We start from the raw sequence: 121,896 nt of genomic DNA, 5'->3' as shown, positions 1-121,896 counted from the left end.
ATTTCTAAACTTTTTTACAGTAGAAGTGCGTTGTAAGACTTGTATTTTTTTACATGTAATGTTCTGATTTAATAAACCTTACTTGAAAGCAAGAATGTTATACGTTAGACAAGACATAACCATAATATGTATGTATAAAGCGTTTTTGGCGTTGTGGGCATGACTTTAGGTGTTTTTATCAAAGGGTAAAAATATATCGTCTCGGTTTAAGACATAGACATACAAACACGCATTTTATATAGGTATTTATATTCTATCAGTGATGATAGAATATAAATACCTATATAAAATGCGTGTTTGTATGTCTATGTCTTAAACCGAGACGATTACCCTTTGATAAAAACTTAAGTGTGAACTTGAGGAACCCTTCTCCCATCAATTGTATAAAAATGCATAAGTACCTACCCCACTACGCATAGCAGACGTAAATTACATTTGAAAACTAGTTCAAGCATAAACTTTATTGCACGAAAATAAGGTTAATAACTGAATGAAGTTTCCTGTGTCACATTCATAATATACGATTGTTATGCCATTATGCATGTCATTTTAACACGACAGATTTAACATTTATTTTAGTTAGACATATAGACATAGATCTGTAATAATTAAAAGTTAGTAACAAGTGTTGTTGTGTGTTTGTAGTGTTGTTGTGGTCTTTTCAATTAATTTTCGATTACTCCACAGACTTGATCAAAGTTTTTCAACAGCTGAGCAAGAAGGCAATTGATTTAAAATAACAATAAAATTATTTGGTCATTCACGATAAATATTACAATTACAATAGCTAAATGTTACCAATGTTAAAAACAGCAATGAAATGATTTAGTAATTCCCAATCACGTTTACTTCAATTGCCAAAATATTATAACCCCCATAAATTGCACAATACCTGTTCAATATATCATTCATGGTTCAGTAATCATTGCATAATATAACCTCAGAAAACTTAATTTTATTCACGGTCATAGTTTTCACCGAAAATCCATTTTAGCGTCACTTTAGTACGCTTTCTATGCGGGGTCCAGGCGACAGTGCATCGCTGGCTTTGACCGCGCGCGCCCGCTTGAGCAAATATCATTGTTTACTTATTCTTATTCGCAATCTACCGACTTTGAAAGGTATAAAAGAAAAAAACACAACGCTTGCAGCAGTGATGAAGTTACTGTGGTTGTTGTTAGTTGTTGCGGTGGCCGCTCAGCTCGATGACACCATCGAGGAAGAGGAGCTGGAAGACCCTTACAATGAAGAAGATTATGAGCATTCTAGAGACAAAAGAAACATAGATGACGAACATTCTAGAACCAGACGAGATATAGAAGATGATGATCCTTATGAAGAGATTTATAGGACGCGGCGGGATATTCATGGACCGTTTGAAGACCATTCTAGAGCCGGGCGTGAGATAAATGGCGATTATGAAGAGAATTATAGGACACGTCGACATGTGCAGGAAGGTCCGTTTGAAGAGCATATACGAGTGAAGAGATGCACATACGAAGATGTCCCGTTAAGCCGCGTCCGTCGCTCATTAAGAACTCCTCGCCAAGTCCATCAATATGAGGTCCATGAGTTTACAGATGGGGAAAGTTATCCATCACCTCCTTATGAAGAAATGCTAGCGGCTAGCGCCGAGCATTATCATAAAGTATACGCAGCTCCAAATACGAGGCCAGATGTGAGTGTGCCTATTGTGTATCGTCCTGTGCCGTCTGTGTTGTCTCCTGTGCCATATAAACAAGCTCGTCAAGTGTCCCAACCTTTCCAAGCTCAACCTTCGTACTCTTACCAACCTCACGCTCCTGTCCAAGCGTCATACGCAAAAATCCAAACCCCTCAACCCCAATATTCTCAAAATTTAGTTCCAAAACCTCAAGTATCCCAATATTCTCAAAATTTAGTTGCAAAGCCTCAAGTAGCTCAATATTCTCAAAATTTATTTGCAAAACCTCAAGTCCATCAACCCTTTGAACCTATCCAGGCAACGCCTCAAGTACTCCAATATTCTCAAAATCTGATTGCAAAGCCATCCATCCATCAAGTCTCTCAACCTTCAAATGTAGCTCAAACCCACCAACAACCATTCCTAGTTCCAGTAAAATCTTCTATCCAAGTGGCTGATGCTCCCAATTCCTTCCTAAGTCCCTTGGGTATCATCCAAGCGAAAGTCCCGCTTTCCTCAGAAGTGGCTGTAGCTACCGTGGAAGAAGTCCCGCTGCATAGGGATCAGCAGGAAGCAGCGGCCGTGGTCAAGCATAAGCAGCATGCGTCGGGGCATAAGCAGGGCGGGGGGCATGCGAAACATGCGCAGCATGATGCGCATAAAGGAGGAAAGGTATGTTGTGTTTTGTGTTTAGGTTGTGCTTCATTAACTTTGCACCTGCATTAAAAAAAATTACAAATTATTTTGGCTGGTGGTTTGGTTGGTTGTATGAAGAGTTCAAGTGCAAAAATATTAAGAAAGTAGCTATATTTATTATGTAAAAAAGTTATATAAAGAGCCTCTTGTAGTTTGATACAGTTTACAATTAAAAACGCATTTAGAAATTGTTCGAAATTGATAGGTATTTCTGTTATCCATATAATAGTTGAAATTCGCAATGTAAAGTAAGGTTTGCAAACACACTGTTTGTTTGGCTAAAAAAAACCTCTCCACTTTTAATAATATAGTTGACGAAATGCCTAAAAAACATTAAATACATTATACATGAAACAATACCGAATTCAATTAACGCAACAATGTGAAATATGGAATTTGTAAAGATTATGTAAATCAATATACTTTTTAACCCGAAAATAATGAATTAAGATTGCTTTTCATGATTTCTTCCATACATTTTAGCGCGGCCTGGCGTCACAGTCCGGTCGCACGCTTTTTGTATGGGCGTTTTTGCTCGCAGAACAGGCACGACATGTATTTTTCACCACACCAACTGGTAAAGGCTGTCTTGATTGTTCGAAAACTAATAACAAAGTTGCATTTTATTCATATGTGAGGCAAAGTAATTAAATGGAGTTGTTTTCTTATGTTTGGTGGTAGAATTGACTTTTAAATGATGATTTTGAGGGATAAATATTTTCATAACATTAATTTTCGATCGATTTGCTTTAAATTTGTTTAATATTTTACAGTTTGTGTTTTCCTTGTGTTGGTAAAAAATATTAAGCGCTGGTGGCCAAGCGATAAGAGCGTGCGACTTGCAATCCGGAGGTCGCGGGTTCGATCCCCAACTCGTACCAATGAGTTTTTCGGAACTTATGTAATATCGTACATAAGTTCCGAAAAAGTCATTTGATAACTTACCAGTCACTTTTCGGTGAAGGAAAACATCGTGAGGGAACCGGACTAATCCCAATACGGGCCTAGTTTACCCTCTGGGTTGGAAGGTCGGATGGCAGTCGCTTTCGTAAAAACTAGTGCCCACGCCAATTACTGGGATAAGTTGCCAAGCGGACCACAGGCTCCCATGAGCCGTGGCGAAATGCCGGGACAACGCGAGGAAGATGATGATGATGATGTGTGGTGAAAAATATTGCGTTTCACTCGGTGGCATAATTTGTTTAACCCTCGTGCCTTAAAACCCTCGCAACGCTCAAGATTCAATTTTTCGAAACACTCGCTACGCTCGTGGTTCAATTTTGGAATAGTTCGCTTGCTCAGGTATCAATATTAGCAAGAGGTTAAACAACAATTTTGCCCCCTTGTAGAACAAATAGGTAACTATTCTTATTTAGGAAACTTTTGGGATAGCAGATGTACTTATTAGAAACATTTAAATTTCACAGGATGTAGAATCGATTGACATCTTCCAAAAAATGTTTGCGTCTTGCTAATTATCATGACGATTAAGCATATATAGTTATCAAATTCTAAATAGGTACAGTCGCCATCAGATATATCAGAGCGGCCAAGGTGTTCACAATAATCTGAACGCGCACTTTAACGCCTTGACAATAGAGGCGTGTTCAGATATTTGTGAGCGCCTTGATCGCTCCGATATAACTGATGGCGACTGTACCTACGTCTGCGAAAAACCCTTTATTTAAGACGAAAATGGAGGACCTGCGCGAAATCGCCTTTTCACACAAACGTATTCTTCATTTTCCTCTCTGGGTTTTAACATTATTGAAAATATTTTGACGCAATTTGTTGTAAGTATATCGTGTGTAATCAGGTGCGATAAACACATGTTATACACATTTTGAAATGTAAATACATAAAAAAATTGTATGACATGTGTTTTTCGCAACTTATTTTTACAATAGGTAATCAAATAAACTTTAATAGAAAAAAACCGACTTCTCTAACTACTAGCCTGGACCCACTTAACGGCGCTTATACTTTATTTGGTAATATGTATACATTTTATGGTAATCATAGTGGTTTATTTAGTTTAGGTACCATAGTGATTTTCCGGGTCAAGGTCCGGGTCCGTGTCCGGATCCGAGTCCGGGTCCGAGTCCGAGTACGGGTCCGAGTCCGGAGTCCGGGGCCCAGTCCAAGTCAAAATCGAAATTCAAAATCACAAAACGTGTACTATGCGTCGTTGAAGAGTTCCGTTATGATCATCATCAGCAGTTCCACTTCATCAAATGCGACAGTTTTTAATAAAAATGCTCGATTTTCTGATGAAAATACAAAAATCTCTATACGCATGCCTTTAAGATTGGAGGAGTTCCCTCGATTCCTCGTGGATCCCATCATCAGAACTCGAGCTTGACAAAAATGTGGCTTATTAATTTAACTTGCTTAACAAACATAACGAAGAGGACAAATCGCCTAACGTGAACTATGCGTCGTTGAAAAGTTTTGTTCTGATCATCATCAGCAGTTACACTGCATCAAATTGCGACAGTTTTTAATGAAAATGCTTAATTTTTTAATGAAAATACAAAAATCACTATATGTATGCCTTTAAGATTTGAGGAGTTCCCTCGATTCCTCATGGATCCCATCATCAGAACTAGGTTTTGACAAAAACGGGACCAATTTGTATGCATATACATACAATCAAAAAAAAATTTTCAAAATCGGTCCAGTAATGACGGAGATATGGAGTAACAAACATTAAAAAAAAATAAAAAAAAACATACAACCGAATTAATAACCTCCTCCTTTTAGATTTGGAAGTCGGTTAAAAATCGAAAAAGCGTAGGGGCATAGCTATGGTTAATATACATCAAATCATAGATTTATAAGGCACAGATGGAGTGTTCGTACATATAATTTAAGTTTTGATTTAATCCGATTGTATTTATTGCAGTTAATGCATGTTAGACACTAAGCAATGTAATGCCAATTAGCACGTAAGGTTTATATGTAAGTGCTGATTGATTGAAGTGAATAAATGAAATGAAATGAAATACCATGTGAAGCCATTTCCAGTGCGACGTCACGTCGCACTCGTGTCACCGTATTCGAACCGCCCTGGCAGTTCTCAAGGTCAAATTGGTTTGTGTACACCTCCCGTTTAAAAATCAAAAACACAGCAAAGATGGTTGTTTGTGCAGTGAATGGGTGTCACAACGCATCATATAAAAAAAGCGGACAAGTGCGAGTCGGACTCGCCCATGAAGGGTTCCGTATTTAGGCGATTTATGACGTATAAAAAAAAAACTACTTACTAGATCTCGTTCAAACCAATTTTCGGTGGAAGTTTACATGGTAATGTACATCATATATTTTTTTTAGTTTTATCATTCTCTTATTTTAGAAGTTACAGGGGGGGGGACACACATTTTACCACTTTGGAAGTGTCTCTCGCGCAAACTATTCAGTTTAGAAAAAAATGATATTAGAAACCTCAATATAATTTTTGAAGACCTATCCGTAGATACCCCACACGTATGGGTTTGATGAAAAAAAATTTTTGAGTTTCAGTTCGAAGTATGGGGAACCCCAAAAATTTATTGTTTTTTTTTCTATTTTTGTGTGAAAATCTTAATGCGGTTCACAGAATACATCTACATACCAAGTTTCAACAGTATAGTTCTTATAGTTTCGGAGAAAAGTGGCTGTGACATACGGACGGACAGACAGACGGACAGACGGACAGACATGACGAATCTATAAGGGTTACGTTTTTTGCCATTTGGCTACGGAACCCTAACAAACAGACTGACATTACATTTCACGCGTAAGTATCGAGTTTAATGTGATATTTTTATTATTTTTACGTAATCGTAAATACAAAAATCCTAAGTTTCTCCAGCCGCCATTTCTTATAAATGTTGCCTTATAAGTGTAGTGATTTTTTTTCCTCAAAATGAGACATGACGTTTTAATTCTAAAATAAATACGCTTAATTGAAGTTCCTTGTATAATTGCATAAAAATTATATATTTTTAAGTATATTTCATTATTTTATTTCAATTTATGTATTATTTTTATTATTTTATGCACATTTTAAATAAAAAATAGTCAAAATGTATCCGTTTTTTTATTGAAAACTTATTTCACAAAGTACAGAAATGCAAAAAATCCTTAAAAGGAACATAAAAAGCTTTTGCTACAAAATCAAATCTACACACATACAAATTATTAATAACCAAGTGTTAAGGATGTGGTTAAAATACCCCACTTTGAGAGAAATATCTATATACTGGCAACACGTTTTTGTATATAGATGCTGATAAGCAATAATGTGTCAACCCACAAAAACTTAAAAAATGAGATTTTAATGCCATATTGTAGCTGGTCCGCTCGACTTCATTTTGCAAAAATGACCTTAGTGATTTGAAATTTATAAATATTCCAAAAGAAGGAAAAAAGGTTAACACAAATCCGTTAACATGTGTTGTCTGTTTTGCATTAATGCGTTTAGTGCCTTAACTTATTGCAGTAATGGCCAGAACGCGTAATAAAATGTCAATAATGTCTTAAGCGGCCAAGTGCGACTCGGACTCGCCCATGCAGGGTTCCGTATTTAGGGGATTTATGACGTATTAAAAAAAAACTACTTACTAGATCTCGTTCAAACCAATTTTCGGTGGAAGTTTGCATGGTAATGTACATCATATATTTTTTTTTAGTTTTATCATTCTCTTATTTTAGAAGTTACAGAGGGGGGGGGGGACACACATTTTACCACTTTGGAAGTGTCTCTCCCGCAAACTATTCAGTTTAGAAAAAATGATATTAGAAACCTCAATATCATTTTTGAAGACCTATCCATAGATACCCCACACGTATGGGTTTGATGAAAAAAAAAATTTGAGTTTCAGTTCTAAGTATGGGGAACCCCAAAAATTTATTGTTTTTTTTTTCTATTTTTGTGTGAAAATCTTAAAGCGGTTCACAGAATACATCTACTTACCAAGTTTCAACGAACATCTACTTACCTACTTACGAAGTTCAGAAAAAAGTGGCTGTGAAATACGGACGGACAGACCGACGGACAGACAGACAGACATGACGAATCCATAAGGGTTCCGTTTTTTGCCATTTGGCTACGGAACCCTAAAAAGGGGATTATTGCGACAAATTTAAATTTATTACGAAAATTATAAGTATAAATCACTAGTATTAATCGTATTTAAACTGACAAATACAACACTTTAATCAAAATCTTTAATTTTTAGAACAAACACTCAAAAACCGCGAAAAAATCTGGGTAAACACATTATTGCTTATCAGCATCCATATATGTGTGTATTGCTGAGCGTGAAACACGAGCCTCGCACGCACACATCGATCGAGTTTCGGCTTCACTTTTGACAGGTCAGCCGTATGGGGACTATGCGTATGCGTTATTCGTTTAAGCATCAAATTATGCAAAAAAAATCCATAATGTCAATATCTAGATAGGAAAATAGGGACTACGTTTAGATTACTAGTTTACTACGAGAAGCGGCCTCCCCTTTCCTCTTAGAGTCTGTGCGGAAAGAAAAGAGTCGTAGATTCTATTGGATCCCATACATTTCACGACTCTTATTTCCGCACAGACTCTAATTGTCAACAAACATAGATAGCGTTTGAAAAACTTTAACTTGACACAACTTATTTCAGCACATTTAGCTCATGTCACCCGCATTATAAAAGTTATAAAGACAAATCGATTGACAAAAACATAACGACTACCGTAGGCTCAAAGGGCTTAACGGACAAAACACAATAATGATAATAATGTAAAATTCAAACGCAATGTAGGTATATTGTTCTATGAATAAATGACTATGACTATGACTATGACACGATTTTTCAGGAGAGCCAAAAAACTGTTTTTTTTTTTGAGAAAAAAAATCAAGACTTTTTTGTTTGTTTCAATAAACTGATGCCTGTATGTGGCTTATTCTTAACTTTTTGAGCTCTTTTAAACTGATTGCTTGAACTTATAATACAATGCTTAGTTACGAAAATAGCATGTCCGTTACGCCAAAAAACATGACTGTTTTTAAGAAGAGCGTCTCTTACACCTCTTTTTTTATGGATTATCTTATTCGAAAAGGGCGTAATGTACAAAAAATTTACAACTTGGCGTAAATCCAACAATTTCGTTGCAATATGGCAACTTGCATTTAAGGAACAATTACTTCTAAGTACTATAATTTACATTTGTTTTTTTCAAAAACTTATAGAGATGTATTCATTGTTAAGTTTTTTCCCCATTTTTGTTATTTTGGATAATTAAACGTGGAAAAGGTCGTTCTTTTAGCCACAAAACCAATGTTTTCTTTTTTATTTGTTTATATTACTTCAACAGAATCACTGCTGTCCTACCATCTGTATTTATTTATATATATCAAAACAATTTATAACAATTACTTTTACTATAGAAAGTATGTATGCGCTATTTCTGTTTGTAATCTTAATTTGATCATAAATTGTACAACAACTCCAACTCTACGCTACGCTACGTAAATCCGACAATTTCGTTGCAATATGGCAACTTGCATTTAAGGAATACTATACTTTTAAGTACTATAATTTACAATTTTTTTTTCAAAAACTTAGAGATGTATTCACTGTTAAGTTTTTTCCCCATTTTTGTTATTTTGTATACTTAAACGTGGAAAAGGTAGTTTTTTTAGCCACAAAACCAATGTTTTCTTTTTATTTGTTTGAAATTATGCGTTATTTCTGTTTGTAATCTTAATTTGATCATAAATTTTACTTTTAAATACCATAATGCTATTAGTTACAATAGTAGTTTTGAGATCTCGTATGTCTGTTCAGTAAAACTTAATGAATATGTGATTATTTATGATATAACATCAGAGTAGGTAGCAAAAAAGACAAATGGCCAGGCCTACGTACTTCTATGTAAACGTTTATAGTAGACAGTAACTTTCATAAGGTTAATCCTATAAATTAAGGGTTAAACAAAAAAGTATTATTAATGAGCACATGAGCAGGTACTGCAAGTACCTACTTAATAAAAAAATGACAAGGAAAGTACTAAGTCATCCCACTTAATAAACTGGAAATTGTACATACATACATGTAGTATGTTGGCGTATCTCTTACATTGAATTCCCTAACATTCGTATAAATATCCACTAGTTGTGGGCGTAACGTACATTTAGCACTCAAAAATCTACTGTAAATAGGCGTAACTGTCAATAAATTAGCACAAATTTAATAAAATTTCCGATGCAAAAGGGCGTATCGTACAAAAAGTTGGGAGTTACGCCAAAATGTCTCACAACATTTATTTGAATTGGCAGATACGGCAAAATGCGTTGGAAAATTGTGTTCACGCATCGATTTTTCATATGGCTTAACGGACATTTTTTTCAAGTTATGGAGACGTTAAATATACCAATCGATAGAGAAAAAAATACTGAGTATAACTACATTCATAACTCATTTTCGTCATTTTGTCCCTTACGCCCTTTGAGCCTACGGTAGTCGATAACCTCAATTATGGGAGATTTGGCGTTATATGGCTCCTCTACACGATGGCCCAGCGCTGCGCCAGCGAGATGACCTTGTGGTGGTTGGAACGCAACTACCTACACGATGGCGACATTCAGTTGTGACTTGACCGGTTTCCAAGATGGTCGTGGAAGCATTAGCCGTTGCAGCAATTTATCTATACGCCACGTACCATTATTTTCATTAAGTAATTAAAAAAAATGGCGTAGAAGCTGCAAGAGTTTTTTGATGATACCTACTTCCCGAAAAAAAATGAATGTTAAATTTTTTCAAAGAATTACATTAATTAAGTATCTTTTTTAATTTCATGTTACCTTATAATTTGCTTAAATTATTTTAGCGCATATTATAATTTTTATTTAATTTTGTAGGTACTTACTATATCTAGTTAGATATGTATCTAATATTCATTTATTTCACTAAAGATGGTCAAGCAAGTCTTGTCAGTAGAAAAAGGCGGCAAATTTAAAAAATGTAGGCGCGAAGGAGTATCGTCCCATAGAAAATTTGAATTTCGCGCCTTTTTCTACTGGCAAGATTTGCTTGACCAGCTATATAAGTATATATTGTTATATTTAAATTGTAAATGTACTGTCTGCGTAAATTTCCTATTCCTTACTTCCATAATGAGGCCACGTACTCGTCATTTTTAATTAAAAAAACCGTAAATTGATACTGAGCACAAACGTCCACACTCGACCGCGTTCGAGCACGCACTGTGGATTAGGCCACGTGCGTACCGCCATCGCTGGCCCAATACCTTTGATGTGCGGACGAAAAACCGACACCGCGGCCAACCCATCGCCATTCGCCGCGCCATAAGCCAACCGACACCACTACCCTCTCTACACGTTGGCCCAATATAATGGACCAATATGTTGGGCCATCGTGTAGAGGAACCATTAAGGTTATAAATTGTATGGCGATGACACCTGTCGCCGTACCCTTCGTGTTTGAAACATATTGTTGGCGGCCAAGGTGTTCACAATATCTGAACACGCACTCTAACACCCTGACAATAGAGACGTATGATCAGATATTTGTGACCGCCTTAGCCGCTCCGATATATCTGATGGCGACTGTAAGTACCTACTTACCTGTTTAAGTTGAGGTGGGCTGCGCTGTGGCTGAAATGTCAAATTTTAATTTCAATTTCAACGGCGTACCTACTATTCTAATTGTAATATCGGGTAATGAATTTGATCTGCCAACTTTTTCTTCAACTAGAAACGTCACTTTTGACACTGACAGATAACAAATCCAGGTCAAATTCATAACCTATTATTACAAACAGAATACGCCCCTGAACGCGTTGGTCGTTCACTGGTTGGTCGTCAATTGAAGATGTAGGCGTCATATATTATAGCGTTGTGTATGGAAGACAAACATTTATTATTAGTAAAGGGTGTTTTTTAAAGGTACTTATACAAATTCAAAATTAAATAAAACACGTAAAAATACATTTTTATTTAAAAGATATTCTTATGCCATTAGTTCTTAAAAATGATTTCGGGCATATGGGCGCCACGGCTGGCTCGAATGAAGCGTAATCGGGAAGTCCAATTTTCGACCACTTTTTCGAGCAACTGGGGCCGTATATTGGCAATAACGCGGCGAATGTTGGCTTCCAAGTGGTCCAACGTTATTATCTGCGTAGACCTGTGATTTCACATATCCCCAAAGAAAGTAAACCATAGGTAGAGATCACACGATCGTGGAAGCCAGTTCACAGGTTCACTACGGGAAATTATGCGCTCATCGAATGTTTCCCGCAATAAATTGATGGTTATTTTGATTTTCAAAATAAATTTGCACAATTTGCAATCGTTGTTCTGGAGTAAGTCTATTCATTGTGAAAATGGAAAAACGTACTGACCACAAATATCCCGCCAACTGTTAAATTGACAATCACTAGAAACAGTGACTTATGCCAATTTAAAAACCAAACCTCTAATAATCTTTAATAGAAAAAAACCGACTTCTCTAACTACTAGCCTGGACCCACTTAACGGAGCTCATACTTTATTTGGTAATATGTATACATTTTATGGTAATCATAGTGGTTTGTTTAGTTTAGGTATCATAGTGGTTTTCCGGATCAAGGTCCGGGTCCGTGTCCGGATCCGGGTCCGAGTCCGAGTACGGGTCCGAGTCCAAGTACGGGTCCGAGTCCGGAGTCCGGGGCCCAGTCCAAGTCAAAATCGAAATTCAGAATCACAAAACGTGTACTATGCGTCATTGAAGAGTTCTGTTCTGATCATCATCAGCAGTTCCGCTTCATCAAATGCCACAGTTTGTAATGTAAATGCTTGATTTTCTGATGAAAATATATAAAATTCTATACGTATGCCTTTAAGATTTGAGGAGTTCCCTCGATTCCTCATGGATCCCATGTTCAGGACTTGAGATTGACATAAATGTGCCTAAAAACCTAACTTGCTTAACAAACATAACGAAAAGGACAAATCGCCAAATGCGAGCTATGCGTCGTTGAAGAGTTCCGTTATGATCATCATCAGCAGTTCCACTGCATCAAATGCGACAGTTTTTAATGAAAATGCTTAATTTTTTGATGAAAATACAAAAATCTCTATATGCATGCCTTTAAGATTTGAGGAGTTCCCTCGATTCCTCATGGATCCCATCATCAGAACTCGAGCTTGACAAAAATGTGGCTTAAAAACTTAACTTGCTTAACAAACATAACGAAGAGGACAAATCGTCAAACGTGTACTATGCGTCGTTGAAGAGTTCCGTTCTGATCATCATCAGCAGTTCCACTTCATCAAATGTCACTTTTTTAAATGTATATGCTTGATTTGTTGATAAAAACACAAAAATCACTATATGTATGCCTTTAAGATTTGAGGAGTTCCCTCGATTACTCATGGATCCCATCATCAGAACTGGGTTTTGACAAAAACGAGACCAATCTGTATGCATATACATACAATCAAAAAAAAAATATTTCAAAATCGGTCCAGTAATGACGGAGATATGGAGTAACAAACATAAAAAAAATAAAAAAATAAAAAATAAAATAAAAAAAATAAAAAAAACATACAACCGAATTGATAACCTCCTCCTTTTAGATTTGGAAGTCGGTTAAAAAAAACACCCCTACTGTAACAAAACAATATAACTTTACGTATAATTAAGGCTAAGCTTAGTTTAAATAATCTCCAAATATAGAGATTGTAACTGAGATTGATTGTACAACTAACCTGTTGATTGAAAATAAGCAGTTTTTTTTTATACAATAAGGTCAATGTGGCTAATGTCGTCATAGGACCAATTCCGTCCACGAGCGTATATTTCTTTGAGGGTCATTCGTAGAAAAAAAACAATCTGCTTATAATTGTTGAATCTAAAAGCAATCGCCGCTTTGTCGATGAAATTATCAATTTTGTTCGTTGATCGAAAAAAACGTTAGTAGACGGAATAGTCCCTATGACGGAATAAGCCACATGGACCTTACATGAAGCTGTAGGTATGCAGAATACGTCGTCAATTAGAAACCAACTCAAAAATATTACGTCAAAAAGATTTTTCACAATCTCTTCTTCTCTTGTTGTTGTTGTTTTTGTTGTTAAGATAGGAAGATTTACCTTGAATGAAGCAACATTGGAATATTCGTCTCCTTATGCCGTGATTCTCATAAAAGTCGCTGGAATGGTGTGTTCTCCTGTACCTGTTGAGCGAGTTTCAAGATAATCGCCAATGTAATATCGCCTACCTATATTATAATCGAATCGAATTGAAAATCGATTGTGATAATATAAGATTCTAAACAAGTGTGACGTCACTTACTGTTAGAGCCACAACAAAATTTATTAGACACGACTCCCAGCTTGAGTTAAAAGTCCTTAGGCGAACCTGTAACTACAGTTTATTTATCACTAGCTTTTGCCCGCGACTTCGTCTGCGTGGAATTAGTTCCAGCAGTTAAAGTATAGCGCCTGGATAAAATCTAATAGCAATAATTTTTAGAATAGCTTTATTGCTTACACCAATTAACAGGCAATTCATTTATTTTCTCACTTCCACGCCCTCTTTATGGATGACTTCCGACATAAAACTATCCTATGTCCTTCCCCAAGCTGTTTCTATGCCAAATTTCAACTAAATCGTGCACCAGCGCCGGTGCTACACCACACGAGCGGGACAGTTCCTATCGACAAAGTTTGTTATACAGTTGTTGTTAAGTCCCCGTACAAAATTTCACCCTTTTAAGGGACTCAAACAATCTCTATGCCAATTTGCATCTAAATCGGTTCAGCGGTTTAAGCGTGAAGAGGTAACAGACAGACATACAAACTTCCTTTTATAATATTAGTATGCATTACTTATATTACTCATTACAGTCATTACTATTCACATGTAAGCACGTAACTGTAGCTACTAAGATACTGTATTATTATTTTACGCACAACAGCGCAGTTTCCACTTTGAAAATTACTTTCTTTAACTTCTACTCTAATCTTCCAGAGCTCCAGTGGTTTCAAGCACGATCACCACGTAGACAAAGGTGCTAAGGGCTTCAAAACGGATGAGCTGCATCGTAAAGAATATGAGGAAGCAGAAGGAAAGAAGAAGAAACACCATGATAAAGCAGACCATAAGGGCAGCCATGAGGAACAGGCTCATGGGCATAAGGGGTCTAAGTTCGATGAGAAGAAGGGGCATAAGAAGGGACACAAAACGAAAGGTAAGCTTATTGTGTAAGGAACCAACGAGAGAATAAACAGAAAAAAGCAAGACAAAGGAGATTTCTGAGAACACTAGATTAAAGGTAAGATACAATAACGTTATCTAAACCATACCATCAGAGGAGTCATGAGAAACAATCACAAAGGTGACGTAAAATAATGTGAAGAAGGGATATATTTAAGACTCAGGTAAGTTTATAAAATAAAGGAGCTAATGCCATAACCTCTGACTTTCTGTGAACTTGACGGAGTTTAATTTAATCTAGAAAATTTTGATACCTAGTCGTCAGAAGCCTCAAAGTTACATTGAAAGAGTCTCTGAAGGTATTTGAACCGTTTGTCTGCTATTGGCTTAAGCCAATATGATAAAATGAAAATTACCTACTTTGCGACATTTATAGGTATTCATTATCATCTAATGCAACTAGCCCAAGGCCAACCATTGTGTCTACAAAAACTTGCAGACGCAATAAAAAGAAAACTTACAAAAAATGTAACTAGAGGTTACTAACCGATGTTCATTGAACTGATAACTCTTTACTTTAGTTGACTTTAGAAGTTTAGACTGTTAAAGTATTGTCCACACTTTTATCAAAATGATGGCCAATATGGTCATCTTGACTACAGGCCATTTTTTAGTGTCATTTTACTCATTTTAAACTAAATATTGACTTTTGAGAATTTGGGACAGATACCGCCCTAACCGGGTGATCTAGTGGTCAGGAAGTAAGCTGAAGACAGTCAAGATCCTGGTTCGATTCCTGCCTCGGCCGCCGGAGGACTTGGTCACCTTTTCTTTATAGTATTTTTCAAACTCCATAGGCTTACAGGGTGTCATTTCAATACAATTTAGCGAGATTTGGCGTTTTAAATGCCACCCAACCCATCGTGTTTTAAAAATATAAATATTTACTTGTTTTATCTCCGTTTAAGACATTTTTAATCACTTTATTTGTATACAGGCTTCCACACTGTACAAACATTTATTGTTAAACACTTAAACAAATTCTTATCAGTTGAGACATCGTTAGGTACACTTAAACAAGATGTCAACCTCATCATCATATCAGTCAAAAGACGTCCTTACTGAACTTAACCTTCCGAAAGTATACCTACATAAACAGTTGTCTTCAGTTACTCATTCTTTGATATTATATACCTACCTATCTTTAAAAAAGAAACATAATTGTGAGACCATTACGTAGGTATATTAGCTACCTATAGGTTCTGTAACTTTTTCTTTTTTGAGGTGTGCAATAAAAAGTATCCTATTCTATTCTACAGCTATGTGTGGATTTCTTAGACCTATGTGAGTAGTTAGTAATTGCAGTAACATACCTAATTGCCAATGCATGCAAACATATTTTGATTTTGGTACTCTACTTACTATGGATTCAAGGTTGGACTTCGCTGAACTCATGCATTTTCTCTCGAAAAGATAAGTTTTTTTTTAATGTGATAGTCAGCAAACGAGCAGACGAGCCGCCTGATGGGAAGCGGTAATCGTCGCCCATGGACATAAGCAACATCACAGAAGCCACCTAAGCGTAAATACTACGCGTTTGTTATAATAATTATGTAGTCTGTTCTTTATGTTAAAAACTTATATTTCATATCAAACGAATCAGGAAATTATTTTATATATTAAACCGCAAACAGAAAACCCATAATTTGCCACAAATCGTAAACAAATCACACTTAGATCGATTTGCGAGAGAAAGTTGCGCTTACGCAAGATTATTGTTATTTGCGGTCTTTTATCGTTCGACCTCGGCTTTAATAAGAAATAGGTATTTAGAACATTTACGACATAATGTGTCAGTTTTTTTGTTGTTTATTATGTTGATTAATCAAAATCAATCAATCTCAACTCAACAATCTGTTGACGTAATGTTTGATTAAAAATGATTGTTTTTTTTTTTTGAATTTACGAGCCTATAAATCCTAATGTTATTATTAGCGACAATCTGTTGCTTTTCTTGTTACTTTATTGGTTTTGTTGTTCATTATGTTGATTTACTATTCACGTAATGGTCTGATTGCATGAAAGCTAATAATTTAACCTAATTATTAGCCTTCATCTAATCAGAATACCTACATTAAAAAATATAGGTTTATTTTTTAGTCAAACGTAGAATTGAACTCATTACCTATATCGTATCTCAGTAGACTTGCAAAACAAGTCTTTCTTATTGATCGGGTGCAGATTTCTTGTACAGTCACCTGCAAAAATATATTACTCTTGGAAGGCCGGAAAAATGTCTGACACGATGTTATTTGTAGTGTCATAAGAGCGTGTCACATGTTTTTGCGGCCTTCGAAGAGTAACATATTATTTCGGGCGCCAGTACGAAAAACGAAAACGATCATAGCATTGGCAGCGCTTGTGGTCAAAAGTGGTGAAGTTCCCATCTGTGTTTCTGTCGAATGTCATACGTCTTTTAGTCAAATTTTGAGTTTTTTCCTCATATTGGCTGGTAAAATTTACCTTTTAATTGATACATTTATTTGGATTAGATTTCTAATATTTTCCTCGCCTTAGTATGGTGGAAAATTGTAAATAACTATTTTATAATATCTTATTTAATGGTCCTTCTCTTCTCTTCTAGGCTACCACAACAAATATCACAAAGACGAGTTCCACAAAGAGCACAAGTTCTACGATGACTACCACAAGAGCGGGGAACACCATCGATACGGCAAATTCAACGCGAAACACGCCAGCAATGAGAGCGGGAAGAAGAAGGCACATCATGTTAATGCTGGACATGACTTCGTTGAGAGAGGGAAGAAGGGATACAGGTGAGTGAGACGAAAGATACGAAATAAATAGACATAGACGTAGGCAATAGACATGGGAGCAAGACAGCGGTATTAAACACGCTAGCAACGGAAGTGGGAAGAAGAAAGGACATCATGTTAATGCTGGGCATGTCTTTGTTGAGAGTGAGAAGAAGGGATACAGGTGAGCGAGATAAAAAATACGAAATAGTAAAGGTAGGACAGCGGTAGTAAACACTCCAGCAATGGAAGTGGGAAGAAGAATGCACATCATGTCAATGCTGGGCATGACTTCGTTGAGAGAGGAAGGAAGGGATACAGGTGAGTGAGACGAAAGATACGAAATAGTAAAGGTAAGAGCATGACAACAGTTAACATCATGCTAGCAATGAGAGCGGGAAGAAGAAGCCACATCATGTTACGCTGGGCATGACTTCGTTGAGAGAGGAAAGAAGGGAAGGGATACAGGTGAGTAAGACAAAAGATACGAAGGAGTAAAGGTAAGAATGACACAGCAATGAGAGTGGAAAGTACATGACTTCTTTGAGAAATACAAGTAGGTAAACAAAATTATAGCCATCTTACGGTCTCCAATTGTTTTTGGCAACTATAATTAGGTATTCATTTGTTTCAAGGCACTATCTGAGACTTAATATAGTCATGGATGCTTTCTCTTTCTAACTCAATATTCTTCTTCACAGCAACAAGGGCCATCTGGACGCGGACCACAAAGGGTACAACGGCAAGCAAGGCCACGAGGAACACCACGAGAAGCACTCCTCACACGGCAAGAAAGGGGGCAAAGAGGGGGGCTCGCACTGGAAACATGTCAAGAACTAACTACAATGATGTGCAAGGTACGGAAAGTCTCCTAAAAATTGCAGAAATTTTCAAAAATTTTAGTATTCAAAAGTTTCCATGTAGAAAATTTCTCAATTTCGGAATCTTTCTGTCAAAGCGTCAGAAACAATGCCATGATGTAGGGCTATTTTTAAAGCCAACAGACACCGTAAAATGTGATGTACGAAGGCCTCAGTTATTTGCGTAAATAGGTACCTTGCAGTGATTTCTATCTGTGAAATTGTATGCAATAATGTGTCACACCGCTTGATGTGACAGTCGTCATACAGTTTCGAATATTACGAGTATTAGTTTTGTTATAACTGGCGCGATGCGTGTTTTTAATGTAGCGTGCAAAATTGCAAATGCCATTATTCTAAGGGTTTTATGAAAGGTTGTGACACCAACTGCCAGTTATTTTAATAATCAGTATTATTACGAGTTGGTACATGTATGTGAAATACCTATTATTAGTAAAAATATCTATTGATACTTTTTTGGCATATTTCTAAAGATTCTTTCTTCTACCTTCTAAGCTCAACGAAGTCAAAATTATTTTCGTTGTCTTGTTTATGTCCCCAAAAATATGTGACGGAGACTTTTTGTATGGGGTGAAATTTCGTTTTTAATTTTTTACGAGAGAATTATAATCTACAGCTAGAAAGACATACCTACACTAAAGTCTAAACTATTTTTATTTATTTGATAAAAGACAAAAATAGAAGGGTGACAGAGTGGTCAGAAACAAGATTTAAGAGCCCATCAACGTCCACACTAGCGCCACAGCTAAATAATCGTGATTATTTAAATTTAACGAAATATATTTAAAAGAAGCGGTCAAGCTTTGGAAGTGTCAAAAGTCGCATTGTTAAATCTTAGTGTAAGTTTGTATAGTATAAGTCTGTTTATTTAGTTCCGATCACAATGCTATCCTAAAACTATTGTCACACCTCCTGAAAAATGATATTAGAAACCTCAATATAATTTTTGAAGACCTATCCATAGATACCCCACACGTATGGGTTTATTGAAAAAAAAATTTTGAGTTTCAGTTCTAAGTATGGGGAACCCCCAAAATTTATTGTTTTTTTTTTCCTATTTTTGTGTGAAAATCTTAATGCGGTTCACAGAATACATCTACTTACCAAGTTTCAACAGTATAGTTCTTATAGTTTCGGAAAAAAGTGGCTGTGACATACGGACGGACAGATAGACAGATAGACATGACGAATCCATAAGGGTTCCGTTTTTTGCCATTTGGCTACGGAACCCTAAAAAGGGGGCCGCTACGTACTGTAGGTATCTTGTATTAAAGTAAGTACCTTTTGAATACATCAAACTAGTTTCTGTGTTGCTGGATTCGTCAATCTATGAACTCAAAACAAAAACGGCCGTTTTAATTTAACTTTGGACGCCTAGATTGACGAATCCAGCAACATAGAAACTAGTTTGATGTATTCAAAAGGTACTTTAATACAAGATACAGTACGTAACGGCCCCCTTTTTTTCAATATCTTTCGTTAAATTTAAATACTTAATCACGATTAGTTAGCTGTGGCGCTAGTGTGCACGTCGATGGGCTGTTAACGAAAATAATTTTGACCCAGTAACTAATAATTGAAATGCCTCTAAAGTACAAACAAGCTACTTTAAATTACCAATAGTCGTACGAAAAAATATTAACAAGAACAGATCGACGGTTAAATAAACAGACATCGAAACCCACTTAACGTTTAATAGAAAAAGTGTATCAAATAGTTAAACCGGTTATATCGAATGACGCAACCGAAAGACCGAAACGAACTGTCGTCGCAACCTAATTCGAAAAGTTACTTTGCCTTTTAACTTTAACTTGGCAAAATTTAACTTTAGTACGCACACATTAGAGATGATATTTGTGTGATCGAAATTGCTTTACACAGTAGAAACGCATGAAATCAGTTTGGCCCGTGTGAAATGCAGTTCGGTGAGTTTATTTATTTTATCAATATTGTTATTTCATCAGGAAGTGATTTTTTGCGTATTTAAGATGCTGGCAAGAACTAAATATTTACTATGATGACTTACAATTTAAATATATGGGTGGCTTTCTTTATAGGTTTATGTACTTTTTTGCCATAAGGTATCTTTCTAAATGGAAACCCATTTATTCGACTTTTTGATAAACGTTTTGATCATGATATTGTTATTTTTTAACAAATTATTTAACTCATTTTCATTGTTGTCATCTTCTTATGATATATTTTATTTTATCTTTAGTTCTTATGATTTATTTTCTTTCAGCAATTCTACTACATTAATTTTCTTTACTCCTTCCGATGTAATCTAAAAGTATAATTATGTTATTATCAGCATCTTAAATATCATCAGATATTGTAAATAATGTTTTACCTTATAATGTACATATAGGTACGAATATATTATTTAGATTATAAAAAATATGTTTATACCGATATATTGTCAAAGACCTCAATGCAAGAAACTTCGTTTTGGAGTTTTATTCAAATACGTCCATTTAAAGAAAATATATAGGTATTCACCTATATCTTATTTGGAATATTTACAAATTAATAAAAATGTCCAGTACCTACTTTCCTAAAACCAGTCACAAAATGCGGTAGTAAGATTGCTGCTGTATTTTGCGACAAACGGTATAGGTATAAATAAATCTGTTGATTTTAGAGCAACCGTTTTATACAGTCAGCAGCAGAAGTTGCTAAGCGGGCGAGGTGTTCAAAATTACCTTGACACGCTCTTATTCTCTTAACAATAAAGTCGCGTCAAGATCATTTTGAACACGTCGCCCGCTTAGCAACTTCTGCTGCTGGCCGTACAAAAAAAACAGTGAAATCAGTACCTATTTCAAATCACATATACTGCCCAAAAAAATAAGTGTATTGTTTTTACAAAAGAATGTTGACTTGATTGAATAAACCTGATTATGTAAGACTGTAGATATAACATTTGTTTAATTGTAATAAGAGTTTATGAATTTGTGTAAGTATTTAACGATTTTATACTTTTTGTCATTATTATTTTACTTTGTGAAAATAAATGAATAAATTTTTGTTGCCTGTTTTTATTCACTCGTCGAAATCCAAAAACAATGGGTAGTTTACTACATTCAAAAGTAGATCAAAATAAACATAACAAATATACACGTACCTAAGTTGACCTAAGTGAATAACAAGGAAAATCGACAAGCCTTCCCATCTATTTATGAGTAGCTAGGTAGGTAAGTATTTAGAAATATATTTTGTCTAAAGTAGCATTTTTGGTTAAGGGTTAAATTTATGTGGGAATTCAAATGTGCCACGGCCTTGACTCAAATCTCCAACTATGTGAACACCAGCCTCGGCGGCGGACAGCAGGTGCTGACAGTCTTCATAGACTTCCGGAAAGCATTCGACACACTGGATCATGAACAGCTGTTGCAGGCTATAGACGAGTGCGGCATACGCGGACCACCAAACCAGTGGTTTAGGGAATATCTAAAGAACAATAGGACCTTACGTACTGTTATCAAGGGAACGGCAGGAGCCGAAGCCTGCGTTAGTCTTGGCGTGCCGACCGGCTCGGTATACGGACCCGTAGGATATGTCATGCATGTAAATAGTGTGTCGAATGTTGTCCGGCACTGCAAGGTCTATTATGTACGCAGATGACATGCGCCTGCTGCTCGCCGGCAAGGATATAGTGGATATGGCAACCAAGGTGCAGGATGATTTTGAGAACATTACCAAGTGGGCGCATGATAATGGAATAATATTGAACATCACCAAAACTAAATGTATGAGAATCTTTTCACCGTATAATAAAAAAGCAAAAAAAATAGTTCCAACAGATATTAGTATTACAGGACATACTTATGAATGCCTGCACGGGAATAAAAATAATTGCACATGTAGTAAAATAGAATTAGTTGACAGCTTCAGATACTTAGGATTATTGATAGATAAACACTTTAACTGGAAATTTCACATTAATCAGGTATGCAATAGATTACGATCTGTATTGGGTCAATTTTATCATTTAAGCAGAATAGTTAACAAACGCACCCCGCACATTGTTTATCATGCTCTCGCTGACGCATTGTTAAGTTATGGACTCAGTTGCTATGGACGCACCCTCAAAACATATTTGGATCAAATAAAACAACTTCAAATTAGACTAACTAGTAGTTCGCCCGAACTGAGAACTCGCGTTTCGCAAAGAACTGTATTTTAATCTGTAAAAGGGTTATTTTGTACTGTCGTTTTTTCTCAGATTTTGATATAATTTTGGTAGATATGTAGTAGAGTTCCCCAGTCTGTACAACATAAAGATAGTATGATTCTCTCTGTCTATGTTTGATACGAAACAGTCCTTTGACAAACTATAATTGCAAGGTCTGTGGAGTCTTTAACTGAGTCACCATAGAGAGATTAAAATAAACTGTATCTTACCACAGATACAGAGCCGTAATGTTTCTTGCCAAATGTCAAATACCTACCTATATTATGTTTATTTTATTTCGTATTTATCTTGCTAATTATTTTAAAATGGTAATATTAAAATGGTAATTAAAACAAATTATAAATGTGTAAGCCGAGCACTTTCATTTGATACCAAACTCGATATACTTTCTTGCAAAAAGATGACCAGAATAGCAAGACCCCTCACAAATAGCTTTTTAGCCTTCTAAGCTCTTCTAGCTCAATAACCCCTTGATCAAGCCTGCTCATAATTTAATTACTAAAATATAATGCCCTCAACTACACGTTTACCCAATTTCATTTAAATTAGAACAAAACTTAAGTTGTTGTGTATCAAACTATCATCTGATAGTTCAGCTTAAAAACATCGAAATGCCGGGACGTACCCCTAGCCAGCCGCGTGTCCCAAGTCAAATGTAAGAACTTCGCTTCGCTTCGCTTGCTCGTTCGATAAGAACTTCGCTTCGCTCGCTCGTTCGATTAATAAATATTTAGTTGGACGAAACACTAGGAATAGGTATAAAGATCAGTATGACTCACTGTTCTCAAGTTGTAAAATTCTTCCAGTACATTGTAAAGTTACCTACCTAAATGTTATTAATACGTATTACACAGATGATTTTAAAGTACAAAAGAAATGTAACTCGATCTTCGAAAATAGTAAAATTGTATCAACCTGCAGCAAAAAACTATTATGGACGGAGAATCCAAGAATACTTAATCCCCAAAATGTACAATGAAAATCCTATATTACTAGGGCACCCTAAATTGAAAATAGGTACCTTAAAAGAAAAACTTAAAGAAATATTGTTAGAAAAATTCGATAACTCCATAAAACAACAGTAGTAAGAATCTAAGTACTTATAATGTATGCTAGTATCAGAGTGTACTAGAGATAAACCAACATAGTCACAGTGGCTCTAGCCACCTGTATTTTTACAAGTTGTTAGTTACATATTTATTAGAGTTAAGGTAGTTTTTAAGCACCGCTGTACTCCTGTCCCGCGCCCGCGCCACCAGCGAAGTCTCAGTCATCCTATGTTCACTTGTAATATACCTATAGGTAGGTACATAATAAGAAAGGGCTACGCTGGGACGGTAGGACAGTGCAAAATTATGTACCTACTTTTGATGTACGTACATTGTTTTTTTTTCGTCAATGAGCCGTCAATGAGATCGGACGTGTTTATTAAAATAATTAATTATTCACGTGCATAATTTCGTGATTGTCTGCATTTCAATCGTGCATTATCTGGGTCATTAGTCATCTACCCCGACCTACGGCTACAGTATAATGTATAAGTGGAGTAAACAGGTGTAAGCGAAAAATGTCGGAGAATAGTCCATTTAACCGGAGTGGACTAACACGCCGCAGCCCGCCCTCAACGCCCACGCCGCAGCCCGGCCCGCCCGGGCCCGCACCAGCAAACATGCAGCAGGAAGAAGAGCCCCCGAAGGTAATTCCCACGAGTGACATCCAGACCTGGCTGAAAAAGATCGAACTGAACCTCCACGACGTATGCTCTACATCTGCAGAAGGTAAACTCAACACTGACCAGAAGCTCAGAATCAACAACCTGTGTCGCAGCGTGAACCACTTAGCCTCACAAATGGCTATTGAATACCAATCTCTAAAAAGCCACGCAGTCCAAGCATATCAGTCTCGCCAAGCGCATCAGGAAAAGATGGACCTCGTAAAACGCATCCAAGAACTAAAGGAATCAATTGAGGAATCCAGCCGACAAGTTTCGGGACCTGTATCGTTTGCCGACGCCCTTAAGAAAAATGGAACGAGGTACGTTCAACCATCTAACATTAGCTCAGTCGCAATCTATCCGGTCGACAAGTTAAAATCGAGTGAGGAGACAAAATCTCTCGTTCAAAAGATTATCCGGCCCGAAGAAATGAAGCTGCACGTGAGAGGGTTGCGCAAGATCAAAAACGGCGGTGTAGTGATAAGCACTGACTCAAAAGAAGACGTCATAAAACTGAAGCAATCGGCGCAGCTTACGACCTCTGGACTCACCGTTGACGAGCCACAAAAACGCAAGCCCAGAATTGTAGTCATTGGAGTTCCCGCGGACATGCAGGAAACTGAAGTCCTCAAGTGCATTTTCAATCAAAACTTAGCCGATAAATTACAAGATTGGTCGCTCGAAAAATTTATGTCTTCCACTAAGCTCAGTCACAAATCCGGAAAAAAGGACGCCGAGACCTGTAATTATATAATTGAAGTTTCTGGAGCGATACGCAAGGCCTTAATTACGAACGACAGAGTTTTTGTGAATTGGTCATCCTGCCCTGTTAGGGATTTCACCTTGGTGACGCGCTGTTTCAAATGTCAGCTTTACAATCATGCAGCGAAGACCTGCAAAATGGAGACCAACATCTGCGGCCACTGCGGCGAAGCGGGTCACTCATTCAAGGAATGCACAAAAAAGGACGAAGCACCAAAATGTGCAACATGCTCGCACTACAAGAAACCATGCAACCACCAAACAGGCGAAGCCGACTGCCCAGCTAGAAAAATGGCCGAAAAAAGGTATTTAAACTCTATAGATTATGAAGGCGCCTAGGAGCGCTAACTTTCTACATACTTATATAGCACTTCTTATTTCATTAGTTTAACTACCTATGAACAATATCATATTTTCTGACCTAGATAGTTTCTCTGTATCAGAGTCTAAAGCCTGCGATGTCGAAACCTGCAAACAACATGTTCGTCGCTGTCGAAGTCCATTATCAATTTTAACACAAAACATACGGAGTATCTGCAAAAACTTCGATAATTTTAATGTATTTCAACAAAGACTAGATATTACTTGTGACATCATTGTCTTGACTGAATGCTGGCTTAGTACTCATACCAATCTACCAAATATGCCCGGTTACATTTCGTATAGCACTAAGTATAATTATAACCAAAATGACGGGGTAGTAGTTTATGTAAAAAATAATTTAAATATCACAGTTGTGGAACCCCATATACTAGATTGCAATCGGCTCTTAATTAAAATCGGATCAGATACTGCAGTATTAGCCTTATATAGACCCCCCTCCTTTAGAGATACCAATAATTTTATCAAGTCCCTGGATGAAAATCTAAGTAAACTAACATCCTTCAAAAATATAGTATTGATAGGAGATATTAATATTAACATTCTATCTGAAAACAGCGAATCCTCGCTGACAGCCCAAAGCTATCTTAACCTGTGTTCTTTCCATGGCTTACTCCCAGCGCACACGCTTCCTACACATCAAAGCGGGTCATGCTTAGATCATATTATGGTAAAATCTAATTCTTCGGCGTTAGCACTTGTTACTAACTCTACAGTGACCGACCACAGAGCTGCCCTACTAACCTTCTATCGTAAATCACGTAGTACATGCACGCGCACGCAATTTGTCAATAAATTAAATATAAACAAACTTGGAGATGATTTACGCAATATTGACTTTGGCCCCGTTTATAATTCTGCTGATGCAGAAAATAGTATGCTGTACTTGACCAAAAATGTCCAGCAAGCAATTTTACGTAACACTAATAAGACACGTTTAAATAGCAAGAATTTTAACAAAAAACCATGGATAACCACGGGACTTCTTCGATCTATGAGACACAGGGATAAACTACACTTGAAAGCTAAAGCAAATCCAGACAATCTTATATTGCAACTGACGTATAAAAGATATCGTAACTTTTGTACCAACTTACTGAAAAACATAAAAACAAACTACGACAAAAAACAACTGGAAATTGCTGGAAAAAACAGTAAATTAGTTTGGAAACATCTTAAAAACGTAACACACACAGTAAAACAACGTGAATCATCCGCAAGTTTGCTGCAAGCAGGTCCGTCCGAATTGTTGGCTGCAAATAACACAAATGAGTTTTTCGTTAACATAGGCAAAAACCTGGCTGAAAAAGTCCAGGGATTTTCATCGCCACTCCCTTCAAGATTGCTATCCGAACCAAACAAATCTTCCAAATCTTTTGTGTTATTGAATACGGATGAAACTGAGGTTGACAGAATTATCATGAACTTAAAAGAGGATTCCGCGGTTGGTTGGGATGGCATCTCGAACAAAATAATAAAGACCTTCAGACACATCCTAGTTCCACCGCTAACACACATATTTCAAAAATGCATCTCTGAAGGAATTTTTCCGAAATGTTTGAAAAAATCCGTTGTAGTCCCTATCCACAAATCTGGTAGCAAAGCTCAAGTAACAAATTATAGACCGATTTCTCTGTTACCAGCGACATCCAAAATCCTAGAAAAAATTATTAATAACAGACTTGTACAATATCTCGAGAAGAATGCCTTTTTGGCAAAGACACAGTTTGGTTTTAGGCCAAAATTATCAACCGCAGATGCTGTACACGAATTGACTGACTATCTAGTTCAGGAATTAGACAAGGGTAACAAGACAATTGGCATCTTCCTGGACCTCGCAAAAGCATTTGACACTGTTTCTACTCCCATTTTACTGCACAAGCTCGAAACACTAGGTATTAGAGGAACACAGCATAGATTAATCGCGAGCTACCTAGACGGACGTACTCAATGCGTAAAAATAGATAACATCATAAGTTCCGATTTAGAAAACACTCCTTTTGGCTTGCCCCAAGGCAGCGTTTTGGCCTCGACCCTATTTTTGATTTATATTAATGACCTATGCAACCTAAAAATAGATAGTGGCAAAATCATTTCCTACGCAGATGACACTGCCCTACTTTTTTCCGCAAAGTCAACAAACGAGGCCTACGAGTACGCTCAACGCGGATTTGATGCTGTAACTAACTGGCTAAAACTGCATCTACTAACACTGAACTCCGACAAAACGAATTTTATAAGATTTTCCATGCGGAAAACAGATCCGGTCGCACATAACCTCAAACTTTACGCACATAACTGTAAGGAAAACTCGAATAATCTCTGCTCATGTCAATCTCTAGCTATTACTGACAAAATCAAGTATTTGGGAGTCATGATAGACGAAACCCTCTCTTTTAAATATCACATTGAAGCATTGTGCAATAGAGTTCGAAAGTTAATGTTTATATTTAAAAAACTTCGTTCAATCGCTGATTCAAATTTAATCAAACAAGTATACTTTGCGCTATGTCAATCGATACTAACTTACTGCATCTCGTCTTGGGGTGGCACAGCTAAAACCACACTACTAACCCTAGAAAGAGCTCAAAGAGCCTTATTAAAGGTAGCCACTTCCCGCCCATTCCTATACCCTACTGACCTCCTTTATAAATCATGTGAAGTACTAACTGTTCGTCAATTATATATATTAAGCACAGTACTAAAGCAGCACGCCAGAACTCCTTTCAACACTGATTATAGAAATAAAAGGCGCAAAGATATTATATGCATGCAAACCGTACAAAGAAAATACGTATTTTCATCTAGATTCTTTGTCTTTTTGGGCCCATTTTTGTACAACAGGTTAAATGCAACACTAGACTTATACCCACTTAGCTATGCTTGTTGCAAGAATACTCTACGACGCGCCTTTCAAAAAATGACGTACGATGATACAGAGAACTTACTAATAGTCGTAAAATGATTACCTACTGCCTACTGTATTCTGATATTTAATACTTAAGAACCTACTTTTTTGTTTAGGTAATAAGACTTATATTGTGTACTACTTATAGTTTATAATTAAGTGAATAATTAATAAATAGTTAATATTGTCCTTCGCTGCCTGAAACACAGGGAATCCTAGTTCAGGCATTTGTAAATCACTTGTCTTTATAAATTCTTAGTCTTTAAGAGCAACCACTGTACTATACTTTTCTCAATAAATTATTTGTATTTGTATTTGTATTTGTATACTTATAAAATAAAAATAAAAAGAGCGAGCTCATCGCCAACAAACTGCCCCGCAGTTTGGCGAATCTTTGTATTGTGGTACACATGTTTTATATACCCATGTTATTTTCAATAAAAAAAATATATATATTTAGTGAATCTCTAAATCATTTCCCGAATCGCGCCGTTTGTCTGCTGACCCATTGCCCATAACAGAGGACAATCTCGCTTATTAGCTATCATGTTCAGAATGCTCAAAATGAACTGCTGCTGAAATTAAATGAATGTGAATATTTGAAAACCTATGCTACCGTAACGAGGTCGGAAATTTAAACAAATATGCAGGAATTATTATTTTTTATTCGAAAATATTACTCATCGTCATTGTCACTGAACTGAACACATAATGTCAAACGAGAATTTGAAACAAAATGGCGCCTCAAATGTTAATTTACCTCACGCATCAAGAACAGCCTATTGACGGGCCAGACATTCGCTCGATATACTTAGAGTGAGGCCACACTGGTGCGTTGCGTTGCGTTTGCGTCGCGTCGTCGTAACGTATTAATGTGGCATGTCATACAAAATATATGAAGGGTACATAGAAAGAACATGTCTAGTCACTCTGACAAGATTTTGAGTTATCGCGGTTTGAAAGGAACTATATATGTATGTAGGTACATAATTTTTTAACCGTACCTATAATTTTCGTTTGTGGGTGTTTTTAAAGTGAAAAAAGGAGCTATATTTATAATTACAGAGGTAACAGAAGGTGTAACAAATCTCTACATTTTGAGATTAAAATTACTAGGCATGTTCTTTCCGTGTACCCTTCATATGTAAAATACGCAGCGTTGACACTGCCACGACGCTTGCAACGAATCAACGCGACGCAACGCACCAGGGGGGCTACCGCGAAAACCGAAATTCTCGCGCGGGGATCTTTGTCTTTTACTTCAATGAAGGTGTAATAAGAGTGAACAGATGCCTGCAATTTGCGAACTTTGATTTTCGCGGTTGTGGCCCAGTGTGGCCTCACTCTTACTTTACCATACTTCTGGTAAGCACGGCAACGCAGCCGCCTCCTTCTGGTCGAACTTCTTAATGTAGATATTGCAGTCGAGATGAGGAGGGCGAGGGTAGAATATGCTCTGACCGAAGGAATCTACGAAGTCGGCGAAGTGCATAGACCATTCCTTCTTCATTCCGCAACGCTCACATACTTTATCACTGAAAAGATGAAATTAATAATTGAGCAGTTGTATGAATTTGTGGATTTGGTACTTGTGAGGAAAAGATTTCCATCATGATTTTTAGCCTATTGGCCATGTTGGCTCTGTTTTTTCGTTTCAGCAATGTGCAATGCAATGTGGCATTTTTCATTACAGCATCAGGCGTGGCTCACTTCGCGATTTCGTCGCGTCGCTAAAGTAGCTACAAGTACATGCGGCCCACACCAATTTTGGTGTCTAGCCATAGTAGTTTCCACCGCTATATACGAAACGCCTGCTCGCGCTTGCGCCACCGGGCGGTTCATATCTGTCGTAATAGACGCGTTTTGTTAGAGAGTGAATCTTCTGTACCTAGTACTATACTGGGTCAAGCAAATCTTGTCAGTAGTAAAAGGCGGCAAATTTGAAAAATCGCGGGCTTGCAACACTGTTTTTGAATAACTCCGAAATCGCATGTCATCTGTGTTTTATCTGTGGAATGTGGCTCGTGAATGACAGCCATCATGTTTGTTTACATTCTGAATCGTTGCTATTTCAGGAGAAATTTCTGCTATCACCAATAAATACCAATATATTAAATAAGATTGTGCATGAACTTAAGGAAAGTCAAGGTGCCTATATACAATGTACAATTATGCTCGTTGATCGTAAATATTTGTGAATTTTGAGGTTATGATGTCTTGGTTCGATGTACATTGCTGCTTTTCTTAGCGCAATACTGCTCTTTGAGTGTTACCCTACTTCTCTTTGCTGTACATTGCTACTGACAGACTATATTATTTATTATTTATTCTGTGATTATAGCAACAACTCTAACAAGGGCCCCAGGTCACCCCACATGTGCTATTACTGTTCATCAATTAAAATTGTGTAATGTAGGGAACCCTTGGAACGCGAGTGCGACTCCCACTTGGCCAGTGTTTTTAGGGTTCCGTAGCCAAATGGCAAAAAACGGAACTCTTATAGATTCGTCATGTCTGTCTGTCTGTCTGTCTGTCCGTCCGTATGTCACAGCCACTTTTCTCCGAAACTATAAGAACTATACTATTGAAACTTGGTAAGTAGATGTATTCTGTGAACCGCATTAAGATTTTCACACAAAAATAGAAAAAAGAAAACAATAAATTTTGGGGGTTCCCCATACTTAGAACTGAAACTCAAAAATTTTTTTTTTCATCAAACCCATACGTGTGGGGTATCTATGGATAGGTCTTCAAAAATGATATTGAGGTTTCTAATACTTTTTTTTTTAAACTAAATAGTTTGCGCGAGAGACACTTCCAAAGTGGTAAAATGTGTGTCCCCCCCCTGTAACTTCTAAAATAAGAGAATAATAAAACTAAAAAAAATATATGATGTACATTACCATGCAAACTTCCACCGAAAATTGGTTTGAACGAGATCTAGTAAGTAGTTTTTTTTTAATACGTCATAAATCGCCTAAATACGGAACCCTTCATGGGCGAGTCCGACTCGCACTTGGCCGCTTTTTTATTCAAATGAACAAAAAAATAAAATTAAAAAACATGATATCCGCCCTTCCGAGCACGCACTTTCATCTCGCTCACGCTTACGCTCAGTGAGAGAGAGAACACGAACTTAGATGGACTTACAGGGCCTTAATGGACTTACACCATTGACGTATATCTCAAGACTGGCCTAACGGGCAATAAGAATGGATGGGGCCAGTATATACAGCGGTGTGACACCGCTACAACGCGATTGGTTGACAAGTTCGCATCACGTGATTGCAATTCGTAAGTGACACCGCTGAACTGGTACCATTTTTCGTGTCCGTAAGGCCCGTCCTGAGATATACGTAATGCACGGCAATGACTTACACGTAAGCACTAGTAGATATGACTTGTATGAGCGGATGTCGCAACAGCAGGGCTTCTTTAAGAACGTACTTCAGTAACAACGTCGCTACACCCTGGCTGGTCACTTCTGAAGCTGTCGTTAACACCTCGATCTGGAACATTAGGGAATATTACGCGAAACTCTGCGTAGGGGGCGCCACTCCCACAATAAGTCACAATAGGTCTACCGCAAACGAGACAGTCGAAATTTTGTTAGCTAACCTCTCTATCACTCTTGCATATTCGAACGATAGCTGATAGCTAGCTGTGTTTCGATTTCACGTTTCCCGGGAGGCCCTTTGTAAACAAACCGCCTTGATGTATCAATGACATATTTGATTGTCTGAGAAAACTTGTCAAAAAACTAGAGTAAGTACTTATGTATAAGTTACTCTATGGTTTACTAAAGGCGCTAGTGCTGCACTCTGGCGGCAAAACATTGCAGTAATACTCCCTATGAACTACCTCGTAAATATAATCCACGTTGTACTTCTTCCACAAGTTGGAGCTGTTGTAGCAGTGCGAGTAGAAGTACATGCGGCTCCGCTCTGGCACCGAGGGTGTGGCATCACCCCATTCCTGGGAAATAAACACATACTTAAGGAAGAGACAAGTACCTAATTATTTTTCAGTAGGGTCTTAAAGCTTTGAAGAGTTTTTCACAAATTTAAATTGATTTAGGTACTTAGTTCTATTGCGATGGATAAATAACATCCACCATCTTCTTCTATGCCATTTCTTTTTAATTACTTTATTATTGTTGGTACGTGGCATAATATCCATAAATTGCTGCAGCAACTAATGCTTCCACGTCCGTCTTGGAAAGCGAAAAAAAAAAACAAAAAAAAGAAGATCACAACTAGAGCTAGAACGCTGGGCCCAGGCTGGATGGCCATGCGATGGTTGAAACGCAACTACACGATGGCGACATTCAGTTGTGATCTATTCGTTCTCCATGATGGGCTCCACCTTCGTATAGAGGAGCTATTACATTCGTGCTAAGTCAGACAAAGACAGACAGATACCTCTAGCTCCCTCGGCTCCCAGGGAAAGATCTTGTTGGCGACGAGAACGCCAACTAGTTTGCATTCTCCTGTTCGGTCCATAGGTTCCATGGCTAAGAATCGATCGCCTAGAAACAGTAAAAAATCGAAAATGTAATATTCATATTATAGTTCTAGCGCAAGCAGTTATAGAATTGACGGTATGAAACCTCAAGTAAAAATTTTGGCGATGCAGCATGGTAAAATCTATATTAATGATATTTTTATTAATAAAAATATTAGCATGTTTTGTTTAGCTGTAGCAACAATGCCGAACATTCATTCAATTGTCACTTCGTAGTTGCCCTAAAGAAAGGGACAGAGGTCCCCCTCAAGCTATCTTTCACGGCACGTTTTTTGGAGGAGAAAGCGCAGTCTATTTAAATATATGTCTATGGCAAGCGACGATCGCCAGCCACATAGTTGGCACAGTATATAATAGAGGGCGCTTTTTGCAATACGAAGAAGTTTCAGTCGAAATGTTCTTCATCTTCCTCGCGTTGTCCCGGCATTTTACCACGGCTCATGGGAGCCTGGGGTCCGCTTGGCAACTAATCCCAGTAATTGGCGTGGGCACTAGTTAATACGAAAGCGACTGCCATCTGACCTTCCAACCCAGACGGAAAACTAGGCCCGTATTGGGATTAGTCCGGTTTCCTCACGATGTGTTCCTTCACCGAAAAGCGACTGGTAAATATCAAATGAATAATGATATTTCGTATATAAGTTCCGAAAAACTCATTGGTACGAGCCGGGGATCGAACCCGCGACCTCCGGATTGCAAGTCGCACGCTCTTACCGCTTATGTTCTGAGGGCCCTATTTTTGATATGAGTACGTGTCGTTAGGTCATGTTTTAATTTATTGCAACTCGATGCGAATTTCCTACTTTTCGCACTTGTATCGTAATGTACTAGTGTTGACTAACCAGTATAAGAGAACTTATCGCTCATGATCCTAATGTAGTCATTATCTAAGTGCATCCATAATGAACAGACGCTAGGTTCCCTAGTCCAGTAGTGTTCGTAGAGAAACGGGTGGATGTTGGCTCCTGTTGATTGGTCTCCGCGTATTATCCTCGTGTTGCATATGTCGAAGCACTGAGGACAAGCCAGGGCTATAACCGCGAAAATCGAAGTTCGCGGCAATCTTTGAAAATTGCGGGCATCTTTCTCTGTCATTCTTATTACGCCTTCATCAGAGTAAAAGAGAAAGATCCCCGCAATTTGCGAAGTTCTGTTTTCGCGGTAAGCCCCCAGGTGGTTCTTTTTTAAAGATTGTGAAAAAACATAGAAAACTGTGAAGAGGGCGCTATTATTCTCATGTATAGGGTGACAGTTGAGTATTAAATGATTACTTAGTTCCAGTGAAATTCCGCAACATGGCGCTTGATCATAATTATATTCCTTGTCAGGTATACTATGCATAGGTATATTTATCCCAACGGAGCGCCATACTTGTACAGTCAGCAGCAGAAGTTGCTAAGCGGGCCAGGTGTTCAAAATAATCTTGACGCGACTTTATTGTTAAGAAAATAAGAGCGTGTCAAGGTAATTTTGAACACCTCGACCGCTTAGCAACTTCTGCTGCTGATTGTAGTAGAATGGCAAGAAAACTTCTCATTGTCGGACTCTCCTTAAACTAATTATTTATAGTAATTATAAAAGGTAAGGTACATTAAACTACCTTAAACTACTATTAGCAGTATTAAAACAATATAAATTATTTTCAGTAAATCAGGGACCTGTCGCGATAGCAGAGGACGCTGCGGGCCTAGCCAAGGTGACAATCGCTATTGCTACGATAACGAAACGCTTTGTGTAAGGCCTGAGTGGACGCTCGTGTCCGCTTCGAGCGTCTACTCAGGCCTTACACTTACCCACACTTTGTCTCTCTCTATCATTCTTCCATATTAGTGCGACAGTGATAGTTGTGTTTTGATCGCCACGGCGTAAGCGATAGGCATGTTCGCTACGCGCCCTGGTTCGATTCCAGCCTGGGGCACTGGAGGCCTTTGTCACTTTTTCTTAGTCTTTTATTTGAGTTTATACTTTAAACTAGCGAAGCCGGGGTCGCACGGGTTAACAAATTATACATAAACCTTCCTCTGTCTATTAAAAAAACCGCACCAAAATCAGTTACTTAGTTTAAAAGATCTAAGCATACATAGGGACAGACAGTGTTGTCTCTAGTGTTGTCTCCTACACTTTTTTTTCAAATTTGGGTATTTTTATGTTATTTCTACTCAGAATCACGAGCTCTTTCTATCCTAATAGGAGAAAAAAAGTGTTCTAAGGTTTTTATTTCCATTCCGTCACCATATTTCATAGACATTGTATGTCGGTCGCGGAATGGAAAGATCGAAAAATGTATGCAAATTTTGGGACACTTTTTTTCTCCTATTAGGATAGAAGCTCTTTCTATCCTAATAGGATTCTGAGTAGAAATAACATAAAAAATCCCATGAAAAAAAAAGTGTAGGGGACAACTTAAAAAAAAACGCCCTTATACTATGTAGTGACTAGTTATACCTACTTGTGTAGTTAAATAAGAAGATTCAACTAAATGACATGGTCAGAAGCGTAAACAAATACAGCAATTATACAAGACAATAGAAGATTCATATTATAAATATAAAATTACCGGCTTCCTATCAGGATAGTCCAAGTAAGCACATATTGAAGGTCTTCTGAACCTTTTGGCAATCAAATTGGTGGTAGGAATACACTTCAAAGATGGATTGAGGATAGCAGTTCTTAAAATATTAAGGCCATTCATTGTTTACTAGAATTTATTTTTGAAGATTTTATTTAATTGTTCGTGGGTTTTAGGTTAGGTCATTTAGAAACTTGTTTTGAAGTATATTCTGTCTGAGTTTCTGTCATCTGTCAAAACAGTAAGAAGTTTTATTAAATGCAGTTAGTTTATATGTTCATATGAATTAAAATATTAAAATCTGAAATGTACTTTTGAATTTATTCAATAAAGAGTTAAAGTAAATATTATAAACTACATGAAACTACTAGTAAAGTTATAATAAGTACCTAAATAAAAAACTCGGATAAATTTAAGGACCGAAAATTTTAATGTTACAAATGTTTAATATCCTGAGAAAGGTAGGCAAATTTAATTCCGAATTATACAATTCCATCACCTGAGTCCATTCTCTGAAAATTTTGCCCAAAAACAACATAATATTCATATCTGTAGTACACATCAAACCTCCTTCCAATAAAACACTAAACTAAATTTAAAAACAACTAATTATCAAAAGAAAAAAACTCAAACGTCAGTCAACCCTTCACAGAGCCACCATTTAACGTCCAATCCCAATAAATTATCGACCAAATTCAAGTAAAATGGACTGACACAGAGATTTCTAAATTCGGGAACCCCAAATCCACTCATGTTCGCTATTTTCGAAACAATTTATACTATTAAAGTGTTAAGGGGGTTCCCGACACACCTAAAAAATAGTTGCAATTTTATTGTCGACAGGATACCTGTATTATGCCTTAGGAATTATTCAGATACGCCGAAGAGTGACAGTAAAAAAGCTGGCGTCAAAGTGAGTAACTACTGCGTGAGGACTTGCTTTTTTGGCTAATATATGTAGGGCGTAGGCATACTGACTAAGTTTTTTGCACATTTCTTCCGTATGGGCTTTCCAAGATAAGTTTTCATCATTTGTACTCCTAAAAACTTTGTGTCGGTAACAGACTCTATACATTGACCTTCATATTTGCAGCAAATTGGAGGAGGTATTTTTCGTTGGTAGAAATGAATAATTTTAGTCTTATCTAGATTTATCAATAAATTATTTATATTAAGCCATTTAATTATGTCAACAATTGTATTATTAATTTCGGATTCATACTGATAAATATCCTTACATTCTATTATAACGGTACTGTCATCAGCGAACAGGACCATGGGATATTTGACGCTTCGGGGAAGGTCATTAATATAAAGTAAAAACAGCAGTAGCAGCATAGGTAAATATGTTGTAGAGGGTCGGACCAAGCACTGAGCCCTGCGGCACACCTGCTGTTATGTTATAAAAACTGGATCTCGCGTCACCATGCCTCACTTGGAAAATTCTATCGGATAGATACGAAGCTAGGATGTGAAAGACCGAATGAGGCAGTTTTTCTTTTATCTTACACAATAATCCCTTGTGCCAGACACGGTCGAATGCTTGTTGTACGTCCAGGAACGCCGCAGAGCAGTACTGTGTTCGAAACATTGACGTATTGCGTCATGAATCCGATGTACTTGTTCAGTTGTGGAATGTGACTTTCGAAATCCAAATTGGTGCGGTGGTATAACAGCACATTCATCTAAGTGAGACTTCAACCGAACCAGAAATATTATTTCCCATAACTTGGACAGCACAGGAGTCAGGCTAATAGGACGATATGACCCAGTTTCGTGCGCCGGCTTGCCCACTTTATGGATCATTATGATCTGTGAAACTTTCCACGACCCCGAAAAACATCCTATTCTGAAGATCGCGTTGAATAAGCAAGCGTTGAATACTTATAATCACGCCTATTTCTCGGAGGGATAAGCAGAGACTACGGATTTCCACTTGCTACGATCCTGACATACCTCTTTCGCTTCAGTTACTTTCATAACATTCCTCATAGACGCTCGCTGGTTTAGGGTGCTCTTGACCTGGCCTTTCTTCAGGATTTCCCCGATGTGATCAGAGAAAGTCCGCATAGGTCTGCCCCTTCCAACTCCCTATTCTACTTCTCCCTTATACACTCTCTTTGCCAGCCTTCCCCAAAGAAGTTTACATTGGTATATAAATCATTTTAGATGCATAATTCATCACTATGGTATATTTTTTTCTAGGTACAAGGAACAGACACCGAGCATCGCCTGCGCGTGCGCCTGGCCCGCCCGTCGGATGTGCCGCGAGTGATCAAATTCGTTCGCGAGCATGTTCGCGTTTGGCCTGGTCCGCTTGCGCCTAATAATCTAGTACTAGACGATTATGTGGCTAGGACTTTAGCTCAAGGTACGTATCACCGTTATAACCAATCATCACAGCATTATCATGCACCGTCATGTGCAGCCTAGCCCCGTAGACAACATGCCAATCGCTAACGCTCCGTAGCCTAACCGTCATTGTCACACTAATACGGAATAGTGATAGAGAGAAACAAAGCGATTCGATGGCGAAGCGATAGCAATTGTCACCTTGGCTAGGTCGGGCCCGCTCAGTGTTACGAACCTTGTGTACAGTCAGCAGCAATAGTTTCTAAGCGGGCGAGATGTTCAAAATGATCTTGACGCGACAATATTGTTAAGAGAAGAGCGCGTCAAGGTAATTTTGAACACCTCGCCCGCTTAGCAACTTCTGCTGCTGTACGACTGTGGCAAGGACTTTAGCTTACGGTACGTATGTCATATTGCGTTTACACTTGGCCGCGATAGACATGAACTCAGGGTGGGAAGGTGCGAGTGCGACAGCGTGTAAATTCCTTCCTGCTCATGATGCTGCCGCTGCTCTTGCAGCCACCTTGATGTATTCTGGGATGGCTTTATCCTCTTGTTTAATTTGCTAGGCTCTCATCATCATCATTATAATTTAAGAGCATGGCTCATGTCGGTGGAGTACTTATGATCCAGTTTTCGCGGTTCTCGGCCAGGTTCTTTAGGTCCTTCTAAGACACGACATTTGCCTTTGCTCTGCTTTTTTCTGCTAGACTCTCAATCCGCTCCAAAAGTCTCAGTCTAAATCTTATAGGAGCTGTATACACTAAGCACATGTCGGATGCCGATATCCTCTTGTCAAAGTTTAGATGCTTGACTTAAATTATTTTTTTAGGTCACTCTATGCTAGCAGAACAAACTCCCAAAGCGACCCGCTCCGAAATTCTTGGCCTAGCACTCGTCGCAGCCATATGTTCCTGGGACGCCGATATACTAGAGCGTTGGGCGAGCTGTATACGCTGTACGCGTTCGAAACGTCTAGTCGACTTCACCGCGCACTGTCTGAGGGCGCCGAACTTACATGAGAATTATGGTGTGGAGAGAATATTGCAGGTTAGTTTTATTTTATTCGACATCTAGAGTGACCGGGAGTTCCAAATTTTTTCGGGGCATCCCGATATTTATATCATGGAATTTGAACGTGTCCCGAACAGTGAGAAAATCATGTCCCGAATGTTTACATGAAAATCTTGGTACGATGGTCCCAAAAAATGAGAATTCGTATCAGACAAGCCTATAGACAAAGCACTGTCTGTTATGTATGTTATCTCTCTGTGCTTCCCCTTATGCCAAATCACCATAACATCGACACGTCGGACTCCTGGTTGGACCTTATTATTGTCTCGTGTGTGGATCTCGCAAACAAAGTTGGCCAACTCCCTGCTCCAGGTTTTTCGCGTCACGATCTCGTCTTCCTCAGCTATCGCCTTCGTCCTCCCAAGTTGCAGCGTGTGACGATACAACTCCGCAGCTTTGCCAGACTTGACATTCAAGCCTTACAGAGGGACGCTCGCGCGGTAGATTGGTCGTCGACGCTGTCAGCTTCGTCGGTTGATGAGGCGGTGGCGGCCCTTAACTCATCTGTTCTTAAACTTTTCGACATTCATGCGCCTATACGCACAGTACGGTTGAAGAGGCCCCCGGCGCCGTGGTTCACGCGAGAGGTACGTATTGCGATGACACGGCGAGATCGGGCTTTTCGCAAATTTAAGCGCGACCGTTGCGAGGAGAATTGGTGCCTTTTCAAGGCTGCCAGAAATAAATGCAACCAGATGGTAAGAGCGGCGAAACGTAAATTCATTCACCACAACATCGCCATGTCATCACCAGCTGAGACATGGAAATTTCTCAAATCGATTGGCGTAGTTAAATCTTCTGTTAAGTTAACTTCTTCTGCTTTTTCGGTAAACGATCTAAATTCCCACTTTGCAAAACCTTCCTCATTAGATTCTGTTACTAAAGTTCTTGGTATTGCTGAAATCAGTGCCCTGCCCTGTTTTAGTACAAATGCTTTCTCTCTTACCCCAGCCACAGATGAAGAGATTAGAAAAACTATAACTTCTGTGAAATCGAATGCTGTTGGCCATGACGAGTTAAGTAGAACTATGATTACTTCCATCTTAGAATGTATCCTCCCTGTTATAACGCATGTTATTAACTTTTCTATGTCTTCTGGGGTTTTTCCTTCGTTATGGCGTCACGCCTATGTCATTCCTCTGCCTAAAGTTTCCAACCCCAGTGCACTTAAAGATTTTAGACCCATTTCTATTCTCCCCTTTCTTTCAAAAATTTTAGAAGCTATTGTCCATAAACAACTGTCCGCTTACATTTATTCCAATCAATTACTTTCTTCTTTTCAGTCTGGTTTTCGTCGTGGCCACAGTACTTCCACCGCTTTGCTCAAAGTGGTCGATGACGTGAGGCTGGGTATGGACTCTTCATTGTTAACAGTGTTGGTCCTTATCGATTTCTCCAATGCTTTTAACGCTGTTAACCATGATCTGTTGCTGGCCACTCTCAGGCACTTGAATATATCTTCATCTGCGGCTGGTTGGTTCTCTTCGTATCTTCAGGACCGCCGTCAGTCGGTTCGCTCTGATCGTACGTCTTCTGACTGGTGTACTCTCACTTCTGGAGTTCCACAGGGCGGAATACTCTCACCTCTTCTTTTCTCGATTTTTATCAACCTTATTACGTCTAAAATTAAATGCTCTTACCATCTGTATGCTGATGACTTGCAGCTTTATTCCCAAGCGAGTGCTAAGGATCTGGACCAGGCAATTGCCGAAATAAACTTAGACCTTAACCGCATTTCCACTTGGTCACATTGCTTTGGTATCACAGTTAACCCAGCCAAATGCCAGGCCATATTACTTGGCAGCACCCGCTTACTCTCTTTGGTAAACACTGCTGAATTGGCACCGGTTCTCTTTGAAACAGAAGTTATTCCGCTTTCATCGCAAGTGAAGAACCTGGGGCTAACAATCGACAGTGGGCTCACATGGGAACCTCAGGTGTCCGACGTAAGTCGTAGAGTAATTAACACGCTAAGAGCACTCTATCCCCATAAACATTTTCTCCCGGTCAGCACAAAAACTCTCCTCGTCCAAGCTCAAGAGCAAGAACAAGTTCTGCCTGTCCTTGATTATGCTGATGTTTGTTACACTAATATCACTCAAGATTCTTTAAATAAATTTGACCGGCTACTTAACAGCTGCATTCGATTCGTGTTCGGACTTCGTAAGTATGACCATATCTCTTATTTCCGTAGAAAACTTAATTGGCTCCCTATACGAGAACGTAGGTCCCTTCGTACTCTGTGTACTCTCTACTCAATCTTGTTTGACCCGTCCGCCCCAGATTATCTCCGGTCGAAATTTAAATTTGTCACTCCACGTCCAGGTATTACAGATCTTCGCTCTTCCCGTAGCCTTACGCTCATTGTCCCCCAGCATCGAACGGGTTTCATGTCCAATTCTTTCACTATTCAGGCTATCAGACTTTGGAACATTCTCCCACTCCCTATCAGACAAGCGCAGACCAAATTCACATTCAAGCGCATGCTGCGCAAGTATTTCCTTGACAAACTTTCCTCTTCGTCAACTTAATGATTCACACTAGGTGTTTATATATGTATGGTATATATGTAGGTTTATTTCTATATTAAGTATATGTGTAAGTATATCAATATAGTTTATATTCATAATGATATAGTCCTGTTTTCAAATTAATATATTCTAAAAGACACTGCACCTACTTAAGCTTTCTGGTTTGACCCATTGGTTGACTGGTAGAGAATGCCTTAAGGCATTAAGTCCGCCATTTGTACCTTCATGTATTGTGCAATAAAGATTAAAATAAAAATAAATAAAATATGTATGACTGTGTACGAGTCACATCATCATCATCATCATTTTAGCCTTCGGTCGCCCAGTGCTGAGCATAGGCGTCGTCTCTTCGTCTACGCCACTTGTCCCGTACGAGTATGTATGGTTTAGATCCAATGGTCGAGATTTGCTGCTACTGTAGTGCATAATTATTTACATAACGTTATAGATTTTTGTAAGGTTATGAGTTTAAATTTGGAACAGCAGTCAAAAGTTCAAAACTCAAGTCTCTTTCTAGTATCCATAGATATTAAAACAGTTATCAATACGAAACGTCAATTTAGTATGTTTTTAGGGTTCCGTAGCCAAATGGCAAAAAACGGAACCCTTATGGATTCGTCATGTCTGTCTGTCTGTCCGTCTGTCTGTCTGTCTGTCCGTCCGTATGTCACAGCCACTTTTTTCCGAAACTATAAGAACTATACTGTCGAAACTTGGTAAGTAGATGTATTCTGTGAACCGCTTTAAGATTTTCACACAAAAATAGAAAAAAAAACAATACATTTTTGGGGTCCCCATACTTAGAACTGAAACTCAATTTTTTTTTTTCATCAAACCCATACGTGTGGGGTATCTATGGATAGGTCTTCAAAAATGATATTGAGGTTTCTAACATCATTTTTTTCTAAACTGAATAGTTTGCGCGAGAGACACTTCTAATGTGGTAAAATGTGTGTCCCCGCTACCCCCTGTAACTTCTAAAATAAGATAATGATAAAACTAAAACAAATATATGATGTACATTACTATGCACACATCCACCGAAAATTGGTTTGAACGAGATCTAGTAAGTAGTTTTTTTTATACGTTATTAATCCCCTAAAAAAGGGTTCCGTACCCTTCATGGGCGAGTCCGACTCGCACTTGGCCGCTTTTTTTAATATAAACCGCACGATATTTGATCTCGAATGACATGAGAATAGGGAGTTCATCATTTTGTCTAGGAATTTAAAAAAAACTACGGATGTGTGACATGCGTGAAAAAAGTTTTCATTCGCCGCCATTTGACGTACAGTCTATCTTTTAGTTAGTTTTAAGTATGTGTTTAGATAAAGTAGTGTATGTAACTGTACATCAGCCATTCTCAAAGTGTGTTCCGCGGAACCCTAGGGTTCCGCGACACGCCTGCAGGGGTCCCGCAAGAAGTTAGAATAATTTAGAATAATAAAATAAGCATAATTATTATGCTTATTAATAAAAAAATACACTTCTAAAAACTATTGTTTTATTGTAGGGTTCCATCAAGTATTTCGCTTTCCAAAAGGGTTCCGTCAAAAAAAAGATTGAGAACCGCTGCTGTACATAATTAGGCATTAAAACACTCGTGTGATCCTATTAAGAAACTCACTAACGTTAGTTTCTTAAACCCACACTCGTATTATAATGCCTCTCATTATGTAGCAGTCACATAAACTACTATTGTTTATTGACTCAAAAAGCTTGTACTTAGCAATGGACTATAGACCCGATACGTATTTGCATTCAACAGGTGACCTTAATAGTGCCGCCAGACAAGCCGAAGAGCGCAGAAATAGCCCAGGCTTTAGCCAAGAACGCCATCAAGCGTGGGAAGGAAGCCGGGTTTCCGCTGGTACGGTTTGACATCACTAAAGATTCTGAGTAAGTTTTTTTTTCCAGGGCTGTAACCGCGAAATTCAAAATTCGCAAATTGCGGGCATTTTTCTCTTACACTCTAATTACGCATTCATTGGAGTAAAAGAGATGCCTGCAATTTACGCATTTCGATTTTCGCGGTAGCCCCTCAGCTTTTTGAAGTTTCTGATAGATCCTGATAGTTATAACAAACAAGTCTACTTTCCTACATTAGTTATAAATGTTATAATATCTGGGAGAACGAGCTTTGCTAGGAAAATTTGAGTTTTTATATGTAAAAACTCAAATTTTCCCAGAGATAAGGCCTAGCTAGATCGATTTTTCGTTCCCGAAAACCCCCATATGGCAAATTACATCGAAATCGTTAGAGTTAATTGTTAAATCGTTTCCGAGATCCCCGTTCGAGATGTTCGTTTAATTATAAGATATAATGTAAGATACCTCAGGGTTTATTGAAAACCAAAGCGAAGTATATTGTGCCGTCCTTTTAAAAATCTGCTTACACCTTACACATTAAAAATCTGATTGACGGTTGTTTAAAATTAAATATTTCATAATTTTAGTGCAAAATCTTTGGAAGAACTTAACCTGAAGAAGGAGTGGTTCGTGTCATACAAGATCATAGATGTCGCTCTAAAGGACAACTCCCAAGGGCCCCAAGAATGCAAAAAGGACAGCAAGAAAGCTCTAAAGGAGGACAAAGACTGCAAAGAAGATACCAAGAAGTGAGATGTTTCTACTAAATCTAAATAAGAAATAAAAACTTATCATCCTCTCATATTCCTCGTGTGGCATTTAGCCACGGCTCATGGGAGCCTGGGGTCCGCTTGGCAACTAAGTAATCCCAAGATTTTTTTTTTCTTTATTAAGGGGCTTTTTCGAGTGAACGAATATGCAATCCCAAGATATGGCGTAGGCACGAGTTTTCGCACGAAAACGACTGCCTTATGAGGGTAAACTAGGCCTTATTGGGATTAATCCGGTTTCCTCACGATGATTTCCTTCACCGTAAAGCAACTGGTAAATATCAAATGATATCTCACGTTTCAGGGATGAAACAAGTAACGTCTCTTCTGGTAACTTTGTATCTGTATACACCGCCAAGCCCTGAGTCACAGATGACCCCCGATGGAGTCCGCAAATTAACCAAGATGAAGTCAGCAAGGATATCTACGGCAATTCACAACGAAATTCTCTGCGGAAATTAATAGCCACCAATTACTTGGTGGCTTTGTGATGGTTTGCTAGTAAATCCCTTTTGTATAAGTTTTTGTTTACTTTCTCAATGCAGTTCCCATACAAGTTGCAGTCGACTCGATCGTTCGGGTTGCAATCCGTCTGTACCGGCCACATAGATGACGCAAATGCATCTACTTCGCGTGTCCGAACCCCGACGAATCGTCGAGGTTGACCGTCGCTACTGACAGTTCACGCGCGTCAGTTGTTGCAGCCGGTAGTTCGTAAAAAATTAAAAAATGCCTCGTTGCGTGATAAGTAACTGCAACAGCCCAAAAATTGCAAGCACCCAAGGGCAAGGACATATTTAATTCCTATCACAGGTAAGTAATTTTAAAATGATATTATGCTTAAATTCATTTTAAAACAATTTTTTAAGTATTCCAAGTTGTGTTTCCAATAATATACCTTAAGTAACTATAGATTAACGTCACAAAACTGTATTTACATTACATTGCGCGTTTGCTTTGAGCGTTTGATCTGACGTTGTGTGTTAAAGAGTCGATGAATATCGGAACTAGCGATACTGTCGCGCATCGCTTCGACTTCGTGGTACAGGCCATTTCTCATTCGTCCGTCAAATTTAGCGACTAGTCTTGTTCATTCTACAATATCAATAATCGATTCTAATCGATTACTCGATTTCGAACAGACGAATGATATTATCTAGTATTAAAAAAAAATAGTTTAATCGTTATTATTAAAAAAGGAGGGTAATTTGAACATATACGAATGTATGTTTATACGTTTAGTATGTTTATAAATTACTACCGTGTTTCAAAAAAACTTTCATTATTTTTGTTTTCCACATGATCCAGTCATAGATTTTGAAAATACCAGTTCCATTGAAGGGAAAAGTTGGGAAGAAGATCATTCGTCTGTCAGAAAATCGATGTCATTCATGACAATCGATTTCTGATTTTGGGCGTGGTTCGCGTGGGAGCGGGGAGTGAGCGAGCGAGACCGCAGATATAAAATCGATGAGTATGAGCAAGACAGTTGAATCGTAGCGGGGCAGAGGGGCATCGGTGTCTTTGAATCGGTTAGGGTTTCCCATCACTAAATTGCGGCTGTGACGTCAGTCTTGGTTTCAATACAAATCGTGATATTTGCTTTATCTAATATGCTTTATATTTAAGTCTGTGGTACCGGCCCTAAAAAGGCCCCGAAGAATAGAACCTCTGTTTTGAAGTCTTCACTACATACGAGGGGTGTTCAAAATATTCTCGGTATGAGAATGAAAACAAACAAGTACGAAAAGTTTGATATTTTTATTTTTCAATATACTCACCCCCTATGTTCATACACTTAAAAGATCGATCAATTATTTTTTTTAATCCCTCGTAAAAATATTTTTTATCTTTCGTGTAAAAATGCTCCTCCACTGCCGCCTTCAATGCTTCATCGTCAGAAAATTTATTTCCACGCAGATCCTTTTTAAGAGGCCTTATTCCTTAGAGCGTTCACCGATTTCACGAAATAACACTCGATAGATGGCGTTGGCGCTCGGTACGCGAGCGCCGGCAAAGTTAAGCGCGTTTCAACGCAGGCGAGAATAATATTGATACTTTTCAATTTAATTGCAAAGTAACATTATTTTTAGCGTTATATTGGCACTCTTTATTTTATTTTATAAGCATGGTAGTAGTCAATAGAGTGTATGTGTTGGGATAATATATAACCAGAGGCGAGTAAATAATAACAATATTTACCTCTGGCATGGAATTATTGTGACAATCACTCTTCTTATAAATAAGGTGTATTCGGGTATTTCCGAATGAACGAATAGTGGCGGATAATTCCGAAAGCTGACTCTTACTACAACGGAATATGAGTGATTTTACAATGATTTTCGGAATTACCCGAATAAACCTTACTACTAATATTCGTCATTGTAGTAGTGTTGTATTTTCAAACTTCTTTAGCGGCGCTGTGCACTTTTTGAGGTGGGGAAAAAATGTTAAACTCGCGACAGATCACGTGACCGTAAGACGGACACGTGACCTGATCAAAAAACTGTTACAATGTTATTGAGTTTTTCTTTATTGATTTAAATGCCATCTAGTGAGTTTCCCTCTAACCGGTATTAATATAACTCGAGTACCAACAGTGATGTGCTTAGGGGTTTCAAGTAATGCGACGAAATAACGCTAGATGGCATTAACATCAATTATACATAGTGCTGCAGACATTTTGCACTAGTCATTGAGTTTTCACTTCTGCCGGCACTCCCGGAGTGCAACCCGTTGTTTTTTTTTACAAACCATGACAAACCATGAGTTTTGTTTACATTTTTGCTGCCCACAAATTGTCGTCTTTTTGTACTATTTCTGTTTTTAGGGGAAAGTCGGGGCCCGTCCATACTGCAAATAAACATGTTTCTTTATTTGTGATATATGCAACTGGCCCTATCTGTTAAAACCAGTCATTGTTTTTATTTAAAACCATGATACCGTTGACTACATTCCACATTTTTTTTTGTTTGATGGCCTCGTCGGGGTCAATACCGAAATCCGATTATTTATATTATGCCATCTTCGCTCCACTCCATTAAGATACCCTGGAGAGAGGGCCTACCGCGAACCACGTTCGACGTGTTACCTCCCTGTCACACTTACGTACGAATTTACAAGTGCGACAGAGAGGCAACACGTCGAAAGTGGTTCGCGGTAGGCGCTCAGGCCTATGGAACTCTCCGCGCGAGCACGGATTTATACCTACGAATCTCTTCCCGTTCACGGTAGAAAATCAAGCTAGTTGGTCGCCGGCGCTCGAATATGCCAAAATGTATGCGAAATAAATGTCTTCTTCACGAACAAATAACACATGTTGTAGTGTGGAATTGTGGATGGATGCAGAAACAAAAAAAAACTAATAAAAAAATCCGTGTTTGCTCTACCGATTGATAGGAAAAGTAACTATTAGACGTTCTCAATATAAGTACTTATATAAATTTTTTTTACGATAGTCGCAAGCTACGTAGTACGCCGTTTTATAAACCGCGTAGTGTTTACGCGGTTTATAAAACGGCGTAAACACTACGGTTACTGTAGGGAGATATGACCTTTTAAAATATTTCGCAGTCACTCATCATAATAAATAATAAAATAAGGAAAAACCCTAACTTAAGACAAAAGATAAATAAAGAGAATAATAAAATAAATTTATAAGTAATTAATAATGATAAAAGGAATATTATAATTATTAATTACTTATTGCAACTTATCTTGCTCATAGTTATTTTACAATTAATAAAACTTATATTTGTACCTTAGGTAAGTAGGTAGGTATCTTTCATACAATCTATAGTTTAGGTAAGTAGGTAGGTACTTATTTGTAAAATAATTTCTAAGCGTCGGCAACCCTAGCTTTGTGCCGGTGCGCGCGGTGCGGGGAGCGGTGCGTTGAAGGTCATTCCATTGTATTTTTGTGTAGGTATTAAAACGGTAGGCATTTGAGTTTTCTTGAAAGATAAGTATCTGTTCGTAAGAACTATAATATAGCCCTGTGCCCTGGACCTCATCTAGATCGATGGTACTCGTCAGGGCAAAGCTATTGAGCCCAAACACGATATAGTTATGATGAGTAGATAAGGAGTTCTGGTGACCAACTCCTGACTCCATTATGAGAACCTGGACCTCATCTAGATAGATGGTGCTCGTCAAGGCAAATCGAATGCGCCCAAACACGATGGAGTGATAATATGTAGATTAGGAGTTCTGGTGACCAACTCCTGACTCCATCATGAGAACCTGGACCTCATCTAGAACGAAGGTGCTCGTCGAGGCAAATCTATTGAGCCCAAACACGATGGAGTTATGATGAGTAGATTAGGAGTTCGGTGACCAACTCCTGACTCCATCATGAGAACCTGGACATTATCCAGGTCGTCCGGGTATAATAATAATGCAAAACCTAACCAGTATTCAAGTAACACTGAAAACCTATCACCTAGCGAGAGTCTGTTGTTGAAATTAAATATGGTGTAAAAAATGTACTTATTTGTATCCAGATTTTCTAGTCGCTGTATACAGCACTTCTCGGAACTCTCTGGCTGTTTACGAACGCACCATAGTCACCGAACGCCTGACGATCGAGCACAGGTCCGTCCCCTAAGCCGCCTCGGCGGAGAATGAGCGCGCGGCGTCGGTGCAGCGTGATTTATACGTGTTGTAAAATAATATAAATTTACGGCAAGGTAGGTCCTATAGTTATGATTATTTTTTTATGGGTTAACGTATAGTTATAGTTTGCTATAATATTATTTTTAGGGCAAAATAATAGTACAATTTGCGATAAAAAAATATAATGTAACCCTGTTTTCACCCAAAAAATGAAGAAAGTTCGGAAGGTTAAATATCCATTTTTTTAATGAATCTTTGATTTTCAATAGTCTTAGCCGCTCGTAAAAGATATGGTGAATTGAATTGTAATCATTTCTGTATCAAATGATTCTTGTTTACTGCAAAATTGAGAACCGAAACGACAGTTCTCACTGCAAATTTTGAAAAAGCCTCCCAAGAAAACTCATTTATTTTAGGTTTAAAAAGAGAAAATGTCAACTTGAACGGTCTTACTTGCTAGTTTAAGAAATGATTATTTAAGTACGTTATCAGTTTTTGAATGAATACTAATAGTTACGTCGTAATCTTGAATGAAAAAGGTAACAGATTGCAAAAAACGCTCGCTTGTAGGACTAAGGACTCTTAAGATTGGGGAGCAAAAAGAAGTCGCTGAGGGCTAAGTCCGGACTATACGGTGGGTGAGTAACAGTTTTAAACCCACATTCAACAATAGCTGCCTTGGCAATATGAGCAGTATGGACGGGGGCGTTGTCATGCAGAAGCAGAATACCTTTGGTTAACTTTCCTCGCCTCTTTTCTTTAATTACATCCTTTAATTGACGTAGAATGTTAGCGTAGTACTGTCCTGTGATATTTACACCTTTTTCTTTATAATCGATTAGTAATACTCCTTCACAATCCCAAAATATCGTGGCCATGACCTTGCCAGCTGAAGGGATGACCTTGAACTTCTTGGGATGAGCTGAACCCTTAATGTGCCACTGCATGGACTCTTGTTTACTCTCTGGGTCATAATGATGAACCCAGGTTTCATCTCCAGTAACTATTCTTTGCAGCACCTCATCAGGATTTTCACCGCACAGGTCAATAAAATCGGAACAACAAGCTACACGCATGTCTTTTTGAAGCCGAGTCAGCATTCGCGGAACCCATCTTGCACTTACTTTTGACATATTAAGATGGTCATGTATAATATCATGTACGGTACCAATAGAGAGATTGGTTACTTGTGCTATAGATTTTACCTTCACTCGACCATCTTCCAATATAAGTTTTTCCACTTTATCAATATTTTCTTGTGAAGTAGCTACTACAGGCCGGCCAGGTCTAGGGTCATCTTCAATACTCTCCCTTCCGCGTTTAAACTCGCTTGACCACTTTTGAATGGTAGATAAAGAAGGAGCAGACTCACGGTAAACACAATCCATTTCCTCTTTTATGGTTTTTTGATTTTTACCCTGTTTTGTCAAGAGTTTTATCACGCATCGATGTTCTAATTTAGTTAACATTGTCAATTCGCACATGATGTTCATGTTTGTTCAGCAATTGCAGAAAAACAAAAGACCATCTCGGTTCGAATTATACTTTTTTTTAATGTCAATGAATAAACCTTAGCGGCCAGTAACGAAAGAAATTTTAGAAGAGGTCGTAACTTCGTAAGATATCAATACCGAGAATATTTTGAACGCCCCTCGTAGTATAAAACAAAGTCGCTTCCCGCTGTCTTTCCCTATGTATGCTTAGATCTTTAAAACTACGCAACGGATATTGATGCGGTTTTTTATATAGATAGAGTGATTCAAGAGGAAGGTCGTATCGTAGGTATCGTTTGTTAACCCGTGCGAAGTCGGGTCGGGTCGCTATTAAAAACTAAAATGCAAGCTTTCCATCCAGTCGTTCACTGACCCGACAATTCGACCTTGCACAAATCATTGCAACGTTGCATTTAATAAGTTGGAGCAACCTGTCACTAAGTTACTAGGAACATCCATTCAAGCATAAAACCGAATGAAAGTAAATCAATCTTTACAATAGTTATTGTTAAAGAAAACCCACAGATCTGAAACTACTAGATAGTGCATGTAACTAGAACGAATACCTGTCAATGGATTTGACCACATATTTCAGACAGTTGCGACCTCGGTCACAACTTTACAACTTAAAATAAAAGAAATTGTTCAATTCGTTGAAATCTTATTTGTTGTGTATGTTCAACGATTACTCAGAGACTATTAGACTAATTTCGGAAATTATTTAGTATTTTTTGTTTGCAAAGGTATGCTTTTCCGTTGCGGCGAATGCGGCGACTTTTGGGGTATGGTCTATACGTGGCTGTGCCGAATCTATTAATTTATAGGAAAATGAAAGATGTTATGACACCTGTGGATAATCAAGTAATCATATTCCGGTTTGGAATTATAACGGTTTAAATACAACGGAAATTGGGCCTAATTTTTTCTGCTTTATTTTTGCGCATTGTTTTAATACTTTTAATAATGTCTATAATCGGCGAAATGTCGGAATTGCAAGCGAAGTGCGCTAGATACAAACAGCAGCAGAAGTTTCTATGTGGGCGAGGTGTTCAATATGATCTGAGCACACAAATGTAGATCATGATCACTACTGTCGTAAATATTTATGCGGCTTATATTTTTTGTGATTCGGAGATTGCTCAAAACCGAGATGGATGTAGACCGAGGGTAGCCAGGGAGGCGGGTAGGCTGGCCTTTGCATGAAAAGAAAATTAATTTTGCATTAAGCAAAGGTGCCGGCTGACATTTTGTTGAAATAGAGATTAATTTAAAATGATGCCATATTCTAGATTGCTCGATAGTTTGTCAACTTTTACTCAATTCTAGGCTCGTATTTAAATGTCAACTGCAACACCGTGCCCGTTCCGCTTGAGTGAATACTGCAATTGATACCTACGTTTAAAAAATGACCTTTCTTTAAAAACTATACAACTCTTAACTGAACAATAGTGGTTCTTATGTCTATGGGATAAGGTTGAAGAAGTGTCAGTTAATAGTGATAGTTGTTAGGGTTATTCTTGTGAAAGATCTAGTAGATGAAATGTTTGATTTATATAAAATAAGTAGCAGTTGGGAATGGCAGTTCGTTAGTGTTGTGTTTGGATAAGGTGAGTTTGTGTTTAAAATTATCGATAATTTGAACAAATAAACTAAATAAAACAAATATTGATTTAAACTTTCACGATTTTTACACATTATTAAATTGTACAACTGGACTTAATCGCGTACCTATTTATGTTTTACCCGCCGCCGCCGCCATCCTCGAAACGTCGGAGGTAAATCTTAAAACTTAAATACGCGATTAAGTTCGTTGTACAATTTAATAAAACAAGTATTGTAAGACCATCTTTCTCTAATCGACCTAGTGCCGCAACTTCACTACTACATATATATGTTGTGTGTACTAGACGAACTATAATTAGAGTACCTAGGTACTAGACGAACGATTTGAGCTGAGATTCATATTGACATTTCTTGCCAAAAGGAGTCACTTTAGAATAGATAGTATTATTTCATTATATCGTTAAATTCTAGAATAACTGCTAAACAAAATAAGGTCATGTGGTAAAAGAAACATAGTTTATTTTGCTGGGTGGGGCCAAAAGAAACAATATGAAAATTCCCAACAAGTGTTTATCTCGACCCAGTGCTTCTTAGTACCTTACATAGTTTCTTCCGCTGCCGATAAACAAATAAACTACTGTAATATGTTTTTCTCAATGATTCAGGAACTATGGCGTTCAAGCTAATTATTTTAGCAGCTGCACTGCAACTAGCAACATGTAAGCCGACCCTAACGCTCGAAGATATGGAGGTAGCTGATGATACAGAGGCAGTGGGGTCTTACGTGAGAGAAGTTCGCGCGGCGGCGGTAAGTGTGCCAACTACATTTTATTTAACCAGTTTGAAAGATAATTCTTCAAAAAATCTGCACCCCTAGCACATGATTGGTGCGACAGTAGGTATCTCGCGGCGAGATAGACTAGGTAGGTACGTTACTTTCTAATTGTGTTAATAAAAGAAGGACGGTTAGTCTATCTCGCCGCGAGATACTGTCGCGCCAATCATGTGCTAGCCCGGCTGATACCTATCGATTTTAACATCCATTTGTCCTCACTAAAAACTCTAATTTCAGTATCATATCAACAATGTTTCAATATCTAGTAGGGATCTAATTTAAATCCACCATTTAAAGAAACCTTAGATGCTGCTAATTCAGCGCTGGTGGCCTAACGGTATAAAGAGCGTGCGACTTGCAATCCGGAGGTCGCGGTTTCAAACCCCGGCTCGTACCAATGAGATTTTCGGAACTTATTGCCATATAGGTACCAGTTGCTTTTCGGTGAAGGAAAACATCGTGAGTAAACTGGACTAATCCCAATACCTAAGGGCTTAGTTTATCCTCTGGGTTGGAAGGTCAGATGGCAGATGACGCCAATTCCTGGGATTAGTTGCCGAGCGGACCCCAGGGCCCCGTTCCTTAAAAGCGTGTAACTTGTATTAAAGCGGATGAAGCGGATGGCAGAATATAGTAATGGGTAGGTACCTATATAAGTGCATGCGCTGTATTATGTATTCAAGTGAATAAAATCATTCATTCATTCATTCATACATTCATTCATTCATTCACTTTTTGACAACTTTTGTTAGAAAGGGACTTCCACTTGTAGGTATTCCAAATTACAAGCTTTTGAGAAACGGGCCTCAGGCCCCCATGAGCCGTGGCAAAATGCCGGGACAACGACAGGAAGATTGAGTAATGAGATTCTGCTAATTTAAATCCTATTTTCTAACTCAGCCTCAAGACTACCACAAATCGTACCAGAACGATGGTGACGGCGAGATCGGCTACTCACGCAAAAAGCAGGGAGGCGGCAAGAAGGGGTACCAGCACTTTGACAGCTACCACAAGAAGGTAAGATAATACTACAGCCGAGCGGTATCATTGTCGCATTTATATCACCTGTCATGCCATGCGTCACTTTGGCACTTACGTATTGGTTAAACCGTGACGGGCATGGTAACTTCCTTCTGGAGTTTATAAACAAGGTGTTAAAAAGTTTTTGGCAAAAATTTCATTCTTGGCACAAGCTTTATCGCTGACTGTACTTTTTTCCACAGGCAACAATACCAAAGAGAATAGATTTACTAGATATAGACAGAGAGTTACTGTCATGGTAAATTATGTAGCCACAGTAAATTTACCGCCATCTTTTGACAGAAGATTAAAACTGTTTGAACGCCATTTGACTTTGATCCTTATTCTTTCACTGACATGTGTTAATTTGTAAACCATCTAGCCGAGCATAGGCCAAAGGTTATGGCGCCATCGTTCGAAAAGATTGCACTGATTTACGGTTTTTACGAATATTACTTATGTGCTTCAATGTTCTATCTTCAACGGTTGATGCTATGCGTTGTCAGTAGCTAAGTTTAGCTATTTCGCAGTCATACATTAAAAGATTTTCTATTCACAGGCCGGCGACAACTACGAATTCGAAAAGCAGGACTCCTTCGGACACGACGACGGCGGCAACCAGGGCGCATACAGCCACAACCACGAAAGAAGAGAGAAAGGTGACCACAATGACGATATTCATGACTTAAATGAGGAGGCTAGGGAGGCTAATGACGGACAGGGCGCGCACAGTCACCAATACGGGAGAATACTCACCTTGGGCGGCAATGACGTTTATAAAGATACCAATGACTATAATAGGGAGGCAAATGAAAATAACCAGGGGGCTCATAGCCTCCAATACGAGAGAATAGTGGGTAATAATGGGTATGGGAATCATAATGACTATAACAGGGCGAATGACGATTATCAGGAGGTTTATGAGGATTATGACGTAAATGAGGAGGGTGAGGGGCGGTCGGCGAAGATAAGGCGTCCGCGGCCGTGGAAGTTTATTAGACGACTTGTTAGGTGGTTCTTTTAAAACATTATCATAACATTCATTCTTGACTACGAAAGAGTCAGATAATGAAACTAAGGATTTTTGCACTCTAATTGTTTTTTTTTTAATTATAAAAAAATAATACTACTGGCGGAGGGAGCCTGAACGACTTATGTACACACTTATATGCTCACGTCTGATGCACCAACAATGCTATATATGTTCCTTTAGAATCTTTTTATTAAAATACCAGCGACCCGCCCCAGCTTCGCACGGGTTAACAAATTATACATAAACCTTCCTCTTGAATCACTCTATCTATTAAAAAAAGCGGCCAAGTGCGAGTCGGACTCGCCCATGAAGGGTTCCGTATTTAGGGAATCCCCTATAAACCTATGACGTATAAATCTATGACGTATTAAAAAAAACTACTTACTAGATCTCGTTCAAACCAATTTTCGGTGGAAGCTTGCATGGTAATGTACAACATATATTTTTTTTAGTTTTATCATTCTCTTATTTTAGAAGTTACTGGGGGGGGGGGGACACATTTTACCACTTTGGAAGTGTCTCTCGCGCAAACTATTCAGTTTAGAAAAAAATGATATTAGAAACCTCAATATAATTTTTGAAGACCTATCCATAGATACCCGTACCCGTACCCAAACACGTATGGGTTTGATGAAAAATTTTTTTTTTAGTTTCAGTTCTAAGTATGGGGAACCCTCAAAATTTATTGTTCTTTTTCTATTTTTGAGTGAAAATTTTAATGCGGTTCACAGAATACATCTACTTACCAAGTTTCAACATTATAGTTCTTATAGTCTCGGAATAAAGAAGAAGAAGAAGAAGAACGAATCCATAAGGGTTCCGTTTTTTGCCATTTGGCTACGGAACCCTAAAAACCGCATCTAAATCCGTTGCGTAGTTTTAAAGATCTAAGCATACAGACAGACAGACAGGGAAGCGACTTTTTAGGGTTCCGTAGCCATATAGCAAAAAACGGAACTCTTATGGATTCGTCATGTCTGTCTATCTGTCTGTCTGTCTGTCCGTCTGTCCGTCTGTCCGTCTGTCTGTCCGTCCGTATGTCACAGCCACTTTTTTCCGAAACTATAGGAACTATACTGTTGAAACTTGGTGAGTAGATGTATTCTGTGAACCGCAATAAGATTTTCACACAAAAATAGAAAAAAAACAATAAATTTTGGGGGTTCCCCATACTTAGAACTGAAACTCAAAAAAATTTTTTTATCAAACCCATACGTGTGGAGTATCTATGGATAGGTCTTCAAAAATGACATTGAGTTTTCTAATATCATTTTTTTCTAAACTGAATAGTTTGCGCGAGAGACACTTCCAAAGTGGTAAAATGTGTGTCCCCCCCCCCCCCTGTAACTTCTAAAATAAGAGAATGATAAAACGAAAAAGAATATATGATATACATTACCATGTAAACTTCCACCGAAAATTGGTTTGAACGAGATCTAGTAAGTAGTTTTTTTTTAATACGTCATAAATCCCCTAAATACGGAACCCTTCAAATGGGCGAGTCCGACTCGCACTTGGCCGCTTTTTTTATACTATGTAGTGATACACCTGAGAGGCAGCACAACTAATTAATTTGAAGTAGGGCAACTACCGCGAACATCGAAAAACGAAGTTTCATCTGTTTAGCTATCTGTCATTAATTATAATATTCAAGTCATAATAGCATAGGTACATAGACGGACGAACGAGTGAAAAAATGCATTTTATAAGTTTTTTATTCATTCTTACTGTGATGTAATCAGGTATGTTGTAATAAACTGTTTGTCATAAACTATTGCTGTTTCATTTATCTAATGTGTTTGCTTACAGCCCAGAAGGAGAAGTACAGAGAGCCGGAGTACGAAGCAGAAGAGAGCAGCGGAGAACAGAAGGAGGAACAGAAGGATGAACATACGCATGAGGAGTTAAAGTAAGCTTTAGTTTCCTGCCTATTTCTTTAATAGTACCTACATTCCGATACAAGTGCGAAAAGTAGGAAATTCGCAACGAGTGGCGATAAACTGAAACACGACCGAAGGGAGTTTTAAATCGACATGAATTTATATCTTACAGTTAATATTTTCTTCGGGTTGGTGTGGTGAAAAATGTTATGTTTCACTATCGGGGGCAAATTTTGTTTAACCCTCGTGCTTTGAAACCCTCGCAACGCTCGAGATTCCATTTTTAGGGTTAAACAAAATTTGCCCCCGATTGAAACACAAAATTTTTCACCACACCAACCCGAAGCAAATATTAAATGTAAAATATCAAACAAAATCAAACCAAATCAAATCCAAATGAATGTTATTAAATATTTTTCATCCAAAATCATCAATTAAAAGTCAATTCTACCAGCAAACATAAGTTACATAAGAAAACAACTCAAAATTTGCATTTGATTACTTTGCCTCACATGTGAATAAAATGCAACTTTGCTATCAGTTTTTGAAGTGCAAAGTAAGCCTTTCCGAGCTGGTGTGGTGAAAATAACTTTTTCACCACACCAGCCCGTTAAGGTTCTCTTCTTATTCAAAAACGAATAAGAAAGTTGCATCTTATCGTCCACAAGAGTGGCAAAGTAATTTGATGTATATTTTGAGTTGTTTTCCTTATGTTGGCTGGTAGAATTTACTTTTAATTGATAATTTTGAATGATTAATAATTAATAACGCGTTTTGCGCCAACATTATTATAATTAGCTGCCATTTCTTAGTGATAGATTGGTAGGTACCTATGCCAGCTACTTTTTAGCATTAGTACCTTAAAAGGAAAAACGGAACCCTCAGGATCACTCGTGCGTCTGTCTGTCTGTCCGACCATTCCCCTTTATCTCCGAAACTACTGGGCTATAACCGCAAAAATTGAAGTTCGCAAATTGCGGGCATTTTTCTCTGTCACTCTAATTACGCCTTCATTGGAATAAAAGAGAAAGATCCCCGCAATTTGCGAAAAACGGTTTTCGCGGTAGCCCCTCTGGGTCTAAAATTTTGAAAAAAATACACAAAATAGTTCTTTACCTATAGATGACAGGAAAACCTATTAGAAATGTGCAGTCAAACGTGAGTCGGACTTAATGTACGGAACCCTTGGAACGCGAGTCCGACTCGCACTTGGCCGGTTTTTTGTTTTGTTTTGCTGCTTGTAAACGTACCTACGCTTCTATTATAGATCGCTTCTAGAAAGTGTGGAAGCTTTGGAAGATGAAATTCCCTTCCCTATAAGAAAACGAAGAGATCTTACCTCGCAAAGGAAACAGAAAATACCTATTCTAGCGATGAAATGAAAGTATACTAATACCTACGTCAGAGGTGAGATTTTAAAACTGACTTGATTGTTTATGTAATGATACAAGTATATTACCACAGATAATTAACTATAGTTACTTATATGTAGGTACACTGAAGTATAATTTAACTAAGCGCTGGTGGTCTAGCGTTAAGAGCATGCGATACAGAGGTCGCGGGTTCAAAGTTCAAACCCCGGCTCGTACCGCAATAAGTTTTTCGGAACTTATGTAGTCGCTTTTCGGTGAAGGAAAACACGTGAGGAATCCAGACTAATCCCAAATCCCAATAAGTTTACTAGTTTACCTCCTCTGGGTTGAAAGGTCAGATGGCAGTCGCTTTCGTAAAAACTAGTGCCTAATGCCTATGCCAGTTCTTGCCCCCAGACCCCAGGCCCCCATGAGCCGTGGCTAGAGATGGGTAGTGAGTAAATACTCACGGGTAAATCGAGTAAATACTCAGTATTTACTAAAGGCTTATTATTAACCGGGCAACTAAGATATTAAACAGGAACTTTCATTGGGCATATAATAATATAATTTGGCTGTGCATTAATATTTTGGAGCCAAAAAAAATATTTTAGCCTCAAATATAAGCATCACATTATTAAAAAACTGGCAGCAAAATCAAGCCACCTAAAAAAATTATAGGGAACTTAAAGTGATAGGTTGGCATCTAATATAATAAATTGGCAACTAATATTGTAAAGCGATCATAAAATTTAGTTGTCATTTAGTAGTTGTTCACACCTAAGTAATCAACTAATCATAACTGAGCATATCGTTTTCAGCTAGGTAGTATTTTAACACGAAAGCAGTTAAATTTAATGAATATTGGTCACTTTTTACACAAAACACCTCAAATGAATTTACCACTACGTAATGGTCAGTATACTTATAGTCGAAATTTCTAATCATGAAACGCCTAATGGCCATTATACCATTAGATCTTTAAATTTTTAATTACTAATTTCAATAGTTACCACTGTGTTCTGCTAGAGTCAACAGATAGGTGCAACGACGAGCGAAGCGAGGAGGAGCGTGTTAGGTTGACAGTGTAATGACCAAACAATAGTAGTTTATGCAACAGTGATATAATAAGGGTTCTTAAAATTCAAGGGTCGAAGTTACAAAACGAGACGTAGTCGAGTTTTGTAAAAAAAGACCCGAGAATTTTAAGAACCAATTATGAGCTGTTGCATACATTACTTTTTCTATGACAGCTGCAGCAAAAAAAAAGAGTTATTATTAAAAAAAAAGAGTTATTATTTAAAAAAAATTGAGTTATTATTTAAAAAAAAAAAAGAGTTATTATTGTAAATGAAAACATACCTCTTTCAATCAAGATGATCGGAACTTGTATCTTTAAAAAAAATAAAGCAGTTGTATTATACTCATAAGATGACTGCTAGCAGTCATCTTATGAGCCTATAGACAAATCATTCAAATGACATTGCTTTAGATATCACTGTCAGTCATTTAATTGACACATTTAAGTGCTGGAGTAGAAAAAATATTTTAAGAGAACTTCATTTTTGAATTAATAGATAGCCGTTTTCTTTTTAAAATGTGCTTCATAAATGGTCTCCAATATATTAATTCAGTTGCCAAATAAATACTTGGTACCTGCCTAAAAATATTCAAACGCTGTAACGGCTTTAAAATACAGCTCATATTGATATATTTTAAGACTCCGCTCCGTTTTTGTTGCCAAACTATTAATTTTAGTAGCCATTTCAATTTTTTTAAGGCGAGGTATGCCCGGGGAAAATTTTCAGATTCTGTCAAATTACCCCATTTCACACACAAGCACACTTCACGCACACTACCTCACTTTACTGGGACAGGTCAGTGACCCAAGCTGTTTTTTTTTAAGATGCAGATGAGAGCATTTTGAGTTTAGTTTGGCCTTTTTAGAGGAACATGAACTGTAAAAGCGTTCCATTGAAAGAAGAAAGAGAAACAATACATTTTATCTTGCTTTCCTTGTCTGTTAATGTCAAACGTGACGTACTTAAATGTAAATAATCTAATTCATTTGATAAACCGAATAAATACGGAAGTCTTCAGATGTAGGTAATACGTTATTTAGGTACCAACTGTATTCTGTCCGGCTTTCGATAAGGCGCAAAATCAATTCAATGACAATTTCAATGAACTCATAATTATGTGTATTCCGATGATGTTATTAGTATATAACTTACCTTAGCTTCAAATTGTATACACTATTATTTAGTTATTAATACAGTCACCTGCAATAATATGTTACACAACGAAAGACCTCAATAATATCTGACACGACCTTATTTGTAGAGCCATAAGAGCGTGTCACATATTCTTGCGGCCTTCAAAGAGATAGATATCTACACCTTTGGGTTCAATTGGCGTAAAGGACAGTTTGACGAAAATGAGTTATACAGTTTTTTTCAGAATTCTAAGCGTTCTGCATAGTTAAAATTTCGATACCTCGAGAAAAGTTGCTTTTACGACCCAATTTTTACACTATGAGCTTGCAAAAACAGCTTAGCTCAAGGGGCGTAAATGACCAGTTAGTTATAAATTATAAGTTCAAAGATAGTATCGTAAAGGTTATTAATTACACAATAATCAAATTAATTAACTAAATTATAATAAAAACAATATAAGTACGTATATTAAAATTAAAATCAATAACAATAAGTAAAAAATATAATATTAAAAATTAAAACTAATAATACATAAAAACAGTCAGTTAGACACCCTGTGCAGGTCATCCCAGTGTAGCTGGAAAGGGCCGTCTAGGCGCTCTGCCACCGTCTGAAGGAGGCTATTCGGGCTGCCGCGCAGGCGCCTCACCAAGGACGCAACGCGCTTGCGCATTATGGCATGGAAGCCATCCGTACGTCTCTCGCAAAACATCCCCGATGCACTGCAATGGCGCGGCAGCCCCAACAGCATCCTAAAGCTATTAATATATTGGATGCGTAGGGCGCTGAGAGCCCGTTTAGTGTAGTTGATCCATAGGCTGCAGTTAATTTGTGGCTTAGTAGTTTTTAGTACATTACCGTAACTTGACCCCCTAGGAAACTATTGATACTGGATAGGAATGGAATCGATTGGCATCCAAAAATAGCACGTGAAAAATAAAAGTTTTCATTGTCATACAAATTGTCTGGGAAAAGTTTTCCTCGCTTTTTGGAATTTTTCTAGCCGGATTTTTTCTCTGATTGCATACAAGCTTTTGATTCTCAATAGGAATGGGATCGATTGTCATCAAAAAAAGTTTTGTCAAAAATTTCCTTTTTCTCGCACCCTGTATGTTTTTTCCAAAATCTGTAAAAGCCAATCTTCATTAATTTGAAATCGAAGAAAGGTCTTCTAAGACCGTTTCCTCGTAGCAGCACGGGATCTGGTAGCTGCCCTCACTGACCTAAAAAGAAAATCCACCCTGTATAAGGCGGCTAGCATTAAGCACTGGGATATTTAGTTTACCGTCTTCATTAACATGACTACCGTGACTAGTAACTAATACACCCCGAATTTGGAATAAAATAGTCTGAGAATGTCACTTACGACCCCCTACTAAACAAGATACACTAAATTACCAAAAAATGTATGGGTGTAAAAGACATTCATAGTGTTTTTGACCAATTGTAAAGGACATTGAGTAACTTCTTTCGTATTTAATTCATACAATGACCGCTAATTCAGGGTAAAGTTACTAAAATTTTGAGTACTTTTCTAATACACATCAAAAATGTAGCTTCATAAACAACAAAAATATTATATAAATATCAACATTTAAAAAAAAATCTCTGTTTTTCGCGTCTTATGAAAACTAAAATTTTGTCCTTTACGCCAACTGAACCCAAAGGTATCGATACTATTCCAGGTGACTGTACCTAGCTAATAAGAAAAAATTGCATGCTTCTACAAGTGAACTGTACGCATCCAGAATTACTGTCCACCTATCCATCACTACATTTTTGCAAGTAACATTTCTTTATCTTTATTAATAAATAAAGTCCTGGCAGGGTGGAAATTGGTGGGTGGAAAATAGGTACTATTATCAAAATTTTAATGTAGGTAAATTGTATTTTATACATGTAGAAATGTAACCTACCTACTTACTTACTGTATATATTAGGATTGCACATAAATTTGATATACATAGAATGTTGCACTATGCGGGGACTGATTTAGCTACGGTGTAAGCCTCGGAATAATAAACCAACTTATTACTCCGAGGTGTAAGCAGTACGGTACCGCTTTTTACACGACTGCCCAAACAAAAAGAGTGTATTGTTTTCAGCGTTCATGTTTGTATGTATTTATTACTAAAGTAAAAAGTAAACTAATCTGAAAAAAAATCTTAAAATTACGCAAACATTGTATATGCATTTATTTGGTACCTAGTAAATTTGTATAATACTGTTTATATGTATCCAAACAACCACAAACACAAACCACTGCGGTCTGGTTTGGCTTGTAAGCCTCGTAGGTAAGTATATCTCGGTCTCAAAAGCCGCAAAAACTCGCTAGGACTGAGGCTAGACCATAGCCGCTTATTTTTTCTTGATTTCATGAAGGTTTGCAGAACAGCATGTAACCGCAACAAAATAGGCCGTAAAAATGTCGTCATATAAAGCTGTAGTACCACGTTCCCGACTATCGGGTCGTCCGGCCTGGGAACGAAATCATAAAATACCCGATAGTCGGGTTATCGGCACTGAATGTTAATAGGTAATATTTGAAGAACAAAAGTTCTCTAATAGTTAGGGAGGCGAGGTAGCTAAATGGCGTAATTCAACGGCGCCGTCGAGACCTATCAAAATAGAAAGATAAAATAATTTCGAAAAGAAAAGCTCGTATGGCAAAAACCATTTTAGCGGTGGGTTTGGCGTGTACGGTTTTTCAAAAATGTTAAAAAAAACAGTTACTTGGGCATTCTCGAGCGCGTCAGATATTCATACTACGTATGCCCCGAGTGCCTCTGATAACAACGGTATACTAATCTGCCGGTTTGCGTGGTGGGGGTAGGCATATAAAGTAGTCAAAAATGCAAAAAAAAAAAATTTACTCGAGCGCGTCAGATTTTCGGAAGGGGTGTTAAGTAGGCCCCAAGGAAGCTTCCTTTAAAAAAACTGACGATTTCGGCGTGACGATAAGTTACGATGAATTTTTGAAAATGCAAAAAAAAAAAGTTTTTTTGAAATACTCGAGCGCGTCAGATTTTCATAGGGGAGGTTTATCTCGGTATCCTGAAAGCATATTTTTTTAATCTGACAAAAATGTTGGTGGGTTCTCTTAATCTGACCGGGAGTTTGAGTTTTTATGATGCTTCAAGTCAAAAAGTTTTAACTTTGGACAAAAATGTAAAGAGACCTTTTTTGTGTAAAATAAAATTACCTTTTTTGTTTATTTAAACTTTTTTTTTGTAAAATGTATCGTTCGCGACTTATATGCCGCAACGCGTTCTTAGGAAGACGAAATGGCTCCTCCACACTTCCAGTCATGCGGAAACCGGCAGATTTTGTATTTTTAGTAAGTTTTAGATTATATTCTTCAAAATAAAAAAATAAAAAATCGCGCTCGAGAATGCCGGATTAACGTTTTTTTTTTACAAGTTCGCGACCCTATAACTCGGCGGCGTCAAGGACTTATCGTCAGATTAGTTAAATTTAGTCTTTAAACACTAAAATCAACCCCCAATATCTTAATCTGACGCGCTCGAGTATTTCAGACTATCCATTTTTTTTTACTAATCTGATCGTCTATCCTAGGCGCGCGTCACTACATATAGAGCTAAATACTTTACAAGGTTGTTCTATTAGGTCTAAGGTATCTCTCATATCTTAAACTGCCACGCTCGAGTATTGCCGAAAATTCCCCTATTCGCCTCCCTAACTATAACATAAATACAAAATCACAAAATTGTAATCTGTCATCACAGTTCATTGACGTACAGAAGTCACGTAGGAACGTTTTTAAAATGACGCTATATTAATACCAGCATAATGAAAATTAATTCCAATCAGTAAAAATGTGTCTTCAAACTTTTTTCATTTTAAGCGGGATTTCAAGGAGCAAATTACTTAAATGATATTGTAATCGTATTGTTTTAAGATAGTTTACTGCGTTTTTCAACCATTATGCCCCGTAAATAACAGCAAATCAAATTTAAAATGAGACTCGAGCTCCACCCTATTTCTAGCTATTTACCCTATTTCTTTTAATACAAACTGTCTACTGGTATACTTTTTCGTATACGTACATGATTTATTTGTCAAGAGTAAGCTGTCATGGAGCTCCAAAGCGCGATGCGTCCGCCTTCGTCCGAGGCCAGCGGCCATCTGAATCAAAGAAGTTGCGTGCACGGGACCGCTGATATCATGTCTTTGAATATATTTATTTAATGTTCATTTAAAAAAAAAAGGAATCACTGAGTTCCATCAAGAATAAGATTGCGCGTTATTAGAAGCAAATTTCATATCTTTATCTTTTGTGCCAAAATTGTTACGAATATTTCAAGTCCGTTTTAGACCTATGTTCGTGATTGTTTTCTATCGAGCGAAAGTCAAAAACTTAGGGTTCGAATCGTTGAGTTCCCTAGAAAAAGGCCTCAAGATTGCTTATACAACGCATGGCAGCTGTACGGTGATCCAAAAAAGCGCTACGAATATTTTAAAACTCCGTTTTCTGAACTCACTTCACCTTAAACTACCAAAAATCGATTAATTAGTTGACCGGTTAAATACGTGCCTTTACTAAATATACCCGTATTTACTCGTTTGTACCCAAATTGGTGGGTATAAACTATTTAGAGTGCCGCTACTGGATTATGTAGGTACTCAAAATTGTAAGAAATGAATTTTTAAGAGGGGGCACTCCATACATGTAACTAATCGTCACAAAAAAAATTCAGAAACCGCCAACGTGTTGCACATCATTAAATGGGTCTTTAAAAATAACTGGAATGTTTCTAGGAACTTTTTTGGATAAATTGAATATTTTTGGAAAAAAAAACCGTTTCGAAAGGCCAAAATAATGTTTATCTCTCTATAACTTTCGAACCAAAGTTCAGAAAAAATATAAAAACATATCGGGAGAATAACCGTATAATAGAGTACAAAAAACCCGGCCAAGTGCGAGTCGGACTCGCGCACGGAGGGTTCCGCACCATCAACAAAAAATAGAGCAAAACAAGCAAAAAAACGGTCACCCATCCAAGTACTGACCCCGCCCGACGTTGCTTAACTTCGGTCAATTTCACGTTTGTTGTATGGGAGCCCCACTTAAATCTTTATTTTATTCTGTTTTTAGTATTTGTTGTTATAGCGACAACAGAAATACATCATCTGTGAAAATTTCAACTGTCTAGCTATCACGGTTCGTGAGATGCAGCCTGGTGACAGACGGACGGACGGACGGACGGACGGACGGACGGACGGACGGATGGACGGATGGACGGACGGACGGACGGACAGCGGAGTCTTAGTAATAGGGTCACGTTTTTACCCTTTGGGTACGGAACCCTAAAAACTATATTTTGAACATCATCGGTTGAGCCATTTTTTAGTTTTCTTTAAAAAACCCTTAATAAAACGTCGTAAGTGCCGCGTAAACCCACACTTTTGCGCGACATGCAGTTATCTAGAACATCGATAGAATTTAAGTACCATATTTTTAAAGTAAATATATTCTTATTTAAAACAAAATTGTTAACTATGCATTATCACAATTTGCTTCTCACTGATAATTACCTTTTTTTCCAAAATTAAGCGTCCTGTATGCTTTTTATTTTATAGATATTGTTAACACACGTTAGCATTCTTCAATAAAAGACAATTTTGTTCTTAAATCTCACTTTTTGAATATTTTATAAGCAATCGTTTTTACTCACCTAAATGAGTAAATACGGGTATTTATCGGGTGCTTTGAGTAAATACCGAGTAAATACTCAGTATTTACTCACCCCTACCCATCTCTAGCCGTGGCATAATGCTGGAATTAACGCGAGGAAGATGATGATGACACTGAAATATAGTTTGGCAAGCCATTTCCGTCAGTAGAAAAAGAAAAGACATCTCATCTAGTCAAAGATTAACTGGAAGAGATCCCTCATAGGGATAAGTTCGCCTTTGTATTTCTCACTACTTATATGTTATTTTTAATGTCTTTTTGTACAATAAAGAGTTTACCACTACTACTAAAAGAAATTCCAAAAATATTAAGTGCGAGGTTTTGTCCTCCCATAGAAAATTTTAATTTCGCACCTTTTTCTAGTGACAAAGGGTATTTTGTCGGACGTCTACGCTTCACGCCTTTTTTTTAACCTTTTTAACGAACTTTTTTCTTTCAGAGAGGGCGCCAGCGATGGCAACGGCGGCGTAGAAGCACACGGCCACGACCCAAAGGATTACGTTCTTCCCGAAAAATATGTTTATGGCGAAGGAGAAGAATACAGCTTCTAGAATAAACATAGTTTAAATAAATACTTATTTGACTGATAGTATTTAGGGCTGGGTAGATATAATATAAGGTTTTCTTTGCATGTATTAAATAGTAGGAATGAATTTTTATAGCCGGTCAAACTATTTTGTCAGTAGAAAAAGGCGCGAAATTCAAATTTGCTATGGGACGATAACCCTTCGTGCTTAATTTTTTTGAATTTGCCGCTTTTTCTACTGAGGGAAACGGCTTTACAGACTATACAATTGGCTAACTGCCCCATCACACGAGCGCCTAAAACAAAAACAAACTTCCGAATGATCATGGCATGAAATGAAATACCATCGAAAGGCAGAACCGGACGCTTATGTAGAGTACCTAGAGTAAATAGATACAAAATAAACCAAAAATTTATTAGTGATCCATTATAATAAAATGACAAACGAAAAAAAAACGTTTTATTTTAACAGCAACATTGTCAGTAGAAAACGCGGCAATTTAAAAAATGTTGGTGCGAAGAGTTGGCTTTCCATAGAAATTTCAATTTCGCGGCTTTTTCTTCTGACAAGTTAGGTGTGTTTCAGAATATATATAGCTGGTCAACCAAATCTTGTCAGTAAAAAAAGGCGCGAAATTCAAATTTTCTATGGGACGATATCCCTTCGCGCCTACATTTTTCAAATTTGCCGCCTTTTTCTACTGTCAAGATCTGGTTGACCAAGTATATGTAGATGGTCAAGCAAATCTTGTCAGTAGAAAAAGGCGCGATATTCAAATTTTCTATGAAACAATATCCCTTCGCGCCTACATTTTTCAAATTTGCCCCCTTTCTCTACCGACAGGATCCGCTTGACCATCTATAGTTTGTCAAAAGACTGTCTCATTTCAAACATAGACAGAGAGAATTATACTATCTTTGTCATACACTAGTATTAGCACCCAAAAAAAAAGCAAAAGAAAAGTATGATTATCTTATGATTATAGTTTTCCAGTCAGTAAGAAGACTGAAAAATTGGTTTGACCAATAATTTGCTTTGCTCATTGGAATAAAAACGAATTGAATGTCAATGCGTGAAACGAAACGTGCATTTTGATTGCGTTTTGTTATTGCATATTTAGAACCTGCTCATGCCTCGTTTCAAGTTTTGAATGCCGATTAGTGGAATGGAAAATTCCATAAAAATAATTCTTTGTTAATCTTTATAAGTAAAAAAATTGTTTGGTTGATGACCCCCAAAATGACAACAACCTCATTACCAGGCAAAAAGTGATTTCATATTCATTTCACTGCGCAGTAACAAAACGCGTCTGCTAACAAGTTTCATTGTGACAAATTTGACAGTCAGACAGACAGATGACAAGTTGTTTTGCTTGCGCGATTGAAATCCGCCGTTCTTCGTTGTAGACAAAAACTATTGTTTCCCGTTACAATTTGTGATGTAAATACCAAACAATGATGCAGTCGACACGCGGCAACAGTGTAAAGGTGATAAAATTGATCGCGACGCTGATATTCAACGCTGCGTGTTGCTTCGGCGCGCAAGGTAAGTAGCAGGCAATTATCTAATTGAATCAATTTATTCGGACAGTTATCCTAAGAGCTTCATTCTTTTTAACAGATGATATCCTGTCCTGTAACCCGGCGATGCTGGAACCGTGCCCCGGGGAGCACCAAATATGTAATCAAACTACAAGGATATGCGATTGCTTACCCAACTTTGTAAGAGTAGAGAAGAATTGCGAACCTCCGAGTAATGATTCCCCGGGGAAGCACAGCGCTACGGCAGCTGTTGTTACCATATTCACACTAGCACTAGTCATTTGTGGACTTGTATTAATCATAAGAAAGTATAATTTAATCGAATATCTCCGACAGAAAATCAACTTGAAGAGAAATGGTGATATAATGTATGAAGATGTAATGATAGGCCAAGACGACCCGCCGTTGACGCCCTAATGCCTTTGCTTGTGTTCTAGAATATTGTTAAAGCTGAACATTTTATTGACCAAGTTTTTCAATATAATATTTATAACCGGTTGTGTTAAACTTTATTTTAGGGCTGTACATTCCTATTGGATTTAGTTATTAAATTATTTCCCTGTTTCAAGTGAGGACAAGATATATTTTATAAGCATAATAGCTTGAGTCATGTCAATATAAATACAATGCAAACAAAACTAACATGTGTTCCGGTCCGTTTGTATTCCTTGAATAGTCTGGCGTTAAATTAAACACAAGTCGTCTCCTTCACGATTTTCGTAGACATCTCTTCTAAAGACCTAAAACTGGTATGGATGTGTTCCTCGTGGTCTCTAGAATACGAATTGACCGGTTTTAGTTTATGGAGAGGGGGACGTGTCGATAAAAAGGGGGGGAATGTGGGCGGCCGACCAGCATTGATATTTGTTCACATCTTGAGTCCTATGGGACCGATCGGTTCGTGTGAGGTGTCGTTTGAAAGAGTATTAAACGTGCTATTATTGCTTCATAATAACTGTAGTCATAACTGTAGTCGTTTAGAAAATATTTTAAAATATATGATTTTTTACTGTGCATGGATGGCATAAGTACTGACAAAACATGCGTCTAACTCAATAAATTATAACTTTACCGCAATTAATGTTATTACAAAATATACGAGAAATTTCATTAGCTTTCTAAAAACATAAGGTTTGTTGGTGTATGGTATTATATAACCATGTAATGATGAATTTTGTTCAGCATGGGTCACTACGCACCGTCACGTAAATGGCGGGCGACCGACCACAACTGTTCATTGTTTCTCGGGTTCTATTTTACTGATCAATTGGTGATGGATACCATTAGAAAGAATGTTAAATGTACAATAATTGGTTTCTAATAACCGTAGTCATAACTGTAGTCATTTACAAAATAATTGAAAATATATGATTTTTACCGTGCATGGACATAAGTACTGGTAAAACATGCTTCTAACTCAATAGATTATAACATTACCGCAATAAATATTTTCAAAATATACGGGAAATTTTATGAGCTATCCAAAAATATAAGTTTTATTGCTTTATAATGTTGTATAACTAAGTAATCATGAATTTTGTTCAGCATGGGTACTGTGCACCGTCACGTAAATGGAGCCCGGCCATCGTTGAGTTTTCATTATATTTCAGGTTCTATTTTTCTGATACATGGTGGATACCATTTGCAAGCATATTAAATTTTCTGTGAATACTCGATTGTTTGAAATCTGAGGCCCAAAATAACCATTTTAAAAATATTAAAGAAAATGTTTAATTTTTACCTTAGAGGTTTGCTTAGTGACTGAAATAATTTGAGAAAGAGATAATGTAGTAAATATAGCGTGAAATTTTTAGAGTAAAATCAGCAAACTATTTATTAACTTTCCAAAAATATTGTTTAGTTACCGTACAACTATAAACATATATGTAGGTATGCCAGGACCAATTTCGCCAAGCAAGCAAACACACGGCGCGGCGAGCGCCTGGTAGACCAGCAGCATTCTATATTATTGTTTGACAGTACATTTTATAATGTAGGTATCCAAAATGATAAAATATCGATATAAATGATGGTTTGTTTGTTTTGTTTTTTTATCACAGGAAACTTAAGTATAGTTTGACTCTTTTGACAAAAGCCCAGTTCTAGGTTCATAACATCGTTAAGTTCGTAGCTTTCATGATTGCAAAACCACTGCATATGAAGTACTTAATATCTGTGTTGTTATTTGACTCACGCGTCTACACGTAAAACGTTTTCAAACCCACTCCGTAGTTAATAATTTAAAATCACCTTTTTAGTGAGATCTGAGGCTTGTGGCGTTAAAGAGATATTTGTCGCCGCACGCTCCAGGATGCAAAATAAGTGACTACTATTTGAGTAGCAGCGTATGTCCACATAATAACTATCCGTGAAGTCCGGTTTTAAGTATAGTAATAGTGAGATAAGGTCAATATTGAGTAAACTATCTATATTATATTTATTTACTATTTTATTTTACGGTCTAATTTATAGTTTTTGCTTACCTATTGATTCATTGGCGTTTGGCATTGTAGTTTTAGCTTGTAAGTATGACTCTATTGACAGTTATAAGATGTACTACGGTATTTAAATAACGCTCGTCTGTAACTACATGATCTTAGATCTATAATAGCGACTCATAACTTCTCTGTTCGACTGTAAGTCATACAAGAGAGTTAAGTAGCGATTGCGATATAAAAAGCTATAAGTAGAAGGCTTTATCACACGTTTAGAACCTTAAGTGAAAATTGCAGATTATTACTCATATAGATGTTAAGGTTGTTCAATTCACTTTGAGCTATAAGCTATAATACTAGCAGCTTAACATGCAATATAGCGCCCAAAACAGCTACTGTAGATCTTAAATCTTTAGATGAACCTTTTAAACACTTTTATCTCACCAGAGCCTGTAAACTGTAAACTAAGACTATAGATGTAGCTATTCTAGAGCCAGGCTGTCTTTAGGTAAGAAAATAGGTGCTAAGTGTCGCCTAATTGTTTGTTGGGATTTATATGACGGTGCGCAGTGACCCATGCTGAACAAAATTCATTATTACTTGGTTATATAATATCTTACACCAATAAATCTTATGTTTTTGGAAAGATAATGAAATGTCTCGTATATTTTGTAAATACATTAATTGCGATAAAGTTATAATTTATTAAGTTAGAACCATGTTTTAGCAGTACTTATGTGCATGCACGGTAAAAAATCATGTTTTCAATTATTTTGAAAATGACTAAAGTTATGACTACAGTTATTGAAAACCAATTATAGTACGTTTAATATTCTTTCAAATGGTATCTATCACGAACTGATCAATAAAATAAAACCCGAGAAATAATGAAAAGTTGACACCGATCTCCTGCCATTTACGTGACGGCGCTTAGTGACCCATGTTGAACAAAATTCGTAATTACTTGGTTATATAATATCATACACCAATAAAACTTATATTTTTGGAAAGCTAATGAAATTTCACGTACATTTTGTAAGAATATTATTGGAGTAAAGTTATAATTTATTGAGTTAGACGCATATTTTATCAGTACTTATGCCATCCATGCACGGTAAAAAAATCAAATATTTTAAAATATTTTGTAAATTACTAAAGTTATGACTACGGCTATTAGAAACCATTTATTGTACGTTTAATAACCTTTCAAATGGTACCTATCAGCAATTGATCAATAAAATAGAACCCGAGAAATAATGAAAAGTTTACGTCGGTCGCCCGCCATTTACGTGACGGTGCGTAGTGACCCATGCTGAACAAAATTCGTTATTAATTGGTTATATAATATCATACGCCAATAAAACTTATGTTTTTGGTAAGCTAATGAAATGTCTCGTATATTTTGTAATAAAATAATTGCGGTATTGTTGTAATTTATTGAGTTAGGCGCATATTTAATCAGTACTTATGCCATCCATGCACGGTATAAAATCAAATATTTTAAAATATTTTGTAAACGACTATAGTTATGACTACGGTTATTATGAAAAAATAATAGCACGTTTAATACTCTTTCAAACGACACCTCACACGAACCGATCGGTCCCATAGGACTCAAGATGTGAACAAATATCAATAATGGTCGGCCGCCATCTTTGCCCCCCTTTTTTTCGACCCGTCCCCCTCTCCATAAACTAAAACCGGTCATTTCGTATTCTAGAGATCACGAGGAACACATCCATACCAGTTTTAGGTATTTAGAAGAGATGTCGACGACTTTTCTCGAAACAGGCCGATTTCCACCTGTCTAGAATGATTCAGCTAATTTAGTACAACAATTTATTTCTTCGAAACTGTTGTTGCCGAAATGGTTTAGTTTCTTCTTCCACATGCTTTGCTTTGCTGGCGAGTATATAAACTTGTGTCTGGAACATAGAATAGATCTTAGTTTACTTTTTAACAAGCCTAGAATGGTTACAAGAATAATATCAGCATCAATAATAGCAAATGAAAGAACATGCCATAGGTATCAGCCACCCTGGAATTATTTTCCAAATAGAGGCATCTCTACAGTTACAGTTTTGAATATTCACGGTTAGTTTCTCTAGACTTATATAGACCGGGATATGGACCTTACCTTATGTAATGGTACATATCCCAGTCGATATGAATCTCTTCAGTTGGTCACACAGTTGTTCTAAAGTCTGTCACAGTCTAAGGGCGCATTTAGCCGGCGCGCGAACTCTTATACGATTTTAGTTACATTGCGGACCATTGAGGTTACATCAATTCATCCGATTAACCTTTTGGACGCCAATGACCGATATATTCGCACCATAGGTTCAACGCCAAAGACCGATTAATCGGTCACATATCACAGTTTTGACACTTTGGTGACGTGGCGTCAGCGTGACAGCTTTTGTTTTTGACACGGCGTCGAAAAGGTTAATCAAATGACGCCATATAATGAAACTCGCTTCTAAATGAGCTTATATCTTTTTGTTAACCTATTGAGGGTATGCTTATACTTTTAAATAAATAATAAATAAATATTATAGGACATTCTTACACAGATTGACTAAGTCCCACAGTAAGCTCAAGAAGGCTTGTGTTGTGGGTACTCAGACAACGATATATATAATATAAATACAAATACATAAATACATAGAAAACAACCAAGACTCAGGAACAAATATCTGTGCTCATCACACAAATAAATGCCCTTACCGGGATTCCAACCCGGGGCCGCGGCTTCACAGGCAGGGTCACTACCCACTAGGCCAGACCAGTCATAAAATTTTAATATCTGATCTATTACCTACTTTTGATGCTTACTGTATTATAAATTATGTGTATAATACAGTAAGCTTTGTTTGCTTGGTCAATATGATGAAACCCAGGTGATGTGAGCCATAATAATGTGTATAATGCTCTGTTATTAACTTATTATTATTCTGAGCCTTACGTGTTCCACTGCTGGGCAAAGGCCTCCCCTCAATGATGCTCTGATTATTATAAAAAGCTTTTTAAGCTTACAAAATCAACCAATTTCCATAAACAAGAAAAATTATTCATACCTTCATCGCATGTAGGTAAGGCAAATGCAGGTAGCTACCAATAAATGGTATGGCAATAACATTACGTAACAGCCTGTTGCCTGTTGGGCTATGGGCAGCTGTTACATAATACATGGTTCTCCATAAAAGAAGGGTCCTTATGTTTCAAGTACAATAAGGACGTTTCATCTGAAATTCAAATAGAAATTCTGATAAAAAGGTCCTTATTGCAGATGAAGCATAAGGATGGCATTTGAATGTAATGTGTGGTTTATAATACAAGTTTTCCTTTCAAGTCTGTCTAACTCTACACCTGATATAGTGTGGATATTCGACTATAAACATCATAATATACGTATTTATGGTAATTTCGATGTTTATCCTTCCGCTTTAGAGTTCCACACCCTTGCAAAGTCAGAGGGCCTACCACGAATCGAAATTTATTTTTTTGTATTGCTCAAATATGCAATAGTTATAGAGAGGCAGATGTAAGCTTCGGTAGCTCAATTGGACTGGCGTTCAAAAAGGTCGGAAGTACGAGTTTTGTCCGAATCTGTAAATTTTTCCTTTAAAAAATTTTTTAACGATGAGTTGATGGGATATAAATTATTATATTGATTTTATCAAAACATGTGCATGTAATTTTACTAATTGTAAACCAATACTTATAAGCAACAATGTATACTTTAAAAACACGATAAATTGTGACTCATCCAAATATTACCTAGGATTATGTTGTTTTGGCTTCACCAATTCATGTATACTTTACTTTTATACGTCTTTTCTTATCTTATTGTTAGATTATTTTAATGTTGTGGCATTAAAGTTACTGTCAACTTGTATAGAAACATCAAAAAAAAAAATACTCACGGATTAGGCGATTTTCCAATTTTTTTAGCTCCCCAGGCTTATTTTCTTGCTAATATAGAGATCATCAAACAAGTATGTAAATCTTATGTTTGTAAAGTTTGGTCAAAGGCGCCTAGTCTTTCAAAAGATTAGATTTAGATAGTCACGAGAAATTTCGACCGCTAGTGCCGTGATCCGGGTACCCTAGTGGTTATGGCGTCTGCCTGCAGACTGTTTCGATCCCAGACCTGGACACTGTAGAACGTAGGTAATATGACATTTACCCATAGTCTAATAAAACATGGTCTTCTCTTCCCAGAGTGACACAAGCCAACGTCACAATAACATTGCCACTTTATATAGCGCTATCGCATATCATATAGCGCTGTCGCATGATGACGTAGGCTTGTGTCAGTCACGTGGTCAAGGTCAACTCGGAAGAGAGTACCAGGCGGAGTATATTATTATAAGTACCATGACATTTACCTATGTCAGTTTATGTGTGAATCTTATGAAATGTTTGTTTTTGTGACAATGCTTACCTTTTTTTAATAAAATAAGATAAGATATCATCTTATAGCATTCCATGACAATTTCTTGTAAAATGTACTAGATCTAAATTAGATTAGTTAAGCTTGTATATAAGTATGGCATAATAAATTGTATTTTATTTTTATAAGTTATTACGAATTTATTTGTAGCTGGGCATTTTATTTAACTGTGCCATTTAACTGTTTTATTTAACTTTTGTATCTTTAACATTCGGTTGATTGTCACAAAACGGGAAGTTATCGTCACACTGTTTCTTCACAAAATGGACACTTAAATTCAAATGCCCAGTAATATTATTTTTCTAATTTCGTGCTCATTTTATGCCAAAGACTGATCCTAATTCAATATTTAAAATTACTTTTTTGGTTCATAATAGGTACTATCATAAATAAAACTATAGTTTAGTTTCCTAAAACTTGTATTTCCTTTACTATTTATAGAATTTTTTGAATCAGTATCACACATTTAAATTGTAGATTATTATAATAAACATATTTAAGCTATGGTGACAACTATAAATCTAGAAAAAATCAAACAATGTAAATTCGTTTCTGCTTTTTGACATGGATATTTTGAAGTGAAAACTTCTTTAGCGGCGCTGTGCACTTTTTGAGGTGGGGAAAAAATGTTAAACTCGAGACAGCGTAAGACGATCACGTGACCTGATCGAAAAACAGTTACATGTAATGTAATTGAGTTTTTCTTTATTGATTTAAATGCCATCTAGTGAGTTTCGCTCTTACTGGTATTAATATTAATACTAACATAACTAGAGTACTAACAGTGATGTGCTTAGGGGTTTCAAGTAATTAACGCTAACGCTAGATGGGGTTAACCTCAATTATACATAGTGCATTTTGCAATAGTCATTAAGTTTCACTTCTGCCGGCACTCCCTGAGTGCAACCCGTTGTTTTTTTTTACATTTCTTATCTTTTGGTTGGTTTACCCAAATACAGAAATAAAGTACTACTACGTAATTTAATTTGTAGTTAAATATTTGATTTTACTAGCTAAATTGTTTTATGTAATGTGCTATGAATTCAATTGAATACTTTGGAATGTTGATATTATAACAATTAGGTATAGGTACATACACCTAGTATTTTAGCGTAAGTGAAAATGCACGTGCAGACAAATGCATCAAAACAGCACGAAATCTTTCTAAAAATAAATTGGCAAGTTTTCAATACAAGCGAAATAATATATCATTTTAATTCATGTTTTTTTCTATTTTATTTTTTGGCAAGGATTGTAAGTAGTTCAATGACATTGTGCGTCATATTAACAGTGCAAAAATCGACATTCGCAAATTGCGGGCATTTTTCTCTGTCACTCTAATTATGCCTTCATTGGAGTAAAAGAGAAAGATCCCCGCAATTTGTGTCGGTCAATGAGTTGATTCGTTCACCTACATGTTCCCTTGATTTGCAAATACAACAAAATTATTATTTATTATTAGTCACAATAATAGGTAGTTTAGACTATTAAGTTCATGTCTAAATTGCTAGTAAGTACCTATATGAGTTTATTTCTAAATTACAGATGTAGTGCATAATTGTTTTCCATCGTATTTTCTCGGAAACGTTTGATTTGTCATGCTACTTGAGTAAATGTCAGTACTTTTTGTACCGAGACTGACTGAAAAGACACTTTCGTACGTTTCTGTGAAAATAAGATGGAAAATAAATATTGCACTAGATCTGTAAGAGAAAGATAGAAAAATTAATTGCTTCGAAATATATATATATATATATATATATATTTCGGGGACCTCGGAAACGGCTCTAACGATTTCGATGAAATTTGCTATACGGGGGTTTTCGGGGGCGAAAAATCGATCTAGCTAGGTCTTATCTCTGGGAAAACGCGCATTTTCGAGTTTTTATATGTTTTCCGAGCGAAGCTCGGTCACCCAGATATTTAATTGTTAAATTACCTAATCCTTGCTTTTTTATAGGTGTCAGATAATAAAATGTCAGTCCGATTGTCTCAATGGCCGGTCGTGAGCGTCAGGATGACAGGACCATGATGGCTATTTATAACGAGTGTTACTCCAAGATTTAGTACCTATTTAGTACTATTTGGTACCTGACATCAAATATTTAGTACCTCAATAGAAATCGAGAAATATTGAAAATAAAGTGGCCAGCCATTCTGACGTCAGGTTGACAGGACCAAGTCCAGTTCCCCTATTTGTAGGCGTTATATCGAATCCATCTTTTGACAAAGATTTAGTACCTATTTAGTACTTTTCATAATTATTCTTCTTATTTAATTTCGACTTAACGTAAAAAAGTTACAGCTAGAATAAACTTTCTATGTGCACAGTGGTGCAGCCAGTCAATGTGAACCGGGCCTAAAAGTTTGTTCAAAAGTTAATATTTTTGACTACAACATTTACTTTACGTTGTTTGGCCAATCCAAAATGAACCACTAGCGTAGTGAGTGGTTTGAAAGTGGAATCTTGAGCATTGCGAGGATTTCAAGGCATGAGGTTTAAACAATGTTTCTACCGAGTGACACACTACATTTTAAAATTTAAAAGAAGTCAACATAAGGAGGTTTTACCAGCCAACATAAGGAAATAACTCGAATTTATTACATACATACATATAATCACGCCTATTTCCCGGAGGGGTAGGCAGAGACCACGGATTTCCATTAAACGGTCGCGGTGCGGTGCACTCTCGCTCACTTTCATGAAAAATCACAAAATTGAATATTTTTACTAAAATTTTACCCACAATCAATTTTTCTGAGCAGATATGAAAGAAATTATATCATACAAATGAAATAAATCCTAAAACCGCAACTAAATACTATATTTAACCTCTTATGCCACTTTAAACTTACATAACAATAACGGTATTAAAAAGAAAGAAAAGGTACCTTGTGGTTAAGTTACATGATGAGGCATGATGATGATGGAACAGTTAAGATAAACTAATCTTATTTTGGGGTTAAGTTAAGATAGTATAATATATCATCTATTTCTTATCAATAATATATTTTGGTTGCCATTGAAGACAAGCGGCTTTGAGGTTGGATGACCTATAGCAATGCGTCGGATGTTGGCATTTTTCAGCAAAGAAATGGCAGATTTATTGCACCAAATGAAGATTATTCTAGTCAAGAAAGACTTGACGAGGGTAACTTTGATATAATAGCAGGCTACATGGATTTGTAATGTAGGTCCGATGTACGGTTATACCTAATAGGTATTGCCTAGGCCCCCCGACCAGAACTGAAATTATCAAATTAGTTTTTCAGAATGCTAATATAGTTCTTTACCAAACTTCTTTTCCCGTATTGCCTAGGTATTTTTGGAATTTTCAGTCACTCCTCCATAAGCTACCTTTTCTACTAAACTTTGAGAAGACATTACTAGGCTTATAACTTACTTATAACAAGAATAAAATGTAATATGTAAATAAACGTTAAACATTAAGGTTTCAGATCACATAATAATAATAAAATGTGGGATGTTGATTCGACGATCATAGTTGTTTCAGCGAACGGTCTGATAGCGAAGAGTCTCGACCAACATCTTGAGAGACTCTCGCTAAGTGTTTGGATCAATGGACAGATGCAGAAGGTGGTGATCATGGACACGGCGCGGATAGTCCGCCGGTTCCTCTGTCTGCGGCCTTGACCACCGGTAGCTTGGGCCTTGCCCCGCTGCCGGCGGCACGCTAGGTTAGGTTTTTTATAATGTGTTTATATGTATTTTTTATTGTTTTGTAAGTATTTTGATATTTTACTTTTATATTCATATTATAAATAACCTAATCTAAGATATTAAATGAATAAAAAAAATAGCATTACTTCAACTCTTTTTACAAAACATTTAATATCTCCGAAACTAGAAACCCTCATAAGGTACCTTTTCCCGTGGAACGTTACAAATTGACTTTAAGTGATGATTTTCAATTTTAAGTGAGTATTTCCCTCAAGTTGGTGTGGTCAAAAATGTAGTGTGTCACTCGGTAGAAACATTGTTTAAACCTCATGCCTTGAAATCCTCGCAATGCTCAAGATTCCACTTTCAAACCACTCACTACGCTCGTGGTTCATTTTGGATTGGCCAAACAACGTAAAGTAAATGTTGTAGTCAAAAATATTAACTTTTGAACAAACTTTTAGTCCCGGTTCACATTGACTGGCTGCACCACTGTGCACATAGAAAGTTTATTCTAGCTTTAACTTTTTTACGTTAAGTCGAAATTAAATAAGAAGAATAATTATGAAAAGTACTAAATAGGTACTAAATCTTTGTCAAAAGATGGATTCGATATAACGCCTACAAATAGGGGAACTGGACTTGGTCCTGTCAACCTGACGTCAGAATGGCTGGCCACTTTATTTTCAATATTTCTCGATTTCTATTGAGGTACTAAATATTTGATGTCAGGTACCAAATAGTACTAAATAGGTACTAAATCTTGGAGTAACACTCGTTATAAATAGCCATCATGGTCCTGTCATCCTGACGCTCACTGGCCGGTCGAAGTATTTTGCGTAGATTGAACTTGTCATTGGCCAAAATGATACCTACATAATATGTTTCAGCATAGAGTTAGACCAAGATAAGTCTGCAACGATTTTGATAGAACATGCAGTGCAAGTGCTATTATGAATAAGTAACAACGCCATCTGTTTCTATTTTGTCCGAATTTAAGTTTCTGGCCGACCGCGTATAAAGGTAGTTAGCATTTGTAACGTTAGATGGAGTTAAAGCTCCCAAAACATTCACCTGTGGCGCGGAGCGTTTCCATGTGTGCGTGCTAGCGGGGAGCGGGCGTGGCTTACGAAAGTTACGAAGCGACAGACGCGGCTTTAGTAGGCCCTTAAACGTAAAATTTCTATGACATTATGACGTATAAATAACACTTGCGTTGCGTGTGCTGTCAAAATCGTTGCAGACTTGTCTTGGTCTAACTCTAGTTGTTTGTGAGCCAACTGAGCTACCGATGCTCCGTTCGAAGCCGATGAAATTTTCAGTCAGTTGATTTTTAACTTTTGTATTAAATTAGTTGATCAGTGTCTATCTTGCCTTAAACATTATTCCAAGTGAGGCGTTCTAATGTAATGTTACAAATTATATATTTTTAAATAAATACTCTGTGATAATGTCAGTGTTCTTTATTTCATTACTCCCCATATTTATCTTTAAATATTATTATCTCATTCTACTAAATAGCTTTGTCCCTACTTACGTAAGTAAAACTAACAAGTGTATTTTAGGCCTAGGTCAAATATTGCAAAAATATGTTACTTAAAAATATACCTTTACCTACCATACCTTTTACCTACTAATCAATCGATAGGCGTGACGTTTAACCGGTTAGGGCCACTTGCACTCACTAACCCGGTGATAACAGGTTAAACCTGGAGTTACCATGGTTACCAGTACAATTTGACACTGGGCTAACGGTTTAACCGGTTAACTCCGGGTTAGCGGGATCATATAGCCTCCTCAACGCTAATACTTGTGTAAAGCCTCGAGTCTCTTAACACAACACTGCGTTTGTAAGTCAGAAATGAACAATAAATTCGTGAATACCACTACAGTAAACTAAAAATTAACGATTCAGTCTCGTAAATTGCTTCTCAGTTATATATATTATGTTAGTTTCACACATTCAGGACGTTGACTGTCTTCCGCCACTGAGATTCTGAAATCAGAAAAAAAAATACCTCTTATAGGAACCTTTTGGCCGCCGGACCTAGTCCGCAAAGACGCTCACTCACACGCCAGAGCAAATTTTAAGTAAACAACTAATAAAAAGTTTAGGGATTGCAAATAGTGATATCGATATCTACAATTTATGGTAAAAATCTTCTCAATTTGGCTTTATTCTTATCCAACTTTAATTTATTTTGAAAATGCCAAAAATTAACATATTTTTTACACACGACAATGTTAAAAATAAAGGTCTTTATCATTAAAAACGACCACTAAACAATATCGATTCATGACGTAATATCACCGCACTAGGCTGTACAAGAAGTCGTTTATACAAGACAACGGCGCGCATGGACTGTCCGCAGTGCAGACCGACAAGGACTGTTTCCGCGCGGATTAAGTAATAATAGTCTCTAGGTCAACGGCGTAAGCGCTTGTCGGTACGTAAACTTTATAAGCGTAACGTTAGAGCCGCGCATCGTGTGTCGATAATATAAATGTAAGTACCGGAACTGCATTGGGGAAAATTGCACGTGGGTTAATTGAATTGTCAGTGAGTGAAGAACAATAATATTGGAAAAGGGTGGGGATCGGAAATGTTCGGGAATGCATGTTTCACATTCGACATGTTCCTTAGATGAGCTTCTCAGTTCCCGTATTACATCCATACCATGACAATTTTTCATCAATTTCAAATATATAACATTCTCATAGTTAGGCGACACTGACTATATAGTCCTAGCGTCCGCCTGTACCATTCTTGTGCGAAGCTGTCACTGCAGGGTATCACTCCCAGTGGGGAGTGGGGGGTGGTTTATTTGCAGAACAAAAGATTCATTTTAAGATGATAGTGTAGTGACACTATCATCTTAAAATGAATCTTTTGTTCTGCAAATAAACCACAAGGACAGATTTACTTGTCTGACTCTACTATCAACAGCTGAAGAAGCTCCCTGAACTTCAGCTATAGTTAATGCCTGTCTCTCTCGTCTCGTTTTACGTATTCTAGTTACTAGTTACCACCAATTGGCATTTAACAAGTGTTCAAATGCTTAACCCTTAAATGCATAGTGCTGCCAAATGTCTACAAAACATTCGACAGCTCACAGATTAAGGGTTAAACAAATTCTATTTGTTCCTATATATTATTTCAATAGTAAAACTAATAAATTTTCCGAATCATTACATAAATTTACGCAGTATTTTAATTTATAAAAATTACATTTGTTTAAAGACGAAATGTCGGAAAACTTGGAAAAACCTGGAAGTTGATGATTTTTAGTATGTCATTTTGGGCAGATTTTTCGGGGTTTGTAATTATTTTATATTTAAAAACTTTATCATAGGTATATCACAAATAGTGTACCTTTCTAATGGTAGTAAAAAATTTCATATATCTATTACTGAAAATTACATATTTACATAAATATGATTTAGCCAATTCAACTTCTAACACTGATTACGCAGTAAAAATCGAAGTTATATTTTTTTTACTATTTTTCCTAGAATCGGCAAACAATTATGTGATACATATATTAATTTCGGGTAAAAAGAAAAAGTCATGCATTTCAGGGTTAAATAAAACCAGATTTGCGATTTGATATTTATTTTGAATATTCTCATATCGAGTTAACATCCCATCCCTAGCTGTCTTGTATACAAGACAACGGCGATGAGGAACAAGAAAAACGTTGAAATCTGGAGCAATTTTTTTGAGAGACTTATTATAAAAGAATGGATTTCTATAGGTGCAATAAATGCAATTTTTTTTTAAACAAGGACCTAAAACATTAACATGAGTGTAAAAAAAATTATAATTGATATTTTTTCCACATTTACCGAGCGGTTGAATTTTTGTCTTGTATACAAGACAGCGGCGCCAGTGTATCGTTCTATCGTTGTCTTGTATACATGCCAACGGCGGTCAAAGGGTTAATGTTATGAACAATGTTTGGAAAAATGTGATAGGTAGCTAAGGGTGGTATTCCACCTGTCCAATTTCTTAGTATTTGCGTCTCACATTTTGCTTAATGAGAGAGTGAGACGCAATGCACATTGGACCAAGAAATTGGACAGGTGAAATACGACCCTAAAGTAGCGGCGTACGGCGCCATAGGTTTTGTGATAACTCAATTGTCAAACACTCTAGTGTTTGTGTTAACAACCTAGATACCTACCTACATGGTTTACCTTTGTTTTGTAATTTTTACCTTTGTATTAATTGTAACAAAAATGTGGGATTCGATTATTCTATGAATAATTTTCTTTAAAACAAAATTCGGCAAAAAATTTGTCGGTAAAATAAGGGTACACCCAACCTAAATTTATCTAAATCTAAATGGTTAATACGGATAAGTGTGGAATACGGGTAGAGGGCTGGCCTTCACATTGGGGGCTGTATACAGTGCCTACACATACACAATGATTAGGGCCATAACGTTAACGGAATGATGGCCGCTTTCAGTGCCTGGCGTTCGTTGGCACGTTGGTTGGACGATATTCTAAGATTGCGGGTCACTTCTGGATGAGATTGGCCCAGGACCGGGATAAGTGGCGTATTCGAAGAGAGGCCTATGCTCAGCAGTGGGTGATAAAAGGCTGATATGATGATGATGATTGATTAGTCTGTATTGCGAGTTAGTGCATTTGGACCTTGCTATTTGCGTTTAGTGGCATAGGAGCTGACCTGAGCTGACTTTGGATCCGAAAGTGAGGATTGCTTAGTTTATTGAATTCGACTTCTGTTTACAAAGTTACCACTGTATTTAGGTATGTAAACCAGCAGTTGGTGCAGCAGCACGAACGTGACGATGAGCAGGTAGCCCACTCCGTACACCGACGATGCGAAACATATCGCCGTACTGGAAATAAGGAAAACAATATTAATAACTTTAGGTCTACCAATATCTAAATAATAACCATTAAGGGCCGATTTAGACGGCGGCGAACTTGCATGCAATTTTAGTTACCTACCTACATTGCGGACTGTTGGTTATGTCCAATTCAACCGACCGATCAAAACCCGCAATGAAAGGAAACTCCCATGCGAGTTCTCGCATCGTCTAAATAGGCTCTAAGTCTATTAGTAAAGTATTCCAGGGTGGCAGATACTTTTGGCGCCTAGTATCATCCGCTTCTATTGATGCTGACTACACACGGAGGGGTTAGATATCTCTGCAATTGTAATGTCAGGAATTTAATTTCTGTACCATGTACAGTAGTAGTACCTCGTCACAGTGACAATAGTAATGAGCGGTTTCATATTGATTGTCACTGCGACAAGGTAAATCTAAATACGAAAGGGTACATAAGTCAAATTCTTAGGCTGTACACGGTAAAAGATAAAGATCTATAAAGCTTACTCCATCTGATAGTACACGTCCTGGCAGTCTTCAGGCAACAGGATAGTGCCGATCAGTATGAACGGGTGGCATATGGAAGTCAGGGCCAGGTTGGTGCCAAACAGCAGTGTGGCGAACGCGAATATTTGACCCGCTAGGTAGCACGGGTAGTTTGCTCGGAGCACACAGCAGTCCCACCTGAAAATTGTAGAACAATATATACCTACACAACAACTTTAATTTTATATACCAGATACTAAAGTGACAGGTAGGTTTCCCCTGTCTTACAGTTCAATGTCATTATAAATTATAACACAAGATTTTATGTCAAAAAAGCGGCCAAGTGCGAGTCGGACTCGCCCATGAAGGGTTCCGTATTTAGGCGATTTATGACGTATAAAAAAAAACTACTTACTAGATCTCGTTCAAACCAATTTTCGGTGGAAGTTTACATGGTAATGTACATCATATATTTTTTTTAGTTTTATCATTCTCTTATTTTAGAAGTTACAGGGGGGGGGGACACACATTTTACCACTTTGGAAGTGTCTCTCGCGCAAACTATTCAGTTTAGAAAAAAATGATATTAGAAACCTCAATATCATTTTTGAAGACCTATCCATAGATACCCCACACGTATGGGTTTGATGAAAAAAAAATTTTTGAGTTTCAGTTCGAAGTATGGGGAACCCCAAAAATGTATAAATTACAATACAATACTTACCATATTGAATGGAAGAACCTTTCATTTACTTCAATTTGACATATCTGGCAATCATGTGAGTCTGAAGTCAAAACTGGACTGGAATCAAAAGTAAATAAAAAATAATTTCAGCTGACCCCTTCCAACCGCCAAATTTTCCCCTAAAATAATAAGTAAGCGGTTTTGACTTATTATTTAATAATGTTAGTGATGGTAGTTGCTATAACTGTTCCAAAGAGTCTAGCCGCAATCCTATAGTGAAACTGCCCCTGGGCCTGGCTAAAGTGTAGGTATACCTTTCTTAGGTGCGTTTATTTGTCTTATTATAAGACATCGTTTTACCAAATTTCAAGGCTAGAATCCCCTTGGTTTGGCAAAAATGTTTTTTTTTTCGTTTTTATTTTTTTGTTCCTAAACTAGTGGTTCGATTGTTTTGAAATTTGGATGTTAATTACACCTAATATTAGTTCATTTAAAAAAAAATCGAGGTCGTAACTTGTTTATAAAGGCTTACAAATATTTTTTTTTAACTTCTATTTTTAATACTTGTGAGATAGCGACAACCTAATTTTTTTGTTATTTAATACAGAATATACTATTGTATAAGGGTTAATCAACTTTTTCTTGTCACACGTTGCTATGGTTATTGGTTAAGGTCTCCTGAGTCACTCTTAAGATTTTAGGTTTTTCGTATTTAAATGAACCAAATGCATTTTATGGTAGTTATAAGACCTTCCCATAATGGCACATCTACTGAGCATGTTAGTAGAACATGGTACAGCAGTTCTTCTAATAATCTATGCTACTATTATCTCGTCGCTGATGGGACAGAATAACAACAAGAAATAGTTGATTGACCCATAAAATATATTTTTTGTAAAAAAAATCCATTTGTGGCAACAAGGTAAAAATGTCTTACTAATGCATCCAGGCCGTCCTTCTTACGTACTTTAGGGTGGTTCACGTTTGTATGGGAAAAATTCAAACTCTAGCTAGAAGAAGCGGCACCCCCTTATTTGGTTACACTTATTATGCTGATATTATGTTCACCAAGTTTTGTAACTTTATCTCAACTACAAGGGGGTGCTCAACCACTTTGAAAATTTTCAACGTTGTATGAAATACAAAAATAAATTAATTATATTTTTTTAGATTTTTATATAAGTAGTTGTTTTTACATTATTTGTATGAAAAAAAAATATTTATGAAAAATTCTTAATAAACAATATATTCTTTTTTACTTAATAACTTATAATTCTTATAAATCACATTTACAAATAATGTGAAAACAACTACTTATAATATAAAAATGTAAAAAGTAATTATTTATATATTTTTGGATTCCAAATACCTAACGTTGAAAAATTTCCAAGTGTTGAGCATCCCCTTGTAGTTTGTAATTGAGATAAAGTTACAAAACTTGGTGCACTTTATCAGTATAATAAGTGTAACCAATACGAGGGGCGTTCAATATATAATGAGAATGAGATGCAAACTCTTTAAATATTAGGAAAGTAAATACTGGCCGGTAAAGCTAATCTACCTAGCTGATTGCCCTGAAAAAAAAAAGTAACTGTTGTTTAAAAAAAAATACGGCGATTTCTTTGCGACGCTATTGAGTACGTTAGCAAAAATGGAGAAAATTGAACTGCGCGCCGTTATCAAATACTGCTGTTTGAAAAATTTTTCTACGGACCAAGTCAATTTAGATTTACGGGACACTTTAAGGTCTAATGCTCCTCCGTATTCGACAGTCGCACGTTGGTGCGCCGAATTTAGACGTGGAAGAACATCGACCATGGATGACCCCCGCTCCGGACGCCCTACTACAGCAGTAACTGAAGAAATTGTGAAAAAAGTCGAAAACTTAGTTTTGGCGGATCGTCGTGTCACGGTTCGTTTTATTGCTGAAAATGTAAAGATTTCAACGGGGAGCGTGCATAATATTTTACATGAACGCTTGGGTATGAAAAAGGTATCAGCGCGTTGGGTACCCAGAATGCTTACTGACACACAAAAACAAACTAGAGTCGAGATTTGTCAAGAAGCTTTGGACCTGATACAGCAAGACCGGGAACTTTTTTTGGCGCGATTTATAACAATGGACGAAACATGGCTCTATCATTACGACCCTGAAACGAAACTGCAGTCTATGACATGGAAAAGGCCATCATCTCCAACTCCGAAGAAATTCAAGGTGGGCCCATCTGCCGGTAAGGTCATGGGCTCTGTTTTTTGGGATGGTAAAGGGGTCGTAATGATTGAGTATCTCGAGCATGGAGCCACTATTACGGGCTCCTTATATGCCAAACAAATAGCAACATTGCGCAATGAGATCCGTGAAAAACGGCGAGGTAAACTCTCGAAAATTGTGTTGTTCCATCAGGACAATGCACCGGCACACAAGTCCGCCGTTGCAATGGCTGCAATACGTGATGCTGGGTTCGATATCCTTAAGCATCCTCCGTATTCACCAGACCTCGCCCCTAGTGATTTCTACCTATTTCCGAGATTGAAGGAATGCCTAAGAGGCAAGAAATTTGAAGACGACGACGCGGTAGTCGCTGCAGTACAAGATTTTTTAAGTACTCAAGACGAAACCATTTTTAGAAATGGAATTTTAAGTTTAGAAAAAAGATATACTAAGCGTATTATGCTAAAAGGTGACTATGTCGAAACATAAAATTACATTTAATAAAAGTTGTATATAACATACTCATTCTCACTTTTTATTGAACGCCCCTCGTAAGTGGGTGCCGCTTCTTCTAGCTAGTTTGAATTTTTCCCATACAAACGTGAACCACCGTAAAGTAAGTAGGTACCTACGTAAGACGATGGCCCGTATGCATGTTGCCCCAAATGGTTTTTTTTTTACAAAAAATATACCTATTTTATGCAATATTATATTCTGTATTAAATAACTAAAAATTGAGGTTGTCGCTATCTCACAAGTATTTAAAAAAAAAGTTTAAAATTTTTAAAATATATTTTTAAGCCTTTTTATAAACAAGTTACAACCTCGATTTTTTTTGATAATGACCTACTATTAGGTGCATGTAACATCCAAATTTCAAAACAATCGAACCACTAGTTTAGCTACAAAAAAATAAAAACGATTTATAAAAAAAACTTTTTTGGCCAAACCAAGGGGATTCTAGGCTTGGAATTTGATAAAACGATATCTTATAATAAGACAAATAAAAGCACCTAAGAAAGGTATACACTTCAGCCAGGGGCAGTTTCACTATAGCAGCCATTCTCAAAGTGTGTTCCGCGGAACCCTAGGGTTCCGCGACAGCCCTGCAGGGGTTCCGCAAGAATTTAGAATAATTTAGAATAATAAAATAAGCATAATTATTATGCTTATTAATAAAAAAATACACTTCTAAAAACTATTGTTTTATTGTAGGGTTCCATAAAATATTTCGCTTTCCAAAAGGGTTCCGTAAAAAAAAAAGATTGAGAACCGCTGCACTATAGGATTGCGGTTTCTGAGAAAATCACAATTAACTAATTTGCAAGACCGAATGTGATCCCATAAGTGTACCGCGAACAAAGTGTGTGCGGTACACTAAAAAGGTATTTTCACGGAAACGTACAATCATGTCTTGCTATTTCAGTCAGGCTCGGCACAAAAAGTATTGAGGTTGACTGAAGTAGCATGAGAAATATTAACGTTATTGAGAACATTATACTAATTAATATATTAATAAAAGTTGATCATGAATAAATCTGTTTTAATTTCATTCTGATGCACACACAGGTTTCTCTTCGCAGTAGCAATTGAGCTCACCTATATTCCTTTCCCTTAGATGACCCAGTAGGTAGTTCAAAGCCGGCGATGGCCTTCATCTTGTAGAAGAAGTAACAAGTGCACGCCACGAGTAAGAGAAACACAATTTTTTCCATTTGCATTATCGCCAGCAGCCCACCGAACTCGAAAATCAGGAACAGGTATATCCCCGAAGAGAGGGTCCAAGAGAAGAAGAACGGTGACCTGGAATTGAAGGCAGTTTGAATTAATCGTTAGATTAGATTTAGGTTACTTTTAGATTGTATTTAGGATAATGTTAATCCCATCAAAAACATTACATGTTAAGATGCAAGTCTCGCAACGCAATTCTTCAAGTACAAAAAAGTTTTGTAGGGTATAAATACGTTTCCAGTAACAAAATAGTGTTTTTACTCGACTGCATTAAAAGGAGGGTAATATTTTTTGGGCGTGGGTATGTACAATGTCCATTTATATTTGGCACCCCCTACACAGCCCAAACGGCTGGTCGTTTTTTGACATATGAGGTGTGGTTGAATTCGTCAGAATTATGGTAGTGACATAGGCTATATAGTCGGGTCAGCACAGTTCATAATGTATGAGAGCTCTACATGAATTCTCACACTAGAGATTTTTTGAGATGTGATAACCTATGTTGCAAATACTATATTTTAAAAAAAATCTCCACAAAATATGTCACATGGTTTTAATAAATCCAAACTATTATTAAAATAGAAAAAATATATCAAAACATGAATCCGACACTCGAGATTTTTTAATATGCAGTTCTCAAACATATACTCATTATGTATTTATATTTTCTCCCAGCTTGACACCAAAACCAGCTCCCAATAATTTTCTTTATTAAAAATATTTTTTTATATAAAAATAACAACTATGTGTACATAACAATTACATGTTAATTAAGCTCTGTATATTTACTATATCCTACAAAAAAATCTCTCACGTAAATTAATCCATTTAATTACTATTAACCATTTTTGTTTTGAAAATGTTTTCGTTGCTTCGAGAAAATGGACAGTGGGTTTGTTTTTCACTTTCTCAAATCTCTTTCTCATGTTAGTGTAACAACAAAAAATCTCCCACGTATATGTAATATTGTATGGAATAAAACCATTATTAAATCATCCAAGCTATTTAAATTACCCTAAATGGCGGGTACTGATTCACTGTAGAGAACGTTTTATCGACTTCCATATCTTCGTCTCACTTCAATGTTCGCGGCAGACGATTGTTCCGCTTCAACAGCCGAGAGTTCGCGATCCGGTCGACCGTTAATTCTCCCATGACTATCTTACCCAGTTTCATCGGTATGCGTTGCGCGCTTACTTAACACACCTCAGGCCAAGCTCCTATAAAACGCGCAATGCATGCATGCATTGCGGTATCTCCTATACGTCACATATGTCAGCTATGAGGCTATGACATGGCTATGACAGACTGTGGCAGTTAGTTCCAAACAAGTATACAGACTTGTCTACCCACCATAAAGTTTAGCGTAAAGAGAATATATCACTCCTTAGTGAAAAACCATACGGTTTGTGCGAAGTTGAGCGTTATGTCAATGCTAATAAAGATGATGGTTTGACTTACGGAAATGAATAATATAATATCATTTTATTTTATATATCCAATTCCCGTTTCATTTACACCCAATATTAAATCTTTTTCCGTAATAAAATGCGTATATAATTACTGTCATCATCTGTATTTATTTTATTTCTTTAACCCCCGTTATTCATAAACGCGCTACAAACCTCAATTAGCTAATAATAGTAATAATCGTTTGTCCTTATCTGTCACTTTAACTTATGTATTTGTAAGTAAGGGATAAACATAATTGAACTAAATCAGGCCCGTAAAGTTTATGAATAAAGTGGTTAATCTTTATTGCACAAAAGTAAACCTTATAGTACAAGAGGCGGACTTAATGCCATAAGGCATTCTCTACCAGTTAACGATGGCTTGTCCTCCGGCCCATTTGATCGATGACCTCCTTTGATTATTTATTTTTAATGGACGCCAAAATCCAGACAGGAACTTCGATTTTGACATTTACCACAGTAATGCAGTCGGTAGCAATGTCGCGCTTCAAAATTGCTGCAGTCGACTGCATTGCTGTAGAAAACGTGAAAAAGGTCATTCAAAGGGTAATAGGGTTATATACACCGCGGGATTTAATAACCCGAAAGATTTAAACCAACGATTTTAGAGCCTAATTAGAGTATATAAAGTTATATAACACATAGTCCAAAAACCCTTAATTTAAGAGATATTAATTATTTAAAACAAATCACAAGTAAAAAAAATCTCAATTCTAACACACCCTTATGCGTGACGTAGCCACCAACTAATTTTACACGCAGACGCACTAACTACATGGTTATTAGCCAGTTTCACTTAATTAAGTTTGATATCCTACAAAAAGGTTTCACTACCGAAATTTTGTTCTGTTCTCAATCACGAGAGTACAAACTATTTACGTTTACGATAACTGGCTGATAGTTTGACGAAAATGACGAAATTGATGTCAATAAAATGACATATTTCATATGTCACACAAGATATGCGCAAGATAACATCTTTAAATTTGATTGACTGTAATAAATAAAATTCATTTAGCGGATATTCACTTTGTGTACGGATTTGGAAACCCGAAGAACTATGTGCTTCCGGCACGACGGACCCACTTCAGCCTAGAAGTTCGTAAATTGGCTAGACGAACAATACCCTGAGAGGTGGATTGGCCGTGGAAGCAACGTCCTAACCTGGCCCGCCCGGTCACCCGACTTAACGCCATTGGTTTTTTTCTATGGGGAACTCTGAAAGATAAGGAAGGAATACTCAACACCAGTGAACTCTGGAGAAGAATTATTAATAAAAATTCGAACGGCTTCCGAAGAAATAAAGAACACTTTTGTAAACCTAAATAATGAAATCCGTTTAAAATTAAATCTTTGTGCTGAAAACGGTGGTACACACTTCGAAAACCTAATTCATTAAATTAATAAAAAAGCGTAATTGTTTAACATAGTTGTTTATTTTACTTTACTCGGTATAAATCAACACATCGAGAATTTAAAATACGTACTGATAAGCATGATCGATATTTTAACAAAAGGTCATTCATGTAATCATCCCTTTCCAGCTGTAGTATGAGTTAAAACAATAAGAGGCATGATTTCTTTCGGATATAATCATGGTTAATGGCTTTGGTTACCTCACTCAAAGGAAAATATTTTATCGCAAAGTTTCAACAATAATAACTGCACTGTACCTACTGTTGTAGTAATTAATAAAGTTTTGATACAATTTGTGGTATTTTGAGGTGCCAATCAATTGAAATAATTTCAACGTAAACATGATCCTAGACATAACTTGACAATTCTTGTCATGGAACACATGTCACTGCATTCGCCGTGCATCGTATGATATCGGAGTGATTCATGAAATGTCATGCTCGCTCTCTGTTTCTCTACTTGAGATTAATTAAACTCGCTCACTCTCTGAATAAAGGTTTGTTCACAAAGAAGCGGTAAGTTAATATGATTTAATTTGTACTGAAATAGTAGTTTAATTAAAATATATAATTGGACCCATGTTGATATAACATTATTTACTCGTACTGTCGTCAAAAATAAGTGGTTTAAATCTTTCGGGTTATTAAATCCCGCGGTGTATAAAATGAAATGATGCATTAATAAAACTTTAGTTAATTAACAATATTATATTAAATCATTAACAACTTTGACAGCACGATCTCTTCGCAGGTAGGTGCTCTACAAGGAGTTTATATTACAACATTATTTCCAAGAAATAATCTCTCATTGTTACGAAAATGTTGGTAGGGTGGCTTTAGGTTACTTTTCGTTCATATCGTCTTGGATATGGGTGAACATGGTGTTAATACACTCAGTATCAATCAACCTGTAAAGATATTGTAGCCTGGCCTTTTCTCGAAGTCTTCTAGAAAAATTTACGCTCATGTCGTCTCGGATATGAGTATATTTGGTATCAGTGCATTCAGTATAATATCCTGAACACAAATATATGAGATGACAAGCGCGAAAGTGGTGAGGGTAGTTGCTATGACGCAAAGTTTTTACCATTTTTCTTTTAAACATACCATGTGGGGTACCAAATGAAAGGGCCTTGTGAATAGATCACAAATATATAACACACTGTAACACTTTTACTACTTAATCCAACAAATTATTTGAAAACGTTCAAAAATTTCACAATGAGTTGAATTCCAACTGCTCTAAATTGACTAAGATAACTTGATCCCAAGTTTCCTTGCAATTATACGTAATCGAGGGCCAGGCTCATACTAGTTCTCATGTCGCGATGCGCTAACGCTAACAAAAACTAAGCGTTACGAATTGCTGACATTTGCTTCTTTTAATTTCACTCTACTCAAGCATCGGATGACAGGATCGTTGAAAAGGGACAAACATATCCTTTGACGTTACGTTACTCTTCTCGTGAATTGTCAAATTTTAAAATTCGAAATTAGCTTTGGAATTTGTCCGGGTGGCTATTCGAAGTATAACTTGGTGGACGGTACTTACTAACCAAATAAGCTTGAGATCCAGTATCATAGATAGTTGTAAGACTTCAAGGGTCTATTTATATCTGACTGTGCATCCTGTATTCTAAACGTTTTGTGAATAGATATAAAAATTGACACCTATCATTTTTCACATAAACACAGACACTTTATGCATTGAATTATTAAACTTTAACGCAATGCCATAAGTCATAAGGCATATTTTCCTAATATACCTTGATGCTAATTCGAACTTTGTTATAAAAGATGTCATTTTATATCATTCGCGCGTGCATTTCACTCGTACTAGATGAAATATGTATTGGTGCGAGCGAGACGGTTGGGCGAATGTAACAAAATGATATCTTTTTGACATCTTAAACAAAGTTTGACTTGGCCTCTGTGGAAGCCTGGAAATACAGCATACTTCATTGACTTTTTATGCTGGAAATTGATTTAATAATTGCGAGAAAAATAAGTATGTTATTCTTCAATAACTTGTACAGTTACTGTCAAAAAACTAGAAGTGTCCATTAATTGTGTAGAACATTATTTGCTGTTTGTTTCCAATATCATGCTGCTATTCTGCGAATATAGCAGTTCCTCAGGCAGATAAATTAAACATGATCGAAACAAATACTATTAACCACAATAGTAAACTTTTCTCTCAGTGTGGGATATTCTCGGTCATGAAAAACTTACAAAGTTATTGTTTTTTTCATTAAATCTATAATTAATATTATTGTCGGGAGAAATTCTGACCGTGTAGTCGTGTAAGCTTCATAGCCCATTCTTCAAAAAATCTCTAGTGTGAAATTACTGTTTAGGTAGTATAAAATATAAAATAAAAAAAATGTTATTTCTCAAAAACGGGAACAGATATCAAGTTGTTAATTCGCAGCCGGGTAGTCAATATGATATATAATTCACCCGTGTAGAAACATTTGACTGTGCAATTAATGTAACTTTAACTTTATATTGACTCCACTAATATAAATTTTGAAAATGGCGCCCACTAATTAAAAACGGGAGGGGGGGGGTTGTTTTTTTTTACTATAGCAATATGGGTACCAAATGAAAGCTAGTGAAAAGGGTTACTATCAAAATTACCTTATCGCTATTAAATTGTACAACGGGACTTAATCGCGTATCTAAATTTTTAAGATTTACCTCCGACGTTTCGAGGACGGCGTTGTCCCCGTGGTCTCGGAGAAGACTGGCTTAAGTTGACATCAGTATCTTCTAACCGCGCGAGTTTTTCGAACTACCCGCACTTGGTCTTGTTTATCCGCTTGAACGTTTTGCGCACTATGGATGTCACTCTGTCGACACACAACACTAACGATATCCGATTTATCGACTGTCGATATTCGTTTACGCTTACATTTACTAATGACTGGATTCCATGTGGATGAGATCTTGAAACCCTCGTCCCGATTGAAATTACTATGTTTTTTGATTTCAATGGCTTCCCGTACTTTATACCGCCGTACTGTTTTGGCTTTTTTTAATTAGTAAATGTAAGCGTAAGCGTAAGCGTAAACGAATATCGACAGTCGATAAATCGGATATCGTTAGTGTTGTGTGTCGACAGAGTGACATCCCTAGTGCGCAAAACGTTCAAGCGGATAAACAAGACCAAGTGCGGGTAGTTCGAAAAACTCGCGCGGTTAGAAGATGCTGATGTCAACTTAAGCCAGTCTTCTCCGAGACCACGGGGATAACGCCGTCCTCGAAACGTCGGAGGTAAATCTTAAAAATTTAGATACGAAACTGTGTTAATTTAGCCATCACAACTCTGGACGAATGAGCTGGGGCGTTGTCGTGATGAAACAGTACTTTTTTCTTTTTTAAATGGGGCCGTTTTTCCTTCAACACAGCGTCAAATTCATCCAATAAATTGGCATAGTACTGCCCTGTTATCGTTTTCCCCTTTTCTAAGTAGTCAATATGTATAATACCCTGCGAATCCCAAAAAACGGTCGCCATGACCTTTCCAGCCGATGGGACGGTTTTTGCTTTCTTTGGAGCAGGTTCACCCGGTAAAATCCACTGCTTCGACTGCTCTTTCATTTCCGGGGTGTAGTGGTGAACCCACGTTTCGTCTACGGTCACGAAACGACGCAGAAACTCCTTCGGGTTACGTTTGAACACGGCCAAACACTGCTTCGAAGTAGTCAGTCGGTTCCGTTTTTGCTCCTCCGTAAGTAAACGCGGCACCCACCTCGCCGATACTTTCTTCATACCCAATTTTTCTTCTAATATGTTTTGTACCCGCTCGATTGAAACGTTTACAGCATCAACGATTTCTCGAAGTTTAATTCGGCGGTCGGCTAAAACGATATTTTCGATTTTCTTTACCATATCATCTTGTAGGGTTTTTGTTATTTAGCATACCTACTCGTTCTTAAAGTTAAGGGTAGTTTGAAATTGAAGACTTAGCATACCTACTTAATTCGTTTATACAGTTAAGGGTAGTCTGAAATTGAAGACTATTATGGGTTGGGTATAAAAAGAAACTACACTTGGCGGACGGGTCTCTTTGGTTGTTGAGCCGTGCTAGCAGACGGTTGTTATAAGACGAGATTATTGTGAATTGGAACAAGACAAGAAAATAAATGGATAAATATCTTCAAGGGTGTTGTTATTTTACACTTCAGAAGTGTGCAGAACGTAAGTACACGCCTACTACTATTAATTATCGATTTAGTGAGATAACTGATAACAACATGACCCTTATTCTGCGATTTGAGATAATTAAATATACAAAATTCTAATGGATTACGTATAAAATATGGTACTGGTAACATTTTTATTTAATTTAAATAAGTACCTACATAATTTATTAATATATTATGATGATCAAGTACACGTCGTGTTCTTCCTAATAAATAGATACTTGACGGTAGTTACTTCTTTTGCTACTTACCTATCCACACATGTGGAAGTTAGGCAGAATATGTCAACACGTGGGTCTTGATATTTGTGTTGGTTATGGAGTGTTAAAGGGTGCCTTAATTTTCATTATTTTTTCACCACGGCGCATAGTTTCCGAGATAAATTGATAATTATGATTTAAAACCAGGTCTCGCAAATGAATTGATGATTTGAGTTTTGATTTTGATCCTTAATGTTAAAATTTGTGGAATATAAATAGATGGCTAATATGCAAACGGGGCATTAAAGGGGGCTTGAATTTTAATTCATTTGTTTCGCTATGATGCACCGTTTTAGAGATAAATGAATGGTTATAATTTGAACTACCATTAAACATAATTTTATGTATATATAATTCCTTCAAAGTGTATAAGGTATTATGATATAGTATATAGGTATTATATAACACCGGATACTTTTACATTTCATACCGAGTTGTTGGAGAATATGGCTGACGATGACTCATGATGATCAACGGCGCTTGCGAACACCAGAATGTAGCTGGAATTACAACGGCAGTGAAAAAGGAATCCAGAGTGAAGCAGAGTCCTGTTGTGAAAGTCAGGAGTAACCCCGCTTCGACAGCCTTAGCGAGGGGTACGCGCCAGTGGACATCAGGTCATGTACACCTACTTTTACTATTTATATTATGAAAGATTTGATATGGTAATGTGTTGGATTGATATTGTTGATTTATTTATTGATCAAATATTGATTTATCGAGTATCTAGTATCGAGTATCGAGTATCTAGTATCTAGTATCGAGTATCTAGTATCGAGTATCTGGTATCGAGTATCTAGTATCGAGTATCTAGTATCTAGTATCAAGATTAATGAGTTATTGGATTAATGAGTTATTGTATTAATGAGTTATTGTATTAATGAGTTATTGTATTAATGAGTTATTGGATTAATGAGTTATTGGATTAATGAGTTATTGGATTAATGAGTTATTGGATTAATGAGTTATTGGATTAATGAGTTATTGGATTAATGAGTTATTGGATTAATGAGTTATTGGATTAATGAGTTATTGGATTAATGAGTTATTGGATTAATGAGTTATTGGATTAATGAGTTATTGGATTAATGAGTTATTGGATTAATGAGTTATTGGATTAATGAGTTATTGGATTAATGAGTTATTGGATTAATGAGTTATTGGATTAATGAGTTATTGGATTAATGAGTTATTGGATTAATGAGTTATTGGATTAATGAGTTATTGGATTAATGAGTTATTGGATTAATCAGTTAGTATTGTTGAGTTTTGGTTTATTGAGAGTTTTGGTTTCCGAAGCATGTCGCCAATAGCGACTAAAAATTCATGTGAGTGAAACCGTTGTCGTATAAACAGTTTTTAATTTATTGAGTTTTGATTTATTGAGAGTTTTGATTTATTGATTTATTGATTGATTTATTGAGAGTTTTGATTTATTGAGAGTTTTGATTTATTGAGTTTTGATTTATTGAGAGTTTTGATTTATTGAGAGTTTTGATTTATTGAGAGTTTTGATTTATTGAGAGTTTTGATTTATTGAGAGTTTTGATTTATTGAGAGTTTTGATTTATTGAGCGTTTTGATTTCTCGAGTTTTGATTTATCGAGAGTTTTGATTTATTGAGTTTCGATATATTGGTTTGAGTTTGGAATTATTTGATTCGACATGTGATTTATTTGATTCGACATTCGATTTATTTGATTCGACATTCGATTTATTTGATTCGACATTCGATTTATTTGATTCGACATTCGATTTATGATTCGACATTTCATTTATTTGATTCGACATTTGATTTATTTGATTCGACATTTGATTTATTTGATTCGACATTTGATTTAATTGATTCGACATTTGATTTAATTGATTCGACATTTGATTTAATTAATTCGAGATTTGATTTATTGATTCGAGATTTGATTTATTGATTTGAGATTTGATTTATTGATTTGAGATTTGATTTATTGATTTGAGATCTGATTTATCGATTTGAGATTTGATTTATCGATTTGAGATTTGATTTATCGATTTGAGATTTGATTTATCGATTTGAGATTTGATTTATCGATTTGAGATTTGATTTATCGATTTGAGATTTGATTTATCGATTTGAGATTTGATTTATGGATTTGAGGTTTGATTTATGGATTTGAGATTTGATTTATTGTATTGAGATTTGATTTATTGTATTGAGATTTGATTTATTGTATTGAGATTTGATTTATTGTATTGAGATTTGATTTATTGTTTTGAGATTTGATTTATTGTTTTGACATTTGATTTATTGTTTTGAGATTTGATTTATTGTTTTGAGATTTGATTTATTGTATTGAGATTTGATTTATTGTATTGAGATTTGATTTATTGTTTTGAGATTTGATTTATTGATTTGAGATTTGATTTATTGATTTGAGATTTGATTTATTGATTTGAGATTTGATTTATTGATTTGAGATTTGATGTATTGATTTGAGATTTCATTTATTGATTTGAGATTTGATTTATTGATTTGAGATTTGATTTATTGATTCGAGATTTGATTTATTGATTCGAGATTTGATTTATTGATTCGAGATTTGATTTATTGATTTGAGATTTGATTTATTTATTCGAGATTTGATTTATTGATTCGATATTTGATTTATTGATTCGAGATTTGATTTATTGATTTGAGATTTGATTTATTTATTCGAGATTTGATTTATTGATTCGATATTTGATTTATTGATTCGAGATTTGATTTATTGATTTGAGATTTGATTTATTGATTTGAGATTTGATTTATTGATTTGAGATTTGATTTATTTATTCGAGATTTGATTTATTGATTCGATATTTGATTTATTGATTCGAGATTTGATTTATTGATTTGAGATTTGATTTATTTATTCGAGATTTGATTTATTGATTTAAGATTTGATTTATTGATTTGAGATTTGATTTATTGATTTGAGATTTGATTTATTGATTTGAGATTTGATTTATTGATTTGAGATTTGATTTATTATTTGAGATTTGATTTATTGATTTGAGTTTTGATTTATTGATTTGAGATTTGATTTATTGATTTGAGATTTGATTTATCGTTTTGAGATTTGATTTATCGTTTTGAGATTTGATTTATTGTTTTGAGATTTGATTTATTGTTTTGAGATTTGATTTATTGATTTGAGATTGATTTGAGTTATTGTTATTGAAGCATAAGCCTGACTAGAACAGAACACCACAATTAAACCGAGATCGAGGAGGATTTATGGTCTCTTATTGATTATATTATTATGTTGAAATTAGACTTGAGTAAAATAGATTAGAATATAATTATTTTCTTGTATAACTTTGTACGCTATCCGTTGCGAAGGTACGAGATTATTAAAAGACACTTACTGCGGTAATTAATTCACTTTTATACTTTTATTGTTGAACTTGAAATTGTAATTTCCATTGTGTTTACAAAAAGGCAAAGCTCGAGTATGTAGGTCTCAGTTAACGCAAGTAGTTTCATTCCAGTAGTTAAATGATACCATATTTAAGTTACGAAATGTGCGATTCCATAGTAATATTTTATTAATTGTCAGGGTTAAAGTTATTGAAAGGTTAATAACACGATGTTTTGAGATTTTGACATGCTGATGCCTGATTGAAACGATTGAAACTGTTAAAGCCACGAGAAAATGTTCGTGTGCTGACACAATTAAGTAGTAGGTGCGAGAATAGAACTGGTTCGTATCCTATACATTGACTCTGATCGCAAGAAATTGATCGGTTTGCGATTAGTGTATCCACTGTTAAGTAGTATATGTAGTCTTGTCGGCCAAGTGTAGGGTTTCCACCTGGCACGTGTATGAGGACATACACGGAGTCAGGATGGACGAGTGTAGGGTTTTTGTTATTTAGCATACCTACTCGTTCTTAAAGTTAAGGGTAGTTTGAAATTGAAGACTTAGCATACCTACTTAATTCGTTTATACAGTTAAGGGTAGTCTGAAATTGAAGACTATTATGGGTTGGGTATAAAAAGAAACTACACTTGGCGGACGGGTCTCTTTGGTTGTTGAGCCGTGCTAGCAGACGGTTGTTATAAGACGAGATTATTGTGAATTGGAACAAGACAAGAAAATAAATGGATAAATATCTTCAAGGGTGTTGTTATTTTACAATCTGTAGTCACCTCAATTGGGCGGCCTGGACGATCCTCATCAAAGACAGTTGTTCTCCCTCGCTTAAACTCGTTAAACCAGTATCTGACGGTTGTCATAGAAGGAGCACATTCATGGTAAACCGCTTGCATTCTTATTTTTATTTGATCACATGTTTTTCCTTCCAAAAACAAGAAGCGAATTACAGACCGATACTGTTCTTTCTCCATTTTAACAATTTTAAGTTCACGCTTTCACTGAATCGCTGTCAAATGAGAAAAAAAAAACAAAAGAATGCTGTTATTTTTTTAAATTCCCGCCTCTGAATAATGGCTTAAAACGGTGGTATACATATTTTCGGCCAGTGATATTAATACATTTAGAAAACGGGTACTTATCAAACAGCCCTCGTATATTTGCAGAATAGCAGCATGATTTTGGAAACAAACAGCAAATAATGTTCTACACAATTAATGGACACTTCTAATTTTTTGGCAGTAACTGTACAAGTTATTGAAAAATATCATACCTACTTATTTTTCTCGCGATAATTATATAAATTTCCAGCATAAAAAGTCAATGAACTATGCTGTATTTCCAGGCTTCCACAGAGGCCAAGTCAAACTATGTGTAAGATGTCAAAAAGATATCATTTTGTTATCATTCGCCCAACCGTCTCGATCGCATCAATACATATTTCATCTAGTACGAGTGAAATGCACGCGCAAATGATATAAAATGACATCTTTTATAACAAAGTTCGAATTAGCCTCAAGGTATATTAGGTGTCAATTTTTATATCTATTCACAAAACGTTTAGAATACAGGATGCAAAGTCAAATATAAATAGACCCTTGAAGTCTTACAACTATCTATGATACTGGATCTCAAGCTTATTTGGTTAGTAAGTACCGTCCACTAAGTTATACTTCGAATAGCCACCCGGACAAATTCCAAAGCGAATTTCGAATTTTAAATTTTGACAATTCACGAGAAGAGTAACGTAACGTCAAAGAATATGTTTGTCCCTTTTCAACGATCATGTCATCCGATGCTTGAGTAGAGTGAAACTAAAAGACGCAAATGTCAACAATTCGTATCACTTTCATACAAGGTAGATTTTCTTTTTGGGTCAGTGAGGGCAGCTACCAGATCCCGTGCTGCTACGAGAAAACGGTCTTAGAAGACCTTCCCTTGATTTCAAATTATAATGAAGATTGGCTTTTACAGATTTTGGAAAAAACATACAGGGTGCGAGAAAAAGGTAATTTAAAAAAAAAAATTTAATGCAAATCGATCCCATTTCAATTGAGGATCAAAAGCTTGTAAATGTATGGAAAAAGTTTTTATTATTTTGTGGCGTTTTAGTACATTACCGTAAGTTGACCTCAAATAAACTATTGATACTGGATAGGAATGGAATCGATTGGCATACAAAAATAGCATGTGAAAAATAAAAGTTTTCATTTTCATACAAATTGTATGGGAAAAGTTTTCCTCAATTTGTGGCTTTTCTAGCCGGAATTTTATTTTGGTTTCATACAAGCTTTTGATCCTCAATATCGATCTGGGATCGCTTGGGATCGATTGGCATCAAAAAAAAGTTTGTCAAAAATGACCTTTTTCTCGCACCCTGTATGTTTTTTCCAAAATTTGTAACCGGCAATCTCTATCAATTTGAAATCAAGGGAAGGTCTTCTAAGACCAATTTCGCATAGCAGAACGGGATCTGGTAGCTGCCCTCACTGACCCAAAAAGAAAATATATTTGAAATGTTCTTTTCACTAGCTTTTTTGTTGGTAGGTACCCATATGGCTATCGTAAGGAAAAAAAAAATATTGTTAATTAACTAAAGTTTTATTAATGCGTCATTTCATCGTATGGGCCCACTGATTAACATTCCGCCAGACGGTACCGGCCTGTCAGTTTTTGACAGTTCCGAACAACTGCCCTCCCCTTTATAACCCTATTACCCGTTGAATGACCTTTTTCACGTTTTCTACGACTGCAGCAATTTTGAAGCGCGACATTGCTGCCGACTGCATTACTGTGGTAAATGTCAAAATCGAAGTTCCTGTCTGGATTTTGGAGTTCATCGATTTTGGGCCCGGAGGACAAACCATCGCGTATATGGTACAGCTTAAGGTTGAATGGTAGAGAATGGCTTATGGCATTAAGTCCGCTTCTTGTACTATAAGGTTTTTCTTTTGTGCAATAAAGATTAAATAAATACAGATGATGACAGTAATTATAAACGCATTTTAATACGGAAAAAGATTATTGGTTGTAAATGAAACGGGAATTAGAAATATAAAATAAAATGATATTATACTGGGTCAACCAAATCTTGTCAGTAAATAGGAACATCAAAAACTATACTCATCCTTTTCTTTTGGGTGCTAGTACTAGTGTAAGACAAAAATAGTATGATTCTCTCTGTCTATGTTTAAAATCAAACAGACCTTAGTTGACACACTATATATTATTCATTTCCGTAAGTCAAACCATCCTCTTTGTTAGCATTGACATAACGCTCAACTTCGCACAAACCGTATGGTTTTTCACTAAGGAGTTGTATATTCTATTCGCGCTAAACTTTATGGTGGGAAGACAAGTCTATACTCTAGTTTGGAACTAACTGCCACTGCCATAGAATTAGAATAGACAAGAACAACTGTCAATCTTCAAAAGAGCGACCAAAAATGAAATGCAAGTGTGTGCGTAAATTGTCTATGTGAGATCAAAAATAGTGATGTCATGTTACAACATATTAATAATCTGTCGGTGTTTGATTGCTTTATCGACTACTTTTTCAAATGTATTATTTTAAACGTTAAAATTCTACGACATTATGATGTATAAAATAAACTAGAGATGCCCCGAATAGTGGTTTTGGCCGAATAACGAATACCGAGTATTCGGCCCCTCTCTCGGCCGAATACCGAATATTCGGCATGACATGCGATCATTTTGAGTCACAATTATTATGAAACCTGATCGCTAACAAAGCTCAACGTTAGATGACCTTAGCTAAGATATTTTTTGTTGAAAAGCATTAATGAATAGAGTCAAACAAAACAGACTCATGATAAAAATGAAATGTTTTTTAATCAAGAAATGCTCAAAAAAGGGTCCTCGTATTTACCAACTTTCCAAGAACACATTATAAATATTCCTACATAGTTTTTGGTTATTTTTATTGTGCAATTTTTCTTTTTAAGTAGGTGCAACAGATATTCGGTATTCGGCCGAATAGTAGGCAACATTCGGCCTAATACCGAATATTCGGCAAAGTAGCCGAATAGGCCGAATACCGAATAGTTGCCGAATATTCGCGGCATCTCTAAAAATAACACCTGCCCTAGTAGCACGGTCGCATTTTTATCGTTTATCACCATGTCTGTCACGTTCTAACAAGTATGTAAATGCGAAAGTGACGGGCATAGTGATAGTCGATAAAAATGGAACCGTGCTGAGCCCGCTGCACTGCGTGCGCTATCAAAATCGTTACAGCCTTATTTTAGTCTAACTCTTACTGTGTTGGAAAGTGAAGTTTAAATTTACTGCTAAACATCTGCACCTTCAAAATGGTATAACAATCGTTATTATTTGAAGTCGGTTATAAAGGTTAATATCTTAATTATGTCTTGTGAAGAAATGATTACATAGCTATTAATATACCGACAAGTTATCGATACTGTCATCTGAACATTTTGTCAAGCCCTAGCGTAAAGTAACAGTTTATGTTTTTACACAATATATTTTAAATTATTGAGTAATATGATAAAATATTAGCACACAAAGGAAGAAAAACTTATAATCAACTGTATAAACCGGCTTCTTATACTTTTTATGCTGTTAATTTGACAAAATATCGTTAAGAAAATTTCGCTCGGAATATCATTATTCCTTTGAAATGAGTATTTGCTAGGTTTATTTGGCCCCGTGACACTGAAATCCGGTACACTACAAGACACTATCTTCATTGTATTACTTTATCAAATAGTTTTCTTCCGAATTTGTGTATATTTTTCAAATTGAAAATTACGGTGATACGCTCTTGGCCGTCCGCGGCCGTCGTCAAACTCAAAAATGGTCACGTTTTCTCATTTGTAGTCTCAACTCTTTCGCACTCATGCGATGTTCATATACGTGATGGCTTCCCTTTCGCACACTTCAGCTGTCTGTCAAGCGCGAGCGCGAAAATGACAAGTCTGTGGCCACTGCCCATCATAGCTGACATATGTGACATATATAAGATACCGCAATGTATGCATTGCTCGTTTTAAAGGAGCTTTGCCTGAGATGTGTTAAGTAAGCGCGCAACGCATACCGATGAAACTGGGTAAGATAGCCATGGGAGAATTAACGGTCGACCGGATCGCGAACTCTCGGCTGATGAAGCGGAACGAACGTTGAAGTGAGACGGAGATATGGAAGTCGATAAAACGTTCTCTACAGTGAATCAGTACCCGCGATTTAGGGTAATTTAAATAGCTTGGATGATTTAATAATGATTTTATTCCATACAATATTACATATAGGTACGTGGGAGATTTTTTGTTGTTACACTAACATGAGAAAGAGATTTGAGAAAGTTAAAAAAAATCCCACTGTCCATTTTCTCGAAGCAACGGAAACATTTTCAAAACAAAAATGGTTAATAGTTATTAAGTGGATTAATTTACGTGAGAGATTTTTTTGTAGGATATAGTAAATATACAAAGCTTAATTAACATGTAATTGTTATGTACACAATAGTTGTTATTTTTATAAAAAAAAATTTTTAATAAAGAAAATTATTGGGAGCAAGTTTTGGTGTCAAGCTGGGAGAAAATATAAATACATAATGAGTATATGTTTGAGAACTGCATATTAAAAAATCTCGAGTGTCGGATTCATGTTTTGATATATTTTTTCTATTTTAATAATAGTTTGGATTTATTAAAAGCATGTGACATATTTTGTGGAGATTTTTTTTAAATATAGTATTTGCAACATAGGCTATCAGTAGCCTATCACATCCCAAAAAATCTCTGGTGTGAGAATTCATGTAGAGCTCTCATACATTATGAACTGTACGGACCCGACTAGAATAATAAAACGCTTATGTCAAACGGGACTAATTGATTTTTATAGAAAACTGAACGACGCTTTTGTAAAATACTAAATTAAAACTTACTTAGGTAAGCAGTCGGATTTTTTGTTTGTTTTAATAATAGTTTTGCAGTTTAATGTTACAGAAAATTATACTGTTTTAAAATTATAATGATGATCGACACGACATATGTATTTCTATTCTGCTTTGATTTGTTGTTAAGTTTGATTGATTTAATCGATTATGTTTACATTTAGTGAAATGTAATTTTATTTTATGTACTTATACCTAATTAACTTTATCCATAAAATATGAATATCAATATATATTTGTGATCTACTCACAAAGCCCTTTCATTTGGTACCCCACATGGTATGTTTAAACGAAAATAAAAAAAGTTTGTACGCCGACTTTATGACGTCACAGCAACTATCCCCACCACTTTCGCGCTTGTCAATCTTGTCATCTCATATATTTATGTTCAGGGAATTACGCTGAATGCATTGATACCATATTCACCCATATCCGAGACGACATGAACGAAAACTATCCTAAAGCCCGAAAAAACGGCCCTCTACTTATAAATATTCCAATGGCATACTTTTCTTTCATGACCCGAAAGTAAGTACTAAGTACCTATATCATGTTGAAAGATCCAAGTTGGGTTGGCATTTGAACGTTGCGTACACAACACACCCGACGCTGTCAAAAAAGAAACACAGTGGTCAAAAACATGTATACGGACAAAGTGCTCAAAAACATATATACGGACAAAGTGCTCAAAAATATGTAGGTACCTATACGAAATTTTCCAAGTCCAAATTGGTTACCCTTTCGTACATTTTGGTTGTTTTATTGAACATAATAACCTCGAAAATAAAAAATAAAAACAGCGGGTTGCACTCTGGGAGTGCCGACAGAAGTGAAAACTCAATGACTAGTCCAAAACCCTTCGGCCGTCTACGTAACCGGGGTTTCGTAACCTGGTTACGATCGAAGCTTTTTTTTTACTACTCCGTAACTAGCTTCGGTCACGCACTTTGTTTTACTCGTGCGTAACTAGCTTCGGACAAGGACTTACTTTACTTTTACGTAACTGGCCTATGTTTCTGGAGTTAGGCAATTTTTGTAAATAATCCTTTTATTTTGTTATCCAAAAATATAATCGTTTGTATTTTGTTTGTTTCTTTTAACTTAAAAACAAGCACACACTGAGCTGAGCTAACTTGGGATAGGTAAATAAAAGGATTATTTACAAAAATTGCCTAACTCCAGAAACATAGGCCAGTTACGTAAAAGTAAAGTAAGTCCTTGTCCGAAGCTAGTTACGCACGAGTAAAACAAAGTGCGTGACCGAAGCTAGTTACGGAGGAGTAAAAAAAAAGCTTCGATCGTAACCAGGTTACGAAACCCCGGTTACGTAGACGGCCGAAGGGGTCCAAAATGTCTGCAGCACTATGTATAATTGACCCATCCTCCTTTCCATTGAAAAACTTTAGTTCCGAAATTGCTGGCCAGCGAGCTTAAATTTGTAGCGTTAATTGTTTAAAATTCGAATAGAAATTGTAAAGTTACCTTGCAGACCTCGCATCTAAATATATTTGGTCATGATATTTTGAATTTTGTTCACCAGTACTAGAGTTCACGTTTATTAGCGATTTCATCAAGATGTAGCTTTATTGAATTATATTTGAGTGATATAAAGTTGGAATGTAACTGTGAGATCCTCGTATTTCAGCCCGTACAAGATTAGAACCTTTTTCATGTAATGTCATTGAGTTTTACTTTATTGATTTAAATGCCATCTAAATGAGTGGCCATCTAAACCTTACGGTCACGTGATCGCCTTACGCTGTCTCGAGTTTATCATTTTTTCCCCACCTCAAAAAGTGCCCAGCGCCGCTAAAGAAATTTTCACTTCAAAAATTTTTTTCGTAGTAACTATTGATTTCCTAACCCCCCTCCCTATAATGCGTGATTCGAATGCAACCCCTCAAAGTTAACTACAAAAATATTTATGGGAAAAATCTTAAAAAAACATATACAATGTGTACTTACACTTACCTATTTTTCTGATGTGGCCTAGAATTAACGTAGAGGGCTCCCATACCTAAAGCTATCATGACGATTATAGTCGTCGCTCGTGACCACGCGGATAAAAGCAGCAAAAGCGGCAGGATAACAAACGGCAGTATTTTATCCATTTCAACTTTCTTTTTGTTAGCTTTTGTTTGCTCCGTACGACAGTAATTCTTCCATGTTTGCCGCTGTAATCACCATGCAACATATGAATGTCCACCATATACTGCGTGTGATCTTCACTAAATACACGTAAATTGTATTTGTTACGTGGTGGTTAATTTATACCTATTTTCCGAAAACAAATATTTACTCATCGCCGTCTAGCATTCTAGTCATAGAAATAAAATGTAATGATGTAATAGAACATATTGAAAGACAGTTTATTTATGTAATTTTTTTTTATTTCATTGCAGTGACATTATGCCAGTACAATATGATTTTATGTAGCAAAAATAACAAAAGTAGGTATAGCCGGTCAAACAACTGTGTCAGTAGAAAAAGACGCAAAATTCAAATTCAAGTTATTCGTATTCGCCTTTTGATTAAAATAAGTAGTAGGTACCTAAATTTCATGGCGTGTAATTACTCAATTACTATAGTCATTACTTACGAGTCCCGAGATGTCTTTTATGAGCCGTAGGCGGTACCATGAACGACGTTTTTAATACATTTGCGAAAAAAAAAACACAATAAAACAAATATTTGTTACATGATTACAGTTACGAATATTGCCTTGAATGAATGATATTGTTCATTCGGCACTACCTACATATTACGTTAAGCGATGATAACGCATTGCAAAAATTAATCACAATAACTGATTTAATACAAAAACACTCTTATGGTTACAAATTAAGATGATTTATTTTGATACAACTAAATTTTGAGTACAAATAGCGGTCGCCGGCATAGATTAGTATATGTAAATATGTTAATTATGTTATTACTGTAATAGATAAGAAACTCTCGGACATTTCACGTTCACGTCTCTACTGTGCTGCCCCTAGCGGACCTGCTCTCAACTAATGAGACTGTGTATACAGAATCACGCACACATACACACACACACTCACACACGCGTATGCCTGTGGGCTCTTTACCCTACAGGTAGAGTCTGTGCGGAAAGAGAAGAGTCGTGGAATGTATTGGGCCCCATACATTCCACGACTCTTCTCTTTCCGCACAGACTAACAATTTTATTATTGGAAACTAATTTATGTAGTAATCTTTGTCGTCCGTTGCATTTTCACATTTTTCAATATGTGAATGAAAACTGACATTAGTTCAAGTATAATATATAATATAATATAAGTAATAATTTACATACGTTCACAGTAACGAAAAAAAGAGGCTTAAGATCTGCGAAAAGTTAACGTGCGTGTTTCAAATAATATTCATAGGCGGTATTTTTCACCTCGTCCTACTGGTCCCAAAATGTGGTTTTCCCCATTAAAATCTCATTTATTTCTCTGCACCAATTATTAATTAAAAATATGATGCTTCGTTTTAACATAAACTTCGCCAACTCCTCGCCATGTTTTTCACGTGAAAGCACACAGCATCGGCGCGGTGCCATTGCTTTTCTTTCGTCTTGCCCGCGTTGGTTTATGTGTATCGATAAAAGCTCAATTTAATACAAATCACAAGGTTGGCTTTATATCAAATATAAAGAAATATTGGAAATATACTTATATTAAAAACCAACTTTGAAATAATTTCAAAATTTCCCGTCAAACCAAACGTCAATCGGTTTTTTTATTCGTAAAATAATACGTCAATCTGTCATTTTACGGTGTTTGCACTAGGTAGGTACATATTAAATAAGTAAGTAGTTTATTTAATATGTACCTAGTGCAAATTTCAAAATTAATTTGTTTCCTAGTTCATTTGCAACGTAAGATTAGTAACTATCTCAAAAACATTTTTTAATAAAATATGTTATTCCAGATTTCATTAAATACAATTATTTTACCTGCTATATTAAGTAGTGATGGGTAGGACATCAATTTAAAATGAGTTTGTATGAGTACCTCATTTTCTAAAATGAGGTGTTACAATGTCTTACTTCAAATGAGGTGAGGTACTAGCATATTTTCAGCGTCAACTATTCCATTAATTCCAACAGCGACAATTTTTAGGGTTCCGTAGCCAAATGGCAAAAAACGGAACCCTTATAGATTCGTCATGTCTGTCTGTCTGTCCGTCTGTCCGTCTGTCCGTCTGTCCGTCCGTATGTCACAGCCACTTTTCTCCGAAACTATAAGAACTATACTCTTCAAACTTGGTAAGTAGATGTATTCTGTGAACCGCATTAAGATTTTCACACAAAAATAGAAAAAAAACAAAAAATTTTTGGGGTTCCCCATACTTCGAACTGAAACTCAAAAAATTTTTTTTCATCAAACCCATACGTGTGGGGTATCTATGGATAGGTCTTCAAAAATGATATTGAGGTTTCTAATATCATTTTTTTCTAAACTGAATAGTTTGCGCGAGAGACACTTCCAAAGTGGTAAAATGTGTGTCCCCCCCCCTGTAACTTCTAAAATAAGAGAATGATAAAACTAAAAAAAATATATGATGTAGATTACCATGTAAACTTCCACCGAAAATTGGTTTGAGCGAGATCTAGTAAGTAGTTTTTTTTTATACGTCATAAATCGCCTAAATACGGAACCCTTCATGGGCGAGTCCGACTCGCACTTGGCCGCTTTTTTTAAGATGTATGAAAGCTTGCAGCGCTTACGCTTGTTGTCTTTAATGTGTTGTAATTGTTAACGCTTAACGTATTTTCGGTGGTGACGCGAAGCGATATTGAAGTACGTCACGTGTCGGTCTCCCTCTTTGGGTATTTCTAATTCATTGTTTCATTCTGAAAGGATTTTTGAGGGGTTCATGTCACAGAGAGGCGGTGAGTGGTACAAACTCAACGCATTTCTCGGTGGACCTTTTGTCGTTGCCATAAGGTTTGTAGTTCGGCAGTTGACAGTGTGGATCATTACTCGTTTCTTCATTTGAGACATTTGAGTTTTGAGTGTCGGCGAGCAGGCGAGCACCTAGCGCCTCGCGCGATACAGGGACTCTGTTGCGAGTTGTGAGGAGTGTATGAGTTTTGAGGGTCGCGAGACTCGCGAGTGAATTTGAACGGATGATTTAATAGAAATGAAAGAAATGGCTTTAATTATGCGACTTTAATTATAATAAGTAACTAACAGTAATTGACACTTAATCGAACAGAGTACAAGAGTAGAAGTGACATATACATGTCTATGCGTAGAGCGATCGTGTGCTAGGTGCAGTTTGCTCCTAGTTTCCAAGCAGGCGCTCGAGTGGTTTGTGTTTACATTCATCATCCTCTCCTGAACACAAACCCATTAAATCAGTGAACATTTTGTGTTTAGGTCCGTGTAGTCCTTTAGTTAGGAGATCAGCGATCATCTCCTGCGTTGGTAAGTACTGCACGGATATTTGTCCGGTGGATATCCGCTCTCGAAGAAAATGGTAGCGGACATCAATATGTTTGCTCCTCGGGTGATACATGTCGTTACCTGAAAGACTAATGGCACTTTGGTTATCACAGTATAAAACCGTAGGAATACCTGAAAGATTAGGCCAAAAATCTTCTTGTAATTGTTTTAGCCAAATACATTCTTGTGTAGCGGATGCTAATGACATGTATTCCGATTCCAATGTCGAAAGGGCTATGGTCTGTTGCTTTCGTGAGTTCCAACTCAAAGCGGCTCCTTGAAAAATAAAAATATATCCAGTGCATGACCGTCTATCTTCAGAGTCACCGGCCCAATCAGCATCGCTATATCCAACAATATTGGTGTGTTGATCACTTTTGTATGTAAGCTTTGTGTATATTGTGCCCTTTAGATATCTTAGCACTCTCTTAATAGCCATCCAATGCTCTTCTGTAGGTTGGTTATTAAATCTGCTCAGTGTGTTTACTATATAGGCTATATCAGGCCGTGTGCCTTGTGAGAGGTATAATAAGCAGCCCACTGCTTCCTGGTATGGCTTATTTCTTATAATATCTTTTTCATTTTTAGCCTTTTTAAATGTAACATTTGTTTCACATGGTGTCGACACCGGCTTGCAGTTCATCATTCCAAAGCGGGTCAATATTTTTTGTATGTAAGCCGACTGGTCAATAGAAATGTCACCGTTGTCTTCCTGTGTGATCCTGTAACCTATACAATGTTTTGCTTTGCCCAAATCTTTCATAAAGAACTTATCTTTAAGTTTATTTTTAACTTCTAGGGCTGTGTTGTAGTTGTTAAAAAAATACAGTAGGTCATCAACATAAACAGTTATAAATAATATGTCACTTTCATTTAAAATTCTAAAATATATGCAGGGATCCAATTTTGATCTTTTCATACCTATCTCAAGTAAAGCAGCATTTAATTTAAGATTCCACTGTCTGCTTGCTTGTTTAAGACCATAAATGGATTTGTTTAATTTACATACTTTTTGTCCATTTTCAAAGTATGGCGGTTGTGACATATAGATTTCCTTATCTATGTCTCCTTGTAGAAACGCTGTTATTGCATCTGTTTGATGGATTTGTAATTTGTATTTTGCGGCCAAACCAATCAAATATCTTATTGAAGTGTTCCGTACAACAGGGGCATATATTTCATTGTAGTCTATACCTCTTGCTTGCTTATAGCCTTTTATGACTAATCTTGCCTTGTGTCGCGTCACATTTCCTTTTTCATCTGTCTTTGTTTTGAATACCCACTTACACGGTATTACTTTCTTATTCTCGGGTAAGTCAACTAAAGTCCATGTATTGTTTTTTAGTAATGATTCATGTTCCTCATTCATGGCTTCTATCCACTTCTCAGCCTTGTCGCTATGAAGCGCTTCATTAAGGTCTTGTGGATCACTGTCTAGTAAACTCATGGCTGACTCACCGTTTATACAAAGATATGTTGTAGGTTCGCGTTCAGCAGGCTCTTCCCGTCGTCGTGGTCTTAGGTTCATTCGACGCGGTGGAGTAACATTTACACTTTCATTAGGTATGTATGTTTCATCAACTCCATCATCACACACTTCATATGTTTCAGATTCAGAAGTAATACAATTGTCAGTGACAGTAACATTCGGAGAACTTGAACTGCTCTGTTCATCGGATTCATCAATGTCATCTGTGTCCTGAACAACGGAGGCTCCGTTATCTTCCAGTATTGGTAAGTATACTACTTTCTTCTGTACACATTTGTCAGATGGTAAGTTATTTATTTTATTTTTATTTATTTCGTTGTTGGTATCTTCACCTTTATTTTTATTTAATTTGTTTTCTTCTTTTTCAGGTGCTGGAGGGACCTTCTTTTGTTTCACGGTGGCTTCTAAGAATACAACATCTCTGCTCATTATGGCCTGTTTGCTTTTTGGGTCTATAAATCTGTAGCCCTTTGTACATTCACTGTAACCCACGAATATTAACTCACGTGACTTTGCATCTAATTTTTGCCTTCGTTCTTTTGGAATGTGAACCATGGCCTTGCACCCGAAGATCTTCATATAGCTGAGGTCAGGCTGCTCACCGGTCCAAACTTCTTCCGGAGTAACGTCATTGAGAGCTCGAGTAGGCGAACGGTTTATGATGTGTGCCGCAGTTGCTACTGCCTCTGCCCAGTAGCAGTTCTGTAAATTAGCATTGAGAATCATACATTTAGCACGCTCTATCAAGGTTCTATTCATACGTTCGCTGAGACCATTCTGCTCCGGTGTATAAGGGTTACTAGTCTGATGCAAAATGCCATATTTTTTCATTGTTTTTTGAAAATTTTTGTTAATATATTCTGTGCCATTATCACTTCTAAAATGTTTTATTTTCTTATTTAATTCATTCTCTACTCTGTTTTTAAACTCTATAAATTTATCATGTACCTCTGATTTACTTTTCATGAAATATACAAATACTTTTCTTGAAAAATCGTCAATGAAAGTAACTATGTACCTGCAACCACTAAAAGATGCCGCCTGCATGGGTCCACATACATCAGAATGTACTAGCTCCAATAACTCTGTAGCTCTGGAACCATTGTGCGGGAATGGTTGCCTCGTCTGCTTGCCTTCTATACAAGTGATACATATGCAATTTTCTTTATTCTGTGACAATTTAACACCTGAAGTACATGCCGGTATTTTATTTACATCAGTAAAATTCAAGTGGCCCATTCTTTGGTGCCACAAGTAGGTATCATCTTCAGTTATAGCTGACATGGCATTTACTGTGTCATTATAGAGTTGTAGCCTATATGTGTCATCTATTTCATCAGCCCTTGCTATTTCTTGGCCCATTTGGTTAAATATTGTACAACCGCCTTTACTAAACTCAATCTTGCAATCAGCTTTTAATATTTTGCTTACTGACAATAAATTGGTAGCTAGGTCTGGGACATAAAGAACTTCTCTCACCAGTATCTTGTTGAATCCATCCTTAGCGGGGACTTTTATGGTCACATCACCGCAGCATTCAGCTCGGAGAAATGTATTGTCGGCAATCCTTATTGATTGTACAGGTGATGGTCTTATATTGTCCAGCCAATCACGGTGCATAGTCATATTTCTGGCTGCACCTGAGTCGACATACCAATTCATGTGATCCTGCAACAAAGCCGCTGAAAAAGCAGCTATGAAACCATTATTAAATTTTGATTTATCATTTGCAGTTTTATTATTCTTTTTGTGCCAGCATTGCTTTCCTAAATGCCCATAGCCATTGCAGTTGTAACAACGGGGACCCTTAGACTTTTTATTTTGTACGGATTGATAAGATGGCTTAGACTTAGACTTGGAGAAAAATGCTGTAGTTGTATCTTGTGCAGATGTAGATTTAACTTCTTGAAGCAATTTTGTTTTTATTAAATCTGCACTTATTTTAACTCCTGAGCTTTCAATGCCCATTATCATAGGTTTATACAAGTCCGGCAAACCAGCCAGCATTAAAGTTCCAAGCCATTCATCATCAATTTCAAAACTAATATTTCTTAATTTATGGGCTGATGTCATAATTTTATTAACATATTCTTCTATACTGTTACTTGATTCTAAGGTGGTGTTAATTAAATCTTTCAATAAACCAACCTTGCGTACTAATCCTGAGTCTTGAAAAGCATTAGAAAGATTGTCCCATACCTGTTTAGACGTAGTTGCATCTTGAATGTGTACGTATAACATGGGATCTACTAATAAAATTATCTTAGACTTAGCTTTCAAGTCTTTCTTTGTGTCGACGACGGTGCCTTCTACATAATCCCATAATTCTTCCAATTGTAGATATGCTTTCACCGCAAAACTCCATGTACACCAATTGTCTCGTCCTGTAAGCTTCTCAATTGACAATAATCCGTTTTGCGAACTCATTTTGGTATCTGAAATGCTGAAAAGAATTCCGGCGACCGCGTGTTTTTAGGTTAAGTACTTTTACTTTTCGAAATACCACTTTATTTTTTAGCCAAATCTTATAACGCACTATTGAGCGTGACGCCCATAACCTAATAGAAATGAAAGAAATGGCTTTAATTATGCGACTTTAATTATAATAAGTAACTAACAGTAATTGACACTTAATCGAACAGAGTACAAGAGTAGAAGTGACATATACATGTCTATGCGTAGAGCGATCGTGTGCTAGGTGCAGTTTGCTCCTAGTTTCCAAGCAGGCGCTCGAGTGGTTTGTGTTTACATTCATCAGTGTGGCAAGAGGTGTTTGTGATGCGCGCGAGTATTTACTAAAATAAATAAATAATAATAAATAGTAAATGAGTAAAATGAATAGAGGAGTGAAGTAAGACATTTTTGCGGTACGAAGTACTGCAACAAATTAACAAAATGAGTGGTACAAATGAGGTGCCTCACGAGTGAGCGACTCAACACTAATATTAAGGCTATATTTAATGTTTGGTATATTTTGTTTTCTACCATCTACATACAAGAATTAGGTCTAGCCACACTCAGCCTTCCTTATGCTAAAAGGCGGTATCTCAAAAACGAATGAACTGGAAATTGAACTTTATGAATTAAATTTTAAGGTACTTGTTTGCATAACATTTTCAATTCAGATACCGCTTTTTAACTAAGCACTCTAAGCAGGGTACCACGGCTGAGGAATAGACTTGGAGCATAACCCAGAGATGGCGTCATTATCAGCATTACATTACTCGGTTGGACTGTAGCAAAGGGGGGGCTGGGACTTAGATTTTTTTTTGACAAAGTGGTGTCATTATGACACTATTTTTAAATGATTGTAATGTGTATATCACGTCAAAATAAGCATCTTTTATTGGAAAAACTTTTCTCTAAAATAAAAAATGGCCGAGTTAGACGCCTCCAAAGATTGATATTTTTAAAGGGAGCTGGGACTTAGAAAATTTTCATTGAGAGTGGTGTCATTATGACATATATTTTAAATGATTTTAATGTATAGAACACATCGAAATAAGCAACTTTTACTTGGAAAACTTTTAACTAAAACTGAAAATGGCGGAGATAGAGCTTAAGGCAGGCCAGGCTTTTAAGGCAGGTCGGAGTAGGTACGACGACGAGCGAAGCGAGGAGGAGTGTTAGGTGTAACTGCGACCATACAGCGCGCGAGCCGAGCGAGCGAAGCGAGCGTGCCGCGGCAGCGGCCGGCGAAGCGCCAGAACCGACGTTTTTATAATAATACAATTTTACAAGTCCCAGCTCCCTTTAAAAACATCAATCTTTGGTCGCGTCTAACTCGGACATTTTTTATTTTAGAGAAAAGTTTTTCCAATAAAAGATGCTTATTTTGACGTGATCTACACATTACAATCATTTAAAAATAGTGTCATAATGATACCACTTTGTCAAAAAAAATTCTAAGTCCCAGCCCCCCCTTTCGTACAGTCTGACCCATTACTCGTCTTCAGAGATACTATACCATGGTCGCCGGTTATACCAGGTTATACTTTTTTTTTCTGTTTCCCACAGCCAACGTGGCAATGATAGTTCCATTCAGCCAAATAATTAAAAAACTTTTTATTGAAATATCGTATTATATAACATTTTATTTATTTAATAACAAATAAATAAAGATGTTCAAGCAGATCTTGTCAGTAGAAAAAGGCGACAAATTTGAAAAATGTAGGCGCGAAGGGATATCGTCCCATAGAAAATTTGAATTTCGCGCCTTTTTTACTGACAAGATCTACTTGACCATCTGTATAGATTTGTCAGTAAATAGGAACCAAAAAAACTATACTCATCCTTTTCTTTTGGGTGCTAGTACTAGCGGAAGACAAAAATAGTATGATTCTCTCTGTCTATATTTGAAATGGGTCAGTTCTTTGACACACTAGAGTCTGGCTACTGAAATATTACACAAATGTTTGGCGGGAAATTCAAAAAATCTTAGGTTGGTCACACTTTGTGTAGTAGGAATTATAGTTTTGATACTAGAAAATATTTTTGATTTTGTGGGCACTCGTAAGGTACCTAAAGAAATAAGTTAAATATACGTTAACGTGCACTCAAAGTCAGCTCACATCATTTCTACCACGATGTAAAGACAGTCAACGAAAAACACATATGTTTACACTTTCTCACCATATACCATTGTAACAAGGCGAAAAATTAAATGTAGTGTAAATAAGACCTAGCTCGATAATATCGTAATATTGATCCATCGCCAAAAAAATTACATAAGTACTATGTCAAATATGCTAAATGCTAAGTATCAAAATATTTATAGAGCACCAACCTCCTATTTGTTCACATTTGGTTACGACTTGTAAACATTGCAGTTCCTCACTCGGTATAGACATGATTAATATTTAAAATAAACCCCTTATAAACCGGAAACAATTCGAATGAATGACATAAATTGACAACTGATTTTTAGCTTTTTTTAAATCATACACAATTGGTCACAGTCTGGCGAAAGTCTCTTTATAAAAATCGTTATATTAACTTTACGCTAGCTGCTATGGGGGATATATATATCTTGCTCTAACAGCGGCATCCCTTTCTCACTTAACTACACATCCGCCATTGTCCGCCATGATTTATGTTTACTGTTCGCGGGGTTGTTTGAATCGTGAATTTTTGTGTTTAAAATCTGTTCAAATTTACTGATTTGACGTAACAGTTACGACCATAACTTGGTTTGAGCCCGTGAATGTGTACCTATTATGTGATCTAAAGCAAATATGCACTACAAAACGTGTGAGATTTGCGGTTTAAAGGCCGGTCGTGTTGGTGGTTGATGGTCAAAAACGAACATTTATGGCTAAATTTCCATTGGATGAAGATAGGTAAGTTCAAAAATCTATTTGTTTTTCTACATAAAACACATAACGCATGTTTCTTTAGAATTTAAAAGAAATTCTGGAATAAAATTATATTATTGTAAAAGTTAGTGCGGTACCCAGATAATATCGATATTTTTTCTGACCAGTTCTTAGGTCCATGTTATTGAAAAATGTTTTGGTTTTCCTTGCCATGGGTATATATAAATAGAAAAAGACGAGCAAAAACACTACTTGACTAAAATAACCCGCGTATAATAGTAGCTTTCTATTAATATTGAAATAAATTGCTCCTTACCAGGTGTAAAAGATGGGTTCAAGTGACCGGTAACGAAGATTTGGCCTATGTGCCTATTGAAAAGCGCAAATAAACGATAAAGAAATTATAGATGCCATTCACAAATTGAAACCAGATAAAAGTCCAGGAGCTGACAATGTTACAAATGAGGCTATAAAGGAAGCCCAAGATATTTTAGTGGCACCACTACAAAGACTATTTAACAAAATACTAGAGACATATGAAACGCCGTCACAATGGTCTAAATCTGATATTATTCTATTATATAAAAAAGGAGACCACAAGGACATCAGCAATTACAGACCCATTAGTCTACTACCAGCAACATATAAACTCTTCTCTACAATCATTAACCAAAGATTAAGAGTCACACTGGAAAAGAAACAACCTATCGAACAAGCCGGCTTCAGAAAGGGTTTCTCGACCATAGATCACATACACACGTTAGAACAAATCATTGAGAAATACCAAGAATTTCGACGACCATTATATATTGCGTTCATCGACTACCAAAAAGCATTCGATACTGTCTCTCATGAAAGTATTTGGACAACCTTACAGGATCAAAACGTAGAGATAGAATACATAAGCATATTAAAGAATATATATACCAAGAGCAAAAGCAGAATAAAGCTAGAAAATATTGGGCCAAGTTTTCCAGTGGAAAGAGGAGTGCGGCAAGGGGATCGCCTATCCCCAACAATCTTTATAGCGGTACTAGAAAACATCATTTGCAAACTAGATTGGAAAAACAAAGGCTTACTTATCCAAGGCAAATATCTAAGCCACCTCAGGTTTGCAGATGACCTAGTGCTACTAGCAGAATCAGCCCGCAATCTACAATACATGATTGAAACCCTACACAATAGTAGCAAACAAGTAGGCCTTGAGGTAAACATTACTAAAACTAAAACCATGTCAAACTACAAAAAAATAAATATAACATTAGACAGCAAACCATTAGAATATGTTGATCATTATATATATTTGGGGAAACAGATTGGGTTCAGCAGCACAAACAAAGAACTAGAAATAGAGAGGAGAGTTAAAAGTACATGGAACAAATACTGGAATTATAAAGAAATATTCAAAAGTGAATTGCCAATTACATTAAAAAAGAAAGTCATGGATACATGCCTTATACCAAGTTTAATTTACGCATGCCAAACATGGAATTTTACCGAAAAGGCAAAAAATAAAATAATCACATGCCAGCGAGGAATGGAACGCAGCATGCTGAATGTGAAAAAGATATATAAGATAAGACACAGCACAATAAGAGAAAAATTAAAAACAATTGATGCTCTTGCTCAAGCAAGAAAGTTAAAATGGAGATGGGCTGGACACGTGGCGCGTCTGAAAGACCGCAGATGGACAAAAACAGTAACAGCATGGAAAGGGCCTGATGGCAAACGCCGACAAGGAAAACCAACTGCACGCTGGGACGAAGACATAAGAAAAATCGCCGGGCCGAACTGGCAAAAAACTGCTCAGGACCGAGAAAAATGGCTAGCTTTGGAAGAGGCCTTCACCTAAGGGGTTCCTGCTTATAGACTAAGTAACTAAAATACTAACAACCAAATAAATTAAAAACTAATATCTAACTAACCAAACATACATCCATATAACATATTTGTAGCAGGAAATAAAAGGCTTTTTATTTTATTTTATTTTATTTTATTTATTTATTAGTGCGGTACCCAGATAATATCGATATTTTTTCTGACCAGTTCTTAGGTCCATGTTATTGAAAAATGTTTTGGTTTTCCTTGCCATGGGTATATATAAATAGAAAAAGACGAGCAAAAACACTACTTGACTAAAATAACCCGCGTATGATAGTAGCTTTCTATTAATATTGAAATAAATTGCTCCTTACCAGGTGTAAAAGATGGGTTCAAGTGACCGGTAACGAAGATTTGGCCTATGTGCCTATTGAAAAGCTGCACGAATTAAAATATATTTGTGGGAAACATTTTCGACTCCGAGACTTAATACCACCCGAACCTCCTTCCGGGAGATCAATTGATCATCAGTCAGTCGTGTTGCAGCTTTATATATAGCTGGTCAACCAAATCTTGTCAGTAAAAAAAGGCGCGAAATTCAAATTTTCTATGGGACGATATCCCTTCGCGCATACATTTTTCAAATTTGCCGCCTTTTTCTACTGTCAAGATCTGGTTGACCAAGTATATATATCAAATTTTCAATTATTGCATTTTGGTCTCAAGGGACCGGGACCGGACCTTTGGTTGCAATTATTGAGGTTTTGTATTTATCTAGGTGCCAATTAACCAGGTTTCACTATAAATATTATGTACATATTTTAAAAGATCAAATAAAATGAATTAATTAAAACGAAAACTGTTGTTATCATTTATTACAATCATACTTTTCGTAACTTCTAATTTAAAAAATAGTAGTTGTAAAGTATTGCGAAAGTTTAATAATTAGTCGAAAAGCAACGCATTTTATTTTTTTCAAATTATCGATATCGATAAAAATGTCTAACAGTGTGTGCAGCACATCCCTTTTTGTTGCTCATGTTGGCAGCAGTGCAGTCCACATCTGCTGTCATCAAGCTGTCATAATTTCTGTCCTATTGGTACAGGATTCTAGACTGTTTCATACTACTCAGAATTTCAAGTCAATATATGGAAGTCCCGTCTCTTAAAACGTAGTGATTATATTCTCTTTGATTGGTCATACAACAAGAAAATATCTGTCAACAATTTTTGGCTAGTAGACTCTTATATACTTTTTCTACTCCAGCACTTAAATGTGTCAATTAAATGACTGACAGTGATATCTAAAGCAATGTCATTTGAATGATTCGTCTATAGGCTCATAAGATGACTGCTAGCAGTCATCTTATGAGTATAATACAACTGCTTTATTTTTTTTAAAGATACAAGTTCCGATCATCTTGATTGAAAGAGGTATGTTTTCATTTACAATAATAACTCTTTTTTTTTTAAATAATAACTCAATTTTTTTTAAATAATAACTCTTTTTTTTTAATAATAAACTACTATTATACCGTGTAATAATATTTTTTGTAGGTACGTAATAATGTCTAATGGCAAAATAAAAAACAAAACACAGTTTTTGAGCATCCAAACTCTTTGGTGGTGACGTATGCATAACGGTCAGGTTTGTTAACTTGTCTGTGGTGTTGTACGTCACGCGCTCCGATTGGCGTTTGCCGTCACTGATATTGGGCATTATTTTAAATACTTTTAATTATTTTTAATTAATTTATTACCTACCTATTCGCTACGTGCACGACTGTTACGCAACCTAGCATCCGCAACTCTAGGGGAAAACGTCAATTTTCTACATCTTATAAAACTACTCCAAAACTCAAAAACTACTGAACGGATTTTCACACGATTTACATATCAATAGAGTGATTCGGAAGGTTTAAGTGTATAAATTCTTAAGATTTAGTTTAAAATAGTTGAAATATGACGATGTTGTCGGAAAAAAACACGCTGGCTATAGTTCGTTTTTTTTAGCATTAGAAATAAGGTAAACAATCTTGATGTGCCTTTTAATTGAAAAACACATTTTAAAAATAAGTTACGGTAAATATGTAACAATTATGAATCTAATACGATCTTTTATAGTCTTCTGCTTTCATACATACATACATACATACATCACTGGCTCAGTGACCCAAAGAGGATCTTGGCCTCTGACACAAGAGAGCGCCACTCTGCCCTATTTTGTGCCACTTCGCGCCAGTTGGGTATTCCGAGGGCGGACAGGTCTTTTTGGGTTTCGTCACTCCAGCGGTATCTGGGACGCCCAGACGGACGTTTTCCACCCGGGCGCCCCACATACGCTCTTCTTACAGCACGATCCTCCCCCATCCTCTCCAGGTGACCAAGCCAGCGGAGTCGTGTGGCTTTGATCTCGCCAATTATATTGGGCATCGCAACCAGCTCCTCTAGCTCCCTATTTTTCCTTCGCCTCCAAGTGCCATCTTCCTCTCTGATAGGCCCCAGAATCTTCCGCCAGATTTTCCTCTCCGCCACTAAGAGCTTGCTCTCTTCTTTCTGAGTCAGCGTCCAAGCTTCACACCCATACATCAAAATTGGTCTAATTACAGTCTTGTAGACTCGAATCTTGGTCGGTCTACTGATCAGCTTGGACACTAAGACTCGATGGAGCGCTGCCGAGCATCTTAGGGCGTTTTGGATTCGAATATCTATCTCTTCCTCCCTTCGGTTGGTATCAGTTACTGTGCAACCAAGGTACCTAAAATGATCCACACCTTTGTAGGTGGTTGCTCCGACTACTAGGTCTTCTCTTTTCACTCTGGTGTTCTTGTACCTTTTCATATGGAGACATTCTGTTTTCTGGTGGTTGATTCTGAGACCTATCTTCTCCCCTTCCT

At 36.6% G+C, this 121,896-nt stretch overlaps 7 protein-coding genes and 1 long non-coding RNA gene across 8 annotated transcripts; 6 read left to right on the top strand and 2 right to left on the bottom strand.

The window, feature by feature from the left end:
• Positions 1-1,048: 1,048 nt before the first annotated feature.
• LOC134662794 (histidine-rich glycoprotein-like) lies at positions 1,049-18,244 on the top strand. Its single transcript, XM_063519098.1, has 4 exons — positions 1,049-1,678; positions 14,366-14,585; positions 17,196-17,388; positions 18,069-18,244. Exons 1-4 carry the CDS (start codon positions 1,157-1,159, stop codon positions 18,205-18,207), a joined length of 1,074 nt encoding a protein of 357 aa, XP_063375168.1. The 5' UTR covers positions 1,049-1,156; the 3' UTR covers positions 18,208-18,244.
• Positions 18,245-24,010: 5,766 nt separating this feature from the next.
• Positions 24,011-26,416, top strand: LOC134662733 (uncharacterized). The gene has a single exon (XM_063519004.1). The coding sequence runs from the start codon at positions 24,011-24,013 to the stop codon at positions 25,256-25,258; it is 1,248 nt and encodes a 415-aa protein (XP_063375074.1). The 3' UTR covers positions 25,259-26,416.
• Positions 26,417-29,559: 3,143 nt separating this feature from the next.
• On the bottom strand, positions 29,560-35,452 carry LOC134662732 (uncharacterized). The gene is made up of 6 exons (XM_063519003.1): positions 35,290-35,452; positions 33,575-33,746; positions 32,630-32,736; positions 32,070-32,183; positions 31,587-31,717; positions 29,560-29,743 (listed from the first exon to the last, which is right to left on the bottom strand). The coding sequence occupies exons 1-6, from the start codon at positions 35,422-35,424 to the stop codon at positions 29,560-29,562; spliced, it is 843 nt and encodes a 280-aa protein (XP_063375073.1). The 5' UTR covers positions 35,425-35,452.
• A 471-nt stretch (positions 35,453-35,923) lies between these two features.
• LOC134662731 (uncharacterized) lies at positions 35,924-43,880 on the top strand. The gene is made up of 5 exons (XM_063519002.1): positions 35,924-36,214; positions 37,507-37,672; positions 38,486-38,703; positions 43,027-43,157; positions 43,715-43,880. The coding sequence occupies exons 1-5, from the start codon at positions 36,053-36,055 to the stop codon at positions 43,878-43,880; spliced, it is 843 nt and encodes a 280-aa protein (XP_063375072.1). The 5' UTR covers positions 35,924-36,052.
• Positions 43,881-52,236: 8,356 nt separating this feature from the next.
• Positions 52,237-66,256, top strand: LOC134662849 (uncharacterized protein DDB_G0283697-like). Its single transcript, XM_063519172.1, has 5 exons — positions 52,237-52,375; positions 53,303-53,419; positions 53,982-54,081; positions 56,265-56,364; positions 66,059-66,256. The coding sequence occupies exons 1-5, from the start codon at positions 52,238-52,240 to the stop codon at positions 66,168-66,170; spliced, it is 567 nt and encodes a 188-aa protein (XP_063375242.1). The 5' UTR covers position 52,237; the 3' UTR covers positions 66,171-66,256.
• Positions 66,257-67,511: 1,255 nt separating this feature from the next.
• On the top strand, positions 67,512-68,185 carry LOC134662986 (uncharacterized). The gene is made up of 2 exons (XM_063519290.1): positions 67,512-67,691; positions 67,767-68,185. The coding sequence occupies exons 1-2, from the start codon at positions 67,601-67,603 to the stop codon at positions 68,102-68,104; spliced, it is 429 nt and encodes a 142-aa protein (XP_063375360.1). The 5' UTR covers positions 67,512-67,600; the 3' UTR covers positions 68,105-68,185.
• Positions 68,186-82,609: 14,424 nt separating this feature from the next.
• On the bottom strand, positions 82,610-107,029 carry LOC134662730 (palmitoyltransferase ZDHHC23-A-like). Its single transcript, XM_063519001.1, has 6 exons — positions 106,890-107,029; positions 88,105-88,308; positions 84,333-84,410; positions 83,630-83,806; positions 83,017-83,128; positions 82,610-82,675 (listed from the first exon to the last, which is right to left on the bottom strand). Exons 1-6 carry the CDS (start codon positions 107,027-107,029, stop codon positions 82,610-82,612), a joined length of 777 nt encoding a protein of 258 aa, XP_063375071.1.
• Positions 107,030-111,975: 4,946 nt separating this feature from the next.
• On the top strand, positions 111,976-112,294 carry LOC134662590 (uncharacterized). The gene is made up of 2 exons (XR_010098082.1): positions 111,976-112,108; positions 112,232-112,294. It is a non-coding gene; the product is annotated as an uncharacterized LOC134662590 (long non-coding RNA).
• The last annotated feature ends 9,602 nt before the right edge of the window (positions 112,295-121,896 follow it).

Source organism: Cydia amplana, chromosome 3 (assembly GCF_948474715.1).
Source record: "Cydia amplana chromosome 3, ilCydAmpl1.1, whole genome shotgun sequence".
NCBI lineage: Eukaryota > Metazoa > Arthropoda > Insecta > Lepidoptera > Tortricidae > Cydia > Cydia amplana.
Note: the sequence above shows the minus strand (reverse complement) of the source record. Positions and strands in the feature narration are given on the sequence as shown.

Coding starts and splice junctions, on each gene's coding strand:
- LOC134662732 (XM_063519003.1), bottom strand. CDS start 35,424: ATGAATGGCCTTAATATTTTAAGAACTGCTATCCTCAATCCATCTTTG. Junction 32,184..32,629: donor GGGAGCCGAGGGAGCTAGAG/GTATCTGTCTGT, acceptor TTTATTTCCCAG/GAATGGGGTGATGCCACACC. Junction 29,744..31,586: donor ATATCTACTAGTGCTTACGT/GTAAGTCATTGC, acceptor TCATCTTTTCAG/TGATAAAGTATGTGAGCGTT.
- LOC134662730 (XM_063519001.1), bottom strand. CDS start 107,029: ATGGATAAAATACTGCCGTTTGTTATCCTGCCGCTTTTGCTGCTTTTA. Junction 83,129..83,629: donor GACGTGTACTATCAGATGGA/GTAAGCTTTATA, acceptor CCTTATTTCCAG/TACGGCGATATGTTTCGCAT. Junction 82,676..83,016: donor CTAAATACAGTGGTAACTTT/GTAAACAGAAGT, acceptor GTGTATGTGTAG/GCACTGTATACAGCCCCCAA.
- LOC134662849 (XM_063519172.1), top strand. CDS start 52,238: ATGGCGTTCAAGCTAATTATTTTAGCAGCTGCACTGCAACTAGCAACA. Junction 53,420..53,981: donor TTGACAGCTACCACAAGAAG/GTAAGATAATAC, acceptor TTCTATTCACAG/GCCGGCGACAACTACGAATT. Junction 54,082..56,264: donor CCACGAAAGAAGAGAGAAAG/GTGACCACAATG, acceptor GTTTGCTTACAG/CCCAGAAGGAGAAGTACAGA.
- LOC134662986 (XM_063519290.1), top strand. CDS start 67,601: ATGATGCAGTCGACACGCGGCAACAGTGTAAAGGTGATAAAATTGATC. Junction 67,692..67,766: donor GTGTTGCTTCGGCGCGCAAG/GTAAGTAGCAGG, acceptor TCTTTTTAACAG/ATGATATCCTGTCCTGTAAC.
- LOC134662733 (XM_063519004.1), top strand. CDS start 24,011: ATGTCGGAGAATAGTCCATTTAACCGGAGTGGACTAACACGCCGCAGC.
- LOC134662794 (XM_063519098.1), top strand. CDS start 1,157: ATGAAGTTACTGTGGTTGTTGTTAGTTGTTGCGGTGGCCGCTCAGCTC. Junction 14,586..17,195: donor GAAGGGACACAAAACGAAAG/GTAAGCTTATTG, acceptor CTTCTCTTCTAG/GCTACCACAACAAATATCAC. Junction 17,389..18,068: donor AGAGGGAAGAAGGGATACAG/GTGAGTGAGACG, acceptor TCTTCTTCACAG/CAACAAGGGCCATCTGGACG.
- LOC134662731 (XM_063519002.1), top strand. CDS start 36,053: ATGTTCGCTATTTTCGAAACAATTTATACTATTAAAGTGTTAAGGGGG. Junction 36,215..37,506: donor GTAAAAAAGCTGGCGTCAAA/GTGAGTAACTAC, acceptor ATTTTTTTCTAG/GTACAAGGAACAGACACCGA. Junction 38,704..43,026: donor GTGTGGAGAGAATATTGCAG/GTTAGTTTTATT, acceptor TGCATTCAACAG/GTGACCTTAATAGTGCCGCC.